This window comes from Tamandua tetradactyla, chromosome 15 (genome assembly GCF_023851605.1).
Source record: "Tamandua tetradactyla isolate mTamTet1 chromosome 15, mTamTet1.pri, whole genome shotgun sequence".
Classification (NCBI taxonomy): domain Eukaryota; kingdom Metazoa; phylum Chordata; class Mammalia; order Pilosa; family Myrmecophagidae; genus Tamandua; species Tamandua tetradactyla.
In genome coordinates this window covers 40,794,784-40,938,962 of record NC_135341.1, presented here as the reverse complement: position 1 = coordinate 40,938,962, position 144,179 = coordinate 40,794,784, and the positions used below count along the sequence as shown (strand labels likewise).

The following is a 144,179-nucleotide window of genomic DNA, read 5'->3' as shown; positions in this document are numbered from 1 at the left end:
TTTTGCTCCTTGCACTTTGGGTATAAAGTCTAAGTAATTGTTTAACACATGATACTGAAGATGTTTCCTATACTTTCTTTAGAAGTCTTATAGTTCTGGTTCTTATATTTAGGTATTTAACCAATTTTGAGTTAATTTTTTTATATGGTGTGAAATCGGGGACCCCTTCATTCTTTTGCATACGGAGATCCAGTTCTCCCAGCACAATTTGTTGAAGAGACTATTCTTTCCTAATTGAGGGGACTTGGCAGCCTTATAAAAAGTCAATTGGCCATAGATGTGAGGGCTTATTTCTGAACTCTCAATTCAATTCCATTGGTCTATGTATCTACCTTTGTGCCAGTACTGTGCTGGGTTTTTTTAAAAGCAGCTTTTTTCACACACCATGCAATCTATCCAAAGTGTACAATCAGTGACTCTCAGTATAACCACAGAGTTGTGCATTCATCATCACAAACAATCAATTTTAGAACATTTTCATTGCTCCAAAAAGAAAAATCCCATACCCCTATACTCCCCTATTATTGGCACTTAGTATTAGTGTGGCATCTTTGTTACAATTGATGAAAGCACATTAAAATATTCCTGTTAAGTATAGTCCATAGTTTATATGGGGTGTGTTTTTCCCCATATACCACTCTATTATTAACTTTGTAATAGTGATGTACATTTTCTAGTTCATGGAAGAACATCTTTATATTTGTACTATTAACCACCTTCATCATGTTACATAGTCCCATGTTTCATCCTCTAGCTTTCCTTCTAGTGGCATACACAATCCTAAACTTCTCCTTTCAACCACAATCACACCAAATTCAGTGCTGTTAATTACACTCACGATTATGTGCTACGATCATCTCTTTCCATTTCCAAACATTTAAAATCAACCTTATTAAAAACTCTGCCCAAACTAGCCATGCTGTTTTGACCACTGTAGCTTTGAAATAAGTTTTAAAGTCAGGAAGCATAAGTCCTCTAACTTGGTTCTTGTTTTTCAAGATGATTTTGGCTATTTGGGGCCCCTTACCTTTTCAAATAAATTTGATGATTGGCTTTTCCATTTCTGCAAAGTAAGCTGTTGGAACTTTGATAGGATTGCATTGAATCTATAAATCATTTTGGGTAGAATTGTCATCCTATGATATTTAGTCTTCCAATCCATGAACATTCTTCTTTGAGCTTTATTTAACATTTCTTTTAGCGATGTTTTGAAGTTTTCTGTGTACAAGTCCTTTACATCCTTGCTTAGATTTATTCCTAAATATTTGAATTTTCAGTTCCTAATTGTAAATGGATTATTTTTTCTTGATTTCCTCCTCAGATTGCTCATTACTAGTGTGTGATGCTTTTGAAGCTGTATGTACCCCAGAAAAGATTACGCTCTTAAACTTAATCCATTCCTGCGGGTGTAGACATATTGTAGGTGGGACCTTTTGATTAAATTATTTCATTTGAGATGGGACCCCCCTCATTCAAGGTGGGTCTTAATTCTCTTATTGGAGTCCTTTATAAGAGGATAAAAGACAGAGAGAACACACAAGAAAAAACCCCAGAGAAACTCAGAGAGGAAGCCACTGAAGCCAGAAACTGGAAGCAACAAAACCTGAGAGAGAAGGGGCAACAGGCAGATGTCACCATGTGCCTGGCCGTGTGACAGAGGGGGTGAGGATCACTGGTAGCCAGTCTTCGAGAAGAAGGTGTCATCCTATTGATATCTTGATTTGGACATTTTCACAGCCTAAGAACTGTGAGTTTGTAAGTTAATAAATCCCCACTTTTCAAAGCCAACCCATATCTGGCATATTGCATTTCGTCAGCTTCAGCAAATTAAAACGTGGTGTATAGAAAGAAACACTACCCATTTTTGCATGCTGATTTTGTATCCTGTCATTTTGCTGAATTTGTTTATTAGCTCTAGTAGCTTTATTGTAGATTTTTTAGGACTTTCTGTTCATATCTGATCATGTCATCTGCAAAGAGTGAAAATTTTACTTCTTCCTTTCTGATTTGGATGACTTTTATTTCCTTTTCTTGCCCAATTGCTCTGGCCAGAACTTCTAGTACAGTGTTGGATAGCAATGGTAACAATGGGAATCCTTGTTTTGTTCCAGATCTTAGAGGGAAAACTTTCAGTCTTTCACCATTGAGTATGATGTTAGCAGTGGTTTATCCGTATATGCCCTTTATCATGTGATCCTGGATTCACCACTTAGTAGCTGTGTTACCTTGGACAAATCCCTTGAGCTCTCTGAGCTTCAAATTCATCATCCTTGCAAAACATAATAATATCTACCTCACATAGTTGTGAGGGTTAAACACACATGAAAATTAGCTTGCAAATTGTGAAGCATTTTATCAGTGTTATTTGTTGCTTTTAGCATGCTCCAGAGAAGAGGGCTTCTTTTTTTCTCCCAATTTTCAGTTCTCTGGGTAAAGAAATGCCTTAATGTAAAATTTTAAAGTTGTGGAACAAATGTCCACATTATAGGTAGGAAGAGGAAGGGAAAAGATTATGGCCTTTGAAATCAGTCATATTTGGATTAAAGTCCCAGCTACCACTTACTGTGTGATTTAGGAAATTTAGTTAGTTCCTCAAAGACTCGATTTTCCATTCTTTAAAATGGACATATTCTCTCTCTCATAGAATTAATATGGGAGTTAAATGAGATAATGTTTGTAAAGCCTTTGGCACTAACTAGACTCAGGACATTTATTTATTTTCCTTTCCACTGGAGAAGGATGTGGCTCACAATCAAGAGGAAGTGCGAGGCACAGGAGAGAGAGCCCTGAGAAACCCTTAAGAAGTCAGGCCCTTAAATGGTGCTAGGAAAAATGGATATACACATGCCAAAGAGTGAAAGTGGACCCCTATTTCTCATCATCTACAAAGATTAACTCAAAATGGAACAAAGACCTAAATATTAGAACTAAAACTATAAAACTCCTAGAAGAAAACACAGGGAACATCTTCAGGACCTTGTATAAGGCAATAGCCTCTTGGACATTACACTAAAAAGCACAAGCAATGAAAGAGAAAAAAACAAATAAATGTTGCTTTATCAAAATTGAAAACCTTTTGTTCATCAAAAGACACTATCAGGAAAATGAAGAGACAACTGACAGACAGGAGAAGATATTTGGAAATGATTTGTCTAATAAGGATTTAATATCCAGAAAAAATATATATGTTTAAATTCTACAAATCAACTACAACCCAATTAATAAATGAGCAAAAGACTTAAATAGAAAGAAAATATACAAAAAATAAATAAACACATGAAAAGATGCTCAACATCATTAGCCATTATAAAATGCAAATCAAAACCACAATAAGGTACCACTTCACAGCCACTGGAATGGCTACCACTGAAGAGTGAAAAAAGGGAAAACAACAAGTCTTAGTGAAAATATGGAGAAATAAGAACCACTGTACACTGTTGATGGGAAAGTCAAAAGGTACAGTCAACTGTGAAAAACAATTCCATTTCTAAGCATATACCACAAAGAATTGAAGGCAAGACTCAAACAGATATGTGCACACCAGTGTTCACAGCATTATTCACAGTTGTCAAAAGGTAGAAACAACTCACATGTCCATCAACAGATGAATGGACAAACAAAATGTGATATAGACTTACCTGTATGATTCAGTTTCCATGGCTGCTCAACCAAATGCCATGCAATGGGTTGACTTAAACAATGGGAATTTATTGGCTCATGTCCACATCAAGAAAGTCCACAAAAGGCATCATCAAGGCGATGCTTTCTTCTTGAAGATTGGTATTCTGGCTGGCTGCCAATGCTTCTTGGTCCTGGGCACCTTTGTCACATGGCAATGCATATGGCAGCTCTTCTGGCTTCTTCCTTCTCTTACAGGTTCTGTTGATCTTCAGCTTCTTGCTTCCTCTAGCTTTCTCCCTGTCTGAATTTCATTATTCTTAAAAAGGACTCCATTAACAGGAGTAGGGCTCTTCCTGATTGAGCTGACCCACAACTCAGCTGAAGTAGCCTCGTCCAAAGGTCCTACTCACAATGAGTTCACACCCACAGGAATGGATTATGTTTAAGAGCATGTTTTTCTGGGGTATAGTTCTAAACCGTTACACCATGCAATGGAATATTACTCAGCTGTAAAAAAAACAACAACAACAAAAAAACAACTAAGCACTGATATGTGCAACAACGTGCGTGAAACTTGAAGACATCATGCTGAATGAAATAAGCCACACACAAATAGACAAATAGTGTATGCTCTCACCTATATGAAAAGAAGTAAGCAAATTCATAGAGTCAGAAATTAGAATACAGGTTACTAAGAGCAGAGAGGTGGAGGTAGGAAAACGTGAGCTAACGCTTAAGTGGTACAGAATTTTTGTTGTAGATGATGGCGATGATAGCACAACATTTTGAATGTAATTAACAACACTGAATTTTATTCTTGAAAGTGGTCAAAATGGGACATTTTATTCTGTAAATATGTTACCAGAATTAAAATAATAATTAGAAAACCCAAAGAACTGTGCAGCAGAAAAAGTGAACTCTAATGAATGAACTAATTAACCACAGACTATAGTTAATAATGTGATAAAACTGTTTCATCATTTGTAACAAATGAACCACACCAGTGCAAAGTATTAATAATAGAGAAAACTGTTTGTGTGGGTGGGTGGGGAAATGGGAACTCTGCTTCCTGCATGAGTTTTCTGTAAACTTACAACTGCTCTAATAAAACAAATTTTTTATTTAAGAAAAACAAGAACCTGGTTCAACTTAGTGAGGCATGCCTGTTAATTTGATTGAGTTTGAATGGCATCCTTGCATTGGGCATTAATTGAATTTCTGTAAAGAAGTATTTAGAAACCAAACCTGTAGACCAAAAAAGCACCAGTATTTTTGCTTTGTCACCTCCTGAGTACCAAATGCTCAGACAGCCATCCAGAGAGCAACCCAAGAAGGTAGATATCAGTGTCTGTTTTACAGAAGAGGAAACTGAGGCGCTGAGACAAAGGCCTATAAGTAAGTGTAGTGCAGGACAAACGCCAGATATAATCACAACATCAAGACAGCAAACTGCAATAGAAAGCGCTCACCGAGCATTGCCTATGGCCAGGCACTGGCGCGCGCTTTTCCCATACAGCTCTTTTTAACACCACGGCGGCTCTTGGAGGGTGGTATTACCATGCACATTTTACAGATAAGGCGAGTATCTTATCCAAGCTCACACCAGTAAGTGGCAGATCTGTCAACCCCAGGGCCCATGGTCCCGGCAATATTCTGCCAAGTAGAGAGCCTGCAACTTCTCCCTCGCCCACTCCTAGGGGTGGGCTTGGGATTGGAGGAAAGTTTGAGAAATGAAGTAGATTGCCAGAGCCTTAAAACAGGAAGAGAAATGAGCTAAATCTTTGAAGCCAACAGTAAGGAAGGATGGATCATTCCTTGCGGGGGGGTGGCAGGATGGAAGGGGCAATATTGGGAAGCCAGCCCTCCCCCAGCCTCTCTCCAAAGCCCCCTGGACACAAGACAGCAGGGATGGAAGCAGACGGCAGCTGTTTCTGTCTTCACGAGAGTACAAGCTACAGCTACTGCACTCTGTTGCAGAGTACAGTACAGCTGTTGCAGGGGTCCGGTGAGAGACCAGGGTGGGGGTGCTGGAGAAGGACTTAATTGTGTGGTTTCAGATCTGTTTTGGAGAATTGTGGCAGGCTAGACCCCAATTAACCATAGCTCTCCTCTCCCTCCCTCTTTGCTATGGCACCAGAGAAGGACGGGGGTCCCAACTCCTATAGCCAGAGATGTGCTAGATAAAATACTTGATGCTATCCGAAAACAAACTGCAAGCTTAAAAAAGAATTAAACAGGCCTCTTTGCTGTAGGACTTCTCAGAATTTTCAATATGTTGCCTTGCATATTTGGCACAGAATCTCGCCATTTACTAAATGCCTACCAACCTCTCTGGACTGCAGAACTCAGTTTGGGAAGGTAGTTTGAGGTTGTTTAGCACGATTTCCCCAAATGTGGGCAATGTTGAAAATTAGGATATTATTGCTAAGCTAGATCCTGGGGAGCCGTTGGAAGCCTGTGATGGGGTCTTAATTCATGCTTCCATCCCCATGCCCGGCAAGGAGGAGCTCTGTGAGTGCCTGTCAGCTGGAGAAAGTGAATGAAAACAAGGAGGACGCACAAGCTCATGAGGCCTCATGCCAACTGCTCCCCACCAGAAAGTTTTTCTGCTGGGCCTCCATTCTAGGGATGTGACATTGTGATGTGGTTGTTTTCATGTGGCCATTTTGAAACTAGGGACATTTTGACGCAGCTATTTTGATGCCGTGGAAATTTTCCAACTTCAAAATAAACCAACCATTGAACTTTCAGTTTTTGAAATAATGATCAAGTGTCAGTGCACCACGGGGCCAGCCTGCAGAAAGCTGGGGCGGGCTGATGCTTTGGAATGGGGCTCCATGGTTTAATTTACATTTCTTATAGAGAAAAAGAGCCAAAAGTTGGATGATCTGAATTTTATGATCACTAAAAAGCCCCTAAGTTATAAAAAGCCATTATCACACCTTGCTTTATAATTTATCACCATCACCCCCTTTTTTGGGGGTGGCAAGAGTGAGTGGGATGGACCCACTCTGACTTCACCCTGCTGTCTCCCTGCAGGCCAAAGCCCAGACAGGGGATAGGGGCAGGCAGAGTGGAGGGCTCGGCAGCTGTTGTGGCTTTGCCTTCGGGCAGCCCAGCTAAAGGTAAAGCTCTAATCCAGACCGTGGGGCCTGGCCAGTCGGAAGCTGCAAAGAAACAACGAGGTTTTACTGTTTTCCGTTATGTTATGCTTCAGGGCTGTGTTTCTCAAAGCTTTGCAGGAGAACCAGTCCCATCAGGACATCATGAGACACTTGGCAAAATGCTGATTCAGGGGCCCTGTTCTTGATCTACCTAGTCAGACCTTTTGGGGAGGCACTAGGGCATCTGCCTTTTAACGAGTCTTTCTCCAGCACCACACCCTGTCCAGGTTTTACTTACCAGACCCCTGCAATGGCCTCTGGGAAACACGAAAGGTTCTGTCACTGCTGACCCTGGTGCGTCACTCTCACCCCCACCCCCTGCAATTGTGGCTTGGTAACGAGCAGGTGCAACAGGCAACTCGAGGCTTCCAGCTGCCACCATGACTGATGTGGAAACTTCCACAGTGATGGTTTCCTGGGGAAAGCATGTCTTTCCTGCCACAAAAACAGAAGTCTCACTTCCAAAGCTCAGGATCTTCCAGCTTGGCCACTACCTGCAAGCTCCTCTGTACATGCACAGGAGGGTGAGGCCGGGGGTCTCTGTCCTGGAGTGTACCCGGGAGAGTGGTGCATGCAGCAAGCGCAGGCTGAGCTTGACTGCCCACCAGAGCTCAGCTCACTCCAGGTGAACTCAGCTTAGCCACCTGCCCAGGAGTGTCCCTCTGTGCCCAGACTGCATGTCACTGTGGCTTTTGTCCACGAGTAACAGTCTCCAACTTCTCACTCTTCCTCCCTATCAGGGGGAAATAATTTTCCACACAGCAGCCATGAGCTATTAGAAATGGAAACTGGGCCATAACCACTCTGTGGCTTTCCATCCCACCTGGAATCATTGACCGTTGACCCTAGCCTCAGACACCCTCTTACTTCTCTGGCTACCTCTCACCCCCCTCTGTCCCACAGCATGTCAGTCTTCCTCATCCTTGAACACGGAAAGTTCATTCCTGCCAACGATTCCCTCTGCTGGGAATGTTTGCCCCCATCTGCACATTTATGGGAACTTCTTATAAATCGTATCTTAGGTGTCACCTCCTCAGTGAGCCCTGTCCTAACACCCAGTGTTAAGAAGGCCCCAGCCACTTTCTGTTTTAATTCTGTGCAAAGCACTCGCCACTATCTGACATCATCTGTCTTGCTTACTGCTCCATCCCTACTTCCTGGAACAGAGGCATTGCATAGTGGGAACTTGACATATATGTTGAATGAAAGACTCAGGTGAGCTCTTCCTGATGAGACAGGTTGTGAGGGTAAAGAGGATGGTTATTGTCATTAATAGATGAAGTGCGTAAAATCACAAATCCTACAACCAGTCTCAGGATTCACGTGCTGTAAGCACAAAACCTCAGAAGGTGAGGAGAACATTTATTTCCCTTCCTCATGTTCTGAAAGAGCTCAGAGGCCACAAAACTGAACTCTTGACCTCCCCTCTGAGCTCTAAAGACTTGCCAGACACCTTCACTCAAGCACCTCAACCATGTCACATCCAACGCTGAATGCATCACTACCTGCTGAAACCAACATTTCCTCTCATCCCCTCTCTATTTAATAGAGGCTCCCAAAAGGCTCCAAATCACCTTTGGAAGTGTGAACCCAGGACTCCTTGTACCCCACCAATCTTATCCCCACCACCAAGCGCCCTTTCCACTTCAAGACGCTTCGGACCTTCCAGGTCAACATAAGGCCACAATCAATGAAGAGTGGAAATAGTGTTGTCCTCTTCCAAAGACCTCAGTGTGCTTTTGGAATATGACTTTCCCAAGAGGCACAGAAGACTCCAGAAGGCGGGGCACAAGATTATAAATCTAGTTTTAAATGCAGAGAACCTGAAAAGTAGAGGAATGAAGCAAAATTCCTGTATTCTATCCAGAAACTGTGTTAGACCCTCCAGATATGGAACGAACAAGAGGGGACCTGAACTTGGCGCCACAATTTCTCCCATGCAGCAAAGACATTTGGGGTCATTTCCCCTTCTAAGCATCCTGAGGTTGTGGACTGCGGCTTATATTCCACAAATATTCCTTAAACACCCCTCAACTACCAGGCCCAGCACCTGGTCCGGACCCCGAGGGGACACACACACACTGCCCTGGCCTCCAGAATGTCCCACTGGGTGAGGTGAGAGAGAAACACCACCAGCAAAAGGAATCCAGCAACCTTTTATAGTCACCCCCGCTCTGAATTCTAGCTGCAAAGAGAGAAGCACAGCAAGGAAAACAAACGGACAAAACTTAACTTTCAAGAAATGAACCTAAACCTGATGAGGGCAAAGAGAATCTCGCTTGTCCTGGGCTCCTTTGAGAGACCAGGAGTTCTCTCTGCTACTCCTCACGTCTTCCTGCATCCCCAGCCTTATGACGCCTCTCTCCATGCTGGGAGAACGGATGGGTGAGTTCTCAGGCAGCTCTTCCAGCCCTGCAAGCTTCCCAAGCTTCCTGGGACCCCCTGGGCCAAGGGAAGCTTCCTTCCCCACTTTCCTTCCTCCCAGCACCTCCTCCCAGTCAGTCACCCAGCATCTTCTCAGAGGCTCTTACCTGATGAGGAAACAGCTAAGTCAGGAGGAGATAGGAAGCACAGCGTCTTCCTCACTCAAGGCATGATGACAGCGCTTGCCTCGTTCTTCTGAAAGTTTTCCCTGGGCCTGGACAAGCTGCTGTCACAGAAACCACGCAGCACAAGGAGAGACAGATTCCCCGCTCACCCCCGCCCGCCACGGTCAGCCAGACGTCAGCCAAGGGGACGTTTTCTTCCCCCTCGCACCCCTTCTTTTTCTGTCATCATTTGCCAATTTAGAGGGAAAAGGGAAAGGCCACAGCATTCGGCTGAAGGCTGGTCATGTACAGTCTCAGAAACTGTTGGGGTTCAACGCATGTGGCACGAGGTGAGGGAACCCCACGGCCCTTCCCTCAAGGCGGGCGAATCAACCATTCCTTTCGTTCTTACTGCCCACGGTTTCTACCTGCTGTACTGGCTATTTTTTTTGCCTTTTCCCCACTCACATAATAAATCCAGCTGCATCTTATGCATCCCTTCGTTCTGTAAGAGCCCAAGGCGGTTAGTGGGACCTGCGCTTGGGAAGGACCGCTCTGCCCGGTCCGTCAGGGTCCGCAGGACGATAAATAAAAAGAGGAAATTCGTTTCTACTCCAGGGTAGTTATGGTTTCCCCCCGAAAACATAAAAAGGGTGTCTTGGTCATAACTATGACAAGGAATCTCCAATTGCATCGTGATCAAAGGCCCCACTGTTGCAGTGGATGTGAAGATTTCCCATGCATTAAAAACAAAATATTTTCTATGACTTTTAGATGTTTCCAAAATTGCATTGTCACCCAAAATTTATAAGATGAAGCATAACATAAGTGTTCATTTACTTGACTTACAGTGGTCATTTAAAAATAAAATCTTAATGTATTTGACCCCAATTCCAAGGAGTTAGGGGCCCTCCTGAGGCAGGTAGAACCCAGCACCCCATGTTTTTCTAGCCACGAATCACATATATGACTCCTACAAGTAGCTCCGTCCAATAAAATTTTCTGAGATTATGGAAATTTTCTTTATCTGTGCCGGCTAGTTGCTAGTTACGTGTGGCTAGTGTGACCGAGGACCTCATTTTTAAGGTTAACTTAATTTTAATTAATTTACATTTAAATAGCCTCCTGTGGCTAGGAGCTACTGTGTGGCACCGCACACTCAAAAGGGTTCAGACACAACTGTCAAGGCCAAAAATGGTTACATGATGATGGGCCGTGCTGGGCTGATAATCTGAAACAGGTCTGATTAGATGACACCACCCAAAGAAAGAGTGTCAATGTGCCCCTTTAGGAAGGCTGACTTCTCTAGGTGGGACTCCCTTTTCCCTAGTCCCTGTACATAGCTGTGCTCTCTAAGAAATGAAAGCATTCTTAGATGAGCAGTTTGTATGTGTATCTTCAGAGAAGATGGTTTTCCTTTAGCCCAATAGTTGTCAGTTTTTCGTTTCTGGTTGCAAATGATGAACTGGTGATTGCTGGAAGCTACAGCAGGTGACTCCCCACCCTCCTGGCTACCCCACCAGTGACAACACAGACCCAGTGGCTTGGCTTCCTTTCTGGTGTTTTTTTTTAACAGGGTGGATGCCTGCTCAGATCTCACAGAAGGCCTGCCCCTCATCCCAGGCAGCAGAGCAACCCCGCCTCTCTCTGCACCGAGAGCTGGTGGGCTGCATTCTCTCCAGAGCCTCGCGCTGCCCTCGGGCTGTGAGTATCACCTGCCTTTTTTCCTCCCCCCTCCCCCGCCCCAGTGTCACTGTGCATGCCATCATGCCCTGCCACGATGGCTCCTCAAACCCAGCCTTTCACATGCCTTGTCAGTGGCCATGGGCACCTACTGGGCACCAGGCACTTTGCTGGAAGCTGCTAGGGGAGGCAAAGGTGAACCCGGGGGTGCCCTGCCCGGGCTCCGAGTGTCAGTAATAAGACTTCCCTTCCCCCCCATGCATGCAGAGCTTGGGCTCGAGGCAGTCTCTACTTTGTACCTTAAAGGAGGGAGAAGCGAGCACTCAGGGACAGGTGACAAGAAGGTGGCCAGGGGCTGGGAAAATCAAAATCCTTGGGTCTGAGACAGTTCCCATGGAAAGGATGTTTTTGGTAGCATGCTTTGTAGCAACAAAAACTTAGAAACAACCAAACTTTGCATCGAGGGATGACTGGTTAAATGAATTGTGGCAAATCCAGACAATGGAATGAATACTCTGCAGCCATTCAATGCAGTGAACAACATAGCTAAATGTTGAAATGGCACAGAGAGTGGCCTGTGAAGGATTGCTCATTAGAAGAGCAAGATCGAAATTGTATGCATAGTATGAGTCCCTTTCCATTAAGTGTGTGCGCGTGAGTGAGCCCGTGTGTGGTTTGTTACAGAGAAAAAGTCTGAAAGGGTATGTCTCAATGTTAGCAATGGCTAAAGTAGGAAAAAAGTGTTTGAGAGGTTTGTAGCTTTTTCCTTATGTGTGTCTGTAATTTGGGGATTTTTTTTTTTAATAAGAAATTCTCCTTTCTGATTAGAACAAAGTCATTTTCTTTTAAATGCCTTGTTAATGAGAACGGTTTTGTCCTTTGAAACACACCCACCCCTTTTAGATCTTGATTAATCCTTAGTCTCTACACCGCGGGTTCGTCAGGGCGCTGTTGGCTAAAAATGCTGGACTGGAAATGTGGGGCAGCAAGCCGTCCGTGGGAAATGTCTTGCCCCTCCCTTTGTTGCATAAACCAAAGTTAATTTGCCATTTCAGCACTTGGAGTTTCGGAGCCTCCTTCTCCCGCATCTGTCTGTCCTGAGGCCTCCTCACGTGCGCCCCACTCAGGTGCATGCTGGGAGCTTGTCATGCCCAGACCCCGGGCCCCTGGGCGTAGTGAGTGGATGGCCTGATGGCAGCGCAGAGCCCCCACCCCGAACCGGGAAGGCAGAGCAGAGCTACAAAAAAATGCAAGAGATGGTTCAACCTCTGTGTAGCAAATTAGACAAAGAGCAAAGTAAGGACTTGCGTTATAGTCAGGGGCTCGTGTACTGGACTGTATCAGCCACGGAGGCTGCAGACGCGGTGAGTGCTGTGTCCGCAGTAGGCACACGTGTGCTGACTGATTGATGAACCCCCATGTGGGTTTTCATGTTGGTTACTTAAGGATAGTAGCACATACAAAAGTAATGGATGGGTGTAGTGAATTCCACTAATGTGTTGCCCTTATGAATGGCATGGAAGGATTTCCAGGCTAACTTTTCTAATAGGCACTTTTCACTCCTGGTAAAAGCAGGTCTCCCTTTCCTCTATCTCTGGCCTCTGCACGCACCTCATGCTTCCTGGCTTTCATGATTTTGTTGATATATTTCCCTTCCCTGGAGCACCGTTCCCTCCCATCACTGCATGCCCACATGCTCTACAGCCTTCAAAGGCCAGCAAAAATGTCACCTCCTCAATGAAGCCCTCCTGGGTTTTCCCCAGCACTGGAGACAATGCTTTTTCATCTCAATTTCTACAGCATCTCATAGCATTGACCATTACTGGTATTGACAGACATGTCTTATCCACTGTACTTGAATATGAACTTCTTGAAGACAAGGATCACATCTTATACACTGTTTAAGTCAAGCAAATGTTACCAGGTGCTCAAGGCACATTGACCAAGTGAATGCTGTGGCTGAGGAATGCTCCCATGTTCTCCCAGAGCTCCCTGCATTCCACAAAGCACACCCATGCATGGCATTGCACTTGATGCTCACCATGAGCCTTTGGGTGACTGCAGTACCCTTACTGAGGCCCACTGGGCAGCCCAGGAGAGATTTGGACAGTGGTGAGTCAAACACCAGTTCACTCTCCAGGGAGGATTGAGAGGTCCCTCACTCTCAGTGTGTGTTGTCATATGTGGGATTCCGCCACCCCACTTGTGTTTTTCCCTCTTTCTCAAGCAAGATGAAAAATGAAAGTAAGCGCTGAGATTTTGCAGTTTAGGAAAATAAAATATTATAAAAGTAGTCTGACAAAAATTAGAAAGAAATAGATGAAAGTTTGTCAGTAGTGTCTTTTGATGGTGGCACTTGGGATGAATGTTTTCTTTTATTTTCTATGACCCTAAGGCAAATTTATGACAGAAGAAAGAGACTTTTTTTTTTTTTAAAGCTAGGGTAGGATTTCAAAGTTGCAAAAAGTAGCCCTTATGAATTTAAATACTCCAATGGTTCATTCAGGGCTTGTTGCTTTCCATGCCCAGCGGGAGTAGACTACAAGTTCCTCCTTTGCCTGAGCTCCGAGAACAGGTGTACTGACCGGAAGAGCACGGGGCGGCTTTTTTCAGATGCTGTCAGTTATTTTTATAGCTCTTAAAATTTCATGCACAATAATTCAATAGCTTGCAAACCCAAAGGAAAAAACTGAAAGTCTCACTCCCCTTTGGTAAACATTGTTCAGTCTTCTTCCAAAAAGTGTTTCAGCACTAATCTGCAATGATGCATATAGCCTATACATGTATTTTAAAGACCACACAATATAGTCTTCTTGCATTTTTACCTTATAATCTGGGTGACCTTGATATCTTATATCAGCACAAGGTCTATCTTATTATTTTTATTGGCTACTTTGTAGTTTATTGGATGGATGTATCATAGTATCAACAATGGTTGGATAGTTTTTTTTTTTTCAGTTTTCTGCCCTGCAAAAAAATGCTATAACATAGATTGCTGTACATGCATCTTTATGTTCTTTTGTGAGATACCAGTAGGGTAAGTTCACAGCAAAGGATCTGTTGACTCAGAGGGCTTGTGCTTTGCAAAATCTGGCAAATATGGCTTGACCCTCTGCAAAGGTTGCACAAATTTATACTCCCACAGCAGTGTGGAAGCCTTTTCTCCAAATTCTTACCAACATCATTATCAGTTGTTGCTGGAGTCAACCCAAAACTAACTATAACTAACTCTAGCCAAAGGCACTCTTTCTTCTTTTTGCAGTTTCCTTCTTTGGGAATTTGTTTGCTCAGATATTAACTGATAATATTCAGTCTCTTCATACAAGTAAAAAGCAGGTGACATCATTAAGCCATGGATACTAGGAATATATGAAGTAGTTTCTAGCTAATGACTCAAAATCGATCTCCCTATGCCCCAAGATGTAATCTAATTTGCTGAATTGGTGTATTTTTTTTCTGGGCATTTTTTCATCTGAATAAAAGAACAGTAATTCTCAGCACCAAAGTGGCTGCACTTCTCCTTATAAGTTGAATTTCCTATCTCTGAACAGAAGCTGGAGTGATGCTGTGCAGAATTCAACCACTACAAGAGCTAAGGCCTGAGAATAATTCAGAAATATTACCTGGGGGAATGTTCTTAGCCTTGGTACTTAAGAGGAAAAGGATAGAGTACAACTTTTCTGAAGAAGAGGCTTTCCCCACTCACCTGGAAAATAGTTTGAAATAATTAGAAAAAGAAATTGTAAACAAGCTAACAGCTCCCTGGGGGAAATGTTTATAATTATTATTTTATTATTATTCTCATTTTTTCACATGGGCAGGCACGGGGAATCGAATCTGGGTCTCTGGCATGGCAGGCGAGAACTCTACCTGTTGAGTCACCGCGGCCCACGCTGGGGGAGATGTTTAAATAAATTTTGGCACAGTCCTGGATGGGATGCCATGCAGCCAAAGCATTCATATCTTTCAAGAATACTTAATGATGGAGGATATGCACATAATTTGTTAGATGAAAAAAATGCATAAGAATTAAAAGTGCATGAATGCATGGAAACAAAGCTGAGAAGGAAAACAGTAAAAAGTTAAGAGCAGTCATTTTGGGGTGGTAGGACTGTGAGTGACTTTTATTTTCTTCTTTCAGCTTTTGTGTATTTTCCAAGTATCCTACAAAAGTATGTTGCTTTTATAATAAAATGCATAAAAACAATATTTTTAAAAGACAAATGTCTGAACATTTTCAGCACTCGAATAGTTACGGTGAAATTCTTTCCATGTCCAGGTGGCTGGTCTGATGGCCTGGTCAGTGGCCAGTGCCACCTTTTAACCCTGTCTCAGCCCTGTTCCAGGCCTCCTTGTATCTGTTTTGTTGTTGCTGTTAGTTTTAGATTTCTCATCTGAGGACAATTTCTAGAGCACTTTTCCCTATCCTCCCTTTTTTTCCTTAAACTTTTTTTTTTATTGTATAGTATAACATACATACAAAACAGAGAAAAAAGCAATAGTTTTCAAAGCACTCTTCAACAAGTAGTTACAGGACAGATCCCAGAGTTGGTCATGGGCTACTATACCATCCTCTCAGATTTTTCCTTCTAGTTGCCCCAGAATATAGGAGGCTAGAAGGCTTAAATATTTTATCATCACTTTCAGCTTTTTTTTTCCTTTTTTGTACAAAATAACATATATACAAAAAAGCAATAAATTTCAAAGCACGGCACAACAATTAATTGTAGAACATATCTCAGAGTTTGGTATGAGTTACAATTCCACAATTTTAGATTTTTACTTCTAGCTGCTCTAAGATACTGGAGACTGAAAGAGATATCAATTTAATGATTCAGCAATCATATTCATTTGCTAAACCCAACCTTCTCTGTATAACTCCACAATCAACTTTGATCTTTCTGTCCCACTCTTAAGTAGTATTTAGGCTATAGCCATTGTAACTTTTTCATGTTGGAGGGGGCTGTCAATAATATAGGATAGGGGGATGGAATTAGCTGATGTTCTGGAGAGACTGGGCCCTCTAGGTTTCAGGACTTATCTGGTCCAGGGATCTATATGGAGGTTATAGGTTTCTGGAAAATTACTCTAGTGCATGGAACCTTTGTAGAATCTTAAATATTGCCCTAGGTGTTCTTTAGGATTAGCTGGAATGGTTTTGTAAGGATTTGGCAGGTTATGATATGTAGCAATGTCTAAATGAAGCTTGCATGAGAGTAACCTCCAAAGTAGCCTCTCGACTCTATTTGAACTCTCTCAGCCACTGATGCTTTATTAGTTACACTTCTCTTCCCCCTTTTCTGATCCCCCCTTTTTAAAAAAACTTATATAACTTTTTTTCTCTGCTTCCCCCCCCCCGCCCCCCCCCCACTGAAGGGTACAAGAATTGTGTCAAAATTTCTGGAACTTTTACCTTGTCTTGCCAACTGTTTTCATTTTTTTTTTTTTTTATCATTCTCTGTGTGTGTGTTTTCTATGCACATTTTAAAATGGCTCATTTGAGAATATGCTGTAGGCTTTGTGCCTGCGTTACCCCCACAACTTCAGGGGGTAGTTCCTAACAACCAGGACATTCTCCTATTTAACCACTATGGAGTCGGCAAAATTAGGAAATTTGACAATGATACAATACTGTCATCTAATTCACAGTTCATATAAAATGTCCTCAATTTCCCAATAATGTCATTCATTGTTAATCCGCCACCACCACTCCAGGAGCAAATCCAGGTTCTTATATAGCATTTAGTTGCCACGTGTCTTTCTTCTCCTTGAACTGGGAGTGCCCCCCTGTCTTTTCTTTGTGTCACTGCTTCTGGTATTCTTGGAGGATATCAGTTAGTTACTTTGTAGAAAGCCCCTCACTTTGGTTTGTCTGAGATCTCCTCATTATTATAGTTAGGGCAAGATTTTTTATGAGGAACACCAGTAAAGGGACACAGAGTCCCCCCTCCTCAGCGTACATTTTAGGGTATCTAGTATGGCACTGCCGCCCTATTGGTGATGTTGGGTCTGAAGACTTGCTTAACTTGCTACCCTATGGTGTCTCCACAGTAAGGTTTCTATTCTTCCTTTTGTAATTAATATGCAATTTGGGCCTCTGTAAAACCTATTCCTCATCAAGCACTCACACACTAATGTAAGCGTCCATTGAGTCTCTAATCGCATCATTCCTTCTATTTTTATTTTTTGTCACCTTAGGAAGAACTTTCTCTCCTCCCCTTTGTAAGTATGTATGTGCATGTGTGTATCAGTATGGATTTATGCATTCTCATTTTATTGCATGTGCTGATATTATCATTATTAATTTTGATCATCAAAGTGCCTCAGCTGTGGCTAGGGGAAGCCCCATCAAGTCGGCACTTATGTCCTTCCAGTGTGCTCCCAGGATCTTTTGGGCACTTCTTTTCTTCTGGGGCAAAATGCTGTTCCAGGCTCATTTTGTACTTTTGCTGCCTCAGTTCTGTGATCAGAAATTCTCCAGGTATCCTAGTTCTATTTGGTGGGGAATGGTATTTAGAAACCAAGTGCGAGACACCTAGGTGCTCATTCCTACTGTGTCATAGCTTTTAGACACCGTCAGCAGAGTCAGGAAATAGATATGCAAAACACATACACATATACACACAAATATCTATCAACGATCTATCATCATCATCTATCAATAAGGTATCTGTCATCTATCTATCTTATAAAACACGAGTTTGAACTGATCCCTCAATTCCTATATAATAACACAGGGAGCTCCAATCAAGGCTCTTTTGCGAGGCTGCTGTAGGAAGGTTACAAGGAGGAAGTTCCAGCTGCCTTCCTCTGCCTCCTGACAGCCAGTATGACTCTGAAGACTGAAGAAAATCCAAAAGTTTTCACCGTTATCTTCTTCTTTTTGCAAAATTTAATTTAATCAGCTTTATTGTGGTCCAATTGACAATAAACTGCAAATATTTAAAGTACAGAATGTAAGTTTTGACATATGCATACAGCTGTGAAATCACATGTCTGATTTCTATGGCCCCCAAAGGGCCCCTTTATAGCCCACCTTGCCTAGCAGTCTCCCCTGCCGTCCTGTCCCTCCTGTTCCACACAACCACTAACTGACCAGCTCTCTGGTTTGCATTTTCTAGAAGTGTATGTAAATGGAATCATAAGGTATGTATTATTTTGTTTGGCTACTTTCACCTAGCATTATTGTTTTGAGATTCACCCATGTTGTTATGTATCAGTAATTCATTCCTTCTTCCATTGAAGGGATATTCCACAGACTATCCATTCACTAGTTGATAGACAGTTGGGTTGTTTCTGATTTGGGGTGACTACAAATAAACGTGCTATGAGCCATTCGTGAGTAAGTGTTCGTGTGGACACGTGCTTTCATTTTTCTTGGGTAAATGCTTATGAGCAGACTGATTGAATCACATAGCAGATGTGTTTAACTTTTAAAGAAACTGCCAAATTGTTTTCCAAAGCGGTTGTACCACACATTATGTCTTGAAAACCACTGTACTTTCAGCAAAGCAGGTGGGCCATGATGTTGTGTTATGCAAAGGAAGCCAAGGGGGCAGGGTTGGGTTTATAAGGAGAGTGTTTTCTTCTGGAACTTTGGGGTGTGGTGCTGGAGATGTTTCTCTGAAATAACTTGCCAGGCATATAAAAGAAAAAGCCCTTCATCAGCTGCAGACCTGTCCCTTGAAGGGAGTCAAGCTAGGTCATTGGGATGGGGGGTAGGATTTAGTAGACTTTATTTTTTTGCACAGTTTTAGGTCTACAGAAGAATTGGCAGAAAGTACAGTGAGTTCCATTTGCTCCTTTGCACCCACCTCCTTCCCCCCAGTTTCCCCGATTATTAACATCTTGCATTAGTGTGGGCCATTTGTTATAATTGATGAACCGATGTCGATACATCATTAACTAAGGCCCATGGCTTACACTCATACTCAAAAATGCCTGAAAACAAAAACGAAGCTTGTTCTCAGTCAGCTATGAGGCCCTTGGCTTTTAAGGAACATCACCTGTTCTTTTCGTTAGTAAACAAACGTGGGACTTGCTTTTCCTGTTGGTGTCTTAGGGTAAGGAGAAAACAGCACCCATTTTCCTGCCCTGAGCTTTTAACTGGAAGCCTGCAGGTGGGTGCTGCGGGTGCTGGGCGCTCAGGAGAGGGACCCCGATGAGGGGCCCACCCGGCCCTCAAGCTCTTCTCACGTCCCTGCAGGGTATGAATGGGTTTGAGGGTTCTCAGATTAACTATTGTTCAGGGGGGAAACCCAGTCCAGCAGCAAATCAGAACCTGGCAGAGACGGTGATAAAGAGAAAACGAGCTGATGTAAAAAGGACTCACTGGGGGAAATTTAAACCCTTGACTGTGGTCCCGTCCCGTTCTCATCCGTGGGTGGGAAAATGGCTAATTATTGTCTGAGTAAAAAGACAACGAAGTGTAGAATCAAGGGATTGCCGGATTCGAAGTGGTGAATGACAGACAACTTCAAAGGAGAGGTTTCTTTCTACGTCAAAAACCAAGACGATTTTTGAAATCTGGAATAGTTGACTTACTATTAGTGAAAACTGACTCTAACTCTCACCTGAGATTTTTTTCCATGTGGATAGGCAGATTGAATATTTAATCTCCATTGTTTGGTGTTTGGTTGTTATGGTTCATTCAGGAACCGATTCTCTTTTTGATTCTTGCCTCCTCTTCCTAGAAGCGGGTTTGCATTGGACTCACCATGACACCCACAGAATTCGCGGTGAGTACAGACTTGCTCCTCAGGCCCCTCAAAACTCTCGCTTGTGCCTTTTTATGTGGGTGTGGGAGGGAATCCATGGGTGGGGGAAGGACTCTGGCTTCCCAGGTCCATCTCTGCCGAGCCGAACCCCAGTTAACCGGCAGGTGGCGCCACAGTGCACCACCGGCCTGAGGCACTTTGGGATATGATGTGTAGACAAGAGAAAAACGCTATTTAAAATTGTATTCACAGCTAAGAACTCTTATGATCTTTAACCAGGACGTGCTGTGTGTCTGTTCTGAAATTCAGGAGAAAGAAAAAGACAAGAGAATCCACTTCATTTGCTTTTAACAGACCCACGATGGGCAGTTCTTACATGCTAAGTAGGCTTTATAGAAATACAGCAGTGCATAGTTCCTTGAAAGACAATAAGATAAAAATGAGTAGGTAGAACTATTACCCAGGGAATCATTTATAATTTGCTAGCCAAATCTAATCAATGATAGAATCAAATAAAATTCTTATGCTTTTGTTACATCCAGGAGTGCCTTCCAGAAATACCTGGGGGTTTTAATTTTGCTTTCCTTAAAGTGAAAGGCTCATTTTTACATATAGATTATTGAATTCAAGTCTGTTTAGCGCGCATTCTCTTGTTTACTTAGGTGTACAACTATAACTTACTTGTTTTTTCTTGATCAAAATGCTAAATATCATCCCAAATGACATAAATCCTGTCTCTCTTAAGTAGCCCTGTGGGAGTAACTCAGTTGTCTCATGGTGATGCTATGGCTCAGGACACCTCTGAACGTGCCATGGCCATGAGGGTCACTTCAGTGCCCTACATTTCATATCTTCCCATATGCCTCATCCCTGCCCCATACAAGTTCTGGCAAGCAGGAGATTGTTACACTTTTAAATGTCTTGACCCATTTCTACTTCCATTATCAACTAGAATGCTGTCTTTGGAAGTTGTTTCCTTGTCTGGCATGCAGGTAGTCAGTAAATATTTGTTGAATGAATATTTGTTGTTGAATGAATTTTGACACTTATTGACTATGAATGAGAAACAAAGAGTTAATGTTTCTCAACTCTGGGATGAGCACACACCATGTGTTTAGTCTGTAAAGGGAATGTACTAGTTACATTTTCATAAAACTGCCTTTCTTGTGAGCACAGGCTACCACCCTAACAAATGACCATTCTTTATAGCTGAAGAAGAAATAAGATGTAGTTCATACTTTTGCTAATATGGAACTACAGGTTGCCCACAATGGTCTAAATTTGACTTAAAAGTTTTTAAAGGAGGGTCTAAAAACAACTTAGTTTGGTAAGAAACGGTAAAAGACACCTTTGATGAGAATGTTTCTAGACATCGTAATAAGATAAGAAAAAGAATTGGTGAGTTCCTTAAGAGAGCAAAGTTTGGACATTTTTAAGTAACTATCTCTCTATCCCCACCCACTCCATGTTGCACAATAGATTTGAGGCAGTTTGCAAGGACACATAAAAAAGTGGAAAACAATATAAATTAAAACAGAGTCAGAGGAAATTTGATAGAATAGGGAGATAAGACTGAGAGGAGTTAAAACGTGGATTATTAGCCTCAAGTTGGGTACCAATATCGTACCCAAGAGACTGAGTACATGAAATCTGGCTGCTCCAAAGCAAGAGATGCTGTAGTGTAAAGATACTGAGTTTGAAGACAATACCAAAAAAAAAAAAAGAATATAAAATGTCTCAATTTTTATATTGATTACATCATGAAATGTTTAAGATATATGGGACTTAAATAAAATATATTATTAAAGTTAGTTTTACCTGTTTCTATTTACTTTTTTAATATGGCTACTAGAAAATGTAATTTTGCCTGTGATGCTTGCTTTATATTTCTACTGGACACACCAGTTGAAAAGGTCTATGATTACTGTGATTTGGCTACAAATTGGCTGAACTTCTCAATTAAAGAGGGAATCCCAATCAATCATAAAATTCAGATGATTCACGGCAGGGGGCAAGCCTGTTTGTCAGGAGATACCTGGGTGTCCAGGAATCCGCTTTCTTCCAGCTCCTCCACCAGAGGCTGGCCCCGCAAACACAACTGGCCCTGCAAAGGCCCTGCCCCAGATGCTTACTTGCCCTTAAAGAACTACAACCATCTCTTTGCACCCATCCCCCTGCCAGTTGTGCCCTTCTGTAACTGCATTGCCTTCCTCTTTCTCCCTTCTCTTTCCTTCTCCTCACCCATGTCTTTAAAATCTGCTCTGGGCTGCTCTTTGCCACCCAGTGTGCATACAGTTAAAGGACTGCAGGTTTGACTGGTAGCTCTGCTCTGTGAGAATGCAGACTCTCATCTGTGAATGGGGATGCTGCCTGACAATTTAAAAAAAAAATTGTTTTTTAACTCTACAAAAGCAAAGTTTCATGCTTAGTCATTCACAGTCAGCACCTGCTTATCTACATGCTTTTACTGATTTTCCTCCATAACGTTAGCACCCTCCGACCTCTTCAATCTTCAGGGATCCCTATTTTTTGGCCTGCATATTCTCCAGAGTCTTTCATCCATCCTAAAAGTTTCTTCCTTTCACTCAAACTCCCGCTCTTCCAGGATGACCTTCCCAGTGGGCCTCAGAACTCAAGCCCCAGGCCATGGCTATGCCTGGCACCCATGTCCAGCTTCAATAGGACTCTGCTGGTATCTTCCTTAAAGCATGTCACCCATGAGACGTATCCTCTAAGTGGCTAAGTTTCCAAACAATGACCAAAGTCAGAAGGGAAATCTTTTAATGTTGCCTGGGAGTGGTCAAGTCCAGGAGAGTTTTGCTCAGCTCTTCCCAGTAATGGGCTGTGTCCAGCTGCTCTCCTTCAGCCATCCCTTGGGTCTGGCCCATGGAGTCTCTCTTTGCAAGAGAACTTTTCCTTGGTCACTTTTTAGAAAGGGAAGCCAGGACTACATTCCAGACTTTTCAAGCTGTAGACCAAGTTACTAAGGGGGCAGTCTTCCTTGGGCTCCTCCTGCTAGCTCCTGCCAGCCAGGGCCAAATAGGCTCATATCATTAGCTTTTGATGTGAGTGTCAGAATTCAGGAGACGACAGCCCTCTGGTAAATACTGCTCTTTCTCAGCCAACTCATTGTGCCCTGATACCTTAATAAGCACACACACACACACACTCAAGAGTCTCCATGTTTAAATGAATTTAGGAAACAGTGTTGAACAAAATTAAATAGGTTCTAAAGGATTCTTCAGAGTCTTTACTATGCTATGTGCAGTTAAAATAAAAACAGTTCTGCAGGACTTTTCAGAGTCTTTAATATGTTCATAAGTATTGTGAATTTCAAAGAAGGACTGTAAGACACAGATATTCTCAACTGTTTACTCACTAGCACCCCTACCCAAAACATAGTTTGGGAAATGCTGCTCTAATCCGTTAGAAACTGGTGGAAATCATAATGTATATAGACAGGAAGAGCCCAGCCAACAGAAGACTGGCAGAGGATATTTTACTATTTCATTATAAATATTTAAGTATATAAACAAAATATACTTATATATTTATTGATATTAAATATCTAATATTTAAAACAAAACATAAACCTATTGTGGATCTGGGGTGATTTCCAGTCCAAATGAATCCAGATGCTGTTACTTGCCTGAGGAGAAATAAGAGGAGAGATAGGATTTGGAAGGGAATGTCTATAGGTGGAAGGGAGGGAGACCTGGTGGTCCCTGATGGAATATAGAAGCCCTGATGGGAGCCCTGCAAGGGGAACTGGTGGGAAAGTGAGAGTGTTTGAGGCTATGTGGGATTGACATGCTCCATCCTGGATCCCTCTTCCTACGTTCCCTCCCCATTCCAGGCTATGACGCAGTGTTCATGCTCAGGGTTCTCAACTCCAGCCCTTATTGCCCTTTCTCTTAGCAAGGGAGCCAGGATGGCTTCAGGGCCAGGAACTCAATGAAATTGTAGTGAACTGTGTTTGTTTGTGCAGGTGTGCCTGGAAGTATGATCACGTGTATGCACATGTATGCATGGGAGTTTGAGTGGAGGCACGTTTATGTGCATATGAGTGTGTGCAAATGTATATGCGTGAATGTATGTGAAGGTATATGTGCTCGCCAGGGACAACTTCATGGGAATGCATCCTGTGTAGTCACACAGGGCCCCAGGCTTAGAAGTACCACATGCTTGATTTCATGCTCACTGTCTTGAAATTCTTAATCATTTTTGACCAAGCAGTCCCGCAAATTACATAGCCAGTGCTGATGCTTGTGTATGTGAGAGTGCATGGATGTGTGTATGCCACGTAGGTGTACGTGTTTTTGTGTGTGCATGTGTGAGTGTGTGTATGCATATGTGTATTGGTGTTTCTGGAACAAGCATCAAATAGCTCTCAGGAGACTCAGAGGGTCTGTGACCAGAAACCTTCAAGAATCTCTGCTAATCTTTTTAGGGGAGGGTAGAGCAGAGAGGAAAAAGAATGATCAGAATCTTTCACTTAGTTTGATATGTTTGTGCCCATCAGTGACCCCAAAGCCCTCTTTCCTACATGTGCTGTATTTGGTTGCCTATATCCTCACTTTTAGGTCAGTTCCATGAGAGCAGGAAGCAGGTCTGACTTATTGACCACTGTATCTTTAGCACTTACCATAGTACCTCGCTTATCATAGGTGCTCAATAAATATTTGTTGAGTTAATAAAGATTTTACAACTGAAGCAGATGCTTTCAGAATTCCTACTTCTTTCACTTACATTTCTTTTGTCTTAGCATAGGCTGTTGGGCTTGGAAGGGTCCAGGGCCATGCCTCTACCAGCTGACAGGATCTCTAAAACATCGTCCTTGACCTAATGCTGTCTGTGTCCCCTTGCAGTGTCTTATCCCTAATGAACCTGATGAATACAGCTATGACTCCACATCTTCCATGGAGGACTACATGAACTTCAACTTCACTGACAACTTCTGTGACAAAAAAAATGTCAGGCAGTTTGCAAAACATTTCCTGCCACCCTTTTACTGGCTCGTGTTCATTGTGGGGACTCTGGGGAACAGTCTGGTCATCCTCGTCTACTGGTACTGCACAAGAGTGAAGACCATGACGGACATGTTTCTTTTGAATTTGGCAATTGCCGACCTTCTTTTTCTTGTCACCCTTCCCTTCTGGGCCATTGCAGCTGCTGACCGGTGGAAATTCCAGACCTTCATGTGTAAAGTGGTCAACAGCATGTACAAGATGAACTTCTACAGCTGTATGCTGCTGATCATGTGCATCAGCGTGGACAGGTATATTGCCATTGCCCAGGCCATGAAAGCACAGAACTGGAGGCAGAAAAGGCTTCTGTACAGCAAAATGGTTTGCTTGACCATCTGGGTCGTGGCAGCTGCACTCTGCATCCCAGAAATCCTGTACAGCCAAATCAAGGAAGAACCTGACATTGCCATCTGTACCATGGTTTACTCGAGTAACGAGAGCACCAGATTGAAGTCAGCTGTCTTGACCCTGAAGGTCATTCTGGGGTTCTTCCTTCCTCTCGTGGTCATGGCTTGCTGCTACACCATCATCATTCATACCCTGCTTCAAGCCAGGAAATCATCCAAGCACAAGGCCCTCAAGGTGACCATCACTGTCCTTACTGTCTTTGTCTTATCCCAGTTCCCCTACAACTGCATCCTGTTGGTGCAGGCCATCGATACCTACACCACGCTCATTTCCACTTGTGACATTTCCACCACCATTGACATCTGCTTCCAGGTCACTCAGACCATCGCCTTTTTCCACAGCTGCCTGAATCCTGTTCTCTACGTTTTTGTGGGTGAAAGATTCCGCCGGGATCTCGTGAAAACCCTGAGGAACTTGGGCTGCATCAGCCAGGCTCAGTGGGTTTCATTCACAAGGAGAGAAGGGAGCCTAAAGCTGTCATCTATGTTGTTTGAGACCACCTCGGGAGCTCTCTCCCTCTGAGGCATCTTGTCTCGGATGTAGATGGTCCTTTTGGAAGTAACAAGAAATTCTGATACAGCTTCCCCATTGATAGGACCAGAGGAAAACAAGGAGAAAAAGAAAGTGAGGGAAATGAAAGAACGCAGAAAGGGATAAATTTGAACATTATTACTCTGCGTCAAAATTTATGAAACAGAGTTTTCAAAACTGACTGATTACCCCAGGAGTCTGTTGATTGGCTCTTGGCAGCAAAATCTGCAATTTTCAAGGATGTGTGGACAGCACTGCAGATCCGGAGGTTTTGCCACTCTCCCAAGTGCATCTGACCTCTACAGGAGATATGTGATTTTCTCAGGGCACTGTGAATTGCTGTCCCTTCAGTTCTGATGTTACCCCTTCTAATAGGAACCACAAAAGCATTAAGCTACTGCCATATTCCACAAAAGCAGAAAGTTTCATGAAAATTTTCATCTTTGGGGCATTTCCACCCAGGTCTTGGGGTCTGATACCCATGACAGAGCTTATGGATTCTTGATCCAGAGTCTCTCCAAACAACCTCAAATATGATTTCCCTCTGGTTTACTTGGCCTGTTTTAGGCCAATGCGAGTCCTTATGCCTTCTCTGGTCTTCAGGTCTGTTCATGAGCTCCTGGGCAGCTGACCAGCCATCCTGGTCCTGGTGGCTTCTTAACCATTTCCATCTCCTGCTGGAACATCTGTGGTTCCACAGCTAGCCATAGAGTTGAGCCACAGAGTTCATTTTCTCCATGGGTATTCTATAAGTGGTTCTCTCAGCCTGTTCAGGGAGACTAACCGCCTGGGTTGAAGGGAACAAGTTCTGGCTCTGTTGTAGGCTCACTCCTTCCAGTTGTACTTGTTCCTGGTCCCCTCTCTCTGCTCTCCCATAAAATGTGTTGGTCCTATTGTCCCTCTTCTTTCTGAGGCTGCTGGAAGGATATTTGCCTCTGTTTGTCTTTTCCTTTTCTTACTCAATAATGCTAGCATTTTAAAAACACTTTCAACTTAGAGATCAGACTGCAAAACAGTCAGTTATATAATATCATTCATTTTTGCTTTATGCCTTGCTTTTAACTACTTGACAAATTTATCACATCTGAGAACATTTTGCACATGGGAAAATTTCTTTTTAATGGACATTTAAAAATATCCATCACTTGTCAGTGTCTGTTGTATCTTGTCTCTATATTTTACTCGAGTAACACAAGTAAAAATTAAATAGCCATATTATGAGTATAAAGAGTTAGGAATTCCAAATACCTTAAAACCATCTTGGCTAACTATTTTTTCTCTTTCTTCTGGCCAAACTAATTTCCCAAGTTTTTCCAAGTTAGTCAAATGGAATTTCCAAGGAGGACAATTGGAGCATCATCACAAACCACCTGGAGGAGGTGTTTGATTTTTCCACTGTGCTGTTGTTTCAGTTCTACTGTCATTCCTTCCAAAAGGGGACACAAAATTGCTGGTCTCTGCCATATCATCCTTCTTCTTCCAACTCACTTCGAGTGAGAAATAAAGTGAGAGAAAAATGGGTCATAACGAGAGAGGGGAAGGGGATAATACAAGTCCTAGCTAACCTATTCACATGGTGCCAGTGTGGATGCAGCTGGTGGTTAAATGAGGATTGGCATAGAACAAGCACATCAACAAGGGTTGTAGTACAACAAGTACCACTGATAGTCAGGGAGAGGGTGACTTCTTCAGGTCACTTTTTGGACAAAGTCTTCCATATGACCACCATTTCATGTCTGCCCTTCTGAGGAACTTAGAAGAAAAAGCAGCAAGCATGGCCACATCTAAATAATACTGTGCCGTTAGGCAGAAAGAACACAATTGATTTTGGTTTTCTATTCTATATCCTTCTGAAACTGTGGGTTGGATACTCTATGTCGTGGGGGTCCCAGAAGAGGGTGGCAGAAAGCAATGGAAAGAGGAAGGAATGAGCCTTGACTGTGTTTGTTGAATCTATTCTCTGCCTAGAGTTAGGGACAGGATGATGGAGACTTGATGGAAATTTAATGGTAAATAAGAGTTTAGCTATTGCATAAGGGTTGAAAAAAATGCCAGGGATGCCATGGATTTATCATAAAGGAGATGTGGGAACGCAAGAACTAAGGCCCCTGCGTTATACCCGAATTGATGTACAAAGGTCATACCTAGTCCCAAGGGCTTCCTTTAGGACCTGTTGTTACTGAACCTTCCCAGTCTTAACACATCATCAATTCAGTGTTAAAGATATGGTGCAACTGTATTATATTTTAAAGATTTTAAGTATCCTTTGTTGACAATGTGTCTTACTTTTTTTAAATGATTGCATAAAAAGGACCATTTTGCATTCCAGTTCAAATAGGTTTCAGTAGCAGGTTTTATTTTAAGATAAAAACTTTGGAAGAGTCAACATGGGAAAATCTGTGAGGAAGATGTGATCCACTCAACACTTCAAGGAAATAGGCTGTGTGAATAAATACTTTAAAATGAAGATAATTATGTTTTACTGGAACTCTATAAATCAAAAAATAATCAGTAAACAATGTTTTCGTTCTTAAAAAAGAAGTTGGCTTTTTGAACAAAAAATATTTAGAGTAATATTATGCCAACACATCACAACATGCAAGTTGGGATTGTTGTATAGTCAGCTTGGACTATCTTTCAGACCTGCAGAACACCCATTCATTCATTCATTCATTCAGTATTTGTGTATATACTATAAACCAGTCTCTGTTCTACTCACTGAGGGTTTAATGGGAAATGACAGTCTTTTACCTCAAGATACTTATATTCCAATGATGTGGAAAAGCCAAGAGCCATGTAAACCCAGGTCATGGAGGATGATATGGGAGTCTCTGATAAGTGATACACCTTGGGTGAGAATCACCTGGCTGGTGTCCACATGTAGCTTATAAACTGCTCTGTAGATTGTAAATCTTGACATACAAACTGTTCTGTAGACATTTCCCAGGACAAGGCCCACAAATGGCAACCTCATTGGGTGAGCCCTTGGATAAGTTGCTTTGTGTGTTTATCTATTCTGGTGTATGAGTTTAAAACACACACACATACCATACAAATGCCTTGTGCATTGTAGGCACAATATGTTCAATATAATAAGTCTGTTAGAATTAGTGATTTCTCAAATTTGTATTCTATGTATCAGAATTTAGCTTCCAGAAATGGATTACCAAGCTTAACCAATGGGACATTATATCCTTTGAGTGAAATGCCATCCTGCAGCTGTATGCAGACTGAGGGGAACTGGTGGTTAAGGAAGGGATTGACTAACCTACAACTAGACACCAATGCTCTTTCCAGCTTTCCCATGGCCTGATGGGTTGCTAAGATTGCTTCCTGCCACAACTGCTGCGAAACAGGTGTGTTGTTATAATTTCTTCCATTTGCCTGTAGGAGTTCTTACAAAAAATCCTCCACAAGGAAACAACTGGTCCAAAATGGAGCTAATTCCACTTTGGTTTCATTGACCTTCACTTGAGGCCACTGCCATTGGAGCATGGTAGTTATGAGAAGAGTTTCCATGTTTGTGTAGGCTTAAATATACAAGGCTGTAATGAAGCATTTATCAGGTGAAAACTTTGGGCACATCCACAGGCTTTCTGCTTCAATAAATAAATAGCTATCTCATGTGTCCAGATGGTTCTTTTGTGCTTGTAATCTTTGAGCAGGTTTTCCAATTCTGTTTTGGTCTCACAAGAATTGGAACTCCCCATGGGATCCAGGTTAAAACAGAGCCCAAAGCATCCCCTGGGCCCACCCTTGCTCCAGTGCCCAAGAGTCTCTGTCCCTTAATGCATCTGGCTTCTCTCTTTGAGTGGCTCCTCTCTTCTTGTACCTTGGTCTGGTTGTCCCAAATTAAAGTCTGGTCAAGGGACTCTAAATGACTTTGAAAAAAAGGGAAACAATCATGGCCTCAAGCACCTGCACCTACACATTTTGGACACTCAAAAGAAATTCCTCTCTTCATTCAATAAATAGTCACTGATTGTTTACTGTGTGACTAATCAGTACCTTGGTCTGAGAGTTTTCACTGCAACCAAAATGCTACTGTTCTTCTGCAACACAACCTCTCCCTCCTCTACCCTTATGCCCCACTTTTACACTTGAGGTCTCTTACCAACATCCTCTTCGGACTGGGGAGATATTCCTCGAAACATTTCTACATTATTGGTACAGACAACCCAAATAGCCAATGATCCATTCAATGTCTTTTGACTTTTAGATTATAAAAACCTTAAAAAGACATGCGAATGTGTCTCTCCAACATGTGAATCTCTGAGTTCCTCTCCACTCTTGACATACTTATTTGTATGCACACAATGTTGGCACCACAGCCTGAGTCAAAACATGTCTGATAAAATAGGGATACACCAACTGGATCCCTGTTCAAGAAGTAATTTGCCACCTGCCCGCCAGCACACAACATCTAACTGTTGCTCCTTCAGGCTCTACCTCCACTGCTGAGAGCCACCCAGCCCAAACACACATCTTTCCCGGGCTACTGGCATCCAGTGCCTGCACGAGGCAGGGAAATAAAACTTTCTCAGTCCGATGGGGACACTCTGACAGGCAATATTCACTTTGGAGCTTCCTGACAGATAGTCTGAAGCTTTGTTGGGCCTGCATTGTGGTTTGACTTTTCTTTCTATCTAATCTTGCATCTTCTCTCTTTGCACAGGTGTGGATGACTAATAAACATCTTGCACCTAAATTCCATTTAGAGAAGTTAACCAGCAACAGCCTTCTCACCAGAGGCTGCTGTTTTGGTTTACTAAAGCCGCTGGAATGCAATATACCAGAAACGGATTGATTTTTACAAAGGGGATTTGTTATGTTACAAATGTACAGTTCTAAGGCCATGAAACTGTCCAAATTAAGCCATCAACAAGAAAATACCATTACTCAAGAAAGGCCAATCACATCCAGGGTTTCTCTTTCGGATGGGACGGATTAAGGCAATGTCTGCTGGCCTTTCTATCCTGAGTTGGTTTCCAAAGTGGCTCTCTCAGCTCCTGTGGGTCCTTTTGGCCTCTTCTGGGGCCTTTTCCCTCTCCAAGTATCTGTGAGACCTCTCTTAGCTTCCCCAAGGCAAACTCTGGATTTTATCTCTTATTTAGCAACTCCTGGGGCACTTTCTGTCTCTAACCATCTGTCATCTCTCTGTATCGACTCTGAGCTCTCTCTCTGTTTTCTGTCTTTTATTTTCTTCATAGAGGACTCCAGTAAGCAGATTAAGACCCACCTTGAATGGGTGGGGGCACATCTCCATGGAAGCAACCTAACCAAAAGGTCCCACCTACAGAAGGTTTGTACACACAAGATTGGATTAGAAGAACATGGCTTTTCTGGGGTACATAAAAATCTGAAACCAGCACAGGTGCCAATTCCAGATGCCCATTTAAGACCTGACAGGTAAAGAATACTGGGTCCCCAGGAGCATCAGTCATAGAATTCATCTTGGAAAGCTGAGAGCACAGGCTCTTTCTGATCACAAGTCAACCACTCAGCCAGGGGCTGCATGATGTAAAGGACAGACAAAGTCTCCCTCAGGAACTTTCCATCATCGTCTACTGCATGTTTTCTCTGTGCCGGGTACATACTGTTATTAACCTATTTTACAGATAAAGGCACTGATCCTAAGTGATGTCAAGTAACTTGTGAAAGTCACCCAGTAATTGGCAAGGCCAATTGAACCTGGGGTTGTCTGACCCTCATGTATGGCTTTTGTGCATGATGCTGTCTTACTCATTTGACATGGCCATTGGCTTGGAGGGTCAACCAGCATTTGCCAAGCCAGACATTGTGCTAGGTGCCACGGGTGCAAAATGGACAGGGCATGGATTTGAGCAGTATCCCCTTCAGATATCACTGCATGCAGACACTAAATGATATGACAGCTAAGGCCTGCTGACTCCCTCCTTCTGAAGTGCCCCCGAGGGTATACTGGCAAAAGGCACTATCATCATACTCATGGTATGAAGAAGGTTCCTACCCACTCCTTCCCCCAACCCCCCAAAACATACAGAAGTGGAGCTTCAATTTCTTCTGAAGAAGCCACAGACTTCCCTGGAGCATGTGTACGTACATGTCCAAGGACATTGCACCTATGCCCAGGCAGGCCTCTGGACCTCAGAATAAGCTGGTCAACTTCCCTCTTCACACCCAAAGTACCCATGCCTCTGTCTTTTCTAACTTCTCACAAATGCAAGAGCTTTCCTTGGCCCCGCACAGTCCGAAACAGTATGACTTTAATCAGACTCCCTGATGTGGGATCCAGGCACTACCCTATTGCTGACCTTTGTTTGGTCCCAGAGCTCCTTTGTAGTGGTCAGATTTGAAGGGGTACACAGGCCCATGACAGGCCTCTCAGGTAGCTCCAGCCCGGCCCTGTCTATCTCTGGCCTGGTCTGCAGGGTTAGGCTTCCATCCTGGCTCTTCCCCTCGGGGCTGAGTTCCTAGTCCTAGGGCTCCAGCCTTTGACTGGTCTGGGCTGGAAGCTATCACCAGTCCTTGTTCTCAGATCCTGCCATCTTCCCCACGGCCAGACTTCTTCCTAGTACTGTGGTCCTTGGAGCTTGCCTGAAAACATGTGGCTGCTGCCTGGACTGCCTGGTCTGAAGTTTGCCCCATTTGTTGACTACCTGCACAAATACTGTCTGCTCCACCCAGTGTCTTTGCTCATTCTTTGACCAGACTTGTTGCTCTGGGGAATCTGTCTCTGCCTGAGTCTGTTGCACTTCATTTTTCTGTAGGCTTTTCACTTTCAGGACCCTGAAGCTTTCCAAGCACATCTAAATTATGCTGCCTGGGAATTTCTGGACAGTATAAACCACCTCTCAGTTGGAGCTGGTTAAAGTGTCACTACCCACTGTAAGTTACTATGGCCAATGCTAATATGTCCCGCTGCATGGGACAAGATGGCAAAGGCTCAGATGCTGCAGCCTAGTGGGGTGCTTAGACAGGCCCGGCGTGTAAACAGTTGCCCCTGTGATCTTCCTGTGTAGCACACTGCCTGTTCCTTTCCTTCATGACATGCATCTCAGTTTGTAATTAGACATTATTTTGCATTCATTGAATCTCTGGTTCCCACGTTTGGACTCTCAGCTCCATCAGGTCATGGACAGAGAATGTTTTTGTTCTCTCTTGTTACCCAGCAACAGGGATAGTGCTCAGCTGGAGAGCTATGTGTCTAGCATTTCAATGAGCTATGTGAGAATAACTGAGGCTAGAAAGAGCTACAGCAGAATCACAATGTTTGGAGACTTGGTGTCTTAGGTAGGAAAAACAAGGACTGAACTTTGGACAGCTGCAGACTGTTTAAGGTTGGTGGAATAAAGAAGGCCATAAGTTCTTGGATGCTCCTCTCATCAAAGCATAAGGTATATAGCCCCTATCCCTGAATTTGTGTTGCTTGATCAATAATACATGGTGTAAGAAAGGCTGTGCCAGATTCTGGGGATGAGCCTTCAGATATTGGCAGCTTCCTTTTCCTATCTCTTAGTAAGCCTGTCCTGAGCCACCATGTAAGAAGTCTATCTTACAACCACCCTGAGACCACCATGCCAGAAAGGCCATGTGGGGGCCTGGCCTTTTAGCCAGCCATGTGAGTGAAGCCACCCTTGTCCCTCCAGGCCATCCCATCTGCCAGCTGAAAACCACCAAGTGATCTCCATCAATACCACATGGAACAGAAGAGTTACCTGACCAAGCCCTGCTAAACTCCTGACCCATGAAGTCAGAAGATGCAATAAAATGGTTATTTTTTTAAGCCACTGAGTTTTGGGGTAATTTGTTACATACTAGTAGATAATTGGAGCCACCAAAAAACTAACATTTCCCATTCTTGGTGGGGCTGTCCCAGTGAAACCCACAGAAGCGTATGACAAAGACCCAGGGTAACACAGCAGGCTAGACAAGGTGTCAGATGATTCACCCCTCAAATCTTTAGGCACCCCTCTGGCTGGAACTCCACTCCAGCCCCCCAGACAACCACATGCTCACTCTCCACCTCTTTAGCTCTTTGATCAAATACCGCCTTCTCCCTGAACCTACCCTGGCAACCCTATGAACGGTGCAATCCCTCCCCCAGCATGCCCCAGGCCCCCCTCTGCTTTATTTCTCTCCACAGCACTCAGCACCGAACACAGAACATATGCGAACTCCACAAGGGTAAGGATTGTTTCTGTGCTCCATTTCCTTAGTGCTAATAACAGACCTTCCATGTGATAGGCCCTCAATAAATAAGCGTTGAATGAACCAGTGTTCCCAATTTCAAAGATTTGGTTCCATTAAGTGCACTCATCTTACTGAAACCAGTATTTTGATCTTGGAAAGCACAGCAATTGATAACAATGCTCTAGTAAAGGGAGATTGCATAGTAACCTCATTTGTTACAAAATGAGGTTTTGTTACAAAAATGTAGTGAGCATCTCCTGCATGCTGGGCACTGGGCTGGGTAATGGTGAGCAAACACAGACACAGTGTCAGCATTCAAGTAGACGCAGCTTCACTCCACACAGGTGACAGACACTAATCACACCAACATACCGACAGATGGTTTTGAATACAAGATGCCACAGACAGTGTAATCTGGACGTGGGGTAGGCAGGGAAGGCTTTCCTAAGGAAGTGAAGTTTGAGCTGAGATATGAATGATGAGGAAGATTTTCCTAGAGGAGGAAGGGGAGCAAGGGTGCGCTGGGTGGAGGGAGGACCTGCAAAGGCCCTGCGGCACTCTTGTCTGAAGGACACTGCCAGGTTAAGTGTCCAGGCCACGGAATTGGTTCAGATCTTCCCCACTCATACTCTCTTCTATTTAAACTTCAAAATTACAGAAAACTTAAAACATACACAAAAGTAGAGAGAATACTATGATGAACCTCTACACACCCATTATCAAGCTTCAATAAAGATAAAAATTCTGATCATTCTTTCTTCAGCTATGCTGCTGCTTTTTCTTTCCTTCTTTTCTACCTCACTCCCTCACTCTTTGTTTCATCTGCTTTCCTGCCTGCCTTTCTTCCTTCTTTCCTTCTTTTATTCTTTCCTCTCTTGCTCCCCTTCTTCCTTTTTAATTTTTTAAAAGTCTTTGCTAGGGTTTTAAAGTAAATCCAAGAATAATTGCTCTCAAAACTCATGCTTTTATCCTTATAATAGAAAGCTCTGAATGGGTAGAAACTTCCTCTGTTTGGCTGGACTGCCCCTCGAAATGATTTTTAAGTGGAAATGTGATACGATCCAATTCGTGATTTAAAGATCTCTAAAGCTCCTAGGTACAGAGGGTTGGGGCAGGCGGAGTAGGGGTGGCAGTTGGGAGACCATTTTGTAGACTACTGCAGACGTTGAGGAAAAAGACAATGGTACTTGGGGTTAGTGATAGAAGCGGTGGAGGTGGAAGTAGATGAATGACTTTGAGACATACTTTTAGGGGAGAACCAACAGGTGAAGGTTGGGGATGCTGCCACCGGGAGAGGGAGGTTAGTGGAGGAACAAGTCTTCAGGCAGAAATCAAGAATTCTATCTGGAGACATACAAGAGGAGTCATCACCGAGCTATCTATGCAAGGGTAGAGTTCAGAGGAGAGGTCCTGGGTGGAGTTGTAATTCTGGGAGTCATCGACATGAAGACAGTAGTCACATAATGGGAACTGCCAAGATGGAGAAAGGGAGAGAGAAGGGGAGAAAGTGAGGGAGGGTTGGGGTGAGAGAGAAGAGGGGAACTTGAGGGAGGAGAGGGAGAAGAGGGCCCTGGACACAGATCTAGGGGTCTTCTTTTAATGGCTGGATAAAGAAGGAGACTGTGGAGGAGCCAAAGGAGTAATCAGTTAGATAAGAGAAACGGGAGGGTAGTATTGTGGAAGTCAAGCAAGGGAGAATGTCAAGAAGGAAGGAGTGGTCCCCTCTGCTGGGAGATGCCTAACAGTCGAGTAAGATGAGGATAGGGAGCAACTGCTGGACGCGGTCACATGGGGGTTGGTGGTGGCCTTAATAGCAGCAGCTTCAGAGGCACAATAAAGACAGGCACCAGACGGTGGTGGGTTGAAATGCAAATGGGAAGTGGGAAAGTGGAAAAAGAACATGCAGCCAAAACTTTCTCCAGACTTGCTATGATAAAGTATAAAGGGTAATCCAACAAAACAAAGTTTTTTTATAAGTGGTCTCTTTTTGGCTCATTCATGATTCTATGAAAAGAAGTGATTTTAAGAACTCGCTTGTAAAAAAAAAATAAAACAAGAAAGAACTTGCTTGTGCTCAGTTCTGCAGCGTATGAGTTACTGTTGCCACAAAACTTAGTAATATATATAAAAAAAGACCATTTTATTTTGCTCACCATTTTGTGGGTTAAGAATTTGGAAAGGGCTTGGCTAGGCCTCTCTGGCTTGGGGTCTCCTGTGTGACTGTAACCAGATTCTGGCTGGGTCTGCAGCCTCCCGAAGACTCGCCTGGGGTGGGATGGAGGCTGGCGTGCCACGTGGCAGGCAGTTGATGCCGACTGGTGACTTGGGCACCAACACGTGGCCTCCTCAGCAGGGAGGTCTTACAGCACCCAGACTTCTTATGTGGCATCTGGTCTACCCCAAAGCAAGTGTTCTAATTGAACCAGAAGGAAGTTGCATGAGCTTTCCTGACCTGGCCCTGGAACTCACAATCCTTACTTCTGCTGTACTTCATTGGATCCAAGAGGAGAGACCATAGATCCCACTCTTTATGGGAGGAGGGTTAAATAATTTGGGGGACATGTTTTAAAATCACTACAAGCTGCTATTGTGTAAGCTAACCTATCTTTCAATCACCCCAATCATTTACACTCCCTCCCCAACTACCTAATTGACTAAAACCCGGAGAGAAACAGAAGAGCCAAGGTGAGGAAAAGGGATTAGATAAGGTATATATAGGCAACTTTCTTAATAATAGAAGCCATAATTTTTTTGAGTGATTCTATGCAAGACCCTTTTTGATCTGCAGTTCCCACAGCATCTTTATGAATTTGCTACTGTTACAGCTCCCATTTTACAGATTAAAAAACTAAGGCACAGAGTAGCTGAACCACTTGCCCCAAGTCACATACTAGTAGGTAGTGGCTCCAGGAATTGAATTCACATCTTTCTGATACTAGAATGCAACCTCTTTTCCAATGGTCAGTTCACACCATGGAGCCTGGGTGTAGGATGCTTCTCAGGAGGATGGGGTGGCCCTGAATGGGTTGGCTTATTGGCCGGGGAGTAGGAGCCCTGACCAGATTGCCACTTCCTGCCAGGCCCTCCCTCCATGGTTTCATGCTGTTACACTTACTGTTGAGTAGGTGACCCACTTTGGTGAATGTAGGAAGACATAATTTTGTTATGACTTGAGTATTTGGGAATTAGGCATTAGGTTGTCTCTTTATTGGGAATTTGGATAGCTAAAGGTTTTGTGAATTTGTTCATTTTAGAAATTAGTTTTCAAATTTTAAAAGTTAAATTGCCATATGATAAAAATAAATCAAACATAGATGGGTATACAGAGAAAAATAAAAGTATCTTTGCCCTTGCCATTATCTCCAAAGCCCTGACAGATCCCCTGGCCCTACTTTTAGAGGGAATCACTCTTAAGTTTCTACTGTCTTCTTCCAGAAATATTTCATGTCTATACCTAGTATTCCAGGGCATAGACTTGTAGCACGCAATCATACACTTCTTCAATCCAATCCCTTTTAGCAAGTGATTTCCTGATTTTTGTTATCAGAGGCAATTGGCCGTGAGAGTCTTGTGTGCGTCATTGTGTATATGTATGAGTATATCTGGAGGAGCAAATGTTTTCCTGAAGGATTATGAGAAATAAGGTGGAAAGGAACAACATTTGACTGTGGTAGAATGATTGCAAAAATTACCCCAATTCTACTCCCTTTCTTCCCCATATCCTAGTGACCTAGTTTCTCCCATTGATATATGGAGTTTCTTTCCCCATACCTTGGACCTGGACTGGCCTTGTAACTTGCTTTAGTCAGCAGAATATGGTTAATGGATGATGTGGTGGTTACAAAACTAGGCCTCAAGAGGCTTGTGCACTTCCATTTGTTCCAGCAGCCACTTGAATAAGCCTGGGTTATCCTGTTGGCGGATGGGTGACCATGCAGAACAGAGCCGGGTCGTCCTGTTCATGGCCATTCTACACTAGCCAGTCCATATGTGACTCACCAACTGACCACAGACACATAGATGAACCCAGCCAAGATCAGCCGATAGCCAGCCGACTCTCAGACCCATTAGCAGAACTGCCTTGAGGATATGCAACCGGCTGGCTGATAGCAGACACATGAGTGAGTCTAGAAGAAACAGCCAATCAAACTGCAGATACATGAGCTAAATAAACAATGATTTAAGCCATTGGGTTTGTCATGCAGCATTACTGTAAGCTAACCTGTCTTGATCTTCTGCAGTTGCCACAGCATAAATAAATAACCAAAGTAGTCTCTTGAAAGGATCACACATAATAAGAGCTCAAACTCAAGGACTGCCATAGCAAATCCTATTTTATGGGAGTTTTTTTTTTCAAACATCAGATAATTTGTGTTCAAATGAAATGAGAATGGTTAGAGAAAACCACCTCCACTGCCATTTCAGCATGGTGTAGTAGTAACATATTCTGTCATGGTTCAAATTTACTAACCTCCCTAAATCTTGGTTTCCTTATCTCTAAACGCTGGGCCTCATCTACTTGATAATGCTGTAATGAAGAAAGGGACAAAACATTTAAAGCACTTAGCACTATGACTAATGGAGTTAGCCTGCTAGATTATATGCCACTATTATTATTAATCAACCAGTGCTGCCATGAGCTGATCAATCTCTTTCTTTTTCATGAAAATCTGCCAGAACCCAGATGTTCTTTACCATTTTGTGCATTATGACTCCTTTGGCAATCTGAAATAGCCTCTGTCTCAGAATGTTTTAAAATGCATAGGATAAAGAATATAGGATTACAAAGGAAATCAATTATATTGAAATATGATTCTCCAAATATTAAAACAAATACGTGTATCAGTAATACATGGGCTTCTTTATTAACACATTAAATAAAATCTATTTACTGGTCCACAGACAACCTTACTCTGAGATATCTGTAACAACTGTTATGTAAAATGAAATATCTTTAATTTCCACTGAGGACAAAGTCACAGCTCTTGATAATATATACGAGTGTGATTTGTTGCCTTCATTCATAATTGAAGGGAAACTAAAATTTTATTTAGAGGTTATGGAAAACAATGCCATTCTTTTCCCCATCCAAGTTTACAGACCTTCTGAATTCTGTGTATGAACCATTTAGAAACTCCTGTTTAACTTGACCTCCCTCAACCCATATTCACTGGTACCAAATTCATATTTCTTTCTCTAATTCTTAAATTTTGAACAACAATGGAATTACTTTAGATTTGGGGAAAGAGTGTTTTTTTCAATTACAAATTATGTATCACTTAGCAACAAGTCCTTGAATTCTAACACAAACCATAGAAAAAATTGTGATTGTAAAAGGATTTTACCTATAGAATAGTTTCATACCAGGAAATTTGTTCAGAAATACCTTTCTCTCTGAGAATGAAATTCCTCATCACTATATCCTGGTTCTTGTGCCAATGGGTTAGAGAAGGGCTGGTTCTGAAATTCAAAAGCCATTGGTAGAATTAAATTAGGAGACAGATCAATTAGTTCATTGTACCCCTTTCCTCAGGCTCTAACCAAATCAGTACAGATGTAGAAATGATCATCAAAGATGTTGTCTCTGTGGTCTATGAACCACCTCCATCAGCATCACTTAGAAGACTTGTGAATGCATCGTGGGTTCCCCTTAGGGTTGATGAATCAGAGTTGACATGGGTGGTCCTCAAGAATCTGCATTTTAATAGGCCACCAAGTCACTGTTCTGCATGTCAAAGTAAGAGAACTATTCTAAGAAATTCTTTGATACTGACATTTAATAATTTAATTCTGGAGCAAAACCAAGCTTTGGTGAGTCTGGGTCTTTTCTAGGTCACTTGATATCTGAACTCTTGACAGCCAAAGATGCTGTAGGCCTGAAATGGGAGTCATTCAGTTTTCCCCTATTCCTTTTCCACAGGGTCATCTCCAGGGAACAAACGTGTGATCCTTTTCTGGAGAGCACCCAATAGTCCTGTGGGAGTCCTTGCTGGTGGAGAAGACTGTCTTTATGTAGACCTTTGGTTCCACACATGGACTCTGTCTCTTGTGGAAAGCCTCTTAGGGGAACAAATGCTGCTGCCTGCCCCACTGCCTTTTTGCCAGCTTTAGAGTGAGAGGAACAAATTAGAATATCTTTTCCATGACTTCAGTCACCATCGTTTGTGTTTGTTCTGTAAATGGTTCAGGTCTTGCTACATTAAAATTTTGCCTACCTCGGGTATGGTGGTTGGCTTCGGTCACCCCAACACTACTGTTTCCCCACTGTGCCTTCCTTCCAATGAGAAGAGGACTTCTGCTAATCTAGCCTTGAGTCCAGCCCTTCTTATAGTCTCCATGGAAGGCTCTTTCTGTTTTTCCATTATTTTGCTCTCTTTTCCTCTTCACTCTCCCTAACCAGCTTTCCTTTCTCATGACAGGGAGAAGACAGCGCGTGCCCCACTGACCTGGAAGTCGGATGCTCCTTCTCCATGGCTCAGCCAGATTCTTCTTCCGGAGCAGAAAGCTTGGGAAGGGCTCCTGAAATTACCTTCCTTTTGATGATTTTATGGACCTACAGGCTTGAAGCCAAACCTGATCTGGAAATGAGGTCTTCCTTTTGGTAAGGACACTCACACATTTTCAGGTTTGGTGAGGCCTGTCTCACTTTTTTCATTTTCTCCTTTTTGCTAACAATACTTAATTTACTTGAGGCTTCAGATAGGGGTACGGAGTCTGAGATAACCTCAGAGTGTACATGTCAGAAGGTGTGAAGAAACTGCACAAGTCTACCTCCTGCAAAGCTCAGAGTATGGGGAGGGAGGAGAGACACATCAAAGACCAGAAGGTCAGTGATCATTCTGTTCTTTACCAAGCTTCTTCAGAAACAGTGGGTGTGAGAAAAATAAAAGGCTGACCTTTTTCTCAACCCTAACCCACTTTGAATGTCTTTCATAATAGCTACACTTTCTTCTTGGTTCTTGATGCTTCAGCTTCAACTGCTCCCTCAAAAAAAATCCGTTTTCTCATTTTAGACAACAAGTTTCACCATCTATTTGCTTTGCAGATGTGTGTGGGCAGTGAGCTCTTCTTGCCAGATTTTTCCCACACATCTTCATACTGAAAGGGCTGACCTTGCTGAGAGTGTCCTTCTGAGTCAGCCAGGGAAACTCTACATCCTCCAGCACCCACTGGATAGATGTTACAGAAAGAGGCATGGTACCTTTAAGTGCCACACAGTCTGTGGACAGAGAATTGGGACAAAATTGCTTAGACTTGAATGTAGGGCTTGGAAAACTTTGACCAAAGGAATTTGTCATCTTGGATAACTTGATGGTTCAGTGGGGTGGGGCAAGGAGCAATGGGGATTTCAACATGGGGCCCCTAGATCTCAGCCCAAATGCAGCATTCACAACTACATGTCTGTTGGTTCTTGGTGCAGCCCCAAGCCCACATGTCCACCAACCTTCAGGAGGGACTGTCCTATTAACAAAGAGTTCCTTGTGGTGTTATTTTGGGTGCATGGATAAACCAATCTTCCATTAATTCAAGCTGGTCACTGGGCAATAAAGTGACTTGATCTTAGGGCATTTTCTTTTAACATGAGAGGATGTGCAGGGGGGTCAAGGATTGAGTGACTGCCTCACCTCCATCCTCCCCAAATCCCTTTGCCCTTCTCTGCCCTTGGAATATTACAGGAACATCTGTTCCAGCCTGAGTTGGTCAATGTGATTTTTTTATGGTCTTACAGCTGACCTGGGGCATTGGAACTGACCAGAGTTCTCAACTGACTCAGCATTTTAAAAGTATTTTTGTGTTTGGTATGATGCTCAATGCTGCAGGGAAGGAGAACAGGCATGAAGATGAATGAGACACAGTCCTTACCCTTGAAGGAGGACCAGACACAGTTACAGAAAGTGTGACTGACTCCTGAGTAACTGATAAAGAAGGGTCCATGTGAGAATCAGGAGCAGAGGAGGCTTGGAGGAAGCTAAGCAGAGGCAAGAGGGGGCCTGGGAAGTATTCAGTAAGGCATGGGTCACTCGAGGGTAGGAACCCTGGTCACCCAGTTTGTGTACAAGTGAGCTGAGTGTAGGTGGACTGAGCTCAATCCAACCAGTCCAAGGGTGATTGGGACACACTCCACCAAACCTTTGTAGAGGCTCTTTGCTGACCTGGTAAGACCAGTGGATGTTTAGTGGTTTCATTGATTTCTTCCTCTGCCAGCTTCCCTCTTCCTAGCAGTTTTGTCCAACTTTGTACCACATAGTGGCTAATAGTGGTTTTAGGCCATCCATGATCCTTGTTCTCCCACCCCGTTATTCTGGTAAATCTTCAGTTTGCTTTTTGTTCAAATTGCTCTGTACCAAGGAAGAGTTGGGGACAACTGAGCTGAGGTTAGAAGCTCGGAGGGCAGAGGGGGCATCAGTTGGAAGGCTGTTTGGCTTAGGCAGGTCTGAACACCTCCCTCAAAATAGACCAGGAGGTACCCAGATGCCAGGCCACGGGGCATTTCCTCAGAATATTTGCTGACTCTAGACCTTGTATAAACCCATTGTAAGGCTGCTCTACTTTGAGGCAGAGTAACTCAACTCTGACTCAGACCTGGGTAACCTCATTATTCTCATCATGTCCCAACAGGATGAAAGACGACACTACTCTAAACATCATAGTGTTCACTTTATTTAAATGCTAAAGTTAAAAAACAAATCGTTTCCAAATGGCATAGCAGACACTATAAAGGTAATACGTTTGGGGGTACAGAACTTTCCCACCCTCATTGTGCAGGTGGATGTTGGCATCTGATGGGCTTCTGGATAATTCTTTGGCAGGTAAGAGTGAAATGGATTCCCAGACCCACTATTCCACAAGGCTGTGTGAATTGAGGATTAGGCAATTGAAGTGCAGTTTCAATTTTTAAACCACCTAACAGAGGGTTGCGTATTGCTCTGCAGCCACCAGAGAGACAGAAGCATCTCTGGATAACATGTATCATAATGTTCTCAGGATGCCTTTTTACAGAGTTGCCTCCTAAATTTAAATATATACTTCATTAATTTTAAAAAGTGCCTAAGAAGGAAAAGGGATTTAATTCAGTCTTTTCTGGTTCCTTGGAAGAATCACAATAAAATAAGAAAAACTCATCCAAGATTCCACTAAAAAGTGCTTTTCAGATAAGTGTTCTGTAAACATGGACGGTTATCTCGGCAGTCTGTGTACTTGGAGATTCTTAGCTCTAGGCGTCATAAATGGCTTCTCTCTGCTTTAATGCTCAATACCCCTGAGCCAGGGATGGTTTCTTGGCATAAAGAATTCTCACATATAGAATTTCCAAGTTGGACTATTAAAAATGAACCCTCTGTAATTATGTATCAGTGGACATCTAACCAGCATCATAAAACACCAACCCTCAGTGGGGAAATCCCTTTTATTTGGATCTGGTATGTCTTCATCACCTTAGGTAATAATTGAAAAATTCTAGAAAAAAACATCCCTTTATTTTTGAGTTATATTATATGGCTTTTCATCTCTGTTTTCCATGCCCTATAGGGTGTTTCAATTCCAGATCCTAGCCTACTCTGAGTCCAGTGTACTCATATCAGAAGTGTTCTAAAGAGCCCACTTAACCATGGAGGCAAACAGCTTGCCTCAAACTGTTTATAGATGAGCATACCAGACTGAGGTTGGTATGTTTCTTGGGGGAAGTTGATTAGTGACTTCAGGGGCAGTGATGAACAAGGCAGCTGGTATCAGTAATCAAAAGCAGCTGCTATTCAGAAAGTTGGGCCATCAAGGGGCTAACTCTTTTTTTTAAATAGTGACTTGGGAGCCCAAGGATATGTTCTTCTTGTTGATTTCTAGGCGATTCAGTCTAGCTGGGGCAACCATTTTCAATAGTAGTTCATCATTTTCATTAAAAAAAGAAAAAAGGTACCCCAATCCCAAAGCCTCAGTAAAGTTGGAAACCTGTTTAAAATAAGAATAAAGCTATTTATAAAAGTCATGCTTAATAGGCCAAACCTTCTCCTGCTCCATAGTGCACAGCAAGTGAGCTTGAGGAGTAAACTAATGAAGCAGAAGAGTTAGTCCAGCACACACACACAAAATATGCTATGAAACCAGAGTTAGGAAATGATCACTGAGGGATTGGGCAGTCCTCAGAGCACAGCAAAGACCTTGCTGACATGATATAACAACATTTGAGTGGTGCACACCCAATCAGTCCCTCCGTCCTGGAGGAGTGAGTGGCTCTGGGTTGGAGCCATAAGAACAGCCAAGTGTCTCTAAAGTGGAATTAGGCCCTGCTGTGTTGAGCGACAGAGCAAAGTTCAGAATGGATCTGGATGGAAGAAAATGTTCAGAGGCCTTTCACATCAGCTATACAATAAATGCTGGTTCTGGTTGCAATGATGGTGAGGATGCTGGCCGAAGAGGCCTCGGCTTAGTCAGAGTCTCCATGGTAGCCTGAGAAAGCTAAACATGCAAAAGAAGACTCCAGACTGCTTTGGTTTCTCTTGTAATTTTCAGCTTCTTACTTGTAGTAATCCAGCTGACTTCTGATTATGCCTTGCAAGAGAGAAAATGGATTCAAAGGCTGGATAATTTTCTCTTGAATAATTCTTGGGTAATGTGTCATGAGGCTAGAAGAGCCTCAGGTAGCCTGTCATTTTCTTTCAGGGCCGTAGCCAGCAGAAGAGGATACAGAATCTGATGGCTTTCTGCCCAAGTAGGCTGCTCAAAGGAAAAAGAACACAAGAGGTCGAGTTTTTTCTCTGAACTAGAGTTTACTCTTTGAAAGATTCTGTTCATTATTCCCCATGATCAACTCTCTTGTTTAAACAAAAACTCTCTTGTTTAAACAAATAACTTCTCTCGAGTTATTTCTCCTTGCTCCTACACGAGTTCTCTTTGCTGGTGTTGATTCTGTGGCTGCTAGTGCCTGGTGGGCTTGTTGATCCATGCTGGACTTGGCCTGGGGGACCCAATCCATTCTCCAGCTCTCAAAACCAATTACATGAGGCTATGAAGCTTTGAAAGGCGATGTGACTTGGGCCCCATGGCTTAAGCTAAAGAAATGACACCCGGATGCTCCGATAACCTGGAAGTATGTGGGCTCTCTGTGGCAGGGGAAGAAAAGGACTAGAAAACAGGAAGATTATTTAATTCCTGCCCAGGAATAGAAAATAGAGTCCTTGCTCTAAAGGCAAGATGTCTCCTAGGGGTCATCCACAGGCTGAGCAGCAGGAAGGGAACAAACGGGTGTTAGACAGCCTGGCAGGTGGGGAGTGGGCTTGGTCTTTGTGGGTGTTAGAGCCCAAGACAAAGGCAAAGAGCAGATTCCTGAATTATGCTTGCTTATACTTGAGTTACCAAAGACTTTTGTTACAAAGACCCCATTTTTGGAGGTGGTTCTTATTCTGATTATGATTATTAGTAATGCAGGCAAGACATAAGCTCTTACGTAAACAAAGATGGGCCAGCAGCTAAAAAGCGAGCTCCATAGACCAACGTACAATCCTGCTTTCCGGTCATGGGGTACACATTAGCCAGTATTTAGACTAGCTGTAGCATACCTAGCCACTGCTCAGCCCTCAGTATGGTGGGTTCCAGTTCCTGGATTATCTCTAGTTCTGATTGGTAGGGTGAGGTTTTATGCTTTGAGAGGCCTTGCTGAGAGAAGGGTTTTGCTTGAGGACAGAATCACCCAGACAGAAGGGCCAGGAAGAAAGTAGTTTAGAGGTTCCTCCAAAACTGCTGAGTTTCAGAGAAGCCCCCAACTTCCTGGGGCAGTAAACGATAGGGTGTGATAGGAGGAGGCTGGTTGAGATCTTGGGAGGACTCCTCAGTGCCCTGATTCTTGACAACTGCCCTGTGACTTCCTTGCCTTGGTAGTCCCTGTGGGCCTCACAGACTGAGGATGCATAAGGTCTGGCCAGGGCATTCTGGCTCATAGTCACCTAGGATGTCTGGCCCCAGGTAGGGCAGGATAGGGCATCTTTCTCCATGGGCAGAAGTTGGGGTCACCTGTGGCTATGAAGCGCTCTATAGGAGGCTGCGCCCAACTGTGCTGCCAGGAGACCTGGTCTCCTGAGTGCTCAACGTTTTTGCAGAGTGTCCTTTTGGGTTTGAAGATAGTTGGGTACCAAATCAATAGGAACATCATTTGAGTCCTTAAAAGTTCTGGGAGCTAAGAGTGACCTGTGCAAAGTACAGAATAAATAGTGGCCCCCTACAATGCAGCTTCTGAGGGTGTAGACCCAAGGGTTTCTCTTTTAGAGTTGCATAGTTGAGTAGCTTCCCAGCAACTGTTTTTTTTTTTTAAGTGCTTTATGTGACAGGTGAGGGAGAGTAGTGTTTCCTGTGGGTAAAGCAATTCTGTTGACATCCAGGGGGTTGAGGCTAAGGGAAATCGCTTCCATCGTAGATTATAGGCCAGTCAACTGTCAAGTGATAAAATACTTTTTTGGAGACAAACCTGAAGAAAACAGAAATGGAAAAGGAAAGTGTTACTCTGAGAGCTGAAAACTTGCAGAGCAGTGGCTGCCACTGGAGCCCCTAAGGTCATAGCAATGAGCCTGATTTGTGAGGGTGCAGGCTGCCATGGGCACCTTACAGAGTGCATGGATTCTTCCCAGCCCCTTTGGTCCCATTTCCTATCTAGCAGAGTTCTTTCCCTACAAAGGGTCAGGGCATTCTCCGGACATTACCGTGGACTTGCCTGGAGGTTGAGTGTAGAAACTCCCTTTCGGTCCCAGACTGTGAAGCAGCCCCAGCCCCTGGCCTTGCTGCTCTGAAATCTGGACTGCAGAGGGGGAGTAGATGGAGCAGGTAATGGGAGAAGGTATCAGGTGGAGGTGAGTAGAGATTTCATTCTTATGGGCATCAAATCCGTTTTGCTATCCACGGTTTGGAAACCTTGAGTAGGCCATGAGGTGACTTTAAAGGGCCAAGTCCAGAGTTTTGGGTGGCACCGTAACTGCCTCCAGCACTAAGAGCCTGCTTGGGGCTTGGCACTCTGCTTGCACCCCACACCCCTCACCTTGAACTCTCCCTCAGTTCAATGAAGATTGCACAGAGGAGAAATCCACTGCCAAGAGGAAACTGAGGCTCAACCAAGGTCCAGAGTGGGAAAAACAGAGCGTATGGTTGGTTGACTCCAACTTGCTCTCCTAACCACTGCCCATCCCACCACTCAGGAGGGGCTGGGGCTCCTGCCCACTCTTCTGGTGCTCTAGGGCAGCTCTCTGGACATGCTGGACCTATGCCCAAGAAGTCCTGCTGATAAAGGTATGTATTCATTTTTGCTGACATGCATAGACAGGGAGGTAGCAAGGTGGAAAGCTCATCCTCCAATGTCTCATTTGGTGGATGCCTGTGGCCACAAGCCCTGGGAGTTCTGGAGGTGGTGGGGGATGGCATAGCTTTTCTCTGCTGAAAGCCAAGTGGGCTGGGAAGGGTGTCCGTGTGAGGAATATAGCAATGGCCTGGGGTCCTGCTCAGGAAGGCTATGGCTGGGTGCATGATTCCTTAAAGAGAAATTAAGGGCTTATGCTGAAGCCAGAAAACTTAAACAGGGACAGGTGCCCAGCAACCTTAATTACCCTCATCTTACACCTCCATGAAGGAGCCCCTGGCTCATGGTATTTACTCAATCAATGCTGGTCTTCTCTCTCACTTCTTTCCCCAGTTGCCCCTCCAGTCTTATCTTCCAACATTCCTACACCATCCCCATCCTTAACCCTCCACTCTCAAACCTAGAGCTGATCCTTTGTTTGGTGCTTCCCAGAGACAGCACTTGCTGCTCCCATGACAAGGCCAGGATCCTGCCTTGTAGTCTTAGACCTGTGCATTTCAGGTTTTAGCCTTCATTTTTTCATTTCTCTTTCTCATCCATTCAGTCAGTCCTTCTGCAGTATTCACTGAGCCCCTTCTCTGGGCTGGACAGTGGGAATCTGGACATCAGAGAGGCAGGATAGCATAGGGATTGAGAGTCCAGACTTTGGAGCTGGGCCACCTGGGTTCAAATCCAGCTCCATCAGATATCAGGTGTGTGAATTCACACGTCTGCCTCGCTGGGCCCCAGTGACCTCAGCAATATCATGAGGAGAAAGGCCCTCCCTGCTGAGGATGCTAAGCAGAGTACAAGACACACCTGTAAGGGTGGGAAGACTGCAGGTATGAATGTGGGTGTTATAAACTCTATAACAGACACTGGGACACCAAAGTACAGGGGTCCCAAATCAAAGAACTATTAGTAGTAATTTAATAATTAAATAATCGTGTGTTTTTTTTCTGTCCACCTCTGTTCCTGAGAAGTGTGGTGGAATTGTCTGGAAGCTGGCAAATAAGGCGGCCCCTACCTTGAAAAGGTGTTGTCGAAGATGAGCATGTAGATGCCCGGCGTGCGGACCTTGAGCTGGCCCTGGATGTTCTCCTTGTGGGAACTGCAGCGGGTCATGGGAATAAGGACCTGTTTGGAAAAGCAGACAGGGAAAAGTGTCACAGAGGCTGAGTAGGCCCTCGAAGAAGATCTGTAGGGCAGACTCTTTATTTGCAGGGTGGAGACTCAGGCCCAGGGAGGCTGAGTACCCTGTCTGAGGCCACAGCTGAGCAGGGCTGTGACTGGGCCCAGACCCCTGAAGTGGTGGGATGCCTTCCACATGCCCTACGCTTGTTGATGACTTGTGGCAGGGGTGAGGCCATGGAAGTGAGTTTCATCCAGAATCATGAACCAGTCACCACCTCTACAGAGTGGTCACCTCACTTCCCCTGACCACAGCTAGTGCCAGAACATTCCACCACCTGGAAGGGCATGCCTTTTTTGGCTTCAGGAAGCTGGGACTTACTCTAGGTAAAATCTACTGGTCCAGCTGTTTCCTGCTGGCCTTACTGCTGCCTTTGGGGCTAAGTCCTCCTTCCATATGACACTCTTTCAAGCACTTTGCAATGCTACTGAGCCCACTGTCTTCCATGCTGAACACCCCTGGCTCCGCTGCAGGTCAGCTTCCTTGGCTGTGCCCCAGCTGTCCACGTCCTCTAGGGCCCTTTCATCTTTCTGTGTCAGAGCCTCAGCCCCCTGCTTATTCTCTGCTTTCTCTGAGAATAAGAAATTAGTCCCAGGAGACCTTATTTTCTCAGGACATGTTCCAAGGGCCTTGCTGTCAGAGGTCATATCTGAGCAAACAGTGTGTGCCTGGCAGGGTCTACAGATGGCACCCTCTTTTCCACAAGGGCAGGGGCTTCACCTTGCTAACTAAATAAGATGCAGGCCTCATTTTAAAACTGATGATTGGAAATGAGACAGAGCTGAAAGCAATGTGTATTAAGCATATTTTTATTTTTAGAAGGGACATGCACCAAGAGAGACCTGTCTCAAAAAATATCCCTAAGCTTTCTATTTAGGACTGAATGCACATTAATGACATATACAGACTAGAAACTCTACAAGACCATGGCAAACATTTGAGCTCATAATGTCATAAACTGCTCCACAAATGACCATTTTATTTGTTCCACAATTAAATGTTATTCGTTCTTCAGAAATTCAACTTTAGTTAAATCCAGTTTTTATTTTTTCCCTATTAAACATTCTTAACCTATGTAAAATTATTGAATTAAAAATAATGACGTGATTACCTGTTCAACTGAAATTTGAACAGGGACGCATACTTCTTAAAACTTTACATGCTTGCCACAAAGTTCCCAAAGTAAAGAGCTCTCCTCTCAAAGATCTTCCATTTTTGTGGAAATGACAGATAAGAAAATATTCAATTATGATGGGATGAGAGTGCCATAGGGGGAGCACATGGACGGGTGCCAATCCCAGCTCCTGGGTTGGTGGGGGAGGCAGAATGTCAGGAAAGACTGACTTTCTGGAATAGGAGACCATAAGCATAGACAATCTAGCCAGGTAGAGGGCAGTCTAGCGTTCTAGGAAGTGGAGAAAGCATATTCAAGGACAAGGGAGAATGGTTAAGGTAAAGTAGCAGGTTCCAGATGTACTGCCCCCAGAAAAAAAACAAAAAACAGCCAAAACATATGAAATAACAGTTTTCAAGACACATGACATCAGGCAACGAAGGGTAGTGGTCCCTCAGAGACTGGGAACAAGGTGAGCCCAACAACTGCCCTAGCTTACTACCTTGAGAAAGTTTCAAGCTGTGGTGCAGGGAGAGGGAAACTTAGAGGGACAACAGCTAGAGGCCATATGAAGAAATAAAGATCTCTGGTAAGGATACTGAAATGGAGAAACATAAATGCCAGCATTATTGTATTTTTTACTTCCTATAAAACAAATGCATAAAATGTAATAAAGCAAATGCACAAAATGTAATAAATGAGTGGTTTTGGACTCACTCAGGTGGGGAGCTGGAGGGGTATAGGAACACAGCTTGTGCATACCACTGCAGTTATGTTGGTATCTAAGCAAACAAAATTGTTACAGATTTAAAATGCTGCATTTAAGCTCCATAGTAACTACAAGGAAGACATCAGAGAGATGCAAACTCACAGAGACAGAAATTAGGGTACAGCTTGCCATGGCTGGGAAAAGGGGTCTGGGTAATAAGGAATTAATGTATAATGGGTATAGGGTTTCTGTTTGGGAGATGGGAAAGTTTTAGTAATTGAAGGTGGTGAGGGTATTGTAATCATATAAATATGAGTAATCCCATCAAATGGTTTGCTTGGGAGAGGTTGAGACAGGAAAGTTTATATTGGATATATATCTCCACAATTTAAAAAGAAGAACGAGCAACTAAAAAGACAGTAACAATTACAGGCAATACATATATTAAACAGATAATAAAAAATTATTGAGAAAATCCCTTGAGGGATGGGAGAAAAAATATGGAACTACTAAACTTTACCACTGGGGAAACCCTTGATACTGTGTCAAACATTAGGGACACCCAAAGCAACAGGCCAAGCCCTTGATCTTCAGGCTTGCTCGTGTGAGGCTTATGTATACAGCAGAAGCTTAGGCTACCTATAGGTATGCTAAGGAGTCACCTCCGAGAACCTCTTTTGTTGCTCAGAAGTGGCCTCTCTCTCTCTCAGCCCAATTCTGCAGGTGAAATCATTGCCCTCCGCTCTACATGGGACATGACATCCAGGGGTGAAAGTCTCCCTGGTGGTATGGGAGATGACTTCCAGGGATGAGCCTGGCCCTGGCACCATGGGATCAGCAATGCCATCCTGACCAAAAGGGGGAAAAGGAGTGTAACAAATAGGGTATCAGTAGCTGAGAGAGTTCAAACAGAGTTGAGACGCTACTCTGGAGCGTCTACACTGCTACCTATCATAGCTTACCAAACTCCAACCAAAACCATTCCTAAAGAACACCTAGAGTGTTATATAAGATTTTACAAATGTTCCAAGCACTAGGGTAACTTTCCAGAAACCTACAACCTCCAGATGGGACCTGGACCAGATAAATCCTGAAACCTAAAGGGCCCAGCCTCTCCAGAACATCAGCTAGTTCCATCTCCCTAACCTATATTATTGACAGCCCCTTTCAACATGAAAAAGTTCGAATGGCCATAGCCTAAATACCCTAAAGGGTGGGAGAAAGATCAAGGGTGATGGTAGAGCTACACAGAAAAGGTAAGGTTTAACAAATGAGTATGACTGCTGAATTATTATATTGATATTTCTTTTAGTTTCCAGTATCTTAGAGCAGCTGGAAGTAAATACCTAAAATTGTGGAATTGTGACCCATACCAAACTCTGAAATCTGTTCTACAACTACTTGTTGTGTTGCGCTTTGAAATTTATTGCTTTTTTCTACATATGTTATTTTTCACAAAATAGAAAAAAAAAATTGATTGAGGTGATAAAAGCACAGCTATATGATGATATTGTGAACTACTGATTGTACACTTTGGATGATTACATGATATGTGAATATATAATATATATCTATATTATACATGATTCTGAACAAGATCTAATAATGGAAGAAAAGGCCCAAAAGGAAATTTTTGGGAAATATGAAAAAATTGGAATCTAGACTGTTAGCTTTATTATCAACGTTAAATTTCCTCAACTTGACAGCTGCATTCAAGGTGTTATATAAGTGAACATCCTTGTTCTAGGAAATGTACATGGCAGGATTAAGTGTAAGGAATAGGATATACACAATTCACACACAAATGTTCAGAAAATGGATTGATAGAAAAATGGCAGCTGGATTGATAGACTGATGGATAGATAGAATGATATGGCATATGTTGCAAAATGTTAAAATTGGTAGATTTGGATATCAGTGGAGAAGGGTATGTTGGAGTTCTCTATATGAAGTCTGTATTATTTTTGTAAGTGTTCTATAAGTTTGAAAGTATTTCAAAATAAAAAGCAAAAAAAAAAGGTCTGACTGAGATTAACAAAGGTTCTGGTGTCAAAGCTTACCTTCACTGAGGTGATGGGAAGATTTTGGGGATGTCTTTGGCATAAATCTGGGAGATACGGGCCTCTGCTCTGTAGACTCTGGGGAAATATCCCCAGTCTCAGTGCTGAGAAAGGCATGCCTTGATTTACATGATGTGTCTACAAAGCAGTCTTAGTTGTTTTTATTGATTCCTTATTGTGGCCCTGGTGAATGGCAACAGTTTCATGCTAAGTGAAAAATGTCAGTTACAAAGGCCATATATTGGATGATTCCATTCATATGAAATGCCCAGAATAGGTAAATCCATAGAGACAGAAAGATTAGTGGTTGCCTAGGGCTAGGATTTAGGGGATGGGTGGGGAGTGACTGCTAATGGATCAGGGTTTCTTTTGGGGTTGATGAAAAAATGATCTATAATTAGATAGTGGTGATGGTTGTGAATATTAGTGAATATACTAAAACCTGCTGAATTGTACACTTTAAATGGATGAATTGTATTTGGTATATGAATTATATTTTGATAAAGCTGTTTTTGAAAATCAAAACAGAAAAAAAAAAAGTCGATTGTGATGGGTCCTTGCTCCCAATCCTGCTTCCTCCTCTGACCCTCTCTGTGGCCCCAGGCAGGCTGTCAAGCCTCTCTGGCCAAAGACGGGTTCTCTGACAGCGAGAAGACTGGGCTTGGGTCCTGCTCTCTGATTTGTTCACGGCCTTCAGGCCAGTGACACATGGCCTCAAGTCCTTGGTTTACCGTTTCTTTCAAGGGCCATTTCTAGATTCACAGTGTCTGACCTCAGTATTAAGGCCACACGCTCAACGGAGGAAGTCACTCTGGAGAGATGGTGGCACAGGGCGGGAAGTGTTTGACAGCACCAGAGCTGGGGCTGGCTTTCTGCTGTGCTGTTCTCCTCTGACCTGTGTCCCTCTCCCCCTCTCTAAGCTGCTTTTCATGATTTATTCTAATAGGTTCTTCATTATTTGGTCCAGGGATCTTTTCTGATCACTGTTCTCCAGGCTGAGTTTGGCACCCTTCCTTGGTGCACCCACTGTAACCACCTACCTCCATCGTCATACTCATTACTTGGAATCACAGTTGACCGTATTTATTAGGCTCTCTCTCCCATTACACTTTCCCTCAGGGAAAGACCCCATGTTCTCTCTTTCTCTCTCTATCCCCATCGGGCCCTATAGTGCCCAGTATATAGCAGGAGCTCAAAAAACGGTTATCAACAGACTACAAGTACAGAATACAGTTCTTTGTATCTCTACCTCTGTATCCATGAAACTTAGGTGAAGTAATTTGCATTGCTCCTATTGTTTCCTAAAAGGCCCACACTGATAAGGGTAGAGCAAAGGGAGCCTGCAGGACAGATGCTGAGGACGCATGCCTGGAAACAGGCTTTCTGGGCTAAGGCCTCTTTGGGGGATCACTTCCCACAGCTGGCTGGTGACAGTGGGCTTGAAGACAGAAAGCCTGTGAACACCCTTCTCACTCACTCTGTAGATGGGCTCCTTCTGCCCCCTGGCGTCCGCTGTGGGTAGGGACTACGGTAGTCATAGCCCTAGAAGGTCACACAGAAGCCAGAAATGAAGAAGGCTCCCATGCTTCTGATCCTTCGTAGGAACCATACAGGTCTCCAGGGCCATGAGGATTCTGGCATTGAGTGAGTGACTGGCAAGGGGAGAGGCCTAAGGCCCAGCCATGTGTGGGCAGGTGGAATGGCAAAGGCCTGAAGTCCTGATTTAGTCACCTCCCTCCCTCAAACATCCACTGGGTATCTAATCTGGGTGCCACATGCCTGGTGGACCTTTCGAACATGAGGATGAACAGCAAGGGTGCTCGTGATAAGTTCTTGGCAGTGCAGCTATTTGTCGGGGCAGAGCTAACAAGCAAACTGGTTAAATTGCTACTTTACTATGTGACCCCAGGTAAGTTACTCTGCGTCTCAGTATCCTCATCTGTAAACTGAGAGTAGGACCGCCTCACAGAAAAAGTGAGAAAGTACCCACTTCTTGTTCTGCAAATAGTGGGTGCCCAGACAGCACTGGATGAAACTGAATCCACTCAGAGAGGCGTCAATGCTAACCGAAGAGCCTCAGACCAGAGGCAACAGGACCTCCTGGGTGCCAGTTCAGAACTACTCAGGAAGGAAGGGCTCCAGACCTAGGTAAGTGGTGCTAGCTGCAAGCCCCCAGAAGGTAAAAGGCAGGGCAGTTTTAAATAAGAAAGGACACGAGACTCTAATAAACAAAGTCAAGTCAAGGGGGCTAGAGTTAAATCTTACAAATGAATTTGAAGAGGACAGAAATGATAAAGCAATCTCTACAGTGAGTAGATACCTGTGGGGCAGGGACGGCAGGAAAGCAAACCAAATTTCCCTATGCAAAAGCCAAAATTGGAAACTGGAAGTCCACAGCCTGGAGTGAACTGTTCTGTGGCCCCACTGTGCCTCCTAGCCTGGCTCTCTTTCAGCTCTGTGCCTTCCCCATTTCTTGGTCATGAACCCCTTGAGGGTACCCAGGTGACCAAATGCACAAAGGGACTAATATTGCAAAGACTTTGCGGAAGTCTTGTTTCACAGAACTTCAAATTTTTTCCCCCTGTCTTGATCTTGTCACTTCTGCAAAATGAGATTTCTGCAACCATAATGTCAGTCTAGAATTCACATTAAGCTTCAGTCCATCATCGCTGACTGTCCTCACCAATCTTTCTACTCAGAATGATTTGCATAGAACTCATGTTTCCATCCAAACCAGCTCTCCATCCATGGTATCACTCTCTCCCCACAGAGACTCAAGCATGGAATTCAGACCTAGGCATGGGGTTCCCATCTTCTTAACTTCGTAATGAATCAACCACCTGGGGAGTCCTGTCAACTTTCTTGCCATGTGTTCTATACTCTACCCCATCCTTTCTACTCTGACCTCAAACCCTTCATCTAGACCAATGGTTCTCAACCTTGGCTTTTTGTTGGAATCACCTAGGGATGCCTGGATTCCACCACCAGATGCTCTGATTTTGTAGTCTGGGGTTTGGCCTTGGCAGTGGGATTTTTTTTTTTTTAAGTTCCCAGGTGTTTCTAATATACAGCCAAGTTTGAGAACTACGATAAAGGCCACATCAATATTTCATGACTAGAAAATCTTAGGAGTTTATGAACTGGCACATGGCACCAAGACATCAGGCTCAACCATCCAAGTGACACTGGATTTTCTATTGATATCCTTGTAGATGACATGTTAAACATCCAAAGCTAATGCTGTCTGACTACACCAGAGGAAGAAATGCCACCATTTCCCAAGGTTCCCCATTCCTTGGACAGCTGTGTGAGAAAATGATTCTTAAACTGAGCCATACATCTGTATTCCTTTCACTGGATAAGCCTAGGTGTGTGCTTCACCTGCTGTCCATGACATGGACCAAGAGGCTTTCCCACCTAGTCTCTCTTCTCTGAATAAGCTTTGGTTCACAACAAGTGCTCAGAACTGACCTTCAAGTCAGGTAAGGCTACCCTGAAGACAGCAGGAAGCCTTTGGTTTCTGCTCTAGGAAAGATCTGCCCAAGCATTCTGGTGCGGGAGTAAAGGGCCCCGTGGCAGGAAGCCTGACCTTACCTTACACTGATCCAGCGGTGTGTCCTCTGCCTCCTGAAAAACCACGCTGAAGGAAATGCTCTTGGGGTCAGAAGAAAAGACCCAGCTGATGGTGAGGCCTGCCTCGGCCACAGTGATGGGGATGAGGCTGTAGGTACTGGACCTCACAAACAGCTCCCTATTGCCTTCCCCGAAGTTGACGAGCTCTTCCACTGTGAGAGGTAATTTTACCCTAAAATAAAAATGCAGAGAGGAACCTGACTGGATGGGCAAAGTAGTTTTGTCTGCTAGCCAGGATGTTGGTGGCTTAGAAGCAGCAGAGAACCCTGAAGCTCTTGGGAGGACAAGCCCTGGTTAACCTTGACCAATCTGCTTAATTATGGGAAAAATCTTGACATCCAACTTACTCCAACAAATATTTACTGAGAACTTACTATATGCCTGGCATAGTTTTAGAGACACAGCAGTAAAAAACATAGATGATGATCCTTGTCTTGGGGGAACTGACACTGATTCTTGCAAGCTCTTGGAACTGAGAGATAGCCTGCCTTGCTCCCCAGCCCCTACTCACCTCTATGACATGCCCTTTATGGACAAGAAGTGAGTGCTGATGCCTCAGCTTTCTGCAACTCTCCTAAAGCACCCTGCTATCCAGCCATCCACTTTCTCTCCTGTGCTGGTTTGAAATGATGTATGTACCCTAGAAAAGCCATGTTTTAATCCTAATCCCATTTTGTAAAGGCAGCCATTTCTTCTAATCCCTATTCAACACTGTATGTTTGAAACTGTAATTAGATCATCTCCCTGGAGATGTGATTTAATCAAGAGTGGTTGGTAAACTGGATTAGATAGAGGCATGTCTCCACCCATCTGGGTGGGTCTTGATTAGTTTCTGAAGTTCTAGAAAAGAGGAAACATTTTGGAGAAAGAGAGATTCAGAGAGCGCAGAGCAGAACGACATAGCCATGAGAAGCAGAATCCACCAGCCAGCGACCTTTGGAGATGAAGAAGGGAAATGTCTCCCAGGGAACTTAATGAAACAGGAAGCCAGGAGAAGCGAGCAGATGACGCCATGTCTACCATGTGCCCTTCCAGATGAGAGAGGAGCCCTGACCATGTTCACCATGTGCCTTCTCACTTGAGAGAGAAACCTTGAACTTCACTGGCCTTCTTGAACCAAGGTATCTTTCCCTGGATGCCTTAGATTGGACATTTCTATAGACTTGTTTTAATTGGGATATTTTCTTGGCCTTAGAACCGTAAACTAGCAACTTATTAATTCCCCTTTTTAAAAGCCATTTCATTTCTGGTATATTGCATTCCAGCAGCTAGCAAACTAGAACATCTCCCCTTTTTCTTTCCAATTTCCTGCCTCCTCTTTTTATCTAATTAGCACCAGCAGAAAAGCATATTCATGATTAGAAACATTCTAACTTTTCAGTAGTTTCTCTTCTTTGTGGAAATCTGGGGCCCACTGTAAGATTTTAAATGGGCACCTGACCTTCTCTTAAACAGACTTTTTATAACATAGAGAAGTGTGTATTAGTCAGGGTTCTCTAGAGAAACAGAACCAACAGGAGATATCTGTTAAAATGAGATTTATAAAAGTGTCATATGTAACTGTGATGATGCAAGAGTCCAAAATCTTAGGGCAGGCCATGCAGCTGGCAACTCCAATGAAGTTCTTCAATGAATTCTACAGGAGAGGCTGGCTGGCTGAAGAAGTAGTGAAAATTCTCTCTTCTCTCTTAAAAAGTCTTCAACTGACTGGATTAAATCCAACTGATCGAATTCTTTCATTGTGGAAGACACACTCTTAGCTGATAGTAGATGTAATCAGTCACAGATGCAATCAACTGATGATTTAAGAAACCAGCCATGGAATATCCTTGTAGTAACAGGCCAGTGCTTGCCTGACCAAACAACTAGGCAACATCACCAGGCCAAGTTGACATTTGGGCGATAGGAGTGGTATCACAATTTAGGGAAGAGAAGCTTGTTGGGGGCTGGGTCTCTGATTTCAACTCTTACCAGGTAGATGAGAGCCTTTTTCAAAAGTTTATAGGGTTTACTGACCCTGAGTTTCTCTGCTTTGGGGGCCCTCTGCAGGACTAGCCATAGAATACGATGTGAAGAACGTGGGGTATAGAGCCAGAGGGACGTGGGCTCTGTAACCTGCCGCACTTTTTATCTGGGGCAGATAGGAAAAGAAGGAAGCCCCAGTTTCCTCATCTGCAAACTAGGGATAATCATGCCTGCTCCTTGACTGATGTGAGGATCACATTAAAAAATGAACTTTATGGGCGGGCCACGGGGGCTCAGCAGGTAAGAATGCTTGCCTGCCAAGCCCGAGGACCCGGGTTCGATTCCTGGTGCCTGCCCATGTAAAAGAAAAAAAAAAAAATGAACTTTATGTGAACAGAGAAGTCTCCTGTGATGCTGCCTGTCTCAAAGCCCCTCCCAGGCTGAGCAGTGTATCCCTCTGCACCATGCAACTCCAGAGGTAGTTCAGGATCATGGGGACAGGTCCTGTGGTGCACAGTGGCCATTTACAGGTGCTATGGCCTTAGGAGGACCACTCACCCTCTCTAGGCCTTATTTCCCTTGACTGTGAAATGGGAAAGTGGGATTCACTTTGTGCTAGGTCCTCAGCTGGATGACTTTACACATTATCACAACAGCTATGTGAGGAAAGCACTATTTTAGAAATGATGAAGATTCAAAAAGAATAAGAAATGTGTTCCGGGTATACTCAAGTCTGATCCAAAGCCATTACTTTTCTACCACATAAAACCTGTCTTTCGTGGAGAAAAGATATTACGGTCCTGTCTAACACGGTATAAAAACTAAAGTTCGGAGAGGTTGGGTAACTAACCTCTAACCAACTAACCAAGTCTGTGCAGCAAATAAGTGGTGGAGCTGAGATTTCTATCTGTCTCCAAAGTCATGGAGATGGACGGAAACACTTCCCAAAGCTATGCTAATGAGAAAAATGAATGTTTTTGCTTTAAAAAACAGCTCTAAGAAACAGTTCTGAAATATAATTCACCTTGGTGAGAATTTAATTCAAAGCAAAACTTTTCCACATGTTAACATAAGCTTTATTTCTAATTATGGTATAAAAAGGCTTTGTCCAATACTTACAGTTTTCAAAAATTTGAGATTAGGTGGGGGGAGGCGGATCCATTTTGGACAAAAGTCTTTCCCAGAGAGCAGAAATCTTAGGATGTTACCATGTATGCAGTATGTCCTATTACCAGGAGGTCATTTTATAATTTTCTGCTCAGGAATTTTCCCCCTGCACTGAGTTATTTGGATTGTACTTTGGTCCCTACCTTTCACAGACATCATCTGTTTAATGAGGACATTACTCAGTTTCTCAAAGGAAGAAGCTGATAAAAAAAATAAATCAAGGTTTTGCCATCTATGCTTAAATATAATCTTACAAAAAAGAAGTCTGTTGTCTACAGGACTCACATCACATATGCAAATTCTACAAAATAACTCCAGAAATTTTAATTTACCTGGGTCATGGGGTACAACTAATTCCCCATGTTCGGTGATAATCTCAAACTTTAACACACATTTAGCTTCTCTTGCAATGTGGTTTTACCAGAAACTATCACTCTTTTGGAAAAGGCAGAAAAATAAATTTCAAAGTACTGTCATTCTCCATGCATTTTTACTTACATCTCAAGCTGATCTATTATCTCTACTCATTTTATATTACTCTCTTTAAGGATATGCCTCGGGTCTGTGCATTTTAATTATTTCTTAATTTCATGATTTTTCTCATCCCTTTAAAAAAGATACATATTTTTAACTTTCATGAACATTTTTCAAACAACTCCCTGTTCCTTCCCACTGAGTACATTTTTTAAAACCTGGGCACAATTTAGCAATCATAGGATAACTGAAGGTCTGAAAAGGAAGGCAAAACTGGCTAGGTACCTCACTGGAAGAAAACACAACATCCGGGGCTCTCCTATCCCCCACCTAGCAACACCAGGCTCAGAAAAATGCATTCTGTGTGTGACACCATCTGGATTGAGCAGGAGCTCCAGCGATAATAGATGAAGAGAGCAGACCACAATAGAATTGCATGGGCTCTGACAACTAAATTGTCATTGGAAGCACTGTCCATAAAAGTAGGACAGGCCAGATATTCTAAGCCAAAACAGTGTGACTTCCTGCTAAAACAGAAGATTTGAGTCAGATCAAGAGTCCTATCATCTTCAAACATGATATATCCACATGCTGAATAAATATCTGTGAATGAACAAATGAATGTACTCAATGATATCAGGTAGCCATTGGACACAGCACTGAAGAAAAATAATAATATGAGAAAATACTCATGCTCTATTAAGGTTTAAAAGATTATAAAATAAGATACAGAATACCTGTTTATGTTGAAAAACTGTATATATGTATAAAGACTGGAACACTAAGCACTAAAGTGGTTTGCTTATCTTTATTTTCCTGATTTTCTACAATGAATTATAGTGTTCTTACAATAAGAAAATAGAACAATTAGAGTGATTTTCAAAAAAAGAAGAACATGGAAGGGGGATGGATTATATATGGGCACAGGGAATTTTTCAGGGTGATGAAACAGTTCTATATCTTAACTGTGGTGGTGCTTACGTGATTGTATTCTTTGTCAAAACTCAAACACTGTATACTATAAATGGTGAGTTCTACTGTATGTAAATTATACCTAAGAAAAACAAAAGGACAAACTGAAAGCCATATTGGTGCTAAGTTAGAGCCTTGGGGGTCCTCTCTAGCTCTGGCACCGGAAAGACCATCTCTCCTGGGTGATCCCCACTCCCCCAAACATAACACCGTGGGAAATCCCACTCAGTAACCTGTCACTTACATTAGTTCTCCGGACTTTAGCAAACAGATTTCAGCATCCTGACCCAAAGGGATGTCTTCGGTGTCCTCAGGGGTTAGCGAGTTTGATGTGTTGTCTCTAAAGTGGCACAAACAAGAACACAAACATTTAGCTTTCAGCACTCAAAGTCCCACACCTGAGGTCCATAGTTTTTTCTTTTTTCACATGGGCAGGTACCGGGAATCAAACCTGGGTCCTCTGGCATCGCAGGCAAGCATTCCTGCCTGCTGAGCCACTGTGGCCCACCCAGGTCCATAGTTTTGAAGTCATGTAGTCGACCTCAGAATGGATGGGGAATCTTTAAATCATGGAGGCTGTGATGAGGCCTGGCAGACTCCATGGGGAGTGGACCACAGAAGCCAGGACAAAGCAGGTGGGACACAGAGAAGACAACAGGGCTGCAGTGAATTCCCTGCTGCCCTCCTGGTGGGTGGGGGCAGGAGGTGGGCACAGACACAAACCACCACCCACATGAGCACAGCTTTAACCATGGGATCTGTGACATTAATCCATGAATGGAGAAACCTCCTTTGGCCCATCTCTGGGATACAAGAACAACACTTGGGGCAGGAAATAGTGTGGGCAAAGAGGGAGGTGATGGGATAGAGTCAACTTCAAAGAGGGGCAGATCTGGGACACATCTCCTCTTTCTCTCACAAACCACTATCTTAGCTGTGCAGATAACCAGCAAAAGGATCTACCAGGGCAGAGCAGCCATACCATGGTTCCCAAAGTACGTTATGAGGAACATCAGTGCCAGGAAAGGAGAATGCCACACACATCTCTTCCTCTGAGAAAGTCACAAAATACTTAAGCATTATATTTCTTGCAGAGCTGGTCTCTTGGTCACAAATTCTCTCAGTGACTTTTTGTCTGAGAATGTTTTAATTTCTCCCTCATTTTTGAAGGACAATTTTGCTGGATATAGGAGTCTTGGTTGGCAGTTTTTCTCTTTTAGTAATTTAAATATATCATCCCACTGTCTTCTAGCCTCCATGGTTTCTGCTGAGAAATCTACACATAGCCTTATTGGGTTTCCCTTGTATGTGATGGATTGTTTTTCTCTTGCTGCTTTCAAGATCCTCTCTTTCTCTTTGACCTCTGACATTCTAACTAGTAAGTGTCTTGGAGAACGCCTATTTGGGTCTAATCTCTTTGGGGTGTGCTGTACTTCTTGGATCTGTAATTTTAGGTCTTTCATAAGAGTTGGGAAATTTTCAGTGATAATTTCTTCCATTAGTTTTTCTCCTCCTTTTCCCTTCTCTTCTCCTTTGGGACACCCACAACACGTATATTTGTGCGCTTCATATTGTCCTTGAGTTCCCTGATACCCTGTTCAAATTTTTCCATTCTTTTCCCTATAGTTTCTGTTTCTTTTTGGAATTCAGATGTTCCATCCTCCAAATCACTAATTCTATCTTCTGTCTCTTTAAATCTATCATTGTAGGTATCCATTGTTTTTTCCATCTTTTCTACTTTATCCTTCACTTCCATAAGTTCTGTGATTTGTTTTTTCAGTTTTTCTATTTCTTCTTTTTGTTCAGCCCATGTCTTCTTCATGTCCTCCCTCAATTTATCGATTTCATTTTTGAAGAGGTTTTCCATTTCTGTTCGTATATTCAGCATTAGTTGTCTCAGCTCCTGTATCTCATTTGAACTATTGGTTTGTTCCTTTGACTGGGCCATATTCTCAATCTTCTGAGCATGGACTGTTATCTTCTGCTGGCGTCTGGGCATTTAGTCAGATTTCCCTGGATGTCGGACCCAACAAGGTTGTAAGATTTTTCTGTGAAATCTCTGGGTTCTGTTTTTCTTATCCTGCCCAGTAGGTGGCGCTCGTGGCACACGTTTGTCTCACGTGTTTGGAAGGGATCCCCCGGTCACCGTTCTCCGTGGCCTGGGGATTACCGATCCAATTCTCTCAGTTGGTCCGGGGGGCCGCGCGTGGTGGGGGCGTCAGCTGCCGCGGCTTGAGGGGACCCTGTGGCTCCTTTATAAATGCCCCTATTGGTGTTTGGTTGGACCCAGTCCCTGCCACTGTCGGAAATTCCCTCCTCTCCCTGGAGGGGTGTCGGTCGCCGGCCGCCGCGGCCTGGGGAACTCGCTACCGGACCAGGAAGCCGCCCGCGGGGGAGGGGCGTCGGTCGCCGGCTGCCACGGCCTGGGGAATTCGCCACCGGACCAGGAAGCCGTCCGCGGGGGAGGGGCACCGGTTGCTGGCCACCGCGGCTTGGGTAGCCCTCTGATCCAAGACTCGTAGCCGGTCCAGGAAGCCGCCTGCAAAAGAGGGGTGCCGGCCGCCGTGGCTTGGGAAACTTGCCTCTCCGAGACTCTCAGCCAGCCCGGGAAGGAGGGAGGGAGGTGCTCCGGCCGCCAGCTACCGCTGCTCTGGGAATTGCGCGCCGCTCGGGGATCTCACCGCAGCAGAGTCTCGCAGTCAGTCTAGCCAGTCCAGACTGGGGTACGCTGTGTGTCCATTCCCTGCCATGGCCCTGGGAGCTGTTCTGCACTGTTTCTGTTCACCTAGTAGTTGCTCTGGAGGAGGAACTAAGACGCGCGTACCTTACTAAGCCGCCATCTTGGCCCCTTCAAGTATTATATTTAAGGCATCAAGAAGCCCTGCAGTAGAGACATCTATTAAACCTCCCATAATTATTTGGTCATGAAGCATTTTTAACACCTACTAAACTAGTACTGATCTTCAAAATACCTGTGGGAAAAAATGGTAGTTTTCAGCCCCCTCACTTCATTGAAGGGGAAACAGAGGCCTAGGCAGTTATACAGAAGTAGGCCCAAAGCCAGGATCAAATATCCCAACTCCAGCTCAGTACTTTTCTTGCTGGGTCACACACCCAGCTCAGCTGTGGCTTATGCAATCTTAGGGGCCTCAAAAGCCAACAGCTCCATCCCCTAATTCTGCCAAAGAGGAAGCCTAGGTCCAGAAAAGAAAAATGATTTGCTCCCACGTGAAGGCACTGATGAGGATGCTCTCCAATCCAGGACAGCTTCTTCCTAAAATGTTGCAACAGCTCCTGTCTCAATAGCCCCGGAGGGCTCTGGGTCTCTGGAATAAGGTCAATAATCCCCAAATTGTGCTCCACCCAATTCTGGCTCCCCCGCACTTCCCCAGCACACACCCTTTAATTCTAGCCAGCCAGGCACATTCCCTTCAGCCTTGCCCTGCCCTCTGAGGCCCCTCAGCACTGGTGGTGAACTCAGCCCTACCCCACACGATCCTGTCTACTGTTGAGTGTTTCCTGAGATGTCAATCTGTGCCAGTGCTGGGACACATTATATATGTGGGGACCCCACATAAATATTCTCCTGCTTGAAGACCTGCTGGAAGAATAAATTCTTAACATATACAATGGCACACAGTCAGCTGTCCAAAAGCAAACATTCAGAGCACATGCTTAGGTGGTTCTTCCCATCACCTTCACAGCCATCTAGGCACCAGGATCATACCTTGACCAGAGTGGAACCCCATGACTTGTGTTGGTTAACTCATGAGTTTGGTTGAGAGCGCTCTCTGAACTGCCAGCCTGGAGCCTATGGATATGCCTAGGGAAGGGCTAAGAAAACTCTTCCAGTATATGAACAGACCCCGAATCCAAGAACTTAGTCAAGGTCAAGATCTGGGACATCAGAAGAATAAGAGAACACAGCAGAAATACCTTAATGGCTCAAAGCTATTGTTTGGAGGTGACATCCATAAATTCTGCAGGGAAGTGACTCCTGCTGCACTTCTGCTCACATTTTGTTGCCAACTGAGTCTCATGGCCAAGTGCACTGTAACAGGGATGGGGATGTTCCACTCTTCCACAAGGAGAGGCACAAATGTCAGTGAGGTAGGGATGTATAATCCTCCCTTCAGAAGAGGTAAAAAACTCAATCTTCAAACAGCAATAGAGTCTATCACAGTCTATATCCTGCATCTGAGGTCTGAGGCTCCCTACTCCATCAGCAGGCCCCTGAGAAGGTCCTGGAATACCCAACGGCTCTTCAAGTGGATGAAGAAATGTGAGATTCAGAGTCAGCAAAATTTGGTGAATCCTGTCTAAGTCTTTGCTTGGCTATTACTCAGCTATAGAGAAAGGAATATCTGAGCACCATGTAGTGGATCTGCAGCAAGACCAACACACCAAGAGGTCCAGGGGAGGCGACAAGCAGGTTCATGTCAGGAGTTTATGTTTGGCAGCATCTGTAACTCATTCCTACCCTCTATGCTCCCCCATCTCCATGCTCCTCCCAGTCAGCCAGTGCACACCCTCTCTGGTCATACTGGGCCTTACCTCTTTGTTTACTTATTTGGAGGGCAGGAAGGGCAGTATGACCTTTGGTTGAGGTCAAGCATCAAAAAACCCAGACCTAGAACTATCATGAGTTTTTCTAGTCCTGGGTTTTTCTCTAACAGTGTGACTCCGGGTAAGCCGCTTTCCTCCTCTTATAGCTCAGTTTCCTCTGCTCTAAACGGGAGGAGACAGAACTAGATGGACTCCAGGTTCTGCTGTCTTGAAAGCTATAAGTTTCAAAGGACTTAGAAAAGGCATTTACAGAGCCCACTGGCTTGGAAAGCGGTGGGTTCACTCTAGCCAGCAACTCTGTATGGGCTTCACTGATATCCCTGGGGAAGGTGCAGCAAGAATACTTCCTGTCACCAAGGGCGGCCTTGTCTCTTTGTTGCATCTTCTACTCCCCAATTGTGGTTCTTTCCTGGCCCCAACCTAACCTCTGACCCACTCTCTACCCAACACTACATTCTTATTGAACTTTCATCCACAGAGCTCCCATGCCTCACCCTAAACAAACAGAATCATAGAACATCAGTGTGAGAAACAGCTCAAAAGACCATCTATCCAATCACCTACTTAACAGACAAGGGAGCAGCGGTCCAGGGGAGAGGAGGAGGGCCCAAGGTTGCTGAGGCCTGACTCGTTTCATTTTCTTTCATCCTTGTCTAAAGCACAGATGTGATAAATTAGATAACAATATCATATGATAAAAAAAAACTCTGAGAAATGTAGTTGGCTTTTCAATTTTCTTGCTGTTAGGGTAAAAGATGTCTGAATCTATAATTCCTTCTCTTTTACCATTTCCCTCCTGGCTGACCATTATATGACAGACAACCTAATTATCTGCAAGTAGAAAATTCACCAGTGGATTCCTCAGATCCTTGTCTGAGTGTGGCTGAGACTCTGCATGAAGGAGCTGAGTGAGGCAGCAAAAGAAGGGAGTGAGTTGTGAAGGAGGAAGCGTGATGGGTAATGTTGCCTTTTTTTGTTTTTTCTTAATTTTTTAAATTAGATAACTATAGGTTTACAGAAAAAATCATGCATAAAATGCAGAGTTTCCATACATCACCCTAGTATTAATATCTTGTAATAGTGTGGTACATTTGTTACAATTATGAAAAAACATTTTTATAATTGTACTATTAACTGTATAGACCATGATTTCCATAGGGTTCACTGTTTGTATTGGACTGGATTTTTAAGAAACTTTTTATTCTAGTAACATATATACAACCTGAAATTTCCTGTTTTAACCACATTCAAATATATAATTCAGTGCTATTAATTACATTCCTAATGTCATGTTACCGTCACCACCATCCACTACCAAAACTTTTCCATCGTCCTAAATCGAAACTCTGTCCAATATAACCATTAACTCCCTGTTACCTACCCAGTGCTGCCCCTTGTAACCTATATTTTAGTTTTTGACTCTATGAATTTGCTTATTCTAATTATTTCCTATCAGTGAGATCACACAATATTGGTCCTTTTATGTTTGGCTTATTTCATTCAACATGATGTCCTCAGGTTCATCTACGCTGTTGCATGAATCAGAACTTTATTATTTTTTTTGGTGAATAATACTACATTGTGTGTATATGTCACATTTTGTTTATCCATCCACTGGGTGATGGACACTTGGGTTGCTTCTATCTTTTGGCAATTGTGAATAAGGTTGCTATGAACAATGGTGTACAAACACATTTATCTTTTCCATATTACAGGGGTTAGGGGGATGGCCCTGCAATCTGGAAAATCTATGTAAAATTTTTTGGCCCTCTCTGAGTTTGCCTTGGGGGAAGAGAAGCTACGTGCAGACAACCCGGACAGTCTAAAAAACAATTAAGTTGAAATACCCTGGGGCAAAGGGCTACCTGCATTATGTCACTCAAAAGATTAACTAGCAGGGCGGGAGGTCTGTTCCAAAGGGAATAGAGGAGGCATTCATTCAGACTCCTGTGGATCGTAAAGGGAAATCCTTGGTCCTCAAAGTAGCACAGGCTGAAGAAGAAGCAGGCTTCCAGGCTGTAACTAAATGCAGGCTCCGATGAGACCAAGGACCTGCACTTCTCATTTGCTTCAGGCTGCTCTGATAGGAAGACTAAGCTCTGAAGGAGACCACTGGCCAAAGCAGGGACAACTGGAAGAGACAGTGAAAGGTGCTTTTTGTCTTGGAAAAAATATACACATTTTATGAATTTATGAGTTACTAAACTTTTAAAGATATCTCTACATTTCCAGCCCTTGTGTGTCATCTACTCTTTCATGATTTTTTGTGAACTTAAACATTAAAAAAAAATTGTGCATAATCATGGTACTGTAACTGAGAAATTAGGTTTAAGGGTTGCTGAATCATTATATAGATATTCCTTTTCGCTTTCTGGTATATTGGAGTAGACAGAGGGAAATACCTGAAATCTCTGAACTGTAATCCAGCCGCCTTGATCTCTGATAATGATTGCACAGCCTTTATCTTGCACTCCTGTGATTGCAAAAACCTTGTGGCTGACCCTCACTTGTACCCATTCTGTCTGGTTTTTCGACTTTGGAGTCTCATGATCACTAAAGACAGTCCCTAACGTTTATGGATGAAGGGCCCAGAACTAAACCACCCCAAGTCCATAGTTATCTTGATAACTGAAGCTGGATCTAACCAAAATGGGCCCACCTAACACGACCAGCAGCTTAGGCATTAACCTATAAGTCACCTACATCTTCACTATAATACTAAAACCACATCCATTATCATATTAAGGCTGCCATTTTCTTATATACTTTCTGTGACTAAGTATGTAATCAACTTGTGCATGCTCAATAATTAGATCACCTCTAATCACATCATCTAGAGCCACTGTGCTTGCTCATTATCCTAAAACCTGGCCATCTTTTAATGTTATAAAACTATCAGAGCTACTGCAGTCTGGGGGGACAGATTTTGGGTTAATCGGCCATCTGATCTCCTGCTTCACACCTAGCAATAAACTCTTTCTTTGAAAGCCCGGTGCCTCAGGAATTGGCCATTCGAACGCATTGGGCAAAAGAATCCACTGCTTTTGTTTGGTAAGAGTATTAAAAGATAAAATATGTTGATATTACACAATACTACACATATATTTTACACATTTCTAAGTGGCTAAACTTTTTCTGTGTCATCTGCTGGGCTTTGTGTGTCATCTGCAGGTTCCGTAAAACTCCCCCCAAAATTCCCATTTACTTTCTTATGCTGACCCCCGCTGTATTAAAACTGTGATGGAGAAAATCACATTGTGGAATGGATAAATGTATCCATGTGAGTTCCTGCTTTCAATTCTTTGGGGTCTATACCTAGAAGTGGGATTGCCTGGTCATATGGTACTTCTATACTTAACTTTCTGAGAGACGGCCCATCTGTCTTACACAGCAGCTGCACCATTTTACATTTCCACCAACAGTGAAAGAGTGTTCCTATTTCTCCACATCCTTCCCAGAACTAACAATTTTCTGTTTTTTAATTTTCTGTTTTAATAGCTATTCTAGGAGATATGAAATGGTATCTCCTTGTGGTTTTGATTTGCATTTCTGTCATGGGTAATGATATTGAGCATCTTTTCATGTGCTTTTGGCCATTTTTATGTCTTCTTTGGAGCAATGCCTATTCAAATCTTTTGCCCATTTTTGAGTTGTCTTTTTGCTATTTTTGTTGTGTTGTAGGATTTCTGTATATATTCTGCATATTAAACCCTTATCATATATGTGGTTTCCAAATAGTTTCTTCTATTCTGTAAGTTGTTATTTTACTATCATGATAAAGTTCTTTGATGCTTAAAAGTTTGAAATTTTGATGAGGTCCCAAGATCATGAAGATGCTTGCCAACATTTTCTTCCAAGACTTTTAGCCCTGGTTCTTCTATTCAGGTCTTTGATCCATTTTGAGTTGGGTTTTGTATATGACATGAAGTAGGGGTCCCTCTTCATTCTTTTGTATAGGATATTCAGGTTTCCCAGTACCATTTGTTGAAGAGACTATATTGTCCCAATTGAGTGGACTTGGCACCCATGTCAAAAATCAGTTGGCCATAAATGTGAGGATTGATTTATGAGCACTCAATTCGATTCCATTGGTCTATATGTCTGTCCTTGTGCCAGTACCGTGCCTGGCATTTTTATTACTATGGACATGGAATAAGTTTTAGATCGAGAAGTGTGAGTCCTCTAGCTTTGCTGTTCTTTTTCAAGACAGCTTTGGCTATCTGGGGACTCTTACTGTTCCATACAAATTTGATGACTGGCTTTTCCATTTCTGCAAAGAATGCTATTGGAATTGCACTGAATAAGTACATTGCTTTGGGTAGAAATGACATCTTAACATATTTGGCCTTCCAATCCATGAAAATGGATGTTCTTCCATTTATTTAGAGCTTCTTTGAATTCTCTGAGCAGGGTTTTGCAGTTTGCTGTGTACAAGTCCTTTACATCCTTGGTTAGATTTACTCCTGGATATTTGATTCTTCTTGTTGTTACAGTAAATGGATTTTTTTTTCTTGATTTCTTCTTCAGTTTGTTCATTACCAGTGTACAGAAACACTACTGTTTTGGGGTGTTGAATCTTGTACCCTGTTACTTTGCTGACTCTACTAGTTTAGTTAAAATTTTCCAGGATTTTCTGAATATAGGATCATTTCATCTTGCTAGTGGCTTTAGGAGTTACTCTGTTTACAGGAATTTGAATGAGCCCTCTACTTCCCAGGAAACAGACCTTCTCCCTCTCCTAGGGTTTCATGTCAGGACTTAAGGCAGATAAGCCTTTGCCTCAGGCTGCCCAACTCAATTGTTTCTTACACAGCTTTAACTGTCCTGAGCTGCTTCTTGCTCGGAGGGGAATTTCTGGGAGGGTAGACCAGCTGGAAAGGAGTTTCCTAGGTTAGTCTTTACCAGCGGGAATGAAGCCAAGGACCAACAAAGGAGTACTGGAGGGCTACACACGGCCCTAGGGAGGGACTCTGGGTAGTGGAGTTTCTCTTAGGTCTTTCTGAAGCTGTATTTTCTTGATTTGGCACTTTCCTAGTCAATGCAGTTCTTTAACTGTTTTTCACAGTTTTAAGGAAGGTTACTGTCTTTAAGACTCCTCTGTCACTTTTGCTTGAGGCAGGTTGCAACAATGTGGCCCTCGGTTCCTGGCCCCCAGAGATCTGAAGTAGCAGATTAAAAGAAATGATCGGCAATCATACTGCACATCCTGGATTTTGGGAAACTAAGTCTCTATATCCCACCTTGGCACCAGCAAGCTGCATCAGAAGCCGGGGCTGAAGACCTCACTGCTGCCTCCTGGAGGCTGGGGGATAAGTGATGGTAGCCTCTGCTGAGTGACATCCACTAGTATTTACTGCAATTTACCAACCTCTTCCTTCCGCTCTTCCTTGGATGATGCAGTGCTCTACTAGACTCTGGAGTTTCAAAATAGTTGATTCAGACATTTTCTGCCTGTTTAATGGTTGTTCTGGTTGAAGGGACTGGTTCTTGGAGCTTCCTACTCTGCCATCTTTCCTCCTGTGATACAGTCTTGAATTAAATAATTAGGAGCATAAAGTTCTATTTACAACAGCTTTTCAAACGTCAAGACCCATTTGGTGGGTCATGAACTCATTTTAGTAGGTATAACCAGCATTAAAATAAAATAAAATAGAAACTATCAATGCAATAATATATTGTATATTGTGAGGATAAATACCGCTTAATGAGGCTGTGCTTTGATTTTACCTACGTATACACTCAAGTACCCTTGGGTAGTCAGATTTAATGTATTTCTTACTGTGGAATGCATTAAAAATGTTTGAACACCTCTGTTTGAGTATGTCAAGGGATAAAAAAAAAGTTTAAGAATGACAGAGCACAAAGGCAAGACCACTAGAGGGCACCCTACGTTCTATTATAGTCATCTTCTTTAGTTGCTCTTGAGGTCTCTTTCTCAGAAAAGATGCAAGGAGAAAAACTCACTGCCCACAAATGCTATTCCTCCTCCCCTCGAACTGGTCTCGTCCAGCTGAAGACCTTGCCCCCTGAGTTTCCATCCCTGAGCCTGTGGTCAATCAGCTAAACCTCTCTTGAGGCAAGCACACTAGTACACCAGCTTGCGCACCCCTCTGGGGCTGTCATCTTGGCATCCCAGGTATCCTGCCATACACACAAGCTAAGCTCAGTAAATGTGCAGATTATCTGCCTCAGGTTAATGTTTTTTTCCCATCTCAAATACTCCTAAATGAGGAAAGAGAAAACCAAGGTTCCATTTTAGAACTGAGGAAGAACAAAGTGGTGACTGCAAACAAGGTGGATGCTGGGGACATCCTGCAGTACAATGCAGGAGTTTGCTCCTAAATGAGTGAGGGTGTAAAAGGGAATTTTATAAAGCTTAACAGTAGCTAATTTTTCCTGCTTAATTTAGCTATTTACATATATTTTAGCTTCTGAAATATCCAGCAAAAGCATTTGTGTCATTTTATATTCACGGCTATGCATTTGGTGTGAGTTAAGAATTATAAAGAAAAGAATTATGGGCCTCATCAGGCTGAAGATAAACAATCCTGGCGCCAAGATTACTTGTTGTAAAACTGTTAAGATTACTTGTTGTAAAACTGTTAAGAAATGCTTGCTGTAAAACTGTTCGTTATCTGCTTTTTTGCAAAACAGCACCTGTGACCCATGCTCAACCCCCACCCCCCTCATCTTACCCCTTAAAAAGCTTTTGCAAACTCAGGCTCGGGGCTCTCTGTTCCTGCGTGTTCAGTGAGCCCCACACATGTGTGGAAAATAAACCCCTTGTGTGTTGCATGAGAGAACGTCTCTTGGAGTCCTCCTTTGCATGGTAAAACTCTCGAATTCTCAAATTCTTACAAGGGGTCATGGGTGAGGCCCCTCTAGCTTGACCTCTACAGCTGGACTCTACAATATTTTTCTCTCGCAAATCAAAATGCCTAAACCTTTCATTTAATTGTGGTACAAGTCTAATTCCGCAGACTGCCAAAGATGCAGATTCTCTGGTTGTTCACATTTTCTGGCTGGGAGGAGGAAATAGAAAGCCAGAAAGTCCTTTGGCCAGAGATGACCTCAGAGGGTTCCAGGTACTCCTGTCCGGCAGTATACAGCACAGTGAAAAACGCTGCTTTACCAGACTGCACAGGGTCCTGAATTCATCCCCTCTGGTCAGCCTCTATTTGTGAATATCTTCAGACAGGAAAGATCTTAAGTTTAAAACTGTACTGGCCAATACAATCTCCATGAGCCACATGTGGCTAATTAAATGTGAGTGAATCAGAAATAAATACAGTTAAGAAGTTGACTCTTTGGTTGCACTAGCCATACTTCAAGTCTCAAGAGCCACATGTGGCCACTGTGCTGGACAGTGCAGAGAGAGAACATGCCCATCACCGCAGCAAGTTCTACTGAGCATCACTAACGTACAAGATGGGGCTGGTCCACACTAGACCACATTTTCTCTGGTATTTGGGGGCATTTTTCTATTTTGCTATTCAACAGCAAATTCATAATAGTTTTCCTTTTAATAATTGGCTTCCTTTTTGCCTAAAAACTAAGTGAAGAACATTTCTGGCATTTTTATTTCTGATTACCTACTAACCATAATCGGGTCACACATGAATCTGCATGCCTGTCCTCACGACTAAGGCTTGGGGTGCTGCTGAGCAAGCCATGTCCCATTTGCTTGCTGATCTCTGGCTAGGCTACTTTTCTATGGCTCTTTAGTCATTAACTCATCTTTATGATCCCTGTCATCCACCAATTTCTTGCAGTTAGATTTTCTTCCCAACAGTAGTAACTGCCTCATCCCTGGATCCTGGAACCTATATCCTAACAGCTTTGGTATGAGAGTGGCAGGTATTCTTTCAGGGGAAGGTGAGCAGGTCATCGTGGTCTGCCCTCCTAGATATATCTGGGGCAGGGATGTCTGCCTGTTCCCTTTTATTCTTCCCCCTGCATTCTATTCAGAAAATATTAGTATTCCAGGGGAAATCCAGACATGTTATATGATTGGGTACTTTCCCTCATGAAGTTAAGAGTTTTGTTTCAAAGAAAGGTGAGGCCCTTGAAAGAACTGACACTACAGATAGCTAGCAGATAATAAAAGGTACTTTCTAAGGGGTTGAAATAAAATCCTGGTACCAAAATTGTGAATGGTTCAGTTTCTTGAATTTAGTTGCAAGTCTTTTGGACTATATACAGTTTTCTATTGGAGAACAGTTATGACAAATGCAGCGGTTCTCTCTCAAATACACATATTCCTACACTGACACACCCACACACAAACACACAGGTACACATAAGTGTATACACTGTCATGGAGGGCACTAGATCGAGGCTTGGAAGCTTCTACATATCCCATGGGATAAAAGTGACTGATTAAGAGAAAAGGAACAAGGCTGAATGTGTTCAGCAAGGAAGGCTCAGGCTGTTCTACTACCCCAAGGGCCTGTCCCAAATGACACAGTCGGCTTGCCCTTGGGAAAAATTCATCTCTTAAAGCTTAAAGATCCCAAAATGTCATCCTGCTTCATTCTAAAGGGCTGTCCTGCCCCAAAAGATCTCTTTCAGAAGGATGGACCATCTCCCTTTCAGTATTCAGCTCATCTACTCATTTGTTCACTCATCTATTAGTCCTTCCATCCATCTGTGCATCTGTTCAGGTGGACAGGGAACATTACGCTCATTTGTACCAGCTTGGTAGAAAGGCAGCCTGAATTAGTTAATTCAGAAAAGACTTGATGCTCACCATCTATGATCAAATGATTTTTGCCAAGGATGCTAAGTACACCTAACAGGGAAAATATAGTCTCTTCAATAAATGGTGCTGGGAAAGCTGGATGTCCATTTACAAAAGAATGAATGGGGACCACCACCACATTCCATATATAAAAATCAACTCAAAATGGATCAAAGGCCTGACATAAAAAACAGAACCATAAATTCCTAGAAGAAAATATAGGGAAACATCTGCAGGAAATGGTGTTAGGCAATGGTTTATTAGACTTTACACCAAAAACAAAAGCTAGAAAAAAAAATTTTTAATGAGATCTCATCAAAATTAAAAATTTATGAGCATCAAAGAACTTCACCATCAAAGTAAAAAGACAACCTACAGAATAGGAGAAAATATTTGGAAACCACATATCTGACAAGGGTTTAATATCCAGAATAAAGAAATCCTACAACTTGATAACAAAGACAGCCCAGTTAAACAATGGGCAAAAGACTTGACTAGACATTTCTCCAAAGAAGATGTACAAATGGCCAAAAAGCACATGAGAAGATGTTCTATATCATTAACCATTAGGGAACGCAAAACCACAATGGGATACCATTTCACACACAGTAGAATGGCAACTATTAAAAAAAAATAAAAGGAAAATGACAATTGTTGGAAAGGATGTGGAAAAATAGGAACATTCATTTATTGTTGGTGGAAATGTAAAATGGTGTAGAAAACAGTTTGGCAGTTTCTTAGAAAGATAATTACAGAATTCCATATGACAAAGCAATCCTACTTCTTGGTATATACCCCGAAGAACTGAAAGCAGGGACTCAAAACAGATATTTGCACACTGATGTTCATAGAAGTTTTATTCACAATTGCCAAAAGATGGAAGTGACTCAAGTGTTCATTAGCAGATCAATGGATAAAATAAAACACGGTACATACACTAATGGGATATTCAGTCACAAAAAGGAATGGAGTTCTGATGCACGTGACAATATGGATGAGCCTTGAAGATATTATATTGAGTGAAATAAGCAAGGCACAAAAGGACAATTTTTGTATAAACTCATTTATATGAAATAATTAGAATATGCAAATTCACAGAGTCAGAAATTAGAATATAGGTTACCAGGGACTGGGTTGGGGGCAGGGAATGAGGAGTTAATGTCTAACTGATATAGAGATCTGTTTGGGGTGATGGGAAAATTTTGGTAATGGAGGGTGGTGATGGAAACAAAACATTGTGAATGCTATTGACACCACTGAAATCTATATTTGAAAGTGATTAAAATGACAAATACATATATATATAAAACCACAATAAAACTTTAAAAATCCATAGGTCTCATTGGTACCTATCATAACTTGCCAAACCCCAACCAAAACCATTCCAGCCAATCCTAAAGAACACCAAGGGCAACAGTCAAGATTCTACAATTGTTCCATGCACTACCAAAACTTTCCAGAAACCTACAACCTCCAGATGGGTCACTAGACCAGGTAATTCCTGAAACCTAGAGGGCCCAGCCTCTGGGCCTAGGGGCCCAGCTAGTTCCCTTTCCCTTCCCCATACTACCGACAGCCCCTTTCAACATGAAAAAGTTAGAATGGTCATAATCCAAGTACCACTAAAGAGTGAGATAGAAAGATTAAAGGTGATGGTGGAGTTATATAGAGAAGGTAGGTTTTAACAAACAAATACGATTACTGAATCATTAAACTGATATTTCTTTTAGTCTCTAGCATCTTAGAGCAGCTAGAAGTCAAAACCTAAAATTGTGGAATTGCAACCCATACCCAACTCTGAAATCTGTTCTACAACTAACTGTTGTCCTGTGCTTTGAAATTTATTGTTTTCTATATATGTTATTTTTCACAAAAGAGAAAAAAAAAGTCGATTGTGATGATAAGAAAACATTTATTCCTTCTAGCCTCCTATATTCTGGAGCAGTTAGAAGGAAAAATCTGAGATGATGGTATGGTAGCTCAGGACAAACTCTGGGCTCTGCCCTGTAGCTACTTGTTGAAGAGTGCTTTGAAAGCTATAGCTTTTTTCTTTCTTTGCTTTGTATATATATTATATTATACCATAAAAAAGTTTTAAAAAAATGCATACACAGTGAATCTTAATGTAAACTATGGACTACATTTATTTTTTTCAATTATAATAAAAGTACCACACTAATGCAAGGTGTTAACATTAGGGAAAATTGTGTGTGAGAGGGGTATATGAGAACTCTATACTATCTGTATGATTCTTCTATAAACCTACAACTTCTCTAAAAAAAAAAAAAAAAGACGAAAATGCACTAGAGGTACAGGGGCCCTTGGGTGGCTTCATACTTAGAAACAGTGGCGCAAGGAGCACTGATTTTGCAGTCAGACAGAAACTGGGTAACTCCTGGGGACATGTTTATCTTTGGGCAAGTGGGCTAATCACTAATCTTCTGTTTACTCATCTGTAAATAACCAGGATTAAAGAATGTGCCTGGGAACCATCCAGCATAGTAGAACTTTGAGTGTTAGTCTCTAGATCCTGGAGCTACTTCTATTCTTTGCTCAGGACCATCTGTACCCAACATACTGCCCTTAGGAAGAGCCACACAAAAGGGTTGGTCTAGCAGGGGGCAGAAAGCAACAGTCTTGGGTGGGAAGCAAGCTGGATGGGATGGCAGAGTCAAGGGGTACCTGGAGACTCAGCAAGAGGGTAGCTCTTGCTGGGAAAGCACAGATGGAGTTCACACCTCTACCCAGTATCCTCTCCAGAGGGAGGTACCAGGGAACATGATCCAGGTAGACATTCTTCCAATTCCTCCTTTCCAGGTGTTATTCCCCATAATTATCAGTGATTCTGATTATGGAGACCAAAAACTAGAACAGTACTGGGATCATCAAGTGCAAGGTGTCCAATATGTGGAGAGTACCAGGAATGGAGAGCACAGCCTCAGGAAACCAGATTATTCCAGTCAGGATAAACAGGGTGGGTGAGCACTGCCTGCCTAGGGAACCGAGCTGAGGAGGAAGGAATGCATTACACCCTCGGGCAGAACCAGCACTAGAAGCTGTCTAGCCTATTGGTCTGACAATGAGGAAGACCTGGGTTTATAACCTGTAATTGCCAGTTACTAGCTGCATGAACATGGAAGTGCTACTTAGATTATGGCTTGCAGTGTTTTCACCCATAAGATGGGGATAATACTTACATTGCAGGGCTGCTACGAGGATCCATGGCTGCCATATATAGAGAGCTGCATGTATACACAGAACCCAGATCACAACATGTACTCAATCCGTGTTTTCTCCCATCCTCTCTGCCTTTGTGTTGGTCCCAACACAAACTGATCCAAAGAGAAGTATAGATAAAGAATGAAAATTTCAAGGTACAAATGCCTACACCTTCAGTGGATTGCCAGAGCCAGACCTTATTGCTCCCTTTTGGTTGACAAAGAAAAACCCTTCCAATGGTGATAAAAAGATCTGTCTTAAGCCAGGATGTAGGGGAATCTTTTGGCACCAAAGGGCCAAAGGGGTCAGGTGGATTCTGATGTGGGCAATAAGGGTGGATCTGTTATAATAATCAACGAAGAACTCTTCAAAAAATATTCAACGGAAACACAGACCACATCACAGAGAGGCAGAGACAGACCTACTGCTGTGAGCAAGCCTATCTCTGGAGCAAACAGACAGAGCTTCTCTGCTGGTGAGTCATTTATCTTTCTCTCCATATTCAATAGAAGGGAGGAAAAAACCTGTGTATTGCTGGGGTTCTCTGATTCCTGCTGGTAGGGCAGCAGGGTAGTAAAACGCTTAGGCTTTAGAGCTGAACTGCTCTTGATTTAAATTCCATTTCTTCACTTGCTGCTTTGAGAGTGAGAGAAATGTGCAAACCACTTAATACGGTTCCAGGCACACAGTAAGCGCTTATAAACTGATGGGACTACTATAAATGGTAGAATCGCATGTATCAGTGAGGTGAGGAGAGTCCAGTCACTGCCTATATTTGTTCACTGAATCATCTCTGTTTTCCTTTCATTTCTTTGTATTTTATAAAACAAGCTATTACCTCAGATTATCATTTACTTTCTTTTCTGAGTCTGTAGAAAAATATACAGGAAGAGGAAAAAATCACCCATAATTCAACTAGACAGCAGTGAACTACCTATAAAATTTGACAATTTTTCCATATTTAAAAAATATATAGTCAAACTCATACAGCTTATCACAGATTCTTAAAAGGACCCATAACCCCCCCAAATTGCAGGTATTTGCATGTGTGTGCATGTTAGGTTTAAGGAAAATGTTCACAGCTTTTGAGATCTTCAAAGGATTATGATAAAAAAAGTTAAGACTCATGATCAATTTTAGAACTTTTTGGCATCTGTCATTGTAATAGCAATTGCTAATACTTATTTTTGCATATTAACTTTGTGCTTACAATGATCTGAGCAATTTAAACGTATTACATTTTCTCAAATCATTAAAAAACTCTTCCAAAACATTTCTGTAATACTACATTTTATGTCTGAATTATAATTTGCTTCACTTATTTATTAACAGACATTTAGACTAGTTCCAAAGTTGTATATATCATTTCCCACCCCCAAAATCAAAGTGCATAGGACTTTGGTTATACAAGATAAAAAAATGAATGTTTTTTTAAAAAATATATTCTAGAAGGGGAAGTAATTTTTAATACTTTATCTGCATGGAACTGTGTAGTCCCAATCTGCTGTTAACATAACATTAAACTTTACCAATTATTACAAATGAATTTATATAGGTCCTTTGAGGAAATTGTAATGCCAGTGTGAGGATCCAACAATGGGCAAAAAAGGTTAAAAACTGAAAGGCAAGAAATGCAGTAATGAAGGGTTGGAGATTATTTTTAAGAAAAGCAAAGTAGCCTGTTTCATATCCTAAATGATGGAAAAAATGTCTCTGTCCCAGTTTGAAGCAATAACACATATACAACATAATTTGACCTACTTAATTTGGCATCCTAGAAAACTGGCTGGGGTATCAAGTTTACTAGCTGACCTGTCATCCTTAGAGAGCTAATAATATTTTGTGTTCTTGGGACTATTGAGTACTATCATCCTACTTTTACCCTCAAAGGCAATGTCTTTCATTTTTGGAGATGAAAGGTGCTTTGATCTTTTAGACTGTAGCAATCTAAAACACTGTGGTACAAAATAAATAAATAAATAAATAAATAAATAAATAAATAAATAAATAAATAAATAAATAAATAAATAAATAAATAAAAATAAAACACTGTGGCAGGATCACTCAATACCAGGGTAAGAAAAGTCTCCACATGGATTAGAAAGGGGAGATGACCTTTTTATATGTCCTTGTCTGGCCAGTCAGTATTTTGACTTTGCTACATCTTGCAGTGATTCTGTCCAAATGTCTGTTCTTCCTAAAACATCTGAAAGTGCTAGAAGGATATGGCACAAGGTCACTAGAAATGAGTCATTGCATGTCAAGCATCTCTAGGTCATCAGCAAAACCTGGCCTGACATTTGAAGACTGATGTTGCCACAGCTGTTCCTGCTCCCATACAGATTATACCATCCCGTATCTCATCTGTAATCCTTAGCAGGGTCACAGGGCAGAGAAAGGGTCAGAAAGAAGTGACAGTGTTGAAGGTTGAAGGGTCAGGGGCCCCAGGCAAGAAAGGCAGCCATTTGGTCTTTGCTCTAACCATCACTGCAAGGCTGGTCACCTCCTTACTGCAGTAGCCCACCCGTCTGGTATTCCATTTCAATCATGTCATCTATTTGTTAAAGTAGAAACTAAGCTTCTGAACAGCTAATCATAAAAGCTAAAGCTATATTCCCTTCTGGGGAAGTCAACCTTTTGAGACTCCTGAAGATTGAGATGCCTTCAGGAAATGAAGCTCTGATGGTGGTATGCCAAACTGTGACAGATGGTAAAGGGGAAAGTTTGAGTTGGGGGCATGAGGAGAACCTCCCACTTCCCTAGTCATGAAGCCAGGACCCATGGGTTTTTCTATGCTTTGTCTACCTATCAGTCACCTCTTTAAATATATACAACTGAAGGGAAGAAAAAGCAGGACAGATTGTCCCACTCAAGCAGAGAAGCACTGGTCATTCCCTGAACACTTTCCGTTCTCTAGCAGTCTTCTTGATGGTAGACACTCCTGAAAGGAGTACTTTCTTTCGTTGTCTTGAAGAACAGGTCAAGATCTAATTTAACAAGAAGTGGAGCACAGGATGGATGGGCAATTACTGTAAAGCAATGGATGAAGACAGGCTCTCCCTGTTAAGAGCTGAGTTGTACCTCCAAAAGGGCACTGTGCCCATTTAACCAGTTGGTAATCTCTGCTTTCAAAACAATCTGGCAAGGATTTTATGAAATGTATGTGGGGTCAGTTATGTGGGGTGTCCTTGATTGGTGGGCCTGAGAATCTTGGGGCTGATGAAAAGTCCCTCATCCTAAGTAATTCTGACTCAGAACAGGCTACTTTAAGTACACTGGACTGGAATGTTACTGAGCGTGGCAATTGGTGGATTTAGGAGATGATTATCTGCCTCCTAAATGTGGCAACAGTGGGGTAACAGTGACAATAGTCAGAAGACAGGGGGTATCAACCTCAGCTCCAAATATAATTTTTTCACTTTAATGTACAGGTGTCCATCAGAACAGATACAATGGTGGAGGATGACTACATAGATCCTGGGTTTTTTAACACCTCCAAAGACAGCAGCCAGGAGCACAAACACTTCGTGCAGTTCAGAAATTTCTTCCTGCCCTGTGTGTATGTGGTGGTGTTCATCTGTGGCCTGCTGGGAAACTCCCTAGTGCTGATCATATACATCTTCTACCAGAAGCTGAAGAGCCTAACAGATGTGTTCCTGGTGAACCTGCCCCTGGCTGACTTGGTGTTTGTGTGCACTTTGCCCTTCTGGGCCTATGCGGGCATCCATGAGTGGATCTTCGGCAATTTTGTGTGCAAAACCCTGCTAGGCATCTACACTTTGAACTTCTACACATCCATGCTCATTCTTACCTGCATCACTGTGGACCGCTTCATTGCGGTGGTTCAGGCCACTAAGGCCCACAACCAGCAAGCGAAGAGGATGACCTGGGGCAAGGTCATCTGTTTGTCTGTCTGGGCCATCTCCCTGCTGGTTTCCTTGCCACAAATCATCTATGGCAATGTCTCTCATTTCAACAAGTCCATCTGTGACTACCACGATGACACCATTTTCACTGTGGTCCTTGCCACCCAAATGACACTGGGGTTCTTCCTGCCACTGCTTGCCATGATTGTCTGTTATTCAGTCATAGTCAAGACCCTGCTTCATGCCCGAGGCTTTCAGAAGCACAAGTCTCTAAAGATCATCTTTCTGGTGGTAGCTGTGTTCCTGCTGACCCAGACACCCTTCAACATGGTGAAGCTCATCCGGAGCACAAACTGGGAATACCACACCATGACCAGTTTTGACTACGCCATTACAGTGACAGAGGCCATTGCCTACCTGCGGGCCTGCCTTAACCCTGTGCTCTATGCCTTTGTCAGCCTGAAGTTTCGGAGGAATTTCTGGAAACTTGTGAAGGACATTGGCTGCCTCCCTTATCTTGGTGCCTCAAGTCAATGGAAATCTTCTGAGGACACTTCTAAAACTTATTCTGCATCTCACAATGTGGAAGCAACCAGCATGATCCAGTTGTAGGCCTGCTGGGGCTTGGAGAGGCTGCTCAGAAATTTATAGGAGCATGGCTGTGTCCTCTTTGTTTATGGCTTGTGCTAAAAAACTGTCAGGGCTTTTCTTCCTCCATCACTGTGAATGCTGACACCCAAGGAATGAATGTGTGACTCTTATGATCTCAGATGCTCCTTTGGTGGAGATTTAACTAAACACTGAAGAAGGGAGCCCAGCCAAAAAGCTGTTGCTACAGGGTGACACTCTGGGCTCCCAAGTTCAGAACATTCTTCCGGTTGTTGGATGAACAGGGAATATTAGAGCAGCCATGAAACCAAGTGCTGGCCTATATGGCTCAGCTATCTAGAGAAATAAGATCAGGTTTTGCTTCATCATGGGGTTTGACTTTTATATAGGTAGACACTATGCTCTCTTAGATTAACCTTGAAAGGATTGGCATTGGTAAATATGAAGGGGTCAAAACAGAGTAGGCTGAGCATTCCAGTGATCCATGGAATACTAGAAAAATGTGCAAAGCAGATTTTAAAACTATCATGTATCTAAGCAGCATTTCTTAAAGGTACTCTTTGGTTTGTGCATTTTAAAAACTGAACTGTCCAGTAGCTGCCACACACACGTGCATATGCAGTGCTCATACATTAAAAAGTATTATGATTTTCATGACTAAGAAATAAAACTATTTAAAAAATTTCCAAAAGGCTTTTATCCTTAGGTGTATTATATTATAATGTGGCATGCTTGGAATTTACAAAAATAGTTAACTGTGAAGCTCAACGCTCACAGGGAATAGTTAAAATTGTCAATTTCAAGACACTGTCCTATCAAGGAATTGGAATATACTTGTGATAACAATGAAACTCCATCACTGTGGCTTCCAACCTACCCAAAATGTGAAGTGCATTTGTTTACATCTTATAATATGATCATAGGATGTGGCATGTTTCTTAGATCCTAGTAATCTGCTCAACAGGCTTAAAGAAGCCTTTGGGCTCCTGCATTGCAAAGTTACTCAGTGAAATATGAAGAATCAACCGACAAGCTTGCACACAGAGAGGTAGGCCAGAACTACCTTAGCAGTGTAGTTCTGGGGGCTGGAAAGGACAGACTGGAAGCCTAGTCCTGCATTTATCAGTTGGTAGTCTCTTAATATTTGACCACCTCCGGTTCCCCTTCTTTTTGGTAAAATACAGATCCTAACAGGGCTGGTGTGAGAATGTATAAGAAATACTTAGTATGGTTTGTACTTGTGGATAGAAGGGCCCCACAAAATGGCAGTGATTATTTTACTTACAAAAACTACAGACACGATATAGAAGCTCTCTACATCTTTCCATGGGCTGTTGAGGCGAGAAGGGTAGGCTTCATACCTTCCAGAGGCACATGGCATGCTGCATGCACCCTAGTCCAGCTGATAACAACAGGGCTCTGCAGGGCTTGTATGGTTCTTCCTACCGCTCCATAAATGTACCCACAAGGACAGCTTTTTCACTGTGCTCAGGCCACATGGACCTCTCAGAGCTTCCTCAAACAAGACCTGCCCTTTTTATGGTGACAAGGCTGACATTTATCTTCTTTTATTGGCTGCAAGGGGGGAGTTTCTGTCATCCTCTCTTGTGCATTCATATTCTGATAGAGGGGTCATGAGTCCCTGGTTTCCCTAACAGTGCCCAGCCTAAGAGGCAGAGTCTTAACTGGGGAGGAAGAAGTAGAGAATCAGAAGGGCCTGGGGCATCTTCATGTGTCACTGATGGCTAAAGCTTCCCATTAGGGAAGCAGTGTGGAATGATGGGAAAGCAGGGCTTTGGGGTCACTCAAACATGGGTTCTGTGACAGCTCCACTACCATGTGCTCATGGACAAGTTATTTAGCCTCCCCAACCTCCCATTTCACTGTCCCCACCACTGGCTACTGACAGTCCATGAAGTAAAAGACATGGTGATCACCAACTCCACTTTACAGATGAGGAGACCAAGGTCAGGTGCAGGACAAAGCCCAATCTGTCCCTCAGATCTGCTCTCCTTCTTCCCTGAACTCTCTATACTCTGCTCGCACACACCAGTCCATGATGTAAAAGGCCTGGGGTGCAGGTAGAGGTCTGGGGAAGACTGAAGGAAGGGAAGTCAGGCAAGATGTGTGCCCTGGTTGAGTCCAGATTGCCTTGGATGTGGCCTCAGGGTCTTCAGGTGAAGAATATGCTCTTCCCCAACCATGTTCTCAATGCCCAAGCAGGGGTTAGGGAGCGAGTGCTTGTCAGGTCCTGCCTGTAAGAGATACAGCACACAGCAGTGTCTATAATGGTCCAAATCATCTGAGATGTGGCAAACACAGGGTGACACCAATTTCAGGGGCTTCCTGGGAGCCAAAAGCCCGTGAGTTAGAAGACTGTGCCACAGGAGAGAAATCTAAAGTAGCCCTATTAGAGGATGAAGGGAGAGCAAAGAGCATGAGGGCCAGCAACGGTCAGGGCAGTCATTCTAGCCTTCTCCTCCAAGGGGCTCTTCAGGGCATCACCTCCTTCATGGTCCCTGGTAACTCACAAAGCTATTTTGAAGGTGGGCTGGCATTATCATTCCCATTTTTCAGATGCACAAAGAGACTAGTCCAAGGAGATTAATACCTGCTAAAGCTCACAAAGCAGAGCTAGGACTGGATGCTGGCTAGAGAGGTTTCATGCAGTTAGTTGATGGACTGCCAGATAAATGTCGACTCGGCCCTCATCTGAAAGTGGAGGCTGGATTAACCCAAGCACCAGACAGCTTTCAAACCCCATTACCACCATATCCTGTTCTAGTTTTGTTTCTGAGACACCAGATGTCAAATCTCATTGATGACAAATCCACCACAGCTACCCTAAAAACTATTACCATGAAGTGCCAGTTCTGATGCAATTACTGGTAAAAGATACTGTGGCTATTCTGGGACAGTCTCTGTAGGTGAATTTAAGCTCACACAGGGCCAATGACTTTACTCTGAGAAGACTGTTGCTATCAGGTGCAAGGTACAAGGCATGCAGCAATAGACATACACAGCTAGGCTACCTGACATTGAAACTCAGGGTCAAATTGTCATTAAAAAAAAAAACACATCTCTACAGAAGACTTGCCAGGAGGCAGGTACTGGGCTCAGTGCTTCACATACATCATCCTCATTCAATCATTCTAATAAGCCTAGTGGGTGGGTGGCATTTCTGCCTCTTCTGTACAGGCGAGGGAACTGAGTTCAGTGAGACTGCACTGCCCAAAGACAAGAAATGTGGAGGTGGCAGACATGGAATTCTGATTCTGGAACTCAAGTTCTTCCCCACCATACAATCTGGTCTGTAACCAGAAAGGGGAAACCAGTTCTCAAGGAGGCCATGACTGGGTGAAGGCTGAGCAGAAGCCAAGGGAACCAAAGCCCAGCACCCCTCCTGGCCCAAACCACCAGCTGACAAGAGTTTGGTCTCTTTCTCTGCCTGTGACCTCAGTCCTGAGAACAGCTGGATACGTGGTCAATGGAGATGTTTAAGGGTGGGCCTGGATGACTAAGAGAGGTGTGTATGGATGTATCTGGGGGCTTTTGAAGAATATCATCTTTTCCTCAGAAGTGAGGGGCTGTACTCCTGCTTTATGTCACCATTTTAGCTCTAAGCCATGTGTAGCAGGCCACAGAGAAGTCCCTTAGGGAGCCTACAGTATCCTGCCAGGTCTCCCTACAAGGCTGGATTTGGGGACGTCTTCATGTCCCATCACTGCCAAAAGGGGAAAGGCAAGCAAATTCCTTTGCTTTAAACTTGTGTATGTGGGGAGGAGAGGACAGGGGAAAGGGGAAGATGGCTAGTTTGGCATGTGCACATGGGAATTAGGGACCTGGAAAAGACAGTTGAACTCTTCAAAATGATCTCAAAGCCTGTGGACTGGAGGCAGGAATCCTGGGCACAAAGCCTAGTTTGGACACAGTCACATGACCTTGAATAAATTACCTGACCTCCTGAGGCTTTAATATCTGTACCTGTAAAATGGGGATAATAATACCTATTCCTTGAAGGGTTGTGTAGGGACTTAAGTGAGGTCGGTTGTAAAAGCAACCGGTACAGGGAAGGTGCTCAGTAAATTTCAACAATCCTTCAGCCAAAATCCTATGTGTGATCTTGCAGGATCGAACGCAGGCAATCAGAAAGGCTTTAATGTATCTGACAAGACTTCCAGGGGAAAGCTGCCCTACTCATGCACACTCGGTGTGGCCAGTGCATTGTAGTCCCTGAAGGGTTCCCAAGGACTCTTACATAATCTGCATTCTTAACCCAAGGCCTTCCTCAGGGGCCTCTGTTGAGACCTCCTAATGAGGAAAAGGAGACCTTGGGGACACTTTTCTTCACTACAACTTAGTATTCAATACTTTTTTACTCATACCTCCCTGCTCCAGCTCCTGGTCCATAAGTACAGTATGCTATTGTTGTAAGTGATTAAAAGTTTAACAGCTACTTCCATTTTGGCTTGTCTTAAGTGGCTATTTTCTAAACCTGGCAGCTGAGCTCAGCTCTCTCAACTCAGTTCTTAATACTGAGTAGCCTAATTCCTTCATGGATTTGGACTTAAATAGTGGTTAATCCCTCCTGGATTACTTTTTGCCTTGGATTTGCATACTTCTTTCTCTAAATTTCCTGTCAGGATGCTTATCAATCCAGGAGTCTATATTTTCACATTCTCAGACTCATGGCTTTTTTTTTTTTTATTGGGTCTTAAGTTTAGGAAGGAAAAAAAATACAAGAAAAAGCTACCAGGGACGGTTGGGTTTATCTTTAACTAATGCACAAAGCAGACATCTGATGATACAGGCCCTTATCTGACTTGGAGTGTTTGCTCATTACCCAAACAGATGAAGTTCAGGGGACTGCAGGCTCCCAACAGCTAGTTCCAGATCTGCCTTGGAAGCCTTGGGTTGGCATACTGATTATTCCTTTTGCCTGGAATGGTCCTAGTTTCCCACGGCCAAAAATACACTTTATATCAGGGGTCAAAGCACCTTTAGATTTTGTTCTTACTGGGAAAACAGTGGAAGTAAAGAGGGAGGGAGACAGAGGGGGCTGCGGGGTGATCATTTCCTCATGCACACCAACAGGAGGAGAGATATTTCCAAGCCAAGGTTATCTTCCTGGGTCTTGAGGCTCCTGGTCCTTCTCACCTCACAACCTACCAACCTGGCTAGAGATAAAAGCGTAAGTCAGCTCAGTGCCAAAGGAGGGGAACATGCCCTAGAGACTGGTGGGCCATGGTGGTTGGGGAGAATACTGCAGGCTTACACAGTCAGGGAAGGCTTCAGAGGGGGGTGTCCCAGGAAGGAAGTGGAAAGGCCCAAAGTCCCAGGAGCAACAGTGAGTAGGGGCTGGGTTGGGTGATCAGGTTAGCTTTATCCATGAGGCTACAAGGAGGGGAGCTCAGTCACTTGCTAGTCAGAGAACTAAAGGGTGTGGAGAGATACATTTTGGCCTAAAATCTCCTGTGCTGAGTACCTCATGAGGATTAAATATATCTTCTCCCACAGAGCAGAAATCATGGTTATAACCATCAACAGGTCAATCCTAGTCCTCCTCCGAATTCTGGGCAGGAAGAGAGGGCTGTAGATCTCCACTTGAGTCAGAAACAGCATCATAAAATGAAATGGAGTAAAACTGGGTCAAGCCGGTTTGGCGGTTCCTCAGAAAGCTAAATATAGAACTGCCTTACAATCTGGCAAGCCTGCTACTCAGTATATACCTAGAAGATCTGAAAGCAGGGACACAGACACTTGCACACCAATGTTTATAGAAGCATTATTCACAATTGTCAAAAGATGGAAACAAACTGAGTGTCCATCACCAAAATGCGGTATGTACATGAGATGGAATATAATTCAGCTGTAAGAAGGAGTGAAGTCCTGAAGCACACAACAACATGGATGAACCCTGAAGACATCACGTTGAGTGAAATAAGTCAGACACAAAAGGAAAAACACTGTATGATCTCACCAATATGAACTAATTATAATATGTAAACACCTAGATATAAAATCTAGAATACAATTTACTAGGGGATAGAATGAGGCTACAGAATGGGGAGTGGTTGCTTCATATGAGCAGAATGTTTAGATTGAATTTACATGTTTGGAAACAGGTAAATGGTGACAGTTGCATGCTATCATGAGTATAACAGTGTTGAATTGTGGGTGAATGTGGTTGAAAAGGGTACTTCAGAGTTATATATGTCACCAGAAGGAAATCTAGAGGTGAAAACATGGGAATGCATAACACCGTAAATCTTGTGATGGATAATGACTGTGATTAACAGCACAAATCTAAAAAAGTTATTTCATGAATTAGAACAAATATATGACACTATTACAAGGAGTTAATAGGGTGGTAACGGGAGAAAAGGCACCTACTGTAAACTATGCACTATGATTAACAGTAAAATCTCAACATTCTTTCATCAACAGTAACAAATAGACCGCATCGATACTAGGGGTCAACAACTGTCAGGGGGGGATAAGAGGTATAGAATATTTGGGGTTTTCTTTTATATTTTTGTCTTATTATTATTATTTTTTTGGAGTAATGAAAATGTTCTAAATTGATTGTGGTGATGATTGCACATTTGTGATGATACTGGGAACTACTGATAGTATAAGTTGGATGGATTGTATGGTGTGTGAATACATCTCAATAAAATTGTATCAAACAAAAAAGTGGGTCAAGCAACACCTGGAACCTGGGAGCCATATCAATTCTTTCCTGAGCATCGGAACAGCTAGTACTGTGCTAAAGAAACTTCATTTAAACCAGTTGTCAGGGACTGAGAAACACCAAGCAAAGTTGCCAAGGAGGGGAGCTTGACCTTTTCCAATGTTCTATGGCATAAAGTCTTAATATTGTAATATGGTGGCACCTTGTGTAGTTTATTTCCTATTTTTAAAGAATGGTCCTTGCAAAACTCTCCTTAAAATCTTGCTGGACAATAGCTACAGCAAAAAAAAAGAGAGGGCTAAGAGAGAATAAGTACTGAACAACAGTGCTGCTGTTGATCCACAAAGCAATTAGGAAGGTTCTGGGGGTCAGGATCAGTGATTAAGAGCAGTGTAACAACACTAGTGGCGGACCTGGTGCAGGCCAAGGAGTGGAAAGTCCCTTGTGGTTGGCACAGTGCACAGTAACAGACTTGCCTATATATTTATTGCTTTTAGAACTTTGGGGCATTGGGAGGGCTTACGTGGAGCCAAAGGGAATTCTTAAAGAACATATCTCCCCAAGATAAATGAAACTGAATCCAAGTTTTCTTTCTCAGGGCATCGTTACCAAGTCTACTTAGCAGTTCCAAAAAGAAGAATGTGGTTTTTAAAGGGCAGCACAGCAATGGTTCCCCAAGCCAAGAAAGACAGGCCTTAATGGAGAGTATCAGGGGACCAATGATACTTACCAGGAACTTACTTACAAGATTCAATGCTGACCATGTGGCAGGAGGTCTATCGAACCCTTCTGCTCTACCAAGGGCCATCCTATCTTAAAGATTATTCTTCCCTTAAGCAAAGACAGTTAAGCTTGCAACCAAAGTATCAGTTTCCTGGTCCTCTGATAAGTAAAGACACTTAATTAACACTCCAGAAATGGAGGTGACATCTACTCACTGTTCAGCCATGTTTGGGTCAAGAGAATCAGTTTCGGTGGGCGTTTCAGGCAAGGAAGAGCCAGACTCCTGTATCTGGCACAGCTCCTCATCTGTGATAATGTCAAACACAGCATCATCTGGTGGTCTGTAGTCTGTGTTTGAGCCTGGGCCCCAGAGGGAGAGAAGAGAGAGATGCACAATTATGCACTGGCTGGGGAATGATCCTTGGGAGAGTGTGGGAGTGTAGCTGAGCAGGGCAATCTACCAGGACACACTTCAAATGCCCCTTTTACTGACATGTATTCTGACAGAGGTGAGAGGAATGGCTTATAGGACATTCCAGAAAAGCAGAGAAGGGAACTACAGATGAAACAGAAAGCAATACTTGAGAAACTTCTCAAAGTCAGGGGCTTAGAGAGTTTTGAACTTTTTACGTATTCTCTGAAGCTCTTTATTTAGGGAAATAACTTACCAAACCTTATTAGAAAAGAACCAAACAAAACAGAATTCATACTTCTGTGCCACTAAATTCTTGCTACATAAGATTCAGGCAGTATTTATTCATGCTTCTTTGAAAGCAGAATTCTGTCTGACCTGCATTTTCACCCCAATCCACTGGTGGACATGAAAGAACTTCCCCGTGCTCCAGTTAAGCAGGCATTACGCTTCTGACCAGGAACTTGCAAGGACTCTGTGAGTCACTCAGTAGGAGGGGCTCTGCATGGATGCACTCGTGCCAGTCACCCACCCAAAAGTACCCTCTTGCATATTTCATGGAAAATGTGGTGGCAGTTCTGAGGCAAAAAAAAAAAAAAAAAGAAAGAAAGAGACAAGGAGGCCGGATGTTAAGAAATCAAAATAGGCGTCCTCAGCACTCTGGCCTAGTGCCACCCTCTATCACTACTGGTACCACCACCACCAGTGAGCAGGGGTAAGGGAAAAACTCCTGGGCTGTTCAGTGAAAAGAACAGTTCATGTGAGCTGCTGGTTCCCAGCTGGCCTTGCAACATAGCTCCTGGGACAGAGCATGCTTTAGAAAGAACAATTGCAGAATAATGGAGGGTCTGAAGCATAGGCTGAAAAGGGGATCAGGTATTAATTTATTTTCTAGAGACTCAAGAATAATCCTGAACCTGACTCTGAGGCTGGCAACGGGAAGGAAGGAAAAAAAGGAGGGAACGGAAAGCAATGTCCGCTGAGAGAAATCAAAGAAGACCAAAAGAAATGGAGATATATACTATGCTCACGGATAGGAAGCCGCAATATTGTTAACATTTCAATCTTCCCCAAATTGTCTAGAGGTTCAACACAACCTCAGTCAAGATCTCACCAAGATTTTTTTGAAAAGCAAAGAACCTAGATGTATTAGTCATCATTCTCAGGAAACAGAACCAACAAGAGATAACTGTAAATATGAGATTTATAAATTGTCTCATGCAACCATGAGGATGCAAGAGTTCAAAATCTGTAGGCCAGGACACGAGCTGACAGCTCTGGTGAATGTCCTCAATGAACTCCCCAGGACAGGCTGGCTGGATGAAGTGGAGAGAGATTCTCTCTTCTGAATTCTTCTTAAAAGCCTTGGGTGATTAGATTACATCACTCATTGCTGAAGACACTCTCCCTTAACGGATTACAGATGTAGTCAGTCATAATGTAACCAACATGCTAATGATTTGAGTCCATGAGATGTCCCCACAGCAACAAATAGGCCAGCACTTGCTTGACTATGCAACTAACACCATCACCTGGCCAAGCTGACACATGAACCTAACCATCACAGTCCATCCCTTGTCAACTTGGCAGCTATATACATTATCTTAAACCATACTTCACCTCTAAATAGAAAGCAGTAAGAGACACAGTTTTGTTTTTTGCTTCCTAACAATACTCAACTGTCTTATGTACAACTGGAAAGGCACTAAATCTCACCAAAAACAGGGTGCAAGTCCTTGGGTAATATTCACTCTTAAATTTGATATCCTAGAACATAAATACTAAAATACGAACAATACAACTTATGTCATATGATAAAAGGAGTAAGATAGAGATGAAAACAAAGATATTTGTTTTATGTACAAACATACTAATTACAAAGCAAGGAAGAAATATTTATTCCATACAGTTCTTGTTTCTGTAACTGGTCAAGTGACTGTATTCATATTTATTACCACCTTCTTTCACTACCCATTTCATGTTCCCTTTTCCCTCAGCAAGCACCTCAGATGGCTGTGGTTCTTTGTCTGGTGGGGTGACCCAAACCATCATTTGTCAAGTTCCTGGGCCATTGGTAATCCTGCCTGGATTGGGATGTTACACTTTTTCACTGATTTTAATCACAGGGCATGGCAGTAGTAAGAGACGCCCTAGGGGATCTTCTGTATTCCAGGAAAACTCTTCTTTAGCTCCACTATGTAGTTGCCATCCTATCTCCCCTTGGTAGTCAGGATCAATCACCCCAGTCAGTAAAGTAATCCCTTTCTTTGCCTGTTAATTCAGTGGCATGAGAAGCCCAAAGTGGCTAGGTGGCAGTCTTAGCTTCCAGTTCAATGGAATCATTGTTGTGTCTCTTGCTGGAAGGACTCCTCCTTCTGGAACTAAGACATGTAGACCAGGAGAGCTCAAGGTTGCAGGGACAGGAAGCAAAAATTTTTCTAGTAGATCACTAGGGTGAAAGTGAGTAGTGTCACTCCCATTTCTATCCCTTGATTCTGGACCTGTGAATCCTGGCCATGGGAGAAACAGCACCATATAGTGGATGCTGATTCAGAGCATATACAGCCTCCTGGAGAACACTGCCCTAGCCCTGCAAAGTACTGTCAACTGTTGGTGCCATAATTGAGTCTGCAACAGGCCATTCCACCGTTCTACTAATCCAGCTGCTTCAGCATGATGGGGAACCTGGTAAGACTAGAGAATTGCATGAGCAGGTACCCAGTCCGCACTTCATTTGCTGTGAAGTGGGTTCCTTCATCAGAAGCAATGCTGTGTAGAGTACCAGGACAGTAGATAAGGCATTTTGTGAGTTCATGGATGGTAGTTTTGGCAGAAGCACTGCATGCAGGGATGTGATCTGTATAAACTGCATGGAAAACTGACAAGCTTCTTGTGAAACCTGTATAAATGGAACCACTGCCAGTCTAGACTAGAAGGGAAATTTGAAGGAAAAATTACTTCAAAGGCAGAACCATGGAAGCCAAGGTCTGAAGTCAAGAAATCTTGGGCCAGGAGAGTAGACCACCTATGTATGTGGAAAGGGTGAGTTTACCTTGGAGGAAGAGGGCAGGTGGAAGAATATTGCTGGCTGGGGTCTCAGAGAGGGTAGAGCACACTGCCTGGGGATTACAGCAAGACTGGCAATCACACCATTGTTCTAAGAGGGTTGAGTGTGTGCCCCAGAGATGGCTAAGAGTCCAGGTGCTGCCCTGATGCTTAGAGAGGTGGTCTTTCCAATGCCCCCCAATGCAACCCTTACCCCAGCCCTTGGAGAGCACAGGGCTGCTGTATAAGCCTTAGAAAGGGTGAGACTGCCAATCTATTAAATCCTGAGGATAAATGACTCTCTGACTTGGAAATCTAGCGGAATTTACCCTACAGGTTTCTGGAACTGTTTGGGTCCAGTGACTCCTGTGTTCCTTCCAATTTCTCCCTATGGAAATGGGAACACTTTTGTTCCTCCTTTGTATGTTGGTAGCAGATAACTTGCTCTGAATCTTCTCAGGTCCACAGCCAGAAGAGAATTTTGCCTTAAAATAGACCATGCTTATAACTGACTTTGATGAGATTTTGTACTGCTTCTGACTTTGTATTGCATTTGTATTGTTACTAAAATGGTTAAGGCTTTTGTGATATTGTGATGAAATGAATGTGTTTTGCATTTGGAAAGAACATATATTTTTGGGGTCCAGAGTGTGGAATGTGCTGGTTTGAAACTGTTATGTACTTCAGAAAAGCCATATTCTTTTTCCTAATTCAATCTTGTGAAGACAGACCTATTGTTTAGGGTTGGGACCTTCTGATTGGGTGGTTTCTATGGAGATGTATTTATGCCCATTCAAGGTGTTTTAATCTGCCTGCTTGGGTCCTTTAAGAGGGAACCTTGTTAGAAAAAGCTCAGAACCAACACAGAGACATCTGAAAATGGAAAAAAAAAAAAATGCCCCTGGGGAAGCTGTTTGAAACCAGAAGCCAAAGAACCATGCCTTTCCATCTGACAGAGGTGTTCTGGATGCCTCAGCCTTTCTTGAGTCAAGGTATCTTTCTCTGATGCCTTAATTTGGATATTCTTACGGTCTTAGAACTGTAAACTTGTAACTTAATAAATTCCCTCTATAAAAGCCAACCCATTTCTGGTATATTATATTCCAGCAGCATCAGCAAACGAAAACACTAACATTTCCAAGATACTGGAAAAACCAAAGTTGGAGGACTCAAACTATCTGATTTTAATACTTACCCTAAACAATGGTAATCCTCATAGTGTGTTTTTGATGAAAGAGAATGCAAAGACCAGCACATGGAACAGAGAGTCCAGATATAGACCCACACGTATAAGGTCAACTGATTTTTGTTAAAGGTACAAAGTCAATTTGATGGAAAGAAAATACTTTTCAACCAATGCTTCTGTAGCAACTGTATAATCATATAAAAAAATGAATCGCTACTCATGTTGCATCATTTAAAAAAATTTAACTCAAAATGGATCACAGACCTAACCGTATAACCCAAAACTATAAAACTTCTAGGAGAAAAGAGAAAATCTTGAATCCTTGGGTAAAGGAAAGATAAACATGACACCAAAAGAAAAAAAACCTGATCCATAATAGAAAAATTTGATAAACTGGACTTCATCTTAAAGACACCTTTCTCTTTAAAAGAAAATACAAAGAAAAAAGAAAGAAAAAAAAGAAAATGAAAAGATAAACTATAGATTGTAAGACAATACTTGTAAAACACATATTTGATAAAGAATCTGTATCTAGAATATATAAAGAACTCTAAATTGAATTTAAAAAATTGAAAAATGAGCAAAAGATTTGAAGAAGGCATATGGGTGGATGACAAATAAACATAAAAGTACAAAGTACACTCTTTCCCTAAGCAGTTCTTTTTGCCTGATAAAAATATAGGGTCTGCCAATCTTCTTGATGATTAGTTTGTTATTTGGTTGAACAACAAAGGAACTAACAGTATTTCTAAAAAGCTGGTTGGCCTAGATCTGAGCACATGTCAATGAGGAATCCACAGGGACAGCTTCAGGAAGCAGTGATACCTAAGCAGAGATGAGACCATTCCTGCCCTTGCACCTCAGCTCTGCCTCCCTCGTTCTCTACAGTCAAATCCCAGATCCTGAGAGGGTAGCCTGGGCTGGTCCGCTAGATTGTGCTTGGGATAGTAGAAGCAGCAGGAATCAAACCCTGCCTTCTTTCACTAGGATAACTGGGAGGGCCCTCAGGAGAGTACATCCTCCTTGGCCAATTAGGAGATAGGGTAAGCTGCAGAGAAGGACTGAAGGATACAAAAGGTTTGAGATATCACTCCTGGCCTTTGGTTACCTTGGGAGAGAGGGGTACATACCAGTGCTGAGGCATTTCTAAAATGTGGGGTGCATTCTACTGGTAGTATTTCAATTGAGGGGTACCCAGACCTGACATTAAACAATGACTCATGTCATGAGAAAGTTATTTCCTTTTCAGCCCTCTTTTAATCCTATTTACATCAAAAAGAAAGTCTCTAATTGGTGGTAATATATTTTTAGCACCTCTTTAATACCTAAGTTTGGAAAACATTGACTTAAGATTGTTAGAGCTAACAACAGGGTGGAAGGCCGGGGATACCTAGGGAACACTGTGGGCAGCAAAAGCCTGACCTTGGCCTCCAGTGGCCTGGTGCCCAGTGTGGGCTGGTGACAATGTGGGGCCGAGCTCTCCCTGGCTGGTGCCTGAACTGGTGCTGTCAGGGGAGCCAGGTCCTTCGCTGAGCTTCTGGAAGCAGGCCCGGCAGCAGCGTTCCTTCTTGCCACTGTGTCTGCTCACGACGTAGTTGTTGCAGCAATAGTAGCAGAAAATGCGGCCACATATCCTAGGAATGAAACAAACGTGGGCCATGAGGATGATGCACTATGGGTCTTGTATGATCTGCTCGGCACCAGAACTGATCTCTGCATTGGGTTTTGGATGCCACACAGCTTTTGCCAGACCTGGTTTTGCCCCCACTTTGAAGTGTGGCCTAAGCTCCATTTTATAAGTTTCCAATAAACCTATCTTAGAAGTTCTGTGGGACAAAGTTTTATTTCCTAATACCCTGAGAGGCAGAAAAAGAAAGTGTGTGGCTAAGCCCACCTTCTCTAACACAAATGTGTAGGGACACATTCCATGTTGCAGGATCTAAGGCTCTAAGAGGAGACAACAAACCCTCAAAGCCCCAGTCAAGATCCATTTTTACTCTCTCCTCTGGGCCCTATCAGGTCTTTGCTCTTTGCCATTGCCTCTGTCCCTTTAAGGAAGCCCCAACTCCAGCTCTCACTGGGTCCCAGTAATGCTTTTCCCCTCTGGTCCCTTCAGGCTGATGAATGGCCAAGGAGTTCTGACCTCTGTGGGCTCCACATTCCTTGTTGGCTCTTAGCCCCACACATCCCTCTTTACTAAACTCTCTTCAATACACCCTTTGCCATGACTCTGAATATATATCCTCCTCATCTGGTTCCCTTAAGACCAAAGCACAATGCACATTTCCTAGACAGTGAGCCATGGTGTAAACAGCTATCAGGGATTCTGTTTTTGGAGCCATTTGCTCTGATTCTGAGTCCTGCCAGCGTCAGGGTGGGCCCACGAGCCACCCGCTGACCTGCAGTGGTGCCGCCGCACCATCCAGCTGAACTCCCGCTTGCAGTCAAGGCAATGGCTTGCCTCAGCATCCCCGAGCCACCGCTCCTCCGCACTGAGCTTCTGCTGGAATTCCAGGGCATCTGACTTCTGCCAGAGGGCATCCTTGTCCCTGGGATAAAATCACATTAGAAATAAAGAAGGTAGGATTCCACAAAACAAAATTATTCCTGATTCATTTAAAAAAACTGACTCCAAACTTTTCAAGTCATAGTTACTTTTACCATGGAAACTCTACCCAACTCTAGATCACCTTCGTCCTCCATGCAACAGTCCAGACTTGGCAGGGCACACCCAACCCATAGGTTCTTAATTGACATTACACATGTGGTTTGATGAGTCAGAAGGGCATAGAGGAGGCACACAATGGACATAAAAGGGTCTGTCAACTGCAAAACGCTGCCACCATCGACAAGGCCTCACACTAGTCAGGCTTCTAAATGACTACACATTTCTACTGAAGGTTTAAACTATAATGTGCCATCACAGAGTCTGTATGCCATGAGCCCAACGACCATGAATGTATCTCATATCCAAATTTTAAATGTGTTTGAGGCCCTTTCTATTTTTATAATTTGTTCAAGTAACAACTAACCATTGGAGAATATCAAAGATTTCTCAGCCTAAAAATCTTATCAGATGTTAATCTGAGAGACGGTAAGGTCACTCCACAAAGCCAGACTGAAGGAAGTATGAAGCTTTACAGAAAGGCCTGACAGTGTCCAAATACACCCGATGCACCAGGAATGATGTGTACAGAGACTTCCTTGTTGCTGCTAATGGTCATTTTGGGGGCTTATGGATTCTGGCATGGGAGGGTTTGGTTCTTCCCCAGCTAGCACCTCAGCCAGCATTCCGAGGTTAACGTGGTTCCAGTAGTGCCCTAGTCACTTATGATGTAACATAAGAGCAAGTTACGTTCTGAGAAAACCTGGCTCTATTGCTGGCCAGGGACCCCAAAACAACTGCAGAAATAAAAAGCCAGAACATGAAATTTTCTAGCTTCTTCAAGGACATTCGAAATTGACAGAAAGCAGGAAGGCTCCTTCTTTGGTCCAGTCTTGTTCTCCTAGCTGGTTTACCACTTCTGTCCTTTCTTCCCCAGGAGACCAGGCACCTGTACCCTGGGAATATGGGAATACTCTCAAGACCTGGGCTTTTCATCACACCACAGAAAGATGTATGAGCCAGATGTAACAATTGCCCCAAGTTCCAAGTTTGCAAATTGATAATACAAGGGTAGAGTGCTTAAACTTACCAAATTAGTTATAATTTTAATATCACCATTTTACAACCCTAATGAATAAAAAAAACCTAAGCATTGCTCATCCATGATTGCTAACATCACACTCAGAAAGGGCTAACTGAATCATATGTGCTTCCTGAAGATAAGACCCAACCTTGTAAACCAATCCCATAAGCTGTTCTTGTCAAAATTTTGATCTTGAGGCTGAGTAAGCCTTTCGTAGAAAAGTGGTTCTCAATTCTGGCTCACTTGATGCTGGGACCCCACTCCCAGAAATTCTGATTCAGTGGGTATGGATGGGGTCTACACACACATCTTTTTTTAAAAAGTTCCAATGTGATTCTATTGTACAGTCAAGAATCACAACTCCAGTTGTAACTATTAATTTCTAGGAAATATAGGGATGGAAGAATATGTTAAAGGACACCATGTGGAGGCAAGCAGCAAAATCCAGGTTTCAGGAAACCCTACCAGATCAATGCCCTGGATTTTTAAAAAATAAATTGCAGGGTGGTTCATGGTGGCTCAGCAGGCAGAGTTCTGGCCTGTCATGATGGAGACCAGATTCATTTCCTGATGCCTGCCCAAGCAAAAAAAAAAACCAAAAATAAATTGCAGAGAAGAAAAATAAATTAGAGAGATGGTGTGGGAACTCAAAAGACTGTGTAGATCTAATTTAGATCCTAATTAGAACAGTGAAAACTATTATGAGGCAACTGGAAAATTTTGAAAACTGACTAGATACTTAAAAATAGTAAATTATACTTAAATTTTTAAGTGTGGTAATGATAGTGTAGTTGTTTAAAATGGAGAATCTTTGTCTTGGAGAGGTAGATACTGAAATATTTGTGGATGAAATGATATGATGTCTGGGATTCATTTCAAAATAATCTGGGGAGGTAAAGAGATAGGTGGGAATATAGATGAAACAAGGTTGGCCAGAGATTGAATAATGTTGAAGCTGGGCGGTAGGTGTACCCTGTTTTTGTATATTTAAAGTTTTCCATAAGAAAAAAAAAGTTTGAATGATTTGTCAACATTAAAAAATCAGATTTCACATAAAAATCTAGATTATAACCTTTTTCTGAGAGATAATCTGGCAACTCTGGGCCTGATGCCCATGTGGCAACAATCAGCACGAGCAGAGCATGGCTGTGTTCTGCCATTTGTCACAGTCCCCTCCTAGCCCACGTTCACAGATTTGTATTAACAGTCTGGTCCCAGTAGGCACTGGAGTTTGGGACCTCTGATTCTGGGGAAGGTGAGATGGAGGGTGTGCTGGTTTAGAACTGCAGTGTACCCCAGAAAAGCCATGTTCTTTAATCCTGATTCAATATTGTTGGGTGGGATCTTTTTGATTAAGGTGTTTCCGTGGAGATGTGATCCACCCAACTGTGGGTGGAACCTCCTGATTAGGTGGTTTCCACATAGCTGCATCTTTGTCCATTCAAGGACTCCACCTACTGGAGTCCTTTAAGAGGGAATCACTGTGGAAAAAGCTACAGAAGCAACAGAGCCGATAGAACCAATATGAGACCCAGATATTTAGAGATGAAAAAAGAAAATGCCCCTGTGGAAGCTGTTTGAAAGGAGAAGCCAAAGAACAGCAGATGGCAGCCACGTGCATTCCCAGCTGTCAACCTTTCTTGAATCTAGGTATCTTTTCCTGGATGCCTTGGTTTGGACATTTTACGGCTTTACAACTGTAAAGTTGTAACATAATAAATTCCCTTTATAAAGCTGTTCCATCTCTGGTATATTGCATTCTGGCAGCTTTAACAAACCAAAATAGAGGGGAAGGAGAAAACAGAGATGGGTAGGAAAGAACAGAGAAATGCCTGACCATATTAGAGAATACATACTGTCAGTTTTGTGGCTAAGGACACGGAGATTTTGAAAATAATTAATCATGTACCAGTATGAAAACACAAACCTAGATGAGCACAAGGTGGGAACAGTGAGATGTTTCCTTATGATGTTGCCAAGTGCCTGGGCAGACCCTCTACATGTGTGAGGGCCCTTAATAACAGAAAAAGGTGGAAGAGACAGAAGCCTCATTTCTCTTAAAGTGCCCTTTCAAAAATAGTTGCATTTATTCAAAGGAAAATCAAATGTGTTAGGAAGCTTCCAACCACTAGTTTGTCCCAACACTCACCTGAGCAGCTCTATCAACCGTTCCTCAAGGTACTTCTTGGTTCTGTTCAGGTCCTCTAGGTCAGCGAGCATCTTCTGGTCATTCTGCTCTCGGGCTGTCACCTCCTGGCAGAGTTTGTTGTAATACTCTTGGATTTTTGTTGTGGCTTTTTCAAGTTCCTTTTGGGTCCTGGTGGAGGAGTGGTGAGTTTCCTTGGTTATCCACCACTCCCAGTTCTCTCATCCCCCTGGGCTACTGAAGGAAGAGGCTCTCACCAACTTTTCCCCCTTCACAGTGGGGGCACCCCTTGGCACTATCTGTACACAGGTTATACACTCTCCGAGACTTCCAGACTCCCCTCACATACCCAATCCCTCCATCCTACCTTCCCATGCCAGCTCACCAAGTACAAGAAGCATTGTAGGAGATCAGATTGATCTCAGGTTGCTGAGATTATCTCAGGTGAGTTGAACTTTGCACCACTTGGTGCTTGGACAGGGGACTAGAGTTGTGAGAGAAGCCCAGTGGGTAAGGTTCACAGTCTGGGCATGAGGATAGAATGAGCAAGAGGAAAAAGGAATCAGGCTAGAAAGGACAAAGGCATAGATTCCTATAGTTGACCACATGTAGGGGAACCTGTCTACCATGTGTCTCTAGTACCTCACATGTGCAGCATGGCATCCTGAGCACTGGGCACTCAGTCTGCACAGTGAGACGTTCTGCCTGATGGACTCCTCATGCCTAAAGAATCCTGTTTTGGTGCTGTGGAGTATCTTGAGTTTAAGACAGTGGCACTGGCTGAACCATGCTGTCTTCCCCACCTTGCCTACTCCACTTCCAGCTCAGATATCCCTAAGGATGCACTATAAACCTTACAGTTCAGAGAGACATTTGTAAAAGCCCCATTAAATACAGCGTTCTGTAGAAAGGTTAACATGTAGATAATTCAGTCCTTCCAAGTCCAGTAAAAAGTTGTCAGGAGGTTATTTCTTATATACTGTCCACCAAAATGAACTCACGTGTGCACCAAAAAAAAAAAGAAAAGAATAAAATCCAATCCTGGGCAGATGGGTCATGTAACTCAGAGCAGCTGAAATAACTGCTCTGACACCTTGTAAGTAAATACGGTGTTGAGGATTGCATCATGTTCCCTACAAAAGACACGCTCATGTCCCAACCCCTGGTCCTAGTGTGGGTATGAAGCCATTTGTAAACAGGACTGCTAAAGATGTTATTAGTTAAGGTGTGCACACACTAAATGCAAGTGAGTCTTAATCCAATATGGCTGAAGTCCTTATAGGCAAAGGAAATTGAACACAGAAAGAGAAGATACAGTGAGCAGCTGGAAGTTGGAGGATAAAGGAGAAGACGTTGCCATGTGACAGGAAAAACCAAGGATGAAGAATTGCCAGCAGTGAGCCCCAAAATGTCTTCAGGGAGAAAGCACTACCTTGCTGCCACCTTGATTTTATACTTTTCCTAGCATCAACACCATGAGTCAATAAATTCCTGTTATTTAAGCCAACTGTATACATGGTAATTGTTTTAGCAATCGGGAACTAAATCACACTCCTAAAGCATTTTTTCTTCTTTTTTAATACCACCAACTCAGGAGGTTCTTTGAGTTTAAACAGCCATATGAACACAGTCTGGCTAAGAGTGGTCAGGTCCAGTGAGGGTTGAGTAGAAAAGTTAAAGCCCTGGGACAAGGTAGTACATCTGTTTTGCTGATGGCACAAATACAATTCTGTCCCAGAATCCTCTTTTTCCTGCTCAATCTGTTTTAATCAGGCCCTGGTTGCTCTAGTTTGGCCCTATCATCAGAAGGTGGGTCTATGCTAGCAATTCCACACGTCTCCAAGCCTGAAGAGAAGGAGGTTCAGGGAGGCTGCTCACAGGCCAGTGCTGTTGGGCCTGTATTTTAAGACTAAAAAACTCACGATAAAAGAAGTAACTGTGATCTGCTCTCCATGAACAAAGCATCAGAGTCTGCCTGAAGATGGGCTGCTCTTCGTCCCTGGTCCACTCACTCACTCTTTGGATGACTTGGGATAAACTCACCCCTACCCCTGTGACCTCTCATGTTACAGAGAAAACTGGGGAAAATCTAGTCACTTCTGGAGGGAGGAAATAGACCCAGACACATCAATACTTTAAAACAAAAACAAAACACTTCTTTCTCTATCTGTATATCCTTTTCGGGTAGTTGAGAAATCAGACTCTGTAGACAAACTGTCTGGATTCCGGTGCTAATATCATCACTTACATGTTGTATGACCCTGGAAAGTTACTTAACCCCTCTTGGTCTCATGTTTCTCATTTATAAGATGGGGATAAATACAATGCCTTCCTTATTTTAAGAGAGTTAAATGTATCTGAAACAGTGCCTGGCACATCTTCAGCATTATTTGTTTGCTATTATTATTACCATTATTATATCTCAGCTTGCATTTCACTTTAGTTTTTCCAAAGTGTGACATTTAACTTACTAAACTGAAATATGCCTGCCAAAGATAAAAAAAAAAAAACTGGCTTGAGATAGGCTCCTTAGCGTCATAAAAAACTGTCTGTAGGATTGTGATTGGCATATTGCCAGGTCCTCTGCGGCATGTTTCTGACACATTTTTTGAGTTTGTGGCTTATCTCACAAAAGGAGTTATTAAACCTGATATGAGTGGCTGACTTTTGAAATGACTGCATGCCACACACATCCTTCCTTGAAGACTCTACCAATGGCTGCATGGAATGGACTGTGTAACTAACCTTTCCAGGTTTTCATGCAGAGCAGCCCCCTCCTCGTCCTTCTTCCGCATGGCTGCCTGGCACTCTGAAAGATGGTTGCTGGTGCATCTCAGCTTCTCTCCCATATCTTCTTGGATGGCCTGGCATAGGGCATCAGGGAGAAGACACTCAGCTTCCAGAAGCCCATGCAAGATACTATAAAGTAACTGGTATGCTACCTACTCATTTCTAAATGAAAGGTGGTTGCTCTTAAGTAGAAGAGGCCAAGAACCCCTGCCCGGTATTTTCGGGGGATGAAGAATGACACATTCCTATTAGAAAGTATATTCTTAAAGCATCAATTGCAACTGGTTGTGGAGGTTGGAGGGGGCAGCATGTATCAGAAACACCAGGATGGGTGTGGAGGTAGTGGTGGAAGCGGGCAGAGTTTGTGTGAAAAAGTCACTGCCCTGAAGATCATGATAGCAGTGTCACCCCTCCTCCCACTCAGTTTGGAACCACTCACTTAGAAATCACTTAAAGAAAAGGATTTTAAGAAGGACACCTTATTTCCTTTTCATGAGACATAAGGGTGGGATAAAAACAATACCTGGCAGCTGCAGCCAGGTGTTTGGGGAGTGATAGGGGTTTCTAATATAAACTCAGGGTATCTATAAAGCAAACTGCTGACAGCTTCAGCCTGGGAACTGGAAGTCTTCCAGGGAGCTCTCTAAATGGCCCAGGAAAAGCCAAACCAGATCCCTCTTCCTGGGAGATCCACATATTACCAAGCAGAAGCCAGCATCCCAGGAAGCCAGCCACTGCTCAGGCCTCACAGAAGGTACCTCCCTGGGCCATAACCCCTTCACTGACCTTCAGCTTCCCCACAGCCTCCTCGGAGTTCTGCAGCTGCTGGCTTAGCTCCTTAAGCTGGCCCCTGAGGCTCTCAGACTCTTCGCTGGCAGTCTGGGGAGGGTTAGAAAGCAACCATGAAAGTGGGGTCCTTGCTTTTAGACTCCCTCAGTCTTATCCTTCAACTGGGTAAAGCATTAACTACCTTTCTTCCCTGCCCCCCCACCCCCACCCCAAACTGGCTCCTCTATAAGCTCTGGGCTTTACTGGTGACAAAAACCTTTGAAACTTCCTGAGAAAAAGAGACTGAGTCTGGACCCCAAACTGAGAATTTAATTTTGCAAGGGACAAATTGGCTTACAAGCCACATGGAGTGGCATGGGGAAGAAGGGCACATCTGTAGAGGCAAGGTAGAGTTGTCTAAGAGTAGAGGGTCAAAAAGTTTGGGACACGTGATAAGCAGTGGAAGTGAATGCACATGGATGTCCTGCCCTGTCCTCATTCTTAATCTTCTGTGCTTTATATTCTGCAGTATAAAAGACACATGGTAACTGCTGATTATCACAGGCTCTTCTAACCCAAGAACCTTGTAAAAACTCATCCAACCAGTTCCCTTCAATAGGTAGCAACTGAAGGGATTAGTTATTCATTGACTATGGACCAAGAGGACAGCACTCTGCAGAAGATTCCAGAGCCTGAGGCAGGGGTCTAAAAGCCACATGCTCAAAGGGGCAGGGCAAATACACAAATGAGTGTAAGGGAAAAACTGGAAGATGTATCCTTCCTTCACGGGCTGCCTACTGCCATTAGGGAATGAAGCCCAGGAATTTTAGATCTGAGATTTCAAAAGAAGCCCCAAACTGAATTGTTTATAAAATATCCTGTTTTTAAATGTTGGCTACTAATTAAAAAAAAAAATTTTGTGTAAGCCAACTTGTCTGCAATGGCCTTGTGTTTAAACATTTGAGCTAAGGCATCACTTCTCAATACTCTGTGCTTAACATATTCCTGGCAGGGAGAGAGATGTTACTGTGAACTATGAAAGCAGGAAAGGCCCACGAGGTGTCTGCCTGGGTCCACCCAGAACATTCTCATGGCCTAAATGTATCTGCTCATGGATTCACTGAGCCCCAGGGAGGTGGGTAGAGTCCAGAAGGTTGAGGCTAGGATTACCTTAAGCCTGCTCTGGTAGTCCATGATCTCGGTACTCAGCTGGAACTTGAGGGTGTCGAGCTCCTGGTGTGCCACCTCCTGGAGGCTCTGGACTCGCTGCTCAGCTTGGGCCAGCTGGGCCTGTAGGCCAGGTAGTGAGCCAGCTGCCTCCTTGGCCACCTTCAGCTTCTCCTGCAAGCTTTCCTTCTCTTGCTGCAGCCCTGCCATTTGGTATTCCAGACCCTCTCGCTCCCTTGTGGCCACTTCTTTGGCATCCTGGAGCTCCTGGGTGGCACAGGCCAGTGCCCCTTCCAACTGCTTCTTCTCAGCAGTCAGTGTGCAGACCTGGATGCCAAGCTCAGCTGTGTCTGTGTTGGCCCTGTGCAATTCCTCCTGCAGCTCAGCATGCTCTAGCTGGGCCTTCTCGGAGCCTCGTTTTGCCTGGGTCAGTTCTTTCTGCAGGGCCTGGAGCTCCTCTTTCCTCTGCTGAGCACTAACAGCCCTCTCCTGCAGCACCCCTTCACGCTCTGAGCACTGCAGCAATTCCTGGACATGGGCCCTATTGAGGGCTTCGTTCTGCTCCTTCAGTTGCTGAACGAGGGCCCTGTGCTCCTCCAGAACCGCCTCAGCCACGGCCAGTTGGCTCTGCGCCTTCTCTCTGTCATCCAGGGATGCCCGGAGCTTGGCCTGGAGGTCTACCACCTCAGCCTGCAGCCGCTGGGCCTCCCCTTTATGGACCTCCAGCTGTGCCTGAGACAGGGCCAGCTGGGCCACCAGCTCACGGGATGCACTGTCGTCTTGGGGTGGGCCAAGCCCCTGTTGGCCTTTCTCTGCTGTGAGGGCCTCAATCAGTTGGGTCTGCTGGTGGCACTGACTCTCAAGAGCCTTGACCTCCTTTTCCTGGACCTCTACTAGCTGTCGGCACTTTTCTGCCTCTTCCCGCAGTAGCTGGCATTCATCTTCCTTGTTCTTCAGGGCAGCCTCCTTCTCTGCCACCTGGGCCTTCATGGTCTCTTTGGCCTTCTTCACAGCCAGGAGGCTGGCCTCCATCTGGTTGCCCAAGTGCCGGATATTGGCCTGCTCTGACTCCAGAGAGGCCAGGGAGCCCTGAATGGCTGTCTCCCGCTGCTGCAGGGCCTGATAATCAGCCTGTAGGGCCTGCAGCTTACCCTCGAGAAGATGGTTGCGCCCAACAACATTCTGCAGCTCCTTCTCCAGCTCTATGTTGGCCTGTCGGAGCTTCTCCTCCTGGTCACCCCCTTGCTTGTTGGTATCACTGATCTGTCCCTCCTGTAGGCCCTTCTGCTTCTCCTCCAGCTTCTCACAGGTCTGTGCCTCACTTCTCTTGCCCACCACAGGCAGCTCTGGGCCTGGCTGTCCAGAAAACTGCTCCAGGACACCCACCTTCTGCCTGAGGTGGTCTCTGTCCTGAATGAGCTGCTGCTTCTCCTCCTCCAGGTCACTCACATGCTGGCTCACCTGTGACAGCTGGGATTCCAGGAGCTGCAGCTGCCTTGTTAGAGACCTGATCTCCTGTTCTAGCAGTTCCTTCTCCTCCTGCCACCGCTGCTCCTCCAACCTCACCTCCAATAGCTCCTTCTCTAAGGAGCTCAAGTGGATCAGTGACTCCTGAAGCTGCTGTCGGAGCTGGGCTGCCTCCTGCCCCTTCCCAGACAACTCTTCCCGGAGTGGGGCTAACTCCTTCACCAAGCGCTCCAGGTCAGCCTGGGCCTCCTCCTTCAGCTGTAACTCCTTGGTCAGCTGCTTCAGCTGGGCACTCTGCTGCCCATTGAGTTTTTGGACCTTGGTGCTTTCCCCTTCTAGGGTTCGAAGCTTCTCCCACAACTCCTGGATCTCCAGGGATGAGTCACTGAAGATGGGCTCTTGCTGCTCTTTTGTGCCCAATGCCATATCTGCCTTCTGCTCAGCTACAGCCAGCTGGGCTGGGACAGTAGCTAAATCCTGGTGAGTTCCATGCAGTGAGTCCCGTGCAGCCTCAAGTTCTTGCATCAGGGGCTGCAGCACGGACTCCAGCTGCTGCAGGACTGAATGGTAGTCCTTCTCGGCTGCATCTAGCTCCAGGGCATGCAGGCAGTTCTGTAGCTTCTTCACGGTACTCTGGGTAGACTGCATGACTTCCCACTGCTTCTGGAGCTTATCCACCACGCAAGTAAGGCGAATGTTGTCCTCAGCTGCAGCACGTCCCTTCTCCGTCTCCATCTGCAGCTGCTCTTTCTGTAAGTTGACAGTTGCCCTAAGCTCCTGGTTCTCTTTGTCCAGCTGCTGCATTTGCTCCTGCAACTGCTTCTCTCGCACCTCCAACTGGTCCAGCTCCAGCCGCATCTCGTCAAAGCCCTCCAGTGCCTCACTGTGTGAGGGGCTGTTCAGGTCAAAGGTGGAGGCCATCTCCTGAGTCTGGGGAGGAAAAATACACAAAAAAGGTGGCTCTGATCTGAAGCTACATGGCTATTGGTCAACCTTTAGAGTTTAATGAGAGTACAGAAGTAAAAACACAGTAATTCTATGAGCCAAAGTTAGTCTAATGAGCTATTCAAAGACTGGGAACTTTGCTCAAAGTATATGCCATAAGGAAGAGGTCAACAGTGCATTTCAAAGCCACGACACCATAAACATGAGTTCTACTGAAATTCAAAACCCGTGTTTATAATGCCAGCCTCTTTCAGCTTTACTAAAATAATGGATGTTGATTCTTAGATAAATAAGTTATATTTAAAACCCACTGCACTATACTCACAATTCATGTTATGAGTAAACCACAAAATAGGGTAAAGGATTAGTCTCTTTTCTACTCTTCTGACATTGATCATTATATTTTGTAGCTAATTTTGGTGCTTTTTACCAAAAAACTATATACAGCTATAAAGATACATTCCTATTTCTAACAAAATGAACAACACTAACCCTACTTAAAAGCATTTATTGAGCACTTCCCTATGCCAAGCCTTACGTACCATACGTGTACTTCCTCATGCAACATCCACAACCACCTTATGAGCTAAAATGAATTTTGTGATCCCCATTTTACAGATGACAGAGCTGAAGCTTTGAAAGATTAAAGTAGTATACCCAGGGTCATACAGCTGGTAGGTGACAAAGTCAGGATTTGACTCTTGCTTTTAATCACAGTGCTAAACTGTTACCTTTAAAATATCTTAAAAGCTTTAAAAATAATTTAATTGTAAAAGGAACTACATTCTATTTGGTTGTAAAAGTCTGGATTCTAGGAAATAGTGGATATAAATGAGAAGTTATATTCCTCTGGCTTGCAAAACAGGTATCTGAGAACATCATCTATGAGCTGCTGGGCACAAGAATATAACCTGGGTGATACTACAGTGAGGAAACCCTAAGCCTTTCTGGCATTACCTGCAGGTAGTTGCTCACCAAACTGTTCATGCTGGAGCTTCGGCTAGGGGGTCTCCACACATAAGCAGGAGAACCAGCAGCCAGAGTCCTTCTGTGGGGCCAGAGAATAGACATACTTTTATTTAGAGCAAGAAATCATACCCACACCCCACCAAGGGAGGCCTTAATAGACACCAGGTGGTCATAGGGGGCACTGCCTCTCCAACAGAGTATAAGATGGCAAAACTCAGTGTATCCAAAGAATACACTTAAGTTGGTCTCTGACTGATGGACTCCATTACTAAAACTTAATCACAATGGCTTTCATTCCACTGCCAAAAAGAGTTAAATAAACATATATTTTCCAGTTTTTGGTTTAAATCTTCCTTGAAGCTTTGGTGCCTGTAGTAGTCTGCTAGAGCAGCAGTCAAGTTAGTAAAAATAAATGAATAAATAAATAAAAGGTCACTCTGTGCTTAGGGGCTCATGATCACTGCTTTATGTTACACATAGATAACGTGGCCAGAACACCTGCTTTTAGCTCCTGTAACTATATCGGGTAGTGCAGAGAGAACATTTCCCTCAATGCACAAAGTGCTAGTGGACAAGCACAAGTCTAAAGATACAAACGCTCGTGTGATAACTCTCATAGTAGGAACACTACAAATGAAATACACTGCTACTTCATCAAAATCTCCTTAATCCAAAATTATTGCATTTTCAAATTTATTAGTTTCTACAACCCTGAAATTTCACTTTTCAGTATCAACCCTGAAGACAGTCACGTATGTACATAAAGAGCTATATGAGGTTGTTCTCTGTAGTGTCATAATAGTGGAAAAAGCAGAACCAACATAACTCCTTATCATCAGAGAAACATAAAATCCATGGTTTGTTTATATAGCAGAGTATTCGACATCATGGGTCAATAATCTTTTTGTAAAGAGCCAGAAAATAAATATTTCAGGCATGAAGGCCCTATAAACAATATGTAAATGAATAAATAAAGGAAGCTATGTTTCAACAAAAGTTATAAAACCAAGTTGTGATGTGGACCATAGTCTGCTGACTCCTGTTCTAAATCTATAGAACACCATGCGCAAACATAAATAAAAATCTCAAAAACAATACTGAATGAAAAATGCAATTTGCAAACAACAGAGCTATCTCATGACTCAATGCATGCACATTTTTAAAAACTACACAAAATAAAACTATATGTACGTATGTGTATTTTGCTTATATATATGAAATATTTATGATATACATGTAATAAAAACATAAAAATGTTTTGAGAATCTATGATTACTTCTGGAAAAGGAGGAAGGAGAAAAGGATGGCAGTGGGGTAGGGTTTTAGTTGGCTCTATTAATACTTTTATTTCTTAAGCAAAGAGATATCAGACAAAAACAACAACAACAAATAAAACACTGGTTTGAAGGGGATCCCACTGGACAAATATGAGACAGTAATCTTCAAAATAAATAATGACAATGACAGAATATAACCTATTGAATAAAATATGAATCCATGAGTTTTATGGATTGATGTGAATGAATGAGTTAATGAATAAATAAGTAGGGGGAAAGGAGAGATATTCTTTACAGAAGGAAAGGCCAACAAATAATATAAGGGGAATTTGGAGTTAGAAAGCAACTCTTTGGTAACCATGAAACTAATAACTGACTCAGGCAACAATTATTAATGTACACTAAAATTAGTAGGTGAGAAATTTATGAGAAACAGGATAATATAATTCTGCCCACCCCAAAGGTATGTACTAATTACAAAGGGAGACACAGTAACTTCACAGTAGAAAAAGCTGGCAAATATCACTTTACTAAATGACCATGGCTAATCTTGCTAGTAATGAGACATATCAACAGTGTAGGCCTCCAGATATAATGCACAGAGGAGAACACAACATCATATCTGAGGTGTTCCTGTGGAAATGCTCAAACTGAATCTAGTAACTCAGAAACACCAGACAAACCCAAATTTAGCAACATTTCACAGCATAACTGGCCTGTATTCTTTAAAAATGTCAATGTCATGGAAGACAAAGCTGACAACTATTCCAAATAAAGGAGACTAAAAAAGCTATGAAAATTAACTACAATGTGTGATCCAGTATTGGATTTGGGTACGGCCGGATCCAAATGATTTTTTATTCTATAAAAGATATTCAGGACCATTGGCAAAATATGAAAAATCTATAAATTAAATAACAATATTAAGTCGATGTTAATTTCCTTATGTTAATAATTGTAGTGAAGTTATATAACTCCTCAGAACAGTTGGTCAGAGTAAAGGAAAGCAAACCTTCAGAATAGCTGACTACTCTCTGGGACAGTGCAGGTCAAGAAACCACTTGTGTCATTCTCTTTTTTCTTTTTTTTTTTCTTATTACATGGGCAGGCACTGGGAATCGAACCCGGGTCCTCTGGCATAGCCGGAAAGCATTCTTGCCTGCTGAACCACTGTGGCCTGCCCACTTATGTCATTCTTGGCTTGTGGTGTCCAGATGCGTACAAATCATCACTGGTCCCACACCTACTAAATCCTGACAGAAACTGGCCAAGCCGCCTCTGTGGTCAGAGCAGTTACTCAGAGTCATAACCCAGAACTGTCTATCTGTTCCCAGCCCAGCTTACCTGGCTGGTAAAAGGCTCAGGTATAATCAGAAGAGCTCATCAAAGTTAGTCATCAAAATAACTACAAGGACTACCGATCAGATCACCTCACTGAAGCAAACGGAGCTGAACCTCACCCAGGTCTCTGCCCTGTCTGACCCCTGAGAGTAGTCGCTGAGAGCACTTGGGGAAAAGGCAAGGTGGGGGGATCACCTTCCTGGAGCTGGGTCACACAGGGCTGGAGGTGGCCACAGCAGTTGCCCCTTGAGGAGCTGTTCTCACTAGGCCCAATCCAGGTCTTCCCACACCAATGACACTCCACCGACCCCTCCCTGCGTGCAGCAGAAGTCCCACCGCCCTTCCCTCAAATGCAGCCCACATCTTCCCACTAGCAAATCTGCCCCCTCTGACACCTGTTCCACCCAGCTGCCTCCTTTTCTACCCTGCCTCCACCCACGGCCCCTCTGAGAGCCAAGGTGGGACCCCATCCCTCTGCCTTTGCAGGGCCCTCGTTGCATCAGTTGTCCATTTCAAAGGCCACTGCCACCAGCCAGCCATCCTATCCAGCCATCTCTCTCACTATGATTCTAACAAATGGGGCAAAATATTAAAAGTTGGTAAATCTGGGTAGTGGGTATGTTGGAGTTCTCTGTATTAGTTTTGTATTATTTTTACAACTCCCCTATAAGTTTGAAATTATTTAAAAATAAAATCTTCAATTTTTTTTAAAAGAGGATATCCTTGATTTTAAGAAATACACAATGAAGCACTTCACACTAAAAGGGAATCAAATTTGCAATTTACTCTCAAATGGTTTTGGAAATAAACAAACAGGTAAATATAAAGAAAAAGAATGACAAAATAATTATGGTAAAATATGGTCAAGCAGAGAATCACAATAAAGGATATATCAGTACTCTGTACTATCTTTGCAACTTTTCTGTAATTCTGAAATCATTTCAAAATAATTGTTTTTTTTACAAAACTTCTGAAGTAAATATGGCAAAATATTAACTATTAAATCCTGGCTGTTGGTATGTGGGTATCATTAGTGTCAGCACTTTATTCTCCATCGAAAATGTTTCCTAACTAACAAAAAATTTTAAATTAAAAAATTTTTAAATCCCCATTAACAGAAAGCAAAACAAACCAAAGGATGCAAACTTGAGTTTAACTCAAGTTTGATGTCCTGGCCCTGCTGGCCACCAGCCATATGACTGTGAGCAAGTCCCTTCACTCTCCGAGTCTCCCTCTCTCTTGGACTTGTAAGGGGGTTGTAAGAGTTCAACTTAATGGTATGTGAGCATCAAACTGGTATAAGGTAAACTATCAGCTTGATGGGCTCAAAGAGAAAAAAAAAGAAACAAAAGTACAATAACCTTCCCAGCAACCCTTACATGGATGAACTTAAGCTTTTGCTCCTTCTCCTACTGCCTAGAAGGTCTCAATAATTAACCTGTGAAAACACAAAAGGGGAAAAGCCCACTTGTTCTCCTCACCCTCCCATGCCAAATCCCTTAAAAATTTTTTAAAACCTCAGGGTTTGCATATGTACATCCACTGTCTTATACCACCTGGCCAATTAGGCTAGTTTAAAGTTGGAGTCTTCAAGAGTTATCATTAGTCATGATTCAACAAAGTCTATACTTTAGCAGGCATAAAAGTTACAACATTTTATGTTATTTACTTAGCAAGCAAAACTGCTTGAATAGACTGGCAATCTTCAAAAACCTCAAACATCTCTTTCGCCTGTCTTTTAAACCAAGCAGTTTTTCAAAGTACCGGGCAAATGTCGGCCAGGCAGCATCCAAGTCATAGCCCCTTGATGCCAGGTCAAACTGAACCTCGGTCAGCTCATAGAGTTGGCCCACAATGTCAGAGCTCAGCTCTGGCTTCAGAAAGGGGCTTCTTGCATAGTACCAGTCACTGCAGAAAAACATAAAATTGTGTCAGTCACCTGAGCAATAAAAAGAAGGATGGAGCAAATTTAATCATTCCTCTAAGTGTGGCTCTGCCTCATCAAATTCCCATTCAGGCTCAAGTTAAAGACACAAAGATACAAGGCACTTTGATTTTCATTGTAGGAGCACACAATTCTCAAATAAACTTGCTCTTTTTTTCAAAGAAATTACTGCAATGATATAGATGCTTATTCATTTACCTTTTTTCCAAAAGGATGTGATAAAATTTAAATCTCATTGGGGAAATAATACTTCCTTTTTGAAAGACAACCTCACTTTCTATTCCTTCTCTAGAACACAATAAGTACCACTGAATTCGAACTGCTGATTTCTATCAGACACCAATTTAAGAACCAAGGGACCATGTATCTACCGAGAAACTTTATTTTCACTTTGAGGTTGTGGATGTTTCATTTCATGTAAAGCAACAAGGGTCAAAAAAGACAACCCTGATGAGTTCTACTGATATCCATGAAGTGTGAGACACTGGAAGTCAAGGTGCTTATGACAGTCTTCACCAAACACCTCAAATAAAATACACTTAAAATCAAACATCCAAGATGCAGAGGTAGCTCAGTGGTAGAATTCTCTCCTGCCAGGGGTAAGACCCAGGTTCAATTCCTGGCCCATACACCCCAAAACAAAACAAAACAAACAAAAAACGTGAACAAAATTCCCTGTGATATACATATCACATATCTGCCACTGTGTGTATGCATGTATCAATACAGAAATACATATACGTAGGAAGATACATTTAAAAAATCAAATGCTCACACTTTCTCAACTCACATGGATTCAGCAAATCTCCACATGCATGAGAAATATTCTTTATGAAAATCAATCTTAAAGATGACAAAATGAAAGAGAACATTTTGCTCCTCCATCTCTTTTTCCCTTTGTGATTTTCCCAAAGTGATTCCTTTGATTAACTAGAAAAACACTCCCTGGGGAGAAGGGAGGCAAAGCTGGTAAAAAAAAAAAAAAAAAAAAAAAAAGAAAAGAAAAAAAAAGGGAGCTCAGCAACCCAAACAGGTTCAACTGATCAGTACTGGATTTGCAGATCCTAATTGGACACCAACTTCTCCGCTTTACACACTCAATCCCTACCTCTCTCCTTCCTTCCTGCTTCTCTGCTGGGGCTTCAGTGCTAGCAACACAAAAGCTGACCACTATGGACAACCTGGGCCCTGCAGCAACTCCCAATCCTAGTTGTCCATCAGTCTCCAGGGAGTCCAGACACCTCTAAGAGATGATGACTCAGTGTCTCAGGTGAGGCTCCAAGCTCAGTCGTGTTCAGAGTCCCACAGGTGATGATTCTGCTGAGAGGCCAGAAAGGTTGCAAACCACAGACCTTTCAGGGTAACAGTGGGAACTGTCCATTAGATGGGCACCAAGGACACTCCATTCTGGCATTATAAATTAGGATACCTGGATTACAAGTTGGCATCAGGCATCAGTGAGGCTGGAGAAAGGCATTTAACCTTTCTGGGGCTCATTTTCCTCCTGTTGAGGAGGAGACTTCAGTTCATTTCTGAACACTGTCATATATTTACCTGGTCACTTTGGTGTTCATGAAGCACTGCTGTAAGGTGTCTGCCAACCTCTGGTGCACCAAGGAGTAGCGAACAAATGCTCTTCCCTTCCCCAGAGATGTTCGGAACTGGAAAAAGCAGATATACAGAGATGAGGAGCTGTTAGTGTAACTTCAAATACAGACCTGGTCTCATGGGTAGTTTGCAAAAAAACGGATACAGGGCAGAAAAGGACACCCAATCCTTCCCTCAGAACCAGCTTCATTCATGTCCCTCAAAGGAAATAAAACATTTGATAATGTCACCCCAGAGAGTGAGGCTTAAAGTGGATGGACTTTGTGCAGGCCTCTACCCTGAGAATAATCTGTAGACACTAGGAAACATTTCAAGGAAGATAAATTAACGAGAAGCTATCAAACGTGTGGCTATAACTGGAATGTAATTTCCCCCCTTCACCCCATCAGAATGATGGGTTTGGAATGAGATATGAAATTGTCTGATTTAATTTGTAATATTTAGAATAAAACTTTGAGGTAAACAAAGGGCTTCTAACACCAGAACTGAGGAGTAAGAGATAGTTTCAGTTCAGCTAATGTCTAGGTTTGTTTCCAAGGTGTTGAAGAGAATAGGAGCAGGGCAAGAAGCCTAAGGGGCTTGGCTGGAGGACTTGTGGAGGTGGGAGGTGAGATTAGAGAAAAAGGCAGAGGCGTTTTAGAGAGAATTTTTAGGAAGTTTTGCTGAAGGTGTAACTGCCTCTTTATGTCCTCAAGAAGTTGTCAGAAAAATCCATTTAACTGTCAGTTCTGTCCTGGTTGGATCAGTTTCTTTTCAGACATATCAATTCACTGCATTTAGTCAGAAGGTGCCAGAGGGCAAGAGCAGGTGTGTCTCTGGGCGGCCAGTCACAGCGCAGCAACGAGAAAAGGACCCGGGTCTGTCCCTGGAATTCTGAGGTAGGCGCAGGTGCCAGACCTGACTTTGAAACATCCGTCCAAAGTGCCCATAACTATACAAGCACTTCAGAACAAAGACAGGATGTGACTTGAACAGTTTTGAGGTTTAAATGCACCTCTCTGAACACAGTTTCTAAAGAGGTTGCTGGCAGTGTGCTTTGCCAGTTTGTTCCCTTTATTTTCTCCTCATGGCCAGAGCCTTCCTGCCATGAGGATAAAATAGAGGGAACATTCAATTCCTGGTCCATGCACTTCTCAAAAAGCAAACAAACAAAACAAACAAACAAAAAATTCAACAAATGGTGCTGCAATAACGGGATACTCACATGGAAAAAGAATGAAATGTGACTCCGCCATACAGAACACACACACACACACACACACACACAAATAATAATAAAGGGAACAGTCACAGAAGACATTTGAGACCACTATGCAAATTAAGATTCATATTCCTCATGTTTCAGCCCCCAAAACTAAAGAAGAACAGGCAGGAATTCAAAACCTTCTAACCTGCCACATATTCTTGCTCAGTCAGGCTGTGGCTCTGAGTGGGACAGGCGTGGGACATGTTCTCCCCAGCCCTTCAAAGGTCACAAATATTTACCTTGCATAAATATGGCAGGAGGAGAGTGAGAAATGGTTCAACCCAAAGAGGGTCCTAATATCCTATAGTATTAAGATATCAATTACTGCACTGGATTTAGACAAGAAATACACGGTATCACCTCAAGCACTGGCACCTTAATGATGGTGTAAAAATTCCAATATAGCATCTTTTACCTCAGAGTTATGTTTCTTCTTGTTCCTGACTCTAGGAAATTATTCAGAATGAAGCAGTTTTAAAAAACAAAAAGGTGTGAAACCTCATGAACCACAGAAACTGTAAGACATTTAAATTTCCATGTCAATTTTACAAGTTTTAGGCACCGTCAGGATACCCAGAAATGAAGGTAGGCAGCGGCCTGACTCACTGGCTTTAGAAAAACCACCATAGCATGTCTGCAGATAGCTAAATGTTGACAGATGCTCAGGGGAGAGTCTGGGTCTGGGTGACATCCCCATGTCCAAATACTTTTTCCTCTGATGAGTGAGGCGAGAACAAAAAGTATTTGATGGACCTTAACCAGGAAAACCAGAGAGCAGAGAGCTGCTGAGCAAGGCACTGTGAAATGAAGCATGTCACAGACACACCCACACACAGGACCCTCAGAATTTAACGAAAGCCTCACATAATAACACATCTCTGTAAGCTCCTAAAGGCTGGGGTTTGGCCTGATTAGGACTAAAAAAGCCATAATAGCAGCCTTTAGAAATTAAAGCTTTTTAAATGGAGACTAAATAAGGCCTATTAAATGAAATGATTATATAAAAAGAGAGATATTTATTTTGAAAGGTATTTTTAAACATCTTTTGGAGAAAGGAACAAAATTCCCTCGTACAAAAAAAAAGGGGGCCTCCCATGGCCTTTTTATTTACTTTGGTCACAGGCCCACTTTTATTCCCTGCTTCCTTAATTTTTCAAGTATCAACTCAGAACCCACGCATACTATACCGAGAAATGATATAATAGCAGCAAAGGAAGGGAAGTTGGCAGAATACATGAGGGCTGATTCTGCTTTAAAACAGGCCATGGTGCCAGGGGTCCAAATGCAAGCCACACCTGGTTCTGACCTTGTTCACTGCACTGAAACACAGTCCGGGCTGACTCCATTGTGAACCTCTGGAAATGGCTTACTGAAGCCTTGGACTATTTTAGCCCAAGTGGCTACTTCCCACCCCCAGAGTGGTCTGAAGGGCCCAACAAATGCTTTTATCCAGTAATTTTTACACTTTGACCTAGATGGCACTTATTAAAAAAAAAAATCAACCCAATTATCCAGCAGCCCCCAACCTAATAATGTTTCAAGGCATTCTACCCAAGGACACTCCTGGAAGCCAAGCCTTCAAAAGAGTTGAAACAACTGGACCCTACGGGAAGTGGAGCCTGTGCCAGCCACCAAAAGACAGATAATGTTTATGCAAGCAGGGGATGTATTTTGCTTCTAGAAATTAAGTTTCCCTGGCCTCATATTGTCTAAGATCTCACAGTTGCATGAAACAAGAAAAGGAAACTAGCCAAAAGTAGATGTGCTTTAATAAGCATTTTTCACCCTGTGGAATAAGGACTAAAATTAAATTCATTTCCGGACTTCAGTTGCCCAAAGTCATAAAGTCAAAGGCTTTAGTTGCTCTGATGTAGTGGCCGAGGAGTGGAAGAGAGAAGGGGGACAATGAGAACTCTTCCCAGATACACGGATTAGAGGATGACAAGAACTCCCTCCAGATTTACGATGCATTAAAACAATGTTATAGGGCAACAGTGGCTGAGTGATAGAGTTCTTGCCTGCCATGCTGGAGATCCGAGTTCGGTTCCCACGTAAAAAAAAAATAATAATAATAATAATAATAATAAAACAATGTTATATAGAATGGATCCAAGTAGTATACTGGGCAAGAACTCACAAGACCTGTCTCCATGTCATGGGCATTAAGGAAAACTTACAAAACAAACTGGAGCCAGGATCTTTCTCATCTCTGAGCTTAATGTCAGAGGGTACAGCTGGTGGAAAACGCCCAGCCCTCAATGTCAGCATACCTAACGCTGTCACCCTCTATAAGAAGAAATTCATTTTGCCAGAGCTGGCACAGTCAGGAGAGGAGCTCTTTCCAGAGCACCTGACCCTGTTGATTTTTAAGGAACTTCAAATTTACTGAAGGGATACTGAAAGGAAAGAAAAAACGCACAAACCTTTTCAGGCCTCCTGCCCCAAATCTAAGGGGTTTTTGCTTTCTAAAGTACAAAGTTCTTTACTCCTTGATGGACTAGAGACAGGTGAGAGAAAGGAAGAGAGATTCATTGCACAGGTGGGAAAGGAAGGGAGAAGGGGGGGAGGGAAGAAGAAGGAGGGAGAGGGAGAGGGAGAAAGGGAGGGGGAGAGGGAGGGAGGGAGAGAGGGAGGGAGGGGGAGAGAGGGAGAGAGGGAGAGAGGGAGAGAGGGAGAGAGGGAGAGAGGGAGAGAGGGAGAGAGGGAAAGGGAGAGAAAGAGAGAGAGAGAGAGAGAGAGACTGAGAGAGAGATGTCCTTTTCATTTGTTGTTCTGGAATTTTGTAGGATGGCAAAAAGTGGCATTCTGCACATGAGGGCCTTAGAACTGAATGTAAGAAGTTAGCACATTTTAAGAACTAGCACCTGAGATCTCACATCACAGACTTAGTTTTGAACACAAGCTTTCTGAGCAAATTAAAGGAAAAGCAGCCTAGAAAAGTCTAAGAATTCTATCTAAGAAACAAGAGTTTTTTTAAAAAAGATGGAGGCCTCCTATGCTGCGTGCCTCCAAGGGGCACCACGAATAGAGAAAGCAGTGTGAACAGTAATGGGGGTTGGGGGGGTGTGGTCTCATACACAGACTCAGGACTGAGTCATTCCTCGGTTAGATAAATGCTCACTTAAGTGGTTTCTCTGAGCTTAATCCTCAGCAAAACGGGTACTAAGTATACCTAGACTGGATTTCTTTACTTCTTTACCATCCATAAACCCTGAATTCTTCGCTTTGCTGTCTGCAACAAAGATCTACTCTGCAAGAGATATTCAGGTAGGTGAGGGGATGACATGAGGTCTTTGGCTGTTCTGCTTAGCTTACCTCTGAAATAGACTTGACAAATCGGATCCCATCGTTGGCTCCTTTCACTTTGGCCAGACAGTCACAGAAGTAATCCCAGTAGTCCTTCTTGTGGCCCAGGAGGGTGGCCTTCTCTTTCTGATCAAACTGGGTAAAGAAAGGGACAGAGAGGAGGCCCAAACCCACTGAGTTTCATCCACTGCTTAAATAATAAATAATAAATAATAAATAATCACAACAGCTTCTTAGTTGCACTGGGTTAGGTCCTTCACTGGCATTCTTATCCTCAACAACCTTGACAAATGAGGGTGTCCTGATCCCCACTTCACAGATGTGGAACTGTGGCTCGAAGAGGACTGACTTAAGGCCACACAACTAGTGAGGTTCAGGAACAACAGCTCCCCAAACAAATTTATCCTTTGAAGGGAGCTCTGTGCACAGAGTTGGGAGAAAGACCACAAGGATGCTATTATCAGATGGAGACGTGATAAAGAAACACAAGCGAAAGTCTTAAGAGCAATATGAAGGGTGGTAACTATATCCCAGCTAAAGGAAATACATTAATGACATTTTATCCCAACTACTCAACTCTTAAGTTTCAATATTATGTGTCAATACACGTACAATAAATTCAAATATATGTCAGCAATGAGTCATACAAAACTAACATGGGATTAACTAAATAAAATATAAAGTCCATAAGCATTTTCTCTCACACACACAAATTCATAAGCATTTTTACAACGTAAAATAGAGGACCATCTGAAAAGGCATGAGAAAGGAGAGCCCTTCAACACTGGGGGCCTCTACTCCAATGGAGTCTCATCCTAATGGTTTGGTGGGACATGAAGTTGAAAAATATCATTGCTCAAAACGATATCTCTTTCTATAACATTTTACAGCATTTTTTTTTCTGATTATAGAAGATAAACACAGGAAATCTAGATAAAACACAAAAATAGAAGAGAAAAAAATTATAATGCCTAATATGATCTCTCTAAGGTAAGCTCTATTAACGTGTTGGGTCATTTTCTTCTTGCTTTTTTTGGTTGTACATCTTTTTCCACAACTGCCAAGTTCTCTAGGACAGCGCCCCCTGAAATAAGTGGAATAAAGTTACCCTGTGAGCTTGTTAAAACTATTTCCTGGGCTAACCTCCAAAGATTCTGATGGAGTAAGTTAGGGTGGGAACCAAGAACATTTTTCTCACAAGCTCTGAGGTGAGGCTAATGTTGTTGGAATATAGACCACTTTGAGTAGTGAGGTTCTAGAACAGCGGTCTATGGGTAATCCTGAGAGGGTCCACACATTCCTGGAAATTGTATGTAATTGGGTGTGAATATATATATGCGTATCTGTCTGGGGACAGAATCCATACCCTTCATCAAACCCTCAAAGGAGTTCGTGACTGCCCAAAAGTTATGATCCCTGCTATACAGTGACCTTGTGACCTACCTGAAGTAACCTAAATCTCCAAAGAATGTTCTTGATTCCCCAAACCACTAAAGGGTAACTTTCCAATTCCCAAAGGATTACACTCTCAGAGGTTTGAGCTCTTACTGGGGACTACTCTGACCTTCAGTATAAAACCACAAGAGTGAATGGCTCTACTGAGCTCTCTGAGTTACATCCTGAATGCTGAAAAGTAACCCCAGAGAGAAGCAAGAGAAAACAGAGCAAAAATCAACACCTTATAGGAATCACTTACCTGCAGGAGATACTCAAGTTTGTAAGAAAATTTATGCAAGCTGGTGCTGTCATCTGTGATGGGTTCCCCTGCTTCCTTAAATTCTTTGCTTAGTTCTGCCACAGCATCTTTAAGACAACAAATAGGAACAGGTAACCAGAAGGAGACAAGCCTCAGAGAAGCAAGAAAAACCCCAGGAAGCAAAAGGAGTACGTGGTCATATGAAAATCAAGCACCTTGGAAATACAAAATGTCCATGTGATAAAACTCCAAGTTCGAAATCATTAAGATGTTTGAAAGCCCACAGGAACTTTACAATAGCTTGTTGAATAAGCATATTTCCTGATCATCCTTGTGTGCCCACTGCTTCGGCCTAGCAATCTGCATGCAGTAGTTGGTCAACAAACGTTTGCTGTGAGGATGATGTAGTCAGCAATTCTCTACCACTGACTTCCAGAAAGCTTTATACTGTGTTCCTGCCAAGTTTCTTGTTATTCTTTACTACAATCCCACTGCTAGTTATTGTGGAGTCTAGGCTTCAAGAAAAGTCAACATGTGCAGATAATAGTAATGATAAGGAATTCCAACAATGACAACAATACTCACTTCAATTCTCTAAGTACATACTTTCTACAGGCTAGGTCTTTACATGCATTCCTCATTTAACAACAGCACTGGGAGGAAGGGATTGCCTTGTTTCAACACATCTAAGATACAACTGATTTTAAGATGCACTCAAATGCTAAAATGTGGAAAAAAAAAAAAGGACAACTTAGAATCGATGAGATCTGATATTACTGTCCCCATTTTACATATGAAGATTGTACAGATTGGTCAGAGCATTTGGTCAAAGATCACCAGCTGGAACGAGAATGCTGGTTTTCTCAAGATCTCTCTGACTACAGCACTCTTCTCCTGACATCTAAGGTATCTTACGTCCCTGTGCAGAGAAGGGGAAAAACACCTTTTGACTAACTTGCTGCCTCTGTTGTAGAACAGAGGCAGAACAGAAGCTGTATTTGGTTTGGATATTGGGAAAAAATTTCCCCAGCTGTGGTGGTTAGGACATACTAGACAAAACTCTTTTCTTTTGTGAAAGTCTTAAAAGAATAGCCCCTAACTCATGCTCATGGTTTCAAAGCAAACTTGCCCAGGATTAAGGCTGAGCCTGAGTTGGCTGAAAAATGATCAACACTGACCCCTCAGGAAAATGTTGGCAAATGACAAAGACAGGATGCTGGGACTGATTACTACTATAACAAGTGACTGTAGCAGCTGTATCCTGCTGGAAGTGTCTGCCAAGGCTGACACTGAGAGCCAGGGTTCAGAGACCTGGGAAAGCTACACAGCCTTCCTCATCCATCCTAATACTGGGTAAGTATATATAACCACTGTGCCACTTGATCTGGAAACTCCAGAAACTTTGAAAGAGAGAGTCTTTGCATATGAAATTTTTAACTCTACTCTCTGATAATCCAAATATATTTCTTATTAGTAATATTAGTTTTACATGAATTATATATTTGATTCTCTCAACAATCCTGAGAAGTGAATGTTATCAACTCCATCTGACAGAGGAAGGACACAACTGCACCTTAGAAAAATGAAGAGATTTGCCCAATATCTTCCAGGATTAAGAGGCAGAGCCAAGAGTTGACCCCAAGTCTCCCTGACTCCAAAGCTCCTGGTTATTGCTGTCAACAGGAGGATAAGGGGCTGCCCCACAGAGGTGTATATGAAGGTTATGCACTGCCCAAGGATGGCTTAGTTAAGGATGCACCACCCTCGTGGTCCATGCTGTAAATCTGCATGCTTATTAAGACAACTGACACCAGGTTAAGGTAAAAGGTCTTGAGAAAGAGGTACCTTTAAAAAATTCCCACCAAAGTGCTCTGTGAGCTACTTAACCTAAGTCATTGAGATTGCCCGAGGATGACAGGGATGACAGATCCAAACAGTACACAGGGTAGAAAATCGTAACTGAACAAATGTTAATCCCTGTCCTTTGTCTTTTCCAGAGCACACTGCAGCCCATCCTCCTTCTCCTCCCTGGATCAGGACTCCACCAGAGCTCTCTTCCTCTCACTCCTTCCCCAGTAAAGACCTCTGGCTAAAGATTTCCTAGAGTCATCTTCAAGATTCAGCAACTGAAACATTGACAAGACTGTCTACTTTGTGGAGAAACCTGTGAAGGCCAGTGGCAAATTCAGCTTTGTAGGGACTGCCCTTCAGTGTTTTCTCTACCTTTCTGTGTCTATTAAAAATAAAAGTATCTAACACCTTTAGCTGAATGCAGACTGGCTAAAGTTAAGAGCACAGACTCTGATACCAGGTTGCTTGTGCTCAAACCCAGGCTCTGCCATTGGATGGATATGTGAATGTTGGCAAGTTATTTAACATCTCTCTGCCCATTTCTTCACCTACAAAATGGGGATAATAATGGTACCTATGTCACAGAATCGAACACGAGGACTCAATGACTCACTATCTGTAAGACATGTAGAACAGTGCCTAGCACATGTGAGACACCACCAAAATATTAGCTATTAGAGTCCTGTGTTGGTTTGAAGCTATTATGTACCCCAGAAAAGCCATGTCCTTTAAATCTTCATGCAATATTGCTGGGTGGGATTTTTTTATTGTTTCCATAGAGATGCGACCCACCCAATTGTGGTTAGTAACTTTCGATTAGATGGTTTCCATGGAGGGATGTGCCACCACCCATTCAAGGTGGAGTTGCTTACTAGAATCCTTTAAGAGGGAACTATTTTGGAAAAAGCTTTGAAACCAAGAGAGCTACACAATCAGAGATCTTTGGAGATGCAGAAGGAGAACACCCTTGGAGAATCCTTATGAAATGAGAAGCCAGGAGAGAAAGCTAGCAGATGTCACCATGTGCCTTTCTAGCTGACAGAGGTGTTCTGGACCCATCAGCTTTTCTTGAATCAAGGTATCATTCCCTGGATGCCTTAGTATGGACATTTTCATGGCCCTACAACTGTAAACTTGCAACTTAATAACTTCCCCTTTTAAAAGCCATTCCGTTTCTGGTATATTGTATTCCGGCAGCTTTTACAAACTAAAACAAGTTCCAAAGCACTGTATACAGGAGAATAAGCCTGAGAAAGTGATTTTGATCTTATTGACTTTTGACCTTCAGAATGACGACTGAACCCCAGCCCTTAGTTCACTAAACCAATGCCCCTAGTATAAGGTATTGCTATTGGTCATTGTTGTGTCTGAGCAATTAAGAACCTGGGCCTTTAGTTTGTCAGGGAAGTGTTACCATGGACTCTGCAGGCCTGGAGGAAGTGGTCAGCTTCAGATCATGTAGGAACAAAAGTGATAGAGCTCCAAATAGGCTTACAAGATCAGCCCTAATGAACTGTGCAGGGAAGAAAACTTGCCAAAATTCTGACCCTTGTACCATCATCTGAAAGGATGAAATTTGGTCTCTTGAATTGGGAGCCAACAGAGAAAACTGTCCATTCCTGCTGAGTCTACTAAGCTTTATCTGCATCTTCCCCTGCCTTGCTTTTATCCAGTGAGATGAGGGCCAAATGTCAGGGTCTCTCTCATTAGGGAACGTGTGCTCTGGGAAGTCTGGGAAGCGGCAGACCCAAAACTGGAGTGTCACAGGCAACAGGTGAAATGCCAGCCAGGAGTAGCTGGGAAAGCCAAACAAGAAAGATGGGTATCTGGCTTTCCTGCTCAAGGAAGGGAGAATATTCCTCCCTAGTGGACCATCTTCATTGGGGTCCTGAGGCTTGTGATTCAACCAAAGACTTAACAGATAGCGTGAAAACACATCCAAACAGAAATCAGAGTCAGTCTGGAGAGGAGTATTTTGTTTACCAACTGGCTTTACAGTGCCCTTCAAGTTCTCCCAGCCTTACCAAGGGTGGAAATCTGAGACCAGATATTTCAATGTGATGTGGCCTGAGGGCTCCAATTACTTGCAGTAAGATGAAAGGACTAAATTTCAACTGGCAATGGCAAACTTGGCCACAACTCCCTTAAAATCAAACCTGGTTTCTTCCAAGACCTAACTGTACCTTGCAAATCACGGATAATTCTCTGGAGCTGGCTCTCTGCAGTGGTGGAAGTCATGGCAAGGGCTGCAGGCTGCCTTTCTTGGTTAAGACTCCTGCCTGAGTGTGGAGAAAGGCTTACAATTTCGGCCCTCCAGGGCTGTCTGGTTAGCAGAGGTCAGAATCCATGGTGGCTCCTGCATGGTGGAAAAAGAGGCCATGGAGGAAGCTGTCACAGACACAATTTAAAGACAGTATTCGAGGAACTCTACTCTGGGAACAAAGTCACCCCACCCGGTGTCTTTTCTCAGACTGGAACTTTCTGTATAAGCCTGGTTTTGTGGGCCTTCTCTGGTTTGCTTTTTTTTACATGGGCAGGCACTGGGAATTGAACCCGGGTCCTCTGGCATGGCAGGCAAGCATTCTTGCCTGCTGAGCCACCGTGGCCCGCCCTCTGGTTTGCTTTTAACATATTTATTTATATTCTGAAACAATAGCTCTATTTGGGGCTTAAAAAGAAACAAGTATAGAACAGTATAGAATATTCTTTGAGCCTCACTCCTACTCTGTCCTCTGAAATATGAATGCCTCACTTTCCATCCTTAAAAAAAGGCTCCCCCACTTCCTTAAGCCAAAGGTTGAAACTAGTAGTTTGCCAGCTATCACAAGATCATTATCTTCCTTAAGCCCAGCTCCACAACCTCCCCAGAGTTTCCTTCTCTGAGGAATGGTCAGTAATTTCTGTCTAGGGGACAGAGGTGGGGGTGTCGAGAGGCTTAGGACACATACCCTCAGGGCTTCTGGAAAGGTGGGCTTGCCTGGAAGGGAAGCAGCTCCCTTGTAGGAAGGTTTGTTAGCTTTCAGCTGCCCAGAATCCAGCTCAGCCTGGGGCGTTCAGACCCTGCCTGGCCGGCCACTCAGGGGCCTGCACAGCCTTTCGTACCAGTTAAGGGATGCATCTCTATTTTAAGCTCGGTTACAGTCCTCTCACAACTGTTGAGTCCCGAGTCACCAGCCCTACTTGGGCAGCTGTTTAAGTGATTTAAGGACACAGAAATGGCTAAAGACCAACAGCAGTGAGGAGATGGGAGCAGCATTGGAAAGAGATCTGGGCATGCATTTCAACACCTCTGTGTCTTTCTTTCAGAATCTCTAATTCTTCCCTTACACATATCTACCACAATGCCATAATGTTTGTAGGCAAAAGTAGACAACAAAACTGGGAGATGCAGCCACTAAATAATGGTCTAAATGTACCCGCTTATTAGGTGCTTTTACATATGTGATCACTTTTAATTCTCACAATCACCTTAGTGGGATAGACAAAGTCATACCTGCTTATAAAGGAGAAACTAACGTTCAGAGTAGTCATGTAAGTTGACTTAGGTCACAGGGCATTTTGGGGTAGAAGCATGATTTGAACCCTGGTCAGCCTGATTTCAAACTCTGTAGCTTTTCCAAAATGCCCTGCTGACCATTTATGACTGAACTGTTGTTACCACAACAAATGATCAAATGATTCTACTGGCTTCAAGGAATCACCTTGAACTCCAGCTTCTCATAAATAATGTGACACCATCCCTGAGCATTCCAAACACATGCTGACCCTTGATCTCCCACTGCTTCTCTTACCATTCCAGAGTCAAGGCAGAGAGATTTTGGAATAGAAACGGCCCCCAACCTCAAACTCCTACAAATATTTATATAAGCATTCCAGCGTCAGCCTGAGGAGAGGAGGGCTTGGCACAGGACAGATACCCCTGGGGCCTATTTTTAACTAACAAGCTGCTGCAGCTGTGACTCAGTAACATCAAGGCCGAAAGAGGGTTCCTCCAACCTAAAAGGTGGGAGACCATCAGACTGTTACCTACAACACACTTCCAGTAACTCATGGCACAGAACCCCAGAAAGAGAACCCCCACACCACATCCCCAACCCCCAGCAAGTGGACCCCACTCATCACAGACACCAAACCGAGGACAGGAGGGGTTTACCAGAAGTCAGTTTGCCCACATCCGGTCTTCTCTCCAGTCCACCTGCTGAGCACAGAGGCTTAGCAGGGACCCACCAAGGACTGGCCAGAGATTGGTTCAGCCAAATATCTACACGAAAGGCCTCTGATGCTCAGGCACACACTGCCTCTCGCAGTGAGACACAGAGGATCAAGTATCATCACTTTCAATGCACAGCTGTCCCCCAACACCACATTTTGTTAAGCGCCTACTTTGTACAGCCTGGGAATACAAAAGCACACAAGGAACAGTCCAGCTCTGGAGGAGCCTGATTGTCCACCAGGAAGATAGACAGAAAAAACAATATCCAGATCTAGTAGAAGAGGTTCATGCAAAGATACAGATAAAATAGATAAATTTCAACTGCATTATGCAAAGTGAAAGAAGCCAGTCTCAAAACGCTGCATACTTTCCAATTCCATTTATGTGGCATTCTTGCAAAGGCAAAATTACTGGGAGAGAAATCAGATCGACAGTTGCCAGGTGCTGACAGTGAGGGGAGGGCTTGATCACAAAGAGCACAGGGAATTTGGGGGAGAATGGAACTGTTCTGTATCTTGATGATGGTAGTGGTTACACGATTGTGTACATGTGTCAAAACTCACATAGCTATGCTAAAAAGCTGTATATATTTTATACCTCAAAAAAAAAAAAAAGCAGCACTGTGATTAATTAAATAAAATGCAACAGGAACTAAGAGGAATGGAAAATTAATTCTGCCTGGGGGAACAAGAAGATGGTGAAGATACTGCAAAGGCAACTGAGTTAGGTCAGGCCCAAAAAATGACCTGGAGGTCACTGAAAAGACACAAGGAAGAAAAGGCACCCCACATGAAGGGGACAACAAAAATAAAGCCTATTTCTCCATCTTCATTTTATTTCAGTGTGGTCAACATAGAGGACCTGGAGCTCCTGGGAGAAATAATCTTGGAGGAAAATGACTGGACTAATTACCCATGAATCTTCAAACGAAGCCCGCTGGGTCTGCGTGTGCACTTAATGCTAGATGTAAGACAAATGGAAGAGGGTGGAGCCTGAGAAGGAAGTGAGAGCAATAACAGCTTCTAAATAGTACATTCAGGTCGTGGCCAGAACAATGTACGAACTATACAACCAGCTGGCTGGATTTCCAGTCTAAAACCAGTCCTGATTTGGAGTCTGGCATGAAGGAAGAAAGATCTGCAAACCAAATCGGCATTTTGGCATGATGAGCCTGAACACAGAAACACGTTCCTTCAAGACTTGGCACTCTGTGAGCCTGCCCCGTGTCATGTGACCCTCAGAGTGCACTCAGCTGGTGCCAAGTTCCCAGGTCACGGGGTGAGCTGTTCCCATCCACTGATTATATAAGCTGGTTTTCCAAAGAGCCTGTGTCACCACCAAGTTAATAAACTGGGCCTGTAGGTCATGGTGGGCATCCCCAAACCAGCTCTGGGTGCCTCCTCACAGAGTTACAGGAAGAAAATCAGAGCTTCCTTGGCAGACCATGGGCACCACGATGACACTATTCTCATGGATTTAGAAGATGACTCTTTGCATCTTTCCCCTCCCTGGTTCACCTCTGTAGACACAGATGGCACAAAAAAGGGCACTGCCACATGGGTTCTTGCCACCACTGTCAACTTCCTCACATCTCTAGATCAGCTTGCCCTATGTTTGAGGGATCTGGCATGAAACAGCATGTAAATTCTGACATCTTCAGTCCACTGGCAAACTGCTTTCCTAACTCAGGAGATCCTCAGAAAACAGCTTCTGTCCGTACCACCATCGCTGCTACTTTAGAACTTGGGAAACAACTCTAGAACGCCAATCCCTCACGAGGCTGCCAATGTGCAAATTATCTCCATGAATCCTGTGTCCCTGTTGCACGATATGTAAAAACCTTGGACGCTGTCTCTGGCATGATCTTTGAAACATGAGAGAAATTCATTTTATATAATCTTTCTGAATACTGGGTTTTCTTGCCAACAACTTGAATTACACTTAAGCCTTTCCAGAATATCTGAGAATATGCTATCTTCCGGCAAACAGGAAAGGAGACTAAATGCAATTTGAAAAATTCTTATTTATTATCTGGGACTAGTACCTGAATTCCTAGTTACAGCCCAAGCATTATTTTCTAAGTAAAAGATCTTCCCTGACCTCTGAATTCCTCCTATACCTGGCTGATGTCCTCAATCTCTTAAACAATGGAGAAGGCCATTGAGTCTGAAATTAAGATTCAAAAACTCTGACTCATGTAAAATTATTTACACTATAGAGCAAACGACTAAGAGTCATGTTTGCCAAAAACTGGCTCTGGAAAGAACAAAACAAATCAGTGTATGAATAGCCACAGAAGAAAAGAAACACCAGGAGAGGTGGTTGGGAACGTGGAAAACCTTGCTCTGCCTTCAAAAGTTTGTGTATTTGTTCCCAACACTATAGCTAAGAACTGACCCAGAGAGGCCACCATTCAGTTGGACAAACAAAGTATTGCACACTAGTTGTAAATTCTACCCTGACCAAGAGAGAATGTTGAATGTTAATGACAGGATGGTTCAGATCAGTCAAAAGCAAGATTTTCTGGAAATGTCACTGCGTCAGCCTGGTTTAGCATACCCAATCCCCAATTATTCTGGTTACCACCTATGGAAAGGGAGACACTCGCTGGTACCTGCAGTTTTGAATGTTCAGAAGTCCTGCTGCTCAGCTGCTGAAAAAGTTAGTGGGTGGGCAGTCTCCCCTCACTAGAGCCTCATGAAGGTGCCCGTGAGAGTGCACACGAGTTTTCCAGAGATCAACTCAGAGGCAGAGATTGCAACACATGTGACCAAAGGCTCGTTAGATGACCCAACACCTTGAAATTATAATTAAAGTGCTAACCAACTGCAAACCTGGCTCATCTTTCCCAAACATTCCTTCATGCTTGCAATCTTCTCTTTCTTAAAGGGAATTAGAACCTCAGACTTTGCATTCACTTCTTGAAACTTCTCTCGGCCCCCTCCCTCCCACCAACAAATCAGGTTCTTTGGTCACTCTGTCTGGCACACATACAAAACTGGCCATGATTTCAGCCAACTGACTCAAGTTAGCAGGTTCAAGAGGGACCCGTGGGTGTGAGGTGTTCCTTCTGGGCCTGGGGAAGCTGTCTTTTAGGAAGGTGGGAAGCTGGTTCAAGGGAGGAGCCACTAAGCTGCCTTGGCTCTGCCACTGGAGATACCAGAGAACACATTCAGGAGATGACCATGGCATCTGTGAAAATCTGAGCAACTCCAGAACAGTCACACAAACAATGCATCTTCTCTTGCCCCAAACAGTATAGCCCCTGTCTGGGTAGGGAAAAATCACAGATCTCCAAAGGCATAAATTTGGAGGGAACGGCAAGAGGGTCAGCCCAGTCAATTATGAATCTTCCTCTTACAGAGTAAGACACAGCTGCTAAAATGGCCTCCAGGAAGAAAGCATAGAAACCTGTACCGAAAGCAGCCAGGCAAGAAATACTTATTGGGTACTTCCGGTTAAGAGGCAGGCCCTGATGCCATTGCCTGGAACTACAGTTGTGAACAAGCTGAGTTGAGCCTTCAAGGAACTTATGCTCCAGGGAGAAGAAATAGACAACATACACCCCAATAAGCTTACAAACAAGTAAAAGTTCACGCGAGGCCTGATAAGCACTTGATGGAAACAGGTAAACATGTAATGCATGTGCTCACAATTCCAAACGCCAACTGCAGACTCTTCATGCTCATCTTTCTTTGTTTTGGGGGACATTTACCACCATCATAATCTCTTGCTTTATCATTGTCCTTCCCACTTGCCTGTACCTCAATCATTCTTAATTTCCTCCCCCAGCACCTAGCACAGTTCCGGCACATGGAGAACCCTAAGTGCTAAATGAACAAATGCATTAAACAAAACAAAATGCACCCTCCAGAAACTGAACTAAATATTTAGGCATAGATAGGAAATGTACTAAAATGCAAACAATCTTTCAATGGTGGGAACAGGGGTGAATTTTCAGAAATTCTATTTCTCTGATTTTTCAATTTTTCTTTATTGAACATAAATTACTTTTATGTTGACTAAAAAAATGCATTAAAAAAATCAAGCTGTAATTGTGGACATACTGCTATTGTGAAAATGTTCTAGAACTATTATTTCAAAAGTGAATGGAATAATATAACTGAGGAAATGGATGGGTTAAGTATGTCTTCTTCTTCCCTTATCTAGCCTCTCTTTTTAAATAGGTGAGACCCAGGAGTCCTGAGAACTCAAGTTACTGCTGCCAGAGAGAAGTCTAAATCCCTTAGCTTGGCTTGTGAGGTCCTCCATTCCCTAGCCAGCTGAACTTGCAAGGCCCCATTTCTCACCCTTCTTCCCTCCCAACTGCATTCTGGCCCCCTGGGCTGCCCTGCAGTAGTCTGGGCCCTGCTTCTGGGGTTTGGATGCTTAGTTCCCTCTGCCCAAACCATGCTCTGCCCACTTCATGCTTCCCTTACCTTCCCTTGGCCAACTTCTCTGGTCTTTTTGGTTTCAGTTTGGGCAAAAAGAAGTGTACACCATAGCTCCATTCTTTGGCCATTCTTACCCAGAAAATTCCCTCTAGTTGATTAAGAACAATGAAATCCACCCACCACTGCCATTGCCACCACTGTCTCCCTTACTAATTCAAATCTCCCCAAGGCCCTTCACCTCTCTTCGTTCCTGGAAATCTGGAGATGCCAATGTGGAACTATCAAATAGGCAACTGTGTGGTGTGAGGCAGGGGTGGGGTGGGGTATGTTAAACTCCTTGGGAAGGGAGGTGTGAGAAGCCCACAGGGTAAGGGGAGCTCTGATGGCTATGAAGCTGGAGTCATGACAATGGGCAAAATATGTCTTCTCTTTTATCAACTGCAGCTTAGTCTTGCCAATTTGAACTCTGTGCCAGTTTGAAACTGTTGTTTATCCCAGAAAAGCCATGTACTTTAATCCTCATTTAATATTGCTGGTTGGGATCTTTTTTATTGTTTCCATGGAGATGTGACCCAACCAGTTGATGGATAGATAACTATCTATGTTATTGTCTCTTCAAGATAAACCCCAACCTGAGAGAAGAGGGAAATGGCTTCTGCTATCCTCCACTTTTCAAAGACATGGGCCTGTGTACACTTGAAGGCTGAAGCTCATATTATCAGGATGATACAGATAGTCATTTTTAATGATACCATCAAAGAAAAAAAAAAAGCAAGAAGGTAGACTTAGACCCAAGGAAACATTCCAATTCCTGCCCTACTGACTTAATTGTTCAAATAGAAGTTCTAACCAATCAAGAAGTTTTGGTCCCCCTTCCCCAAATTAGCACTGAGATTACAAACAAGTAAAAACATTGCTTATCTTGAATAGACAATAACATATCAGCCACTAAGTAAACAGATGTTGACAGGGCCATAAAGCTCACCTGGGCTCACAAGCAGCCTCTGGCTAGTAATGTGAGAGGCTAGCCAGTTACATTTAAGGACCAGTTAAGGACCCTGACCTGCTGGCTGAAGCTACTCAGGGTGCATGTGGCCCCAAACTCGAAGTTCCTACCAGTGGTTTTGATTGTGAGACCACAGCTAGACAGCACACTTCCTCTGCTTCATGTTTAAAGACATTCTGGTCTTTAGCCACCAAAGTTGTGTCTTTGGAATCTTCACAAAACACAAACTACATCTGCCAAGCCTCTCCCCTAATGGGAAAGGCTATCATTTATTGAGTACCTACTCTGTGTTCTAGAAGCAGCTGACAGTCTCGGTGACCAACACGGGTCAAAGCTACCAAGTGCTCTGGCCTCACTCTGTTAGGGGTGGTTCCTCTCATCACCAACATCTGTAGGGGTTATCTCCCCCACCCCCCAAAAGGACCAAGCCAAAAGCCAACCCAATCCCAAAGAGAAAAAGGTCATCCAAAGAGCAGCTAGAGGATCATTGCCTGACACTGTTACTAAGCTCGAAAGCAACTACAAAAACAATAAAGTAAAATATCACTTGCAGAATTTAAGAGATGGGTATATGGGTGTTCTCTACACAATTGTTTCAATAATTCTTTGTTTGTTTTCCTAAGAAACATTGAAAAAAATTTTAAATAGAGTACTACAAAAAGAAGAACACTTAAGAGAAGCAGCATCTGCTAAAGCAAGGGGCTCTTTCGACTCTTTTTAATCAAAGGAGGCCAAGTCCCATTAGTGCTATAATCAACTGATTTCCAAGGTGATAATAACAATGACCCACAACTAATATGTGGCATTTAATACTTTAGGAGTAGTGATTGTCACAGAAGGTCTAGTGAAGCCCACCCAGCCCAAGCCCACATCAAAAAGTGGAAGCCACTGAGAGCCAAAAACCTCACCGTGACAGCTCTTCCCCCATACAACACAGGACAAGAGCATTAGGCAGATGGCAGGGGAGTTAAGCTTGCAGCAGAGGAGACCACAAGCCCCAGCAGTGGCAGGCAGGCAGGCAGGCAGGCAGGCAGGCAGTGAGCAGATTAAGGCCTGATCCTCTACCCCCCCAAAAGTCCCTGACCTACTTTTCGGTAGGGAAAGGAAACTGCTGTGGTAAGACAAGCAAAGGGGCAGAGGATATGGCCAACGCAGGCAGTTTCAACAAAGTACTCTATTTTTTTTTTGCAGCGGAGAGCCACTGAGAACAGTGATGAGTGACAAGGGGCATCAGTAGACACACGTGCATTAGGAGGGGGCCATGTGGGTAACGTGTCAACCACACGTGTTTTTCCTATTAAAAAAAAATTAAAATTCAGTCCCTACACACACACGCACACACACACAAACACACCAACCTAGCCTAGGTTTCGAATAGCATGGACCCTGGCCCAAGTCCAGTACAGCCCCACAATGCACAGGTCATGCAACAGGTGTTTCGTGAAAGCTACCGGGGGCCATCTCAGGACCTGCACCTGGGCAGCAGAAGCAGCAGGGAAAACGAATCTGCCTTGGCCAGTGGATAACCCTGGATTAACAAGTCATCCCCTTAAAAGAGTAGGGAAGATACACAGGTACAACAGACACCTGCGAAGTGAAGGTGTGGGCTGTCTTGACCAAGCTGGCCGAGACACTATGTTTTGCTAAGGTCAGCAGCTGCGTGGGCAAGGCAAGCAAGAACGCGGGGGCCTGTCGGCTTGTTCTAAGACTGCACTTTGCCGTCCTTCGGCCGTCGGGGGTCGTGGAACTGGTGTTTGAAGTCTTTCTAACTGACCAATAGAAACAGCCTGGGGTCCCCGGCCATGCCTAGGACTAGGAGCTTCACCCGCCCGAAGTGCTTCCCAGGCCGGCTGGGCTGGAACTGGGGCTCAGGAGCCTGGCGGCATCAGCGGAAGCCACCGGAGGGGTGGGGACCACAACGGCAAAAAGTGACAGCTGCGCCCTGAGGGAAGTTCTCTGCTCCGACGCCGAGTGTAGCCCAGGCGCCCCCAGAGCCCGGCCGGTCCCCCGTGGCACTTACACGCTCGTGGGTCCATGGCCGGGCAGAACCGAAACTTTCTGGGGCCGAGCGGAAGAGAACCAGCGCGCGGCACGACCGGCCATGACGCACAGACCCGCCCGCAGGCGGGAGCGGACTACGATTCCCGGCATACTCCTCAAGGCCGAGGCCTACAACTCCCATCGGACCCCACGGGCAGGTGGACGCGAACTACGACTCCCGGCATGCTCCGCAGGTCCCAAATTTGCCACTCACAGGGCCTGCCTTGGGAAACGACCCTGGGTTAACCCTTACAATCCGACGGGCGTGTGTACCGACCAATCTCAATCCGGAATCTTAAAAGCCACGTTGTTCACGTACGGCCATTGAGCATTTGAAATATGGCCAGTTGCAGTTGAGTTGAGAGTGTGCTGTAAGGCTAAAATACACTCTGATCTCGAAGACTTAGTATGAAAAAGAATGTAAAATAGTTTATTAAAGTTGTTCTGTATTATGCTATGTATTATTACATGTTGAAATAGTAATGTTTAAAATTACATATTGAAATGATAATATTTTGATATATAAAAGAAATTTTAAAAATTATATATTGATGAACCTAATGGCTCATTTTAGAAATCCCCCTCCCTTCTTAACACAGGGCTCCAGTTAAAATGGGTGCTCAAAAATTACATGCAAATGACTGAATTAACTTCTGCCCAACCACCAGCCCAATTTCTATTCATAAATTGAGGCTAGACTCAATAGAACAAAATGCATTCAATTAGTGATATCTACTATAGATACATTTAAAAAGCAACAGTACATGGAGCAAGAATATTTCAGCCTGTGACTGGACTCCATTCCTTAGCTGTGACCCCACCTTCCTTTACTTTCTGCACTGATTTCCACCATTTAATCTGGAAACACCTGCCTGCCTTCCGAGACTTAACTAGTGGTTTACAGTTAGTAACCATGGCCCCAACATTACAAATGGAAACAAGAGAGGAGCCTGCTGCTGATCAGACCAGAGGTGGATACCAGAGGTGAGGGCAGTCTTGTGTGTAAGCTTGACTCATTAGTTAAATCTGTCTTCTGGGAAATTTGGGTGTGAGATGGAAAGAAAGAGTCCGAACTTGATTGCAGAATCAGCAGCTCCAAGATTATGGAGTCACCCTCCCCTACAGAGCTCTCTTTTGAATAATAGCAGAAGGATCTGGACCTCAATGGTCTGGAACCTGATTTGAGTTCTGAAATGTATATATTTTCCAGAACATTTTCTCCATGACTGTCCCACTGACTTTTCTCAATATGCCTCCCCAGTTAAGAACTTTTGAAAACTTAAAGTAACCTCTTGATGATAAAAGTCAGACTCTCATTTTAGTTATCATCATGGAAAACAGTATTTCCCACAGAGTAGGGTACCATACTTCCTGGTTCACAGGAGAGTGCTCTTACTTAACCCAGTGTGCAAATTAGTAGAGCATCCCTTCTCTGTCAACATGTCCTGATTTGGCAATAAATTATATGGCCACCCTCTTCATAAGGTAGTTTCCTGGGATATTAATGGATATTTCGTGAGAAACATGGGCCTATGCAATCAAATAAGTTTTGAAAATCCAGGGTTAACAAGGACAAAAAGTTCTATATACCACAGGACTTGTGGGAACTTCCTAATGTTTAAAACTGGGCCCCTGGCAAAAGCTCAGGAAGGAGATGTGGCTGGAGATTTGCCATTTCACAGCTGTGAGCCATTCGTCTACCTCGTATGGTATGGGAACTACATAAATCCACCCTTGGCAAAATGTGTCTTTATTTTGGAAAAGCTACCTAGGTAGGACTATTAGTGCCTATCTGTAATTTAGACTACAAAACATCAAGGGTTCTTTTTGGTAATGGAAAAGTTGTATTTGCTTGACTCACAGCTATGCATGTATTCATATATTCATTTAGTCAGCAAATGAAGCAAATAACTCAATAGTTATTAAGTTTTTCTTTTTCCACGAAGGGCCAGACAGTAAAATATTTTAAACTTTGTGGACCATATGGTCTCACTTGAAACTTCTCAGCTCTGCCCTTGTAGCACAGAAACATATAAGACGCAAAAAAAATAAGAACATATGTGGCTAACCTCCAATTGTCTTTGTTTACAGAAACAAGCAACAGGCCAGATTTGACCCACAGGAGGGAATTTGCTGGCCTGGGCTTCAGATATGGATAAGATAGACAAAAATCCCTGCTCTCATGGAACTTACATTCTAGCAGAGGGAGACAGACAATAAACATAATAAATAACTTAGATGATGATGTAAGGTGTCACGTACTATGAAGAAAAAAATAAAATAAAGACAATTTTGAGGTAGTAGCTGGGGCTGGGGAGTAGGTGGGCAGGGAAGGTCTCCTGAGAAGATGACACTTTAATAGACTTGAAGGCGGTGAATATAGTGATTTTAAAATATGTCTGCAAAGTCTTTGGCACTCTCTCCTGGAGAAATGGAGGGGTCTATGTCTCCTCCCCTTGAATTTGGGCTGACCTTCATGAGTCACTTGCAACCAGTAGAAGGCAGCAGAAGTGACACTGTGTAATTTCTGAGGCTACGTCAGAATAAGCCATGCAGCTTTCAGCTGGTTCTCTTAGGGTTTTTCTCTGAGGGAAACCAGGACAGGTAACAAGTCCGACTCTGAAAACTCCGTGTTGAACAGGCCGTATCTATAACCTGGTGGAGCAACTAGCCGACAGCCAGCTTCCACTGCCAGCCATGAGGGCATCATCTCAGATGTCCAGCCCATTCAAACCATGAGGTGGTTGCAGCTTCAGCCAGCATCTGACTGCAACCATGCAGAAGACCCTGGATGACACCTGACCAGCTGAGCACCACCTCTATTCCTGACCTGCAAAATCATGAGCAAAATAAAATGGTTGTTTCCTGAACCAGATAAGTCCTAAAACCTAGAGGGCCCAGCCTCTCCAGAACATGAACTAGTTCCATCCCCCATCCCATATTATTGACAGCCCCTTCCAACATGAAAAAGTTAGAATGGTCAGAGCCCAAATACCCCTAAAGAATGGGAGAAAGATCAAAAGTGACAGTGGAATTATACAGAGAAGGTAGGGCTTAACAAATGAATGTAATTGCTAAATCATTGTATTGATATTTCTTTTAGTCTGTGGTATCTTAGAGCAGCTAGAAGTAAAAACCGAACGTACCAGATTCTAAAATCTGTTCTACAATTAATTGCTGCGCTGTGCTTTGAAATTTATTGCTTTTTTGTATATATGTTATTTTTCACACACAAAAAGAAAAAGTCAATTGTGGTGATAAAAAACATTTATTTCTTCTAGCCTCCTATATTCTGGAGCAGCTAGAAGTAAAAATCTGAGAGGATGGTATGGTAGCCCATGACAAACTCTGGAATGTGTCCTGTAACCACTTGTTGAAGAGTGCTTTGAAAACTATTGCTTTTTTTCTTTCTTTCCTTTGTGTATATGTTATGTTATACAATAAAAAAGGCTAAAAAATAAAAACAAAATGTTTGCTTTAAACTGCTAAAATGGGGATAACTTGTTTCATAGCAATAATATCTGGAATAAAAATTTGGTCCTGGGAGTAGGATAAAAAGAATGAACTCTGTCAGATTGTATCTCCCAAAATGACTGCTGCAATATATGCCACCCCGTATGCTCTGCTGCAGTGTGACCTTGACACTCCCCCGTCTAGAGGTGGAGTCTAATTCCCCTCCTGGAATCTGGGTATCTGTGATTCCTTCCATCAATAGAAGAGGGTAGGAGTGACACAGTGTGACTTCCAAGTCTGAGTCACAAAAGGTGACGTAGCTGACACTTGTGCTTGGAATTCCGAACTTTCATGCAAGTCGTCTGACCACCTCGTGGCTGCCATGGCATAAGCAAACCCAAATAGTGAGGCAGTCCTAGAGTGCAGCTTGCAGATATTGTGGATAGCTGGAAGCCGAGAATTTTAGCAGAGAAAACTTCCAGTACACAGGCTGTGAGTCAAAAATGTGTCACTAGTGTGTTTGAGGACCACAGGGAGGCCAGTGCTGGGGAGCAGACTGCAGGGAGTCCGGGGGTGGCAGCAGAGGAGGTGGCAAGAAGTGGTTAGATTCTAAGGCAATTACCATAGGATTTGTTTGTGAGTTGGTTATAACTCTGAGAGAAAGAGAGTAACAGAGGATGATTCCACGCTCTTTACCCTTAGCCAGTGGAAGGATGGAATTGGCAAATAGAAGAGATTGTAGAAGCAGCAGATGCAGGTGATCTCTACGAGGTAGGTCAGGAGTGAGATTCTAAACATATTAGGTTTGTGATCCCCATTACACATCCGAGTGGATGTGTCCTGTAGGCAGGCACTCCATCCATTAGCCTGGCATAAGGGGAGAGGTATGAGCTGGAGCTCTGAATGTAAGAGTCATCAATGCTTTTAAAACTTACAAAAACTTCTCACACCAACTGCAAATACCGCTGTAATATAATTAGATTCGATTCTGACTCTATTTGAGTTAGACCAGACTCCACAGGTTCAGGGTAATCCTCTCCAAGATAGTGCTTCAGGCATCAATTGCAAGTTCTGGTGTCCAGGCCACTGTCACTTCTGACCAACTGGATACAAATCTGGGGTTCTCTACTACCCACCTGGGCTTGAAAACTTGTTAGAATGCCTCATGGAATTGACTGAAAACATTATATTTATAATGATAGTTTTATTACTATAAATGGATACAAATAAGAAGCCAAAAAAAAAAAGAGAGAGAGACTAATTGAACAAGTGATCTGGGAGGATCTCAAAAGCCAGCTTCCTTACATCCTCCCCACATGGAGTCAGAATGTGTCACCCTCTCGATGCAGTGACATAGCTTATCAATCATGGAAGGCCACCCATGCTTCAAGCGTCCTGAGTTTATATGAGAAACAGTAGAAACCTTATAGGGAGGCTGTGAAATGTGGAAATGTATGCACCCGGTCTAAAAAAAAAAAGTCGGTTTTCAATCTCCTGTATATCTCCTGTGACACACCAATTGTGGGTGTGACCTTTTGATTAGATGGGGGTGTGATTCTGCCCATTCAGGGTGGGTCTGGATTAGTCTACTGGAGTCCTTTAAAAGGGGAGACATTTTGGAGAAAGCACAGTTACTTCAGAGCTGACACAGACTCAGAGATGTGTAGATGCTTGGAGTGCCAGAAGAGAGAGCAGACGCCTAGACACAGATGTTTGGAGACGCAGAGTCCAGCACATCACCATGTGCCTTCCTATGAGATGCTATGCACACCTGAACCCAGAGCTTTGCCCCAGAGGAGGTAAGTGATACCCAAGATGCTTAGAGAGGAAGTTGCTGGAATCAGAAGCTGAAGGCAACAGAACCAGGAACAAGGACCAGCAGAAACCAGCCACATGCTTTCCCATGCGACAGACATTGGTCCTTTCTTGAGTCAATGTATCTTTCTCTGGATGCCTTAGTTTGGACATTTTAAGTCCTTGGAACGGTAAACTTTCAATTTAAAAAGTTGAGTTTAAAAAAGCTGATCCATTTCTGGTATATTGCATTCTAGCAGCTTTAGCAAACTAAAATACATCCCTTTGTCATACCTGTTTCTCCCGCCTTCCAATTTTATGAGCTGCCTTAATTTTTTCCCTTTGTTTTCTGTTTTATTTTCTTCAGTTTCTTAATGTATAAATTATCCATATATTTTTTAAATGAATTTTTCTAATCTGGCTGCAGATATGACACTATACCCTGACATATCCTGGGCACACTCACAATGCAGTCATGCCTAATATTTTTTCAAGACATTTTTCCTTGCCACACCAGCTAGAGGTGATTTCTATTGCTAAGAGCCCTGATGAACACATCCCTTGTCTGGGGAAGCAGTGCAATTTGGTAGAAAAAGTAGGTGTTTGGGGACAAGACAGACCTAAGTTGAAAACCCCTGCTTTCTCTCAAACTGATCCTGTGAGCTCGAGCAAGTCATTTACCTCTCCAAGCCCCTTTCTCATCTGGGTAATAGGAACAGTGGCCACCTTGCAAAATTGTGAGTACAGTGCCCAGCACACAGTAGCTGCTCAATAAATATTAGCTGAGTAAATGACTGAACAGATAAATGTCCTAGGTTAATGATTCTCCAACTTAGTTGCGCATTAGAACATTAAAAAATCCAATGCCATGCCAGATCTCAGACCAATTACATCAGAATATCTGGGGGCAGGATCCAGGCAGCAGAATATTTTCAAGTTCCCCAACTGGTCTTACATGCAGTCCAGTTTGAGAACCAGTGTATCATAGGGTGGCCATGAGATGTGGAAATGTATACACCCAGTCTCAAAAAAAACCAGTCAATTTTCAATCTCCTGTGTGTGTCTTCAGTTAGGTGTAGCTTCTGTGAAGGTGAGGTAGATACTGGATCTCGTGGAAGGTTCTGCTGTGCACTAGAATTCCCCTCACCCACTGGAATTTGTATGCCCTGAAGAACCTAAAGGAAATGCAGCCCATAAAGTTATAGACCCATAGATCTTGTTTTAAAATCAAGGGAAGAGATCTTATTGATCATTGAGTTCAAACCTCTCCATGTAAGATGAGGAAATAAGTTTCAATGAGGGAAAATTGTCTTGCTAAAGATCGAGCTGGAATGGTAGGTGTGATAACCTATTGGGACCCACATTTATAGGTTCCTCTAAATATGAAATAAACAGAAGATGCTAAACTATCAATGTTCAGTGGTGTGTGTGTGTGTGTGTGTGTGTGTGTGTGTTTTACCAACACTAGCCTTACTACTGGAAAAGAGCAAAGAGGCAGATTGTTGAACCAATTGTAACCCAAGTGTTGGGGAGCAGGTGAAGGTGAATATTTCCTACTTTAAACTCCCTCCATTCATTGCAAAGTGATTTGGAATAGTTTTAGTGACATATTTAAGGTGGTCAAGGTCATTTTCTCTCAGTCAAGAGGGTTCATCCAGGTCATCTGGAAAAAGGGACAGGAGTTACTTGGGGTTGAAGGAATCCTATGGAAACATTTCCCCTAATGGGGATGACAAGAGGGTGGCTGATTTGAGCTGCTGATTCATCGTTGTGATCTCACTCACCCCAACAAGGACCTCCTGCCCTTGCACAGAGCAGACACTCCACAAATGTGGCCAAGGAACTGTCTGAAGGTCTGCATTCCCCTCTCTTATCTTCCATCACTAATCCCGGCAATCACCCAACTCCCCAAGCCCTTCTGTTACCTGTCTCTTCCCTCTAACCATGGTGATGCTCAAGGCTGAAGTGATCAAAGTCAAAGCACTGGGCTGTCCTTGTCTTCCTTTGGTCTCTCTGGCCACACTTCTTTTTGTAGAGGGGCCAGTAAGGAGGTGGGAAAGAATTGCAATAACCCTACATCTAAAATCTGGACAGGCCTCCAGGGTGGAGAGGGAAGGTCTATCCTCAGAATTACTTGATAAGGAGGTATAATTAAACCCTCTTCCCCTCCCCAAACTTCCTCCCAACCCCCAAAACAAGTTTTCAGGATATCTGAAATTCTCACTCGGAAGGAGTGTCATTCCTTCAGATTGGAGGGCTGTATCGCTGGAAGGCCCTGGTTCAGACACATGGGCCATGAGACAGACAAAAAGCCTTGGACTTGGAGATAGAAAACTTCATTGCCAGGCCAGGGAAGAGATGGAAGACAGAAAGCAGCAAAGTGGTCAAGATGCATTTGGCTTCCCATACAATTTTGCCTAAGGCTTAAATAGAGAAAGTTTCCCACCATCCTGACCCAAACAGGACTTGGGGCTTGCTTCCAGACTTATTTTCCAGGCCCCCTTCTGTATCCCTCCCTTCATCAGAAGTCCTGACCCAATCCCCTATAAGCAGAGTATTTTTAGGAACCACAATGCTTTTGGGTAGAAATGTGGAGAGCATGACCAGCCAGAGGAAAGTCAGTACATGCTAATCATTTATTTGTGCATAAAATACAGCAAGGCTTTCTATTTTTATAAGATGATTGCATCAGTAATTCATATTCATCTGGGGCTGAACAGTTTACAAAGCAGGTACTTTAACACACACAGTCTCACGTGCATTCCCATCATGTGCGTAGAATCTGCGCTGTTGGATTATTGGCATCTGTACAGTTTTGCAGATAAAGAAATTGAGGATCTGAAAGGCCCAAGGACAGAGTTCAGAATGTGAGGTTTAGGCCCAGGACTCAAATTCCATGATCCTTCTCAGAGAGAAGGGGATCTGTTCTACTGGGCTTTCTATCATGGGCAGCTTTCATAAATGAAAGCTGTCAGAAATGCAACAAAGCTTAACTCCAAACCACATGATGCTCAGGCTGGTAAGTCCAGGGTAGGAAGTTCATAGGAAGACCATGCGGAGAGTACCTGTTGTTGACAGGAAGATGTAAGATATGCAAGTTTGGGAAAAGGATCCAGAAGTAGAAAAAAAGCCCCAACACTGTCTTCTATCCACTTACTCAACCAACCACAAACATTGCCAGGCACCAAAGGAAGTTCTAGAAACATGCAACACTGGATTTGTGCCCTGAAGGAACTTTCACTCCCACTGGGTCCATCTAAGGTCTGGAGCAGCCTGGACTTGGAGACATGCTCTTGTTCAAAGGTTGGTAAGATTCTTCTCTTCCTGATTTTGTACAAGGTTGATGCAGAGATGGCAATGCTGTGAACAGGAATGGCATGGATTTTTATATTCCTGAAGTGGCAAGAGGTCTGCAGCCCTGTGTCCAGGGCATCTTTTCTTGACTGGAGGGAGGGACCGGCTCACAAGAATCCCATTGACCTTGAACAGTCACTTCAGAGGCTAGTAGGAAGGGAATGGCAGGAGGTTGTACCTGCAAAGAGCTGTGGTCAGAGAATGTCTTGTTGAGTGTGGTCAGTGGTGTGCAGCTCTTTGGCTATTTCTTTTATGAAATCTCACCCCTTGCTCCCTCTCTGATTGGATGCTCTGCCATCTTCCCATTCCTACTTCTCTTCCTTAGTACCTCTTCCTTTGGATTCTCAAGGAGCTGGATTAGGTGAAGACTCCTGATTAAAGATTGCCCTGGGAGTACTCAATTGAGGGTTCCAAAATATTGCTGGAAATGTAAAAAGATGGACACAACTGTATCTAATGAAATGTTCCCAGGAAGATAAGAGTATGAGTTGAAAGAAATTCTCAATGAATCTTGAGATTTGAAGGAATGGAATGGGATGAAAAGAAGAAGGAGTCTCTCAAGGGGCATGCTCTGTGGTGATGCATAGCCCCTAAACCTGACTTCTAAGATGGTTGGCTCAGGATCTGGGTGTTTTGGTTTGTCCAAGTAGGTACAAGGCCTGGAGTCCTCTGCCTTTCTGTTCCTTGGGCTCAGCCTGCCTCTGAATAAGTTGAACAAATATTTTAATAATATTAGCTTGAAGGGATGCCAGATGATGAGCCTGCCCAGAGGCCGATAGGTCTAGCACTGACCCCAAAAACTATCTCATTATCTTCTTCCATTTACTATTCTTTCTATGTGAATGATGGCCCCACCTTATTGGTTACCAAGCCCAAGAGAGCTTTATTTCTTTACTAACCATCTCCAGCAGGTACTACTTAAAACCAGACCCTTGCTCTTCCCTATCCAAGTCAAATTTCCCTAGGAGTTCCACCCAACAGCAAACAGACATTTGAAGTCACAGCTGGAACTGAAGGGGAAAATGTATAACAAGTACTCTAGGTCCCAACTGAGGGCATTGTTAGTAGCTATTTTATTCAACAAACATCTATTCAGTGCCCACTGTGTGCAAAGCCTTGTGCAAGAGACTACAGAGGACTCTGGAATCCCCATTTTCAAGAAGTTGCAGCCAAATGCAGTGGATCGTAACTGGGGCGCATGTCAGAATCACCTGGGAAGCTTTTCCAAAGGCTCCAATCCAGAGATGATTCAGGCTCACAGATTGGGCCTAGGTCTGGGTAGTACAGAAAACTTTAGAGGGTGGCTTTTATCTATGCCCTTGAGTGTGAAACTCCAGGCCAACATAAGAGGCAAACTTTTGTACCACTAATTAGAAGGAAAGGTCAAGTGTAACCATTGCCACAGAGAAGTATGTAGCTGAGAGTGTAGGCCAGGGAAGAACAGCTATTGTCTATAGAGAAGCAGCCTCAGGCAAGAAAGGCAAAATATACCCTGTGATGTGGCTCCCCCAAAAGCATAAATTAGAAGGATTATGACAACTGTCATTCTTTGTTCCCACTCATCACATGGGATAGAACACTAGAGCCATGTCTGGCAGGGAATAAGACCAGGTTTCTGCCCTAAAGCAGTATGCAGTCTGGTGAGGCAGAGACCTAAGACATGCAGGTGTATAACCACAGCACAAGGTGGAGATTGACAGATGCTTACAGAGGGGTACAAACATAGCGCCATGGCAAGCCAGAGAGAGCTTCCTGACTTGCAGATTTGGGAGGGCTTCTTAAAGGACTTGACCTTTCTGCTGGGGCTTATAGGCTAGGGAGGAGAAGGACAAGAGCTCAGGCCCAGGTGACAGCATGACAAAGGCTCAGAGGCAGGAGGTTGGGGGTTGGAGGTCAAGCTGCTTGGGGAGGGGATTTAGGCGGAATAAGAATGGAAAGGTCAGATGGCATCAGACTGTGGAGGCCTTGAATACCTTGCCAAGATGTTTGCATTTTATTTGTATATATTGAGGAGCCACTGAAGGTTCTGAAGCCCTTTGATGACAGTGCAGAGGATGGCCTAGTTGGGGAAGAGGGGCAGCAGGGAGATCCTGAGGAAGTGAAGCACAGTTTTAGGGATCAAGCCGTGAGCATGGAATGGCAAGAACAATTCTGCGATACATAGGGAATATACAGGCAACAGGACTTGGGAGTAGAGGCGAAGAA

General features: G+C 43.3%; 4 protein-coding genes across 6 annotated transcripts in view; 2 read left to right on the top strand and 2 right to left on the bottom strand.

The window, feature by feature from the left end:
* The first annotated feature begins 10,902 nt into the window (after positions 1-10,902).
* Positions 10,903-29,294, top strand: CCR9 (C-C motif chemokine receptor 9). Its single transcript, XM_077129562.1, has 3 exons — positions 10,903-11,017; positions 19,690-19,734; positions 24,582-29,294. Exons 2-3 carry the CDS (start codon positions 19,714-19,716, stop codon positions 25,668-25,670), a joined length of 1,110 nt encoding a protein of 369 aa, XP_076985677.1. The 5' UTR covers positions 10,903-11,017; positions 19,690-19,713; the 3' UTR covers positions 25,671-29,294.
* A 13,196-nt stretch (positions 29,295-42,490) lies between these two features.
* On the bottom strand, positions 42,491-133,474 carry FYCO1 (FYVE and coiled-coil domain autophagy adaptor 1). 3 transcript variants are annotated; one of them, XM_077129558.1, is made up of 18 exons: positions 133,354-133,465; positions 123,904-124,076; positions 119,870-119,976; positions 118,183-118,308; positions 113,568-113,674; positions 111,833-111,976; positions 107,439-107,529; positions 104,073-106,466; positions 102,921-103,013; positions 102,090-102,208; positions 99,348-99,515; positions 95,909-96,058; positions 94,932-95,143; positions 89,082-89,226; positions 60,694-60,789; positions 55,833-56,043; positions 48,191-48,300; positions 42,491-46,305 (listed from the first exon to the last, which is right to left on the bottom strand). In XM_077129558.1, the coding sequence occupies exons 2-18, from the start codon at positions 123,956-123,958 to the stop codon at positions 46,230-46,232; spliced, it is 4,404 nt and encodes a 1,467-aa protein (XP_076985673.1). In that variant the 5' UTR covers positions 123,959-124,076; positions 133,354-133,465; the 3' UTR covers positions 42,491-46,229. The 3 variants fall into 3 exon arrangements, with proteins under 3 accessions (XP_076985673.1, XP_076985674.1, XP_076985675.1); XM_077129559.1 differs by lacking the exon at positions 133,354-133,465 and adding an exon at positions 124,669-124,834; XM_077129560.1 differs by lacking the exon at positions 123,904-124,076 and having other exon boundaries at positions 133,354-133,474.
* Positions 77,170-82,151, top strand: CXCR6 (C-X-C motif chemokine receptor 6). Its single transcript, XM_077129561.1, has 2 exons — positions 77,170-77,449; positions 80,406-82,151. Exon 2 carries the CDS (start codon positions 80,427-80,429, stop codon positions 81,450-81,452), a length of 1,026 nt encoding a protein of 341 aa, XP_076985676.1. The 5' UTR covers positions 77,170-77,449; positions 80,406-80,426; the 3' UTR covers positions 81,453-82,151.
* Positions 133,475-141,244: 7,770 nt separating the features above from the next.
* The window catches only part of XCR1 (X-C motif chemokine receptor 1), a 16,952-nt gene continuing 14,017 nt past the window's right edge, over positions 141,245-144,179 (bottom strand). Inside the window, exon 2 of the mRNA XM_077130384.1 lies at positions 141,245-144,179. This exon is cut by the window's right edge and continues 2,421 nt beyond it. The gene's annotated coding sequence lies outside the window, so the exon portion shown is untranslated.

Coding starts and splice junctions, on each gene's coding strand:
- CXCR6 (XM_077129561.1), top strand. CDS start 80,427: ATGGTGGAGGATGACTACATAGATCCTGGGTTTTTTAACACCTCCAAA.
- FYCO1 (XM_077129558.1), bottom strand. CDS start 123,958: ATGACTTCCACCACTGCAGAGAGCCAGCTCCAGAGAATTATCCGTGAT. Junction 111,977..113,567: donor ATGAACACCAAAGTGACCAG/GTAAATATATGA, acceptor GTTTTTCTGCAG/TGACTGGTACTATGCAAGAA. Junction 89,227..94,931: donor CCAGGCCACTGGAGGCCAAG/GTCAGGCTTTTG, acceptor TCTGGGGCCCAG/GCTCAAACACAGACTACAGA.
- CCR9 (XM_077129562.1), top strand. CDS start 19,714: ATGACACCCACAGAATTCGCG. Junction 19,735..24,581: donor TGACACCCACAGAATTCGCG/GTGAGTACAGAC, acceptor GTCCCCTTGCAG/TGTCTTATCCCTAATGAACC.